The 142,436-nt window shown below is 32.9% G+C and overlaps 2 protein-coding genes across 5 annotated transcripts; one reads left to right on the top strand and one right to left on the bottom strand.

The window, feature by feature from the left end:
• Positions 1–1,683: 1,683 nt before the first annotated feature.
• On the bottom strand, positions 1,684–12,451 carry LOC142323450 (presequence protease, mitochondrial). 4 transcript variants are annotated; one of them, XM_075363087.1, is made up of 3 exons: positions 12,362–12,451; positions 8,926–8,998; positions 1,684–4,880 (listed from the first exon to the last, which is right to left on the bottom strand). In XM_075363087.1, the coding sequence occupies exon 3, from the start codon at positions 4,841–4,843 to the stop codon at positions 1,751–1,753; it is 3,093 nt and encodes a 1,030-aa protein (XP_075219202.1). In that variant the 5' UTR covers positions 4,844–4,880; positions 8,926–8,998; positions 12,362–12,451; the 3' UTR covers positions 1,684–1,750. The 4 variants fall into 4 exon arrangements, with proteins under 4 accessions (XP_075219202.1, XP_075219201.1, XP_075219200.1 ...); XM_075363086.1 differs by having other exon boundaries at positions 8,934–8,998; XM_075363085.1 differs by lacking the exon at positions 12,362–12,451 and adding an exon at positions 11,983–12,322.
• A 20,253-nt stretch (positions 12,452–32,704) lies between these two features.
• On the top strand, positions 32,705–132,576 carry LOC142323449 (uncharacterized). Its single transcript, XM_075363083.1, has 2 exons — positions 32,705–32,939; positions 129,911–132,576. Exon 2 carries the CDS (start codon positions 129,936–129,938, stop codon positions 131,601–131,603), a length of 1,668 nt encoding a protein of 555 aa, XP_075219198.1. The 5' UTR covers positions 32,705–32,939; positions 129,911–129,935; the 3' UTR covers positions 131,604–132,576.
• The last annotated feature ends 9,860 nt before the right edge of the window (positions 132,577–142,436 follow it).

Below are 142,436 nucleotides of genomic sequence, written 5' to 3'. Positions count from 1 at the left end.
AAAATACAGTGAATAATTATTAAAAAAAGTAATAAGGTTACATAGAATTAGATTTAATCTCCTTCAAAGTACTGTCCTTGGCTAGCAATGCACTTATCCCAACGTTGACTCCATGACTGGAGGCATTTCTGGAAGGCGTCTTTCGGAAGGGCTTTCAGCTGCTCGGTCGTGGCCCTCTCAATGTCAGCAATGGTGTCAAAACGTTTTCCTTTAAGCCCAGTTTTAATTTTTGGGAAGAGCCAAAAGTCGCATGGTGCTAAATCCGGTGAATATGGCGGATGTGGACAGACAGGAACACTTTTTTCGCCCAAAAACTCGCAAATGAGAAGCGAGGTGTGACACGGCACGTTGTCGTGGTGAAGAAGGAAGCCATTAGTCCATTTTTCTGGTCGCTTTCTTCGTACATCGTTTCGCAAACGTCGCAGTACACCCTTATAAAATTCAGAGTTTACAGTTGTTCCCCTTGGAACGAACTCTGATCGCACTATGCCCTCACTATTAAAAAAAACAACGAACATGACCTTGATGTTGGATTTGACTGATGTGCCTTTTTAGGGCGAGGAGATGAACTGGTTTTCCATTGGGAACTTTGCATTTTGATCTCAGGGTCATAACCATAGATCCAACTTTCATCTCCAGTTAAAATTTTGGCCATGAAGTCCGGATCTGCATGAAGACGATCCTTCAACTACGTGCAAATTGACACACGATTTTCAAAATCCATGTTGCGTGACAGACACGATAAACACAACCTCACTCTAGCAAGCTCAAACATGTTACAACTTGTCCCTGCCTGTCTCAGTTGATCACGCTATTGGACAAATTACAGCATATGGATAGGCAGTTGCCGCTATAAAAATTCATTCACTGTATTTTTTGATCACACCTCGTATACTGCAATTTTAATGTGTTAGTAGCATGCCACTGTGTTTGTAATAATCGTGAGTCACTGAAATGGGCGAGCATAAACAATTTTTTTTTTCAGTATATTTATTAAAACAAATTCTTTTTTCTAAAGCACTTAGCATCGGGCAAATGAGCAGTGTGTGTTTGAGATTTTCTGAATAGCTTATTGTGATTTTCATAATGAGCTAATGTATATCACTGTCACCATTTCCACACACATTGCTTCTGGAAAGGAGGTTGTTATGGTGCTTTACAAACTGCACACTAGTAAACACAACTCAGAAGTATATAAATTCAACTATGGTAACTGCACTAAATATTACATAGGGCACATGCTCATCCACCAATACAAAGATATTGACCAAAAGAAAGAAGCCTATCTAATTCATAACACAAATGGAATGAGCTTAACATGCTTCAACAATATTAAAGTTATCAATACACGAATACATTGTACATAATAAAAAATCTACATCATATAATTAAAATCAATAATTACTAAACAGAAGTAATTACTTTTTAATATAAGTTAAAAATGGTTGATCCATTAAAATACGCACTTTGAAGAGTATAAAATGCAGTGAAAACTCAGTTAAATGCTACTTCAATCAATAAAAATGAATCATAAGGTTATGTAAGTACTTCATACTTTTTTATCTTCAAGATATCAATTCCTTAGGTAGATGTTACACGTGTTTACAACCCATAAAATTCTATTTAAAAAAAAAGTTCACTGTCTTGCTAGGACCAAAATACATAAAAGAAAACAAAAAAACATTACTTTACAATAAACACATTTAATTTTGTATAAAAATGATTCCATTACATTGTTTATTTTCAAATTTTACTCTAGTACAGTCCATAACTCGTTACTTCGTTTAATTACATCATTATTTACAGGTCCAATAAGTGATCTTCCACATCGAAGTTGTTTGTCACAATGAAGGTATTCAGAAGCAACACGTAATAGATCAGCTGACGTTACAGCCATTAACGCTAATCTATGTTTCTCTAATGTTTCTTCATCCAGTCCGTGAAGAAAATACTGAATCCCTTTTTCACCAGGAGGTACAGGGACATCGACCATTTGAAATGTTGACAATTTAGCTTCTTCCACATCTTGCTCAGTAATTTTCCTTTTTATTAGCCAATCGAAACACTCATCAAACACATTAAAAGACTTCTGCGGGTTTGGATCACGATATGAATAGAAAGACAACACACCGCCTGAAGATATTTTTAACCCTGCACCATATGCTCCTCCTTTTTCTCGAATTTCTGGAAGACAGTATTTCATAGTTACTAGTCTCGTTAACACTCGTAAAGCTGCATAATCCTCATGAGAATAAGGTACAGTCAAAAGGGATTTTGAAGCATAACTTACTTGTGCTGGTATAATATGATGAATTCCTCGTCTTTCAATACCCTTGCTTTCACCATCTTTTTCACTATCGGAAATTATCATTTCGGTTTCTTTGTTTGCTCCACCTAATGACTGACAGAACAGACTTAAATGATTTATAATTTCATCTTTATTCTCATCTGGCAAATTTAAAGCCACTTTAATTACTTGTTTATTGGAAAATAAAGAAGCAATATCTTTCACAATTTCTATAGATTTTTCAATTTCTGAAGGCTGTGAAATCATTTTTAATTTCTTTACAAAAGTCATTCCTCCACAAACTTCTTTTCTGGTCGATGCTGAACTGACTAAGCTGGCAGACGAGACCATCGCATATAAATGTCCATTATGTGCTACACTATTTAAATAGCTGGTCGCTAATGTAGATACTAAAGTTTGGAATCTTTCTTTATTATTGAAGACAGAACCATCTGCATTACTGAACACATCTGACCACAACTGAAACATCTTTTTGGCATTACGACTTAAACAATGTGACGACATTGAAATCCCTTCATTATATTCATCAATTTCTTTCAAAGATTCAGAATTATGGTATGAGAAATTTAATCCTCTGGTTGCAAGTTGAATTTCTTGATCAAATTTTCTGAAGTCAAGTTCAGGTGTTCCCATTTTGCTAGCGACATAACAAAATAACGGCAACAGTTTTTTTGACTCTGATGACAATTGATCAACATCTAAAGTACCATAGAAATACGCCACACCATTAGTCGGTTGAACACTAACTTGAACAGGAATATCAGAAAAATATACTTTTTTTATTTCAATTTTTTCGACATCTTTTCTTAAATCTAAAACTTTAATTGTTGGTAAACAAGCACCATCATCAGCCTTTTCTTGCTCTTTTCTCAGCAACAAACCTTCCTCATATATCATTTTAATTTCACTTTCTGGCATGTTATTCAGTCTGGTACGCAACAGGTTTTCTTCTAACAAAAGCAACTTTCCATCATAATTTTCAGCCGGAGACATAGATAATGTTAAACGATGTGGATTATCTCTCAAGTACTTCACTACACAATCCTGGAGGAAATTATGGTTATCCTTAAGTTTTTCCTTGAACTCTGAGACACGCTTATTAACACTTAAAAATTCAATGATATCAGCATCATGCATCCATGGTGTAGTAATACTAAAAAGTACACTTAAACCAAAATCTGAAGTTTGATGTTTAATTCCCAATTCAATATTATGAAGAATTCCATCTACATTTTTCTTATCAAAACCTTTTGAGATAACATCATTAATAGTTTTATTATAAGTATCTATAAACCAATCAAAATCTTTAGGATTAATACCTTGAAGCCCAGCAGAAAAGAATGTTGTCCTTGCCGAGTTCGTATACCCAGTTACAGGACTAAATCCAGCTGCAATATTTGGTTCCACCAATGACTTATAAAAAGGAGAATTTGGTCCACTAACAAGAAGTTCTGATAAAATATTCATATTAAAATTTTCATTTACATTCTCAATGTCAGAACAAAGGTGACCAATGGCAATAGAAGACTGTTTTTCTTGTTCAGTCATGTTATCAAATCTGCATTCAATATGTTTCTGTTTACATGAAGACCAACGTGGTTCTGATGGAACTTGCGTTTCATTCCAGTATCTGTTCTCAATTTTACCATAACTTGCAAGATATTGATCATTAATAAATTTAAGTGTGTCTTTTAACGGAAAATTTCCATAAGAATAGAACTTAGCATTACTGGGGTGGTAATGATTTCGATGAAATTCTTTTAAAGCTTCATAAGTAAGTTTTGGTATTTCAAGCGGATCACCACCACTTACAACAGAATAAGTATGACTAGGTAACATGTTGTTAAACAAACTTTCATAAAAAATATTTTGATTATCTGAGAACACACCTTTCATTTCGTTAAAGACAACTCCTTTGAATACAATAGGGGTGTTAGGATCATCAACAACTGTATGCTCTAGTCTCCATCCTTCTTGAGAAAAATCTGTCTTTCGCAGAAGAGGTCTTAATGTTGCATCTAAGTATACAGACATTAAATTCATATAATCACGATGATTTTGGGTAGAGAATGGATAAATAGTATAATCAGGTCCTGTCATGGCATTCATGAAAGTTGCCATAGAACGACTTAACATTTTGAAATAGGGATCTCGACAAGGATACTTCTCACTTCCACATGTGCATAAATGTTCTAATATATGAGGTACACCTGTGGAATCCAACGGTGTTGTTCTAAGACCAATTGAAAAGGCATTGTTTGTATCATCTGATGATAGGTGAAGGTATTCTGCACCAGTATTAATATGCCTTAGTTGTATGGCAGTGACATAAAATTCTGGTAAATGACTTTTTCTGGTAACAGTAAATCCCTCTATTTCTAATCCCTCTTTAAATAATGATTCTTCTTTCATGGATCTGCCGACAGCAGGATTTAATTTTGTACCAGTCAAACATTTATAATTGACCAAATATCTGTACTTATCCACAAAATTTTTTCTAGTAAAAATTTTTGTAGCCCTTTTAAAGGAAAACATTGTGATGCCAATGAATCAATTTTATTAAGTATTTCACCTGAAAAAAAAAAAAAATAGCTTATGACTGTTATAAAATATTTACAAGTGGTGAAGAATCAAAGATAGCAATGACCTCCCCATCTGATTTTGAGTAAATGGGCAAAAAATAACTGCTAAGAATAATATATGCATCTCTCAACAGGTCAGAAAATTCCTTATCTTCAGTGTAACAAGAGGTTAAAAATAACAATATCTTATAAACCATATTCAATTTCACAACACTATTCAGAGTGCTATGTCTAAAATATTAACTATATTTGTTTCAGATAATTTATTGCATAATAATTACCACCTTGATTCTCACTTGACTAACTACAAAGTATAATTTTATAGGATCTCTATCTTATTAAGATAAAGATCTGAAAACAATAAAAATAAATTTTAATCAAAAGGAAAAGATAATTTTAGAAGTCATTCAGGAGAATAATTTTAGAAATATACCTCAAGAGTTTTCAGTAGATGATGTTTTCAATAATATCTGTAATCCTAACCTCAATCATAAATTTAAAAAAAAAAAATGATTTGATGTCTATTATTATTATTATTATTATTACAGAGTGGTGGAGGGCCAAAATTTCTTAATAATACCAGGAAAGTCAAGTTTTAATTTAAGTATGTGTGGAGGTAACTCAACCAACTCCAGAGAATTTAAAAGTTCAATAAGAAAATCAGGAGAATTATCTTCATTTAAATTGGTATCAATGAATTTGTAGATAATCTTCTCACAATTAGTTTCAAAACTAGTAAATAAAAATTTATCTTGCACAATTACTCTGTTTCAAAACCAGTTAATAAAAATCGATTCATCCTTTTTTTTTTCAAGTATTGCCTTTTGACAGGTTTCAATGTTTTCAAAAATATCCTGAATAAATGGATTAAAATTTTGAACTATATTCTGCTCAGTGAAGTAGGTTAAATCTATATTTTCATATACACAGTCTCTCACTGACAGCAGAAATTCAGAAAATTGTATTTGTTTACAAAATTAGATATTATTATCCTCATAAACGTGAGATGTAGGAAAACATAAGCCAAACTTCAATCTCATCAGCTGTTTGCCTCTTGCAAAGGTTGATAGGCTCTGATGAAAATCTCTACATAATATTGTGTATATTCCTCCTGTTATCTGATTACATAGTACACATCCTGTAGAGAAGTCAAGAGCTACTAGGGAATTCTTGTGGGCTATTATAAATTCATCCTGCACTATTGGTGAACATTTTGAATTACACCTATCCCATCACAGAATTTTTTGTTGTTACACAACATGCCTATAGATTTGTAGAATTATAATATAATGCATACTGGTAATGCAATTTTTTTTAGAATCAATTTTTCAGAGGTGCAGGCTTATTAAAAATGTTTTAGTGATACCTCATAGCGCATGTAAAAAGAGCAAAGTTGCATAATTTTGGTTAACAGTTGAAAGTGTAGTCTTTTATAGTATTGCTCCCTGGTTAAAACTGGCTCATGTTTTTATATAATCATTAAGCTCAATAATACAGTATGAGGTTTCACAAGAAATTCTATATTTTCAATATGATTACTTACTGGTGGCAGATCAATTGTTTAGTTAGGTCCTTTCAGTCTTACTTACGACTCTGTAAGATGTGTTTTGTTTTGAGTTCATTAAACAGTACACTGATGGGAATGTCAATCGTGGCATTCGCATCAGTGGTATCCTGACAGAGGTGGACTGGAATATGTCAAAAGCCAAAGTTTTGAAGATGAGCTGGTACAGCCCATAAGGGCTAGGAACAGAGGGTGTCTTCCCTTATGGGGTTCAGGATGGTGGCAGAACAAAATTGGACAGTAATTTTGTTTGATAAAGTTTTTTTTGATAGACATTGGTTAGATCATCTTTTTATTTGTTTAAATAAATTTTTTGGGCTGGAAATTTTGTTTATTCACAAAATGACCGAAAGATCTAATAGGGATGGGATCTAAAAAATACAGACTCACTGAGGCAATCGTCCCAATGCTAATCATTTTGTAGCAAGCCAGGGCATCACAAGCTACTAAGAATGTTTTATATATATATATATATATATATATAAAACCATTAACTGTTTTTAACAGGCTGAAAGATGTTGGTCACTGAACACTAAGTAATAACATTTGTAAATAAAAACAGTTGGAATAAACTCTAAAAACTGAACGAGTTGTAACCCTTCACAGAAACACCTTTTATTCTTTTAGTCCAGTGTTTACCATTATATGTATAATATGAGGAAATTTGAAAGTAGTAAAGTCTTCTTGCAAACAGATCTTTGCTAGACAAATAAAAAAATCCAGAAACAGTCGTTTTAGGAGGTTCTGAACTTTTTCTTTAATGCTCCCTGAATAAAAATAAACTCTCTCCATTTTCAAGATGTGACAGATAAATGCACTATTGCAGGATTTCATGTACGTCAAAAGAGAGTAATTTCCAGAGAGATTCTGCTATTCTTACATATCTAATGGTTTAATATCTTAAGATTGTCATTTTTATAAAGCAAAAAACATGTGTGGTCAGAGCCCTTATTAATATATTTGTAGATATATTTAATGGCATTAACTGATTACATTATTCAACATTAATATGAGCACTGAAGCAGTAGGAAAGTATGGTAAAATTCATTGGTGATCTACAAGTATAGTTTCATGAATTTTTATTAATTTTATTTAAAGACCACCATCTTTTTCAGATCTTCTGCAAAAAGCAGATAACTATTTTCTTTTCTGCAATGATTTCTTTTAGTAACTGTTTTGGGTAATTTTATGAACAATGCCCATCTATCATGCAAGGGATTTATGGTTTGAAGATCTGTAGACTGTAAACCATGTGTTTGACTAAAATTTTGCATACCAAAGGATCTGATAATGGATAGGTATTTCTGAACTAATCATTACTAGTTTAGAATATACTTTTTTTCTGGCTGAATTTTAGTGTCTAACCACTCTAAAAGATGACAAAGAAGAGGTGGCAACCCTTTTATCTGCCGTTTCACAGAGTACATACTGCATTTAAGAATGCCAAAAATCTTATCTTTAATTAGATCTAATAACTTTTAGCTTCAAATAAAAAACAGGAGCAATTGTATGTTGCCTACCTAGGGTAGTTTGATTTTTAAACAGATTTTTGGTTATCTCTGTCCAACTAGGGTTGCACATAAATGTAATAAAAAGGTCTTGCCAACAGCACTTCTGAACATAACATACAGCATTTTGTGCTTTTTCGTATATAAGTATAACTAGGACAATTCACAAATGTAGCTGAGAAAATAACCTTTTACTATGTCTCAGAAGATTTTTGTCAGATAGATGTAACTATCTTATGTTTGATTAAATTGAATGTACTTTAGTTTTTTTTCAAACTATTTTGGCATAAATATCAACAATTTATTGATTCATAAGATTTCTGTAATGAAGAATCTGCCTAAAGGCGTCATTGGTAAAAAGTAATCTTCAAAAAAAAAAAGGAATATAGTTGTACAATGCAATGTACTGAAACTATCATTTTGAAATAAAACCCACATTGGTTACACACACAACTATCTCAGCAAATTTTTATAACTATTTTTAATAGATTATTAATAGCAGAACTATGCATGAATAAAATATATTACAAATACTATTTAGATTAAGTGATAATTCAATTTGAATAATTATTGACATTAAATATATGCAAATTTTGAAATAAGTATAACTGTATTACTGATATTAAATATGAAGTGTTAAATGATTATCATTTATCAATAAATTAATTGGAATATCAGTTGCAGAAGATAACTGAAATCCCAATATTATGGCATTCTAAGGTAGTTGAAGTAATAGCTTATGCCTACACTGTTGCAATGAACATTAAAGTTACAATTGAATCGCAGATGGAATATTTTATGAACTAAGCTTTATACAAATTTATAACTTTATTTAAGCAAATATTAAGCTAATCATTTTACTATTCATTGTTAGAAATTGTTTTATAAAGAACAAATAACCAATATCTGCTTTTCAAAACAATAATTATTAAAATGAAAAAAAATACTGTTAACTTTATTTACCCACTAACTTTTTTTTTTATCAACAATGTTCAAAACACCAGATCACAACCATTTTGGCAACGAGTTTCATAACCTGTAAAAATAACAAAAATGTAATCCTTATAACCTAAAAATTAAAACAAACAAATTTACTGAATAAAGCTGTATAAATTGTTAACTCACTAAATCAATAACCTGCTAGTTTCAAGTTTTGTAACAATATTTGTCAAACTCTTTTAAATGTATCTTCCAGATATCTCAATCATTCAGTGTTATATTTCTTATGAAGATATATCACTCCATTCTACAACTACTACTTGTAGTTATTGAATGTGAATAATACAAATTCATTATTAAACTAAATATATTTTAATAAGTAATCTAATTAGTTAATGAAGGACTCACTTTTGAGAGCATTTTTGCATGTACTATTACTAATACATTGTTAGTCATTAATTAGATAATTGTCAGATGCAATTCTTTTTTCTTATTAAAGGAGTAATTTATACTTTCTCAAATATTAATATATACTTTCCATCATGGTCTGAAAGTGATTAATTTTTCTTTGATAATGGTAATACACTATTACATCAAATTTGCGAACTATCAGTCAAGGAGAATGAGACAGTTTAACTATGGTTGCCAAAACTAATGATATTGTAATAGCCTTTTCAGAGAAAAATCAATCACTTTCAAAATTGTGATACAAAGTACACACTTACACTTGACAGCAGATAAATTATTGCTTCCATAAAAAAAATGTATATGTTAAGAATTTAATTAGTGGCAAGTTGTATCAGTAATAATATTAAAACACTCTCAAAGGTGGTTTTTTAATAAATTATAAAGTGGTTTATTAAAATATCTTTTATTCAATTAGTCGAATAATAATATATGTTTGATGAAAATATAAATTAAAAATCCAAGTGAAAATGCATTATTACATAGTGGACATTATTGGGAAAAGCTCAATGTTGCCAAAATTTTTTTGGGGTGACTAACTTCTATACCTAGAGTAACTACCCCCTCCATGTCTACTGTCTTAATAAAAATTGCAATAAAAAATTTTTCCATCATAATTTTACTTTAAAAATGTAATTTATAATGAAGCTGCAAAGTATTACTCATATCTTTTTCAAGTCATGGTTTCAGAGATATCATGTAATCATAAAAAGTAAAAAAATGATTTAAGTTAGTAAACTGAGATTTGCATTTCCATTTAAAAAACTGAAAAATGTTTTTTCAAAATTTGAAACAGATTACGGATTTCATAAGTCGAAATCAGCCAAATTAAGGCCTTCAGAATCAACAGCTCTAAAGATTTTCATTAATGTAAGGTTTATGAAAATAATGGCAGTCTTATTTCTGAGATGTTACTCTTCAATTCAGACACACATATTTAATCAGATAGTAAATTATCATTAGTCAAAGGATGACCAACATAATGAACCAATAACAATGATCTAACAAGTGCAGCTGGTCAGGTTAGGGTCTCTGTTAGGTTTTTTATCTTACTTTTTTCTATCGCACAGACTAATGCAAATTAATTTTTATTATATCTATAAGTAGATAAATCTACTAGAAATATAACAAAGACAAATTCAGTCATGGTGATGGTCAGACAACAATAATAATAATACTGTTTATAAGAATCTGGGGCAAAAACTATACAAATTTCATGTTTGCTGATTATTATTTTGTAAAAAAAAAAAGACGTGGAGACTCAAACCTAAGACTCTCAGTTATGAGGCTAGATAAATAAGCTACTTGAACCACTTTGGACTTTAGATGGAGTTTACTCAAAAAGAAGCCATGTTGGAAGCTCCATTTTGTATTTAAAGTAAGGACTCTCTCCTACCATTAATAAATAAATAGAGCATTAATAAATCCTGTTTTAAGCTGACTGCCTGCCCTTAAACAATTTGAACTGCCTACATCAGCATTAATCATTTGAAGATAGATGTAGTCTAATATTAGTCAGCATTTCTCAACAAAATAACATCTATCTGACAAAGATTGTGTATTAAGATTAAACATTGCTAACATTAACCTTCTTATAATTTCAAAAGAAACTTAGATGCTCATCATTAAAATACAAGAAATGGAAATTATTAGTTTTGCAGAGGTCCATAGAATTGTGTTGTTTGAATGTAAGCAATCTTATACTGAGCCAAAGATCAAAAAGATATTATCAAATGAGAAAAAAAAATGGCTAAATGAGAAACTTACTGTAGTGAAGAATGCCTCTTTCTCTCCTCAATTCTAACTAAGCTAGATAGTCACAGGTTTAGATTAAGTTTAATTTTTACTTATTTTAAGATGGGGTGATTCAATTGGTGTATTACTAAATCTATTAGTGTGTGCTAATAAATTTTTATTATATACTAAATAACAGAAAGAAATCACCAGCAAACATATGCTGAAGCCAGAGAGGAAATCGAATTCAAGTGAAGCTGGCTGCATAAATTGACAGCAAACTGTCATTGTCATATTCATAGTTGGCATCGTGTGATATTCATAGTAAAATATACACAAAATAGACAGCAATAAACACAGTTGCTAAGAGAACTGGAATGTTAGACCTGCATACAAGTGCTTATGACATATTGTTTTATAATAACAATATAAGAAAATATGTACAATTATTACTGGAATACAATGATTTCTGTTATACAAAACAGTTATCAAACTAAATGCAATCTCAATTAATTTAGAAGTAAAATTAATCTAATTACATTTTTAAAAAAAATTAATGTAACAATAATAAGCAGTGATAATATAATGGCAGGTTATAAATCAAGTCCAAATTCAGTCTGAAATCGCTTAGGAAAATTACTTGCTGAATTCCAATACAGTTCAAAAGCTTTTGGTACATTTGGATTTTGTCTAGTTAAATTTATTAAAAAAAAGTTATTGCTTATACTAAAATAAAGCTATACACTACACAAATGTACTAGTACGTATATCATAAATGGGGATATACACGCTAGTACCTTAATAAACCTTCACGTCCTGTTTCAAGTTTTCAGAAAAAAAATTTATGAGGTACAAAATTTAAAAAAAAAAGAAGTTAATTACCTCTACTATAAACAATTCAAGTTAAATTTCTCGTAATCAATAAATAAACCAGAAACGAAGACAATTTTCAACCACACATAACCTACAATTCAACGATCCAATTTTGAAAGTGTATAAACAAGTTCAGTAACTTTAAACAACGACTCAGTTCACAGTTAACCGACACTACTTGATTACGATCTACTAATTAAGCTAAATTATCTTTATGGAAGTATTTATAACTCTTAAGGTCAACAAAACATATATGAACTTTATTACAAGCATGTAGCCGACGCTGGTGAACAAGAATCATAAAACAAATTGTTTAAAATACTGAACGATCGATTACTCTTTTTTAATGAACAATCGATCACTAACCTAGTACGTTTAAGTTACGTACACAGTAGGGACCAGCCTGGAGGGCTGGTGAAGAAAAACAAGGAACATAAAGATAACCTCGACGAAATGAGAAAAACCATTCGTTCTCCTCTCCACCAATGATGCGACGTAACACGCTTCGTTCTTCGTTCCCTGTTAATTTCGTGCATTTAATTCATCTCATCGTTCACGTTCATTGTTGTTTTTCAAATACTAATCACTAATCATAATTGTCAAATTACTGTTTTGTAATAAAAAGGTAAGTAAATACAACTATTCTGAATGTAAAAGATGTTACTCTATTTCAGATTACATTTTGGTTAAATGAATGATACAATTTGTTGTTTTATTACAGTGAAATACATCACTTTGAATGATTAGACAAAGAAAAGGAGGGATTACCTATGTGTACTGCAAGGCTGTAATAAGCTAGGTAGAACAACCAGTAATTTAACTAGACACGTAAGATCTAAACATCCTACTGTGCCACTTCAAAGGTCAATGAAAAGGTATTTCTACTTCACCACCGACTGTTGCAGAAAATAAAAACTTTCCTAGTTCATTAGACTCAATTTTTTTAACTTTTTCATTACAGAAATCTTGAACATCAAACAAATATGCAGGTGAGTCGCAAAATAACATTTAATTTAACCAATCTTATGGTAATATCGATATGTAAAAAATGGTATGTTAAGTACAAAATATCAGCTGATAATACAAATAAATGTTGTTATATACAGTGGCGGCTCGTAGCTAAAATTAGTGGTGGCGCTGCTCCAAAAAATCCTTTTTAGGGTCTTTTCAAGGCCATGGTTAAAGTTTTCTGTAAAATAAAAGAACCGAAAAAATGAATCAAATAGAATAGCTGAAAGCAGGTTAATAATCTAATTTTACACTTTATCACATTCAAGAATATGGTACACGGTTTAACCGAATAAATAATAAAATGTTAATACAGATAATATTTTTTAGTATTATTAGATAATAACTTAATAAAATGGCCACTTAAAAACACTATAGTCAAACGGTGCTTATTTTAAATTTCTATGCACACAGAAACAAATACATAATTCGTTTTTACTAATCACCTTCTCTTTCGCCCTTCCAGCGTGTTTTTGGACAGATTTGGCGATCAAAGAGTCCTTGCTTTCTGCCATCTTCTGATCACAACTGAAAAAACAAATAAACCATTTGTTTATTTGTGGCGATCGAGTAAAGCAAACAAGTTTTGAAATTTTCTGAAAAAAACTATGAAATTGAGGTTCGGGCTGTTACAAGGTACTTAGTTAATAAATTTAATACATATTAAAAATAAATATATTAATATTTGTTAATATATTAAAAGGTTTAACCCCGACGGACATATAAAATGGATTGCATTCCACTTTAGAGGATCATTCCCCTTCGTTTTTGACGGTAAAAATTTACCATCTGCTGAATTTAGACTAAGTCAATATCCATTCAAGATGATGAACGCTCGAGACGCTCAAAAACCACTACGACCGATGAAATCGTCACAAAAATCCATAATTCCGTGTTAAATGATCGTCCGTTTGAAGGTATGTGAGCTTGCTGACATCGCAAACACCTTGATAGACAGTGTTTGGACAGTCGACCAAAATGCATTTGACTGAATGCATCTTGGATGTTTAGACTTATTTAAACGCGATTCCTCTGAGTTTCTTTGACTTTTTTTATAGTAGATGAAAAATGTATTCATCATTACACGCCAGGGCTGGGAGCAGGTGAAAGAGCTCCAAAGAAAGAAAAAAATGGTTCCGTCTGCAGAAAAGGTCACGGCTACGGTTTTTTGAGATTCTCGTAGTGCGGTCTCATAAATTACCCGAAAAAGAGAGGACTATCACCGGGGAGTATTACACTTCACTACTGAACCGATTGAAGGGTGCTATTTGGATTAAATTTCCACATTTGACTAAAAAAATAGTACAAAATAGTACTACAGTAATGCGCCTGCACACACGTTTCAGGTTATTGCTGTAAAATTCCGTAACCTACACTTCAAAGTGCTTCCACATGCGCCGGTTTTATCTCCCAGCGATTACTTCCTCTTCTTAAACCTGAAGAAATGGCTAGCTGGACGAAGATTCACGACAAATGAGAGGTGAAAGCTAAGACAACTATTTTAAGGAGTTGGACAAATCGCATTATACTGAGGGTATTAAAAAGTTACAAAGTCTAAATGTACCGTATTGCAAGGTGACTACGTTGAAATATTGAAAAAAAAAATTCTGAAAAATCTTGTGTTTTACTTGTTAGGCCGAGAAATTTCCGATTGGCCCTTGTATTTCTTTTTTTGTTGTTCTGCGACCAAATCCAGCAATGAACTAGTTGATCATCGGTCCTCTTAAACATAACATAAGTTCGATCTCGGCTTGATGTCAGCAGCACGTCTTCGAACAACCAGTCCAGAAATTTCTCGACCTAAGGTAATTCACAAGTGGTTAATTATTTCCGTAATTTCGGTTCGATAATGAAAACTATGTGTTGCCAGTTTTTAGATACGTCGACATCGTCTTCATGACTGTCGACCGAGATCGTACTCTTTTGGTCTTACCATTTAATTTTCTATTCTTATTTTATGTTAACACTTATAACATCATCAGACAGTTTGTAACCAACAACTTTAGTTAAATCATCTCGTTTAAACCAAAACTCCTCATTACCGTTTTCTTTTGCAATTATAAACATTTAAGAGTGCTGGTCGACGATAGTCTGAACAAATATATTTTCTGTTTTCGGTTACATTCTTATGGTATAATGAAAACAAAAGCAAATAAATAAATAAACGTAAAACGTTTAAAGATATTCGACGTTAAAATATTAATGATCGTTTAATTCATTAAATTCATAACAATAATGCCGATGTAAGGACTAAATATGATATTCTTTTTTGTTGTTTTTATACTACTTTCAAACTTCTTTAAGGAAGAGTTATAAAGTTCGAATTAAGTTATAACATGAAAATTCTTACAAATAAACTATAAATATATAATTCTACAAATATGCAACATTTTACATTTATAATAAGAAAGAATGTGATTTAAATCGAAACCAATTTTTTATAGTAATTTGGTTTCTTTTTCTTCTTTTTTTTGGTTCGTACACAAACCCTACGGATGACTTTTGGTTACACTTGAACCGTTGAAAGTTAACGAAAAATGAAAAAGTAAAGAAATTATGAAACAGAAACTTTGTAATATTCATTTTTGTTAAAATAATGGATATAGTTTTTTTTTTATATTAAAAATGATTATTATTTATTAAATATATTTGAATCGTTTGTATTCCTGAATCTTCTTGACAGTTTTTATAAAAGTCTTATACATCGTCAATATCAAACGGTTTATTCGATGAACAGTTAAAATGATAAGAGGATGAATTTTTCGTTATCGATTCATTTTCTGACAAGAACGAAATTTCACTTCGTTACTATTTTATGTTACTATCGTCTGTAGTAGAAAATACCGCGCGGTTTGTGTTTCATATGCACACATTTATTACGTTTATTTTTATCGGGTTTTTATCACTTCGTTTGTCGGTTTTTTATGGCAGGAATCATTAACTATATTTAGAAAGAAAGGTTACCGTCGTTATTTTCATATTTTTTTTTATCGAAATACAGACTATAAGTCCTAGAGAGTTTTATTTAACCGTACGTTCGATTAGTTATAGGTTAGGAAGCTCTAGTGCTACTGCTACAATTTATTCTATTTGTAAGTTTTATATATTTGTAAGTATTTGTAAGTTTTATATATTTTAAAAATCGAGTGTTATACTTTTATAAATGAGAATAACCAGCTGTAACATTATAATCCCGTGGTTTTATTGTATCTATCTCGAAGACGCAAGAAATATACAGTGTCCACGAAAAAACGAAGAAACTTCTAGGACCGAAACTTATAGAAACCGGTTCTACCGGTGACAATAATGACAAACGTTCATGTAAACATAGGTCTGGGAATGCTTTGTTTTCGAATTACGGCTAGTGAAATATTTCGCCTGGATTTCAGCTCTTCTATTAAAAAGAAATCCTATTGTAATTTTTGGGATCCAAATTAAGAAGTAAAGTTGGCGGTGTCTTATGTAATTTGAGGTGATAAATAAGTTAAAACAGACCCCAAAACTGTAACTCAAGTAGTTTTTAGGATATTCGACGTAAAGCACAAAAATTAGTATCGGAAAACAACTTTTTTTAAGTTTGTAGCACAACAGCGTTTTACTACTAATAAATGCAGAAGATTTAGAACAAAACTTGTAGAAAATTTAATTCTGAAAAAATTAATGTAAATACAGCCAATAAAAAGTTTATAAAAACTTTTAAAGATCGGTTTTTTTTATTGAAGCAAAACAGAGGAAAAATAGATAGAAAATCGTATTGTTCTTTCTACATTCAGACTACATTAAGATCAAAATTTGATAAGCTGAAGATTCAAACGAGAATAAAGCGATAGGTATAAGTATATATACGGTAAGAACGATTGTGCTATTTAGGCAAAATATAATCTGACGGGTTAAACCGGTCGGTAAACAGAATTTAGAGATTGGAAGTCTTCGACCGAAACCGTGCTGTTTTATGAGATAATTATTAGTGAAGAAGTCACCGTTATGTTGTTTGACTATTATTACGATTATAAATTATCCCTTATCATTTATCCTAATGGATTACGACATCGAAGTAATGAATTTTTACTTCATAACTTTACTTATAAAATTCGATTGAAGAGCTCGGAATAGATCTTTTTTTTTAATTTTATATTATGTATCCGTTTATATCTAACATAATTAGAATAAGAATATTCTTCTTAAATTCTCTTTAATGTTTTCAATCTACTTAAAACGCGGCTAAGTAGAATAATCCCTGGTTTATCCAATAATCTAGATAACTTTTTATCGACTTCGATGTAGGCCTGTTAGTAGAAAATATTAAATAAATTGCGTCTCGAATAAAAAGAAATCAGATCTTAGTTATTTAAATGAAAAATATATAAACGGTAACTGTACATTAAACTGTTACATTATAATTTATAATACGTATTAGAGACAGAACTTTCAACCGTTATGCGATAAAACAAATACAATACTAAACGGCAAATATTTCGATATCGCATCCGATTAGCTTTTCAAGATAAATTAGAGTCTAATGCTACTATTACGAAGCAAAAATTACTTGATAAATAGGAATTATTTTTTTCAAAAGGTTTTAAAAGGCGAGAAAACATTTAAGCGCTAGAAATCGTTGATGAATTCGTTTTTCGCCTACTTTTTGGAACGTAGAATTTATAAATACTCAAATGCATCACAGAAATAAATTTCTAAGTTAAGAAGTGAGTTCCCGATTTACTGCAGGAACCCTTTTGTTTTTAAATTCTCACCTACTCTTCTAACAGACTTGTTTAACACGATCTCAGATTTATAAGAAAAAAGAACTTCACCCCGAATATGCGCAATACGATAAAAAATACTGTCGCTCTCACGTTATCCATTTCAGTATATCGATATTTCTTTCTTTTTCCTGTTTAGCCTCCGGGAATTACCGTTCAGGTATTACTTCAGAGGATGGTATGTATGAGTGTAAATGAAGTGCAGTCTTGTACAGTCTCATTTCGGCCATTCCTGAGATGTGTGGTTCATTGAAACCCAACCACCAAAGAACACCGGTATCCACGATCTAGTATTCAAATCCGTTTAAAAGTAACTGCCTTTACTAGGACTTGAACGCTGGAACTCTCGACTTCCAAATCAGCTGATTTGGGAAGACGCGTTCACCACTAGACCAACCCGGTAGGTTTCAGTAAACCGATACTAGCCGATTTTTACCAGCGATAATATTCAATATTTAGTATTTTATTTGAAATCAGATTATCTTTTGAAACGAGATTAATAGATTCGAATAAGTTTCTTATTTAGATTAAAGAGTAATAGCTATGACATAAAATTCTGAGGAGTTATATTATATATTTTTAATTTGCATTTAGTACTGCTTAGATCACGCAGCAGTGTTAAAAACTGAACACAGGATGATGCTCATGCGAAAAAAAATTTGCCGACAGAACCGAAGATTATTTTTTTTAGGTGACTTTCTCTCCTAATTTATTTAAACGAATTAAGGAAATTCATACATTTAAAAATCGTTTAAATAGACTAATTTTTAAAAATTAATTTCTTTAGTTTGTTTTTAATTACAGTTGTTACTAAAACAATAAAACGCATAAATTATAGTTAGTACAGGAAGGCCGAACTAACCGCATCAGTTGTTTAGGAAAAATAGTACTGATTTTGATAAAATTAGTTTAATTTTGTGTATTCCTATCTAAAGAATTTTGTTTTGAATCGTTTTCTTATGCCTTCACTAATTTTTACTCTTCGTTATCACGCATACTATAATCGTAGGTTCATGTCTCTTTTTAACGTTTTTATTACAAAAAGGATATTTTGAAAAATACTTTTAAAAGTGTATTCTTTTAGACTAATTATATTTCGTGATATTTTCTGTTTGTTATTTTTTAATAATACTTGTTATTTAATAAAATTTAATGAGGTTCTACATAAATTTAGTAAAAATCAATAAACGATTTAAGGTATATTTCGCGAGTGAAGAAGCCATGCTTCTTATTCTCAAGATTTTTTTAAATGTTGTATCTTAAATGGTTCATAAGAAGGCAGTCTATCAAACTCGTTTAACGAATCATTAAAGTAGATCTGAAATTATGAGGAATTATTAAATAAATTTAAGTCAATTGCATGATAACGTACACCGGTAGTAATCTTTTCTACTGATATTAAACGAACAAAAATGAACATATTCGCGATTTATATCCTTCGTTTAACCAAGAGGAGGGCATTTTATCGGAAGAGGCGGGAAGCTTTATCGCAGTGGTTATAAGGGATAGTCTCTCCGTTCAAAGTAATTTTGAAAAAAAAATCGTGAAAGCCTATCCTCCTAGTATATAAAAATGATTTATAATTCGAAATACATTCGTTTCTGTTCGTATTAAAGCTTTGTATTAAAAAAAGAAGTTAATAAAAAACTTGAAGTTATATAGTTTTAATAACTAAGTTCTATTTAATTGTTAAAGTTCCATTTAAATGTTAATGCAACAACAGACTAAACCGGCTTGGAAATTCGGAAGAATTTTCAGAAGGCGAATAAATATAAATTAAATATTACATTAAAGAATAATAAATTATACAAATAATTCATATCAGAACTAATTTGGAATTTTTGCCTCCTCATCCAAAAAAAACCACCAGAATTGCTTCACTCTCCCTTAAATAAAAATTGTTTATAATGTACAAAAGATTACACACGTAGATGAATTCTTAAATTGAAAGGAATGAAGGTGCATCAATAGAATTGAAAGTAAAATACAGATTTTTAAATAATATTTCTATAGCCGGTAAAGAAAATAGAGGGGATACAATTTAGTTTATGTAATTTTGACTCTGCCAGCCTGGAAATTGTAACTTTAACTGAGTAGTGTGCACCGGTAGATAATGTTGATATTGTTCGTAATTATCAAAGAAAATCATCCGACCTTGTCGACAAATAGTATAAACGTGTGTTGTGTTTTGAGGAGATGAGATGAGGTTAATATTTTGGTAAAAGAATGCATTTCATTTTTTTAGCCAGATAATTTTCCACCGATACCAATCTAAGTGAGTCTCATTACATGGATCTAAGTAACTATAAATTGATTTTTGAAAACGATCCCGTTAAATATAATAAAATATTTAAAAACTAAATTATATTGAGATTTCTTTTGTGCATTAAGTCGGAGAAGATACTTTGACTTCTAATATTTCACTTTAAATATTGATGATTTTAATTTTCAATAATGAATAGGGAATTAATAATGACGGTAAAGGATTGTTTTGTATAATCTCTGCATAATCTTAGTTGTAGGTAGATCACAAACGTTTTTAAATTTACATTTGTGCAAGATTGCCTACACCTTAGGTTTCAACTTTAACCTAAAAAAAACAAAAATAGATTTATTCTTTTTACCTAAGATTAAGGTTAACCTTAGGTAACTATTTTTTTTTTTTTAAGAGGTGGAGGAACCCCATTTACGGGCGCATAAGCAGTGTCGGGCTCGCTAACAGGTTCCGCCAGTTAAAACCAAGGGCGTATGTATACCTGCGCACTACCGACTAAACCTCCACCCCTGGCTTCCCCCTTCCTGGAACTGCTTGTAAAAAACATTTCATCAGAAGAAGGGGGAACCGCTTACACACACAGTCATAACAATCCAACTATGTCACACACCACACGAACAACTCTACTGGAAGCAACACATACAGCACGTCAAATACATACGCCGACGACAACAACAACGCACAAGAACCTGCAGAAAACAGTACACGCTACTAACATACACAACACCCACGCATTACACACTCACACAGCCGTAAGACAGAAAACTTAAATTGTCACACCACTTACCAGTAGCCACCACAGACTCACGAGCAGAGTGTCTGCGGCCTCATTGCACCCAGGAAACCCCCACACGTACGGGGGGGCCCCTAGGCACTCAGTCAAGAAATCTGTCCACCCCCTCGCCCTCCGGTGCCATTCTCCTCTGCGGGACTCCTCATATAGTGGGAGCTTCCTCATGACCGTCCTCACGAATCTTTCCACAGTCTTTCATTGTGCCTCACCTTGTAATAGGTATCTTCAGGGCGAAACATGTGCTCGCGTCTCAGGTTGCCGAGCATCTCTCTACGCTCTATGGCGAATCGCGGACACAAAAAGAAAACATGTTGAGGGGGTCTTCCACATCGCACTCCGGATTATTTTCACATTGATCGAACATAAATTTATACAAATAACCTTAGGTAACCTTAACCTGACTCCTTTTTTTACTTTAACCTTATCCCTTCACTCTGATGAGTGGAGGGATAGAATTTGAATGAAGACCACGAGCTACCAACAGCTTATAATAACTTACAAAGTTCGTCTTGATTCGCAAATTAAAAGAAATACAAAAATATTCATTTTGGCAGAACCAAAGTCTAGAAATCGTCACTGTAGATTTTATTATTCATGAACATCAGTGTGCCTTAAATTCATTAAAAAAAAATTGAGATAAGTCGTGGTTTTGACATGATTCTGGCAGAATTTTTCAAAAATCTTGGACCGGTCATCCAAAAGACCCTGGCTTCATTATTTAATAATATAGGGAATAATAGAATTATAGCTGAATGGAAGAAAGTAATTTTAATGAATATTAAATCAGAAAAATTGGTATTCTTTGGTCGACTTCTGACCTATCTCCCTCATTTCAATTCGGGTTAAACCGTAGAAAGAATAGTGAAACATAAATTTTCTTACTAATTTAATACCGAATTAATTCAAATATAGCAAACAGGCTTTCATAAACACCGATCATAAGTCAACAGTCGTTTTACACAAGTGTCCCATAAGTTTCCATGCATAAAACAATTTCTATTAAAACCATTTTTATTTGTATATGTTCTACATAATTACTATATTTTTTAAAACACATTTCGATGCGTGCCCTTCACTGCTGAAGAATACTTATAAGCACAGCTGGATTTATGCTTGTAATTGCGTTGGTGAAACGTTTCTTGAGGTTATCTGTATTTTGTATCTTATTTTTTAACTTTTCGTATTTTTCTTATCTACGGAATCATGAGAGACTCTGTAGTTTAGTCAAGAAGTTAAAGATGCGATAAAGTTAGAAATAAGACGGCCTTGGTAGTCTTTGTCGACTTTAAGGGTACATAAAACTCTGTATAGAGATCAAAATTGTTAGGTAAACTATCTAGCGATGGTGTCAAGTGGGAAGATATGGAAATAGTTTTTGTTTTGCACTGATGGTACTGTGATACTAAAGTCAGTATTATGTCCAGTGGCAAGCAACTGAAAACCGGGGTACCACCGAGGTAGTGTTATCAGTCCGACTTTAATGATGCTTTGTGATGTGATGCTTTTGTTAAGAACATCTTAACAAACGAAATGCCAAATGAATTAAACAATACTATCTTCGAAATCTCTTCCTTCATCGCATTAATTATGAAACTTTTGTAACACGGTCGGAAAATTCAGATGATCGCGTCGAACATAGCTAAATAGTCTAATCGAGCCGAAGCCTAGCGTCCATAAAAAATAATTCAGCTTTACAAACAAACAATTTTTTAAAATAAAAAATCTACAGCAAAATTTTAAATGAACTACATCGCTCGTGAATTTTATTACTATCGGAAACTGTGACGCTGTAAGAAGCATATCCGTTTTAAAATTCTTATTATGAACCGTTAAGCGACGAGATTTTTCGGAATGAATAGCCCTATAAATATGTATAAATTATTTTAATTATTTTCTTCGATGGAAATATAAACGTGATGAAAATATTTGTATTTATTATTAGTTGAAACGAATTCGACTATTTCTAGCTATGATGTTTTTATATCGTTATAACCTACAATGTGTGAAAATCGTACACTTAAATCACTAATTCTCAAATTTTTTTTGGCCTCAAAATACATATTTAATGAATATTTCGCGACTCCTCCCCCCCTCCCAAACCGCAACCCAATGAAACCTACTTAAAACGATAAAATTCCGTTGTTAGCGACGGGTATGAACATGCATGTATGAAGTTTACAAATATGAGCAATTTATAGGTTGGAACTTGATGGGTACGTTCTGCTTGTAATTTGATCTTCTTGCATAATATTCGCTGTAAGAGCATCATGTTCGAACATGCATATGGTACGTTTGATATGTTTGAGAGCACGTCGTGCTCTCAGCATTATAAAAGAGGTGTAAGGGTTGCAGAGCGTCAGTTTAGTTTCGAATGCGAAGCGTGCGTCTGGTGCCTTTATTTAAGTTCTTAAAAGAGTAGTGTCATTAAAAATAATAATAATTGAGGTTTCGGTTTTTTAGTGAGCGGTCAAACAGTGTAACTGTTTTATTTTTTTTTCAATTAGATTCTTATGCAAAATGGATAAATTTGTGAAAAACGATATGAGCAATCTGCATCCAGTGAATCGATTGGTAAAAAGACAAGATTGTACAATGACAGTTATTTAAATTGTGGTTTTAACCTCATTGAATGGAAAGCCACAGTGCGTTGTTTGCTTTCTAGTCCTCTCCGATGAAAGCATGAAGCCATTTAATTAATTCGACGTTTGGAAACAAAACATCCGGATTATAAAAGGAAACCCTTGGAATTTTTTGAAAGAAAATTACATTCTTTGATAAATCAACAAGCTTCTATTTTTAAATCAAGCCATACTTATAAAAGTATACTTGAAGCATCTTATCTCGTAGCATTATGAGAAGCTAAGATGTCCAAACCCATCGCAGAAAACCTCATGTTGCAGTTGATATGGTTAGTGTTTTAATAGGCGTGGAAAAAGCAAAAAAAATGGAAAAAATTCCGCTTTCTAACGGTACAGTATCAAGGTGAATCGATGACATGGCTCCCGATGTTCGCGATCAGATAATTCAACAACTGAATTCAAGTGAATCTTTTAGTATTTAATTTGATGAAACAACAGACGTGGCAAACATTTTTCAGTTCTTATGTTTTATGAAATATGAATGCGATAGGAACTGATCAATCAAAGAAAATATATTGTTTTGCAAATCTTTTACAATTTCTTTTTGATGTTTTTTATGAAGCTACTAAAAACTATAACTAGATGAGACAAAATGTATTGCCGTAGAATGTAGTAATATGTAATACATATGTAGTGATGATTACTAGAAAAAACAGTGGAGTTTTGAAAAAAAATTAAAATATCGTCTTATACCAAGGGCAGAATGGACGCACTACTTCCTTCACAGACATGCTCTTGCCACGAAAATATGCCGGAACATCTCAAACAAATTCTAAGTAAAACTGTAACAAATGTTAATTTTATTAAAAGTCGACCATTAAAGAATAGTTTGCTAAACTGTGCGGTGAACGGGCGAAAAGAAAAAAAAAAGTTATTTTCCATACAGAAGTGAGATGGTTATCGCGGGGAAGGCGTTAACCCGGTTATTGGAATCGCGAGATTAATTAATAATATTTTTCCAGGATAAACAAACGGCATTCTCAATGTTTTTACAGAATAATGAGTATATGTTGCTGTTGGCTCACTTAGCTGATGTGTTTTCGCATCTAAAAGACTTGAGTATGAATTTATAAGGACGTGATAAAAAATGTTGTTGATGACAGACAAAGTTCATACTTTCATTAAGAAGCTTGATAATTGAATTATTCACCTCAAAACAACAATTTTGATATGTTTCCACTCATCCGATTGTATTGAAAAAAATTTGGATGAAGAAGACACTATTATTCACCACAGTTTGGATAGCATGAAGATGCATTCCCGTGAGCTAAAAATTCAATTGACGGAGTATTTCTGGAAGAGACGGGTGCTGAATCCATTCAGTGAGTTGTTGCAGCTGCTAAGTTACCGGTTGAGATTCACGACCAGCTCATCTAAATGTCTGCCGATTAAAGGTTACAACTATAATTCACATTTGAAGATTTAGATACGTTTTGGCTTGCTTGTCTTAAGTGAATATGGAAATTTAGTCGTAGAAGCATTGAAAATATTAATCCGTTTCGCCATATCTTATCTTTGAGAAAAGGGTTTTTCGTCTCTGGTTGCGCTAAAAATTGAATAATATAGAAATCAGTTGAAAACAATTTGCTTTTGTGAGTGCTTCTAAAATAGATCCGCGTACGGAGAAACTTTTAAATGAAAAACAAACGCAACCATCTATTAATTTATTTTCTTTACATGTATACTTATAAATGTAAATAAAATGCTTATAATAAGTGATTTTTTTTCCTCATAGAATGATTTTATTATTGTGTGCGTGTAAAGATGTAGACTAATTTCGCTAGATCACCGCGATCTCCAGGTTGAAAAACGCTGACGTAAATAATCATGCAAATCTTATTTTTGTATTTAAATACTTAACGAGTTTTACGGTCAGCTTGGTTAATACTGCCTTAAAGACGTTAGAAAAAAATTAAAAAGACAAAATATACATTAATAAATACATTTCTCTCTCTCGGCAGATTTATATAAACGGGCCAGAAATAGTACGACCTAGTAGGTAGTATTAATAAAACGGGTTTGGTTGAAATCGATTCATAATTTACCTGATCGGTAAACTATTAATTATCTTTTACATTATTATTATAATAGATTAGGATATTTGGTTTCATTTTATAGATTTTAAAAGGAAAACATAAGACAACAAACTCACTAAGTCCAGATTCACTGAATAATAGAATAAAAACAAACGTACTGCCGACTAACCGCAACTGTACTTTTAAAACTGAATATAAAATTATTGTTTTTCAAATCGACGAAATTTTTTAACGTGTTTTTGTGTCTTATAAATTAAGTATCAGTCGTAGATAAATTGACAAAAATGATATTTTTATTGCGTTGTTTGTTGCGGATTCATCACCAACTAACTGATTTTCATTAATGTATGTTAATATGAGTAACTTGGATTACTTGTGCTCAATTATGTGTTTATTTTTTTTCATATAACTATAATTAAATTATATTTAAAATAATTTATCTTAGTTATTTATTACAAGTTAGCTATTCTCCTTTATTCTAACACTTACAGACCTACTTTATGTGGATATTCTAATAATAAAGTCGGTAGCGAATTTTCATTAGGCTAAAGAAATGTAAACCTATATCAATAGAATAACATATTCCTATTTTATTAAATATCTTTATCATCAACAATTTAGTTAATATATTCCAGTAATTATTTACTTGTTTTTTTTTAGATAAATTAAACGTTTTGTAAGGAGAGCGCATTTATTATTATTCTTTTTTATTTTCCTGTATCTCTACTTTGTCTAATTTTGTATAAATATTCATTTATTCGCAGTTCAGTAATAATTAAATTCAGCGCTAATGGTTTTTTCCTAATCCAAATAAATGTTTAATCTAAATTCATAATTCTTATATTTTTCAAGGTTGTTCACTCACATTCTTGTCGTTTTTGTCTTTAAATTGCTGTACATATGACTTAATTTTATAAATATATTTTTAAGTACTCAGACTCGTTTTATGAATAAATATATATAACTGTTTTCTAGCCATGTCATTGTAAGCGGGAAAATTTTCATATAAAATTCCGTAATTGTAACAATTTTATGTTTTTAATTAAATCACTTTTTTACGGCAGTTTTATATTTTCAAAACTGGAAGTTAATATTAATGCTTTTCTTTTATTACTAACAGGACAGAACGGGTATACTGAGGATGTAGAGAACCCGGTAGCATCGGAGTACTGTTTCAATATCGCTTTTTGCCCAAAGTAGATTTCAGCTGAGTGAAAATCTACTCAGTCGTTTGCTGTACGAACAGGATTTTTCTCTCGATTAGTTTTTTTTTTTGCTGTACGAACGGTATACGATTATAACCGCCCAAAGAAAACTAATAATAGAGAAATGAAGATTATTTTGGAAATTTTAAAGCCGAGTTTGCCTTTTGTGATATTCAATTTATAACGATAACCGAATAAAAACATTGAATAATAAAATCCGTTCGTATTTCACATGTGGGCCCTTTCTGTAAGTATAGAAATTTACAGAAAATTCGAGAAACTACTTTGTAAAAGCTAAAACTTTTTTTATTTAATTTTTATTTAATTTCGTTGAATTTAAAAAAAATCTGAATACCCTATACGCCCATGTACCACGCGCACAACTTTTGTCCGGAATGACGGTTACAAAAAGAGCCTGCGCGTCGTACATGGATTTTAAGATTTCACATTGATAATTTGTAATGATTAAACTTATTTATATTAATCAATCCGTGCAAAATTAGAATTCAAACTGATTTGATTTGACTATGAAACTACATCCAGCGAAATAATATAATTTTGATAAATCAAAAAATTGGCTAAGAGTAATTACCGATATTAGAAAATTAATCTCTTGTTTACGACGTGACGGCAGATTTATCGCAAGCTGTCGTTTGCATTTTTCTACCACACATAAGCTATTCTTATTTTATACGAAAACATTTTTATCGACCATTTTGTAGTCATCTTGTGATCAGTTTTGATTGTAACAGCGACCGTTCAGTACGTAAAGCTTTCGTGTACAGTAGAACTACAGAACAAGTGAAAAAAAGAGACTGCATTCATTCACTGTTGGAAAAACGTAACGTGTTATTGCTTACGCAAAGGACCACGGAAATTGTGCTACAGGTAGAATATTTGATATAGCATAGCTGCTGTCTGTCATAAGAGAGCCGCTTGGCAGGCTGTTCACGGGGTGCCTTAGCTGGGGGCTGCTTCCCGACTTGTTGGAAAGTGGCTTTGGTGAGGGTGTAACCCCCGAATTAAGTGTGACGGCTATGTAATCAGTCGACTTCGGGTTCTTAAGTACCTAGGTGTTTTGTTTGATGAGAAGTTGCTGTTTAGCAACCATATTAGGCAAGTAGCGGCGGACGCCGTATCAGTAATGCACAAACTTAGGAGGATTGCTCGGAAGGACTATTGGTTGTCTGGCCGTCAAATGTACATGTCGTACTGAGATGTCTTGGAAAGCATGATCTCTTACGCGGCGCCCGTTTGGACGCATAGGTTGGATATGAATAGAGCACTTGTTCAAAATTTAAGGAGTGCCCAGCGCAGAACCTTAATTGTATGCACCGGTGTTTTTAAAACAACCTCCTACGAGGCTACCACAGTATTGGGAAAGGCTCTCCCAATCGATTTGGTGGTAAAAGTTCGGGCAGCCATGTGGAGATTGCAAAGAGGCAGGGAGGCCGAGGTATTTGGGATGCGGTTTCGAGCCAGGCCAGTACCGGAACGGAACGTTGATCACAATGCATCGGATCTAAATTTCGTTCAGTTGCCCATCTCCCGCCTGCGGAAGAGGCTGCAGAGCCTTGAGATGGAAGCATGGCAGCTGGAATGGGACACCACGACTAAGGAAAGATCCCTGTACAAGTTTATACGGGATCTGGGGGGATAGTATGCCTCGAGTTCGTTTTTAAGGGCAACGGTTGCCTAGGTGCTCACCAACCATGTTAATTTAAACCAATATCTGTTTCGGTTCCGGCTGACAACTGATGAGCTGTGCGTCTGCGGGGGTCCAGTCGAATGAACACCTCATGTTTGACTGTCCTGCTCTTGGGAAGGCAAGAGACCGGGCCACCCTGGAACTTAAAGGTCAAGGGGGAAATTGGTCACTCAAAAGCGGCGAGTCAGTGTGGCGAGAGCCGCATTGTGAACTATATCAATGTGAACTATATCTAGGAGATGTCTTTCCGCTTTTTGTGTTCTTCTTTTGTCAGATAGCGTTAAGGTGAAGGATTGGAATAGAATAATGAAGGTAACAGATGGCAGAGAAACAGGAGAGCTCCTGTAGGAGAAGACCTGCCGAAACGACAAAACATAACGGCGATACCTTCATGATCATAATGATACGATAAAATTTGAATTTGTTTTTAAGATATGTTATAAACGAACACAACTATTAGGATCGCTTAAAAATTCCGCATATTTTGATCAATTCTTTTCCTCAGTCATTTTATCAACTGGGTGAACAATTCTATTCCCGGCTGGTTTATTGAATTGAAAATATTAGAAAAATCCTACATTTTACGTTATCATTTCCGTATACATTTCCATATACTTAGAGTATCAGTTCTTTAAAAGTTTTGCTCCCGACACTTAGTTACTTGATGGATTTCTCCATTCGTCGTTTTTTATAAGGCCTTCTTTTTGGCTCGTTTTAAAACTTCTTATTTTAAAATGTATGGGCTTGTATGTTTACAACATATTTTACTTTTGTAACAAAAGTGCCTATTTTCTTCTTATAAATATTTATATATTAAATATTTTAAAATATTAAATATTTATAGTTGTTTTGCCTATTTTCTCCTTAAAAGGTGCCTCTAAATCGCTTGGTGTTATCCTATTGTCAAGTTTTCACTAACATTAAGACACTAGCAGTTATATAACCAGATATTGTTTCATGGACACCGCACAGAAACGAAATTTCTAAGAAGTTATGGACGACTGGAGAAAGAGAAGCGATCAGATTTTTAACGTATGATTTTTTATGTGAGGATAGAATTAGTTTTTCAAAATTTACGGGGACGAAAGGTCGTCTCGTCTTACTTGAACATTCAAATTTAATTAAATTAAATAACTCCGACTGTAGAACTAGTCAGTACGTAAAAGAATGTTTTGAAAGGAATACTGTTACGTAACTCTAATACCTAATTAATTCGTTACCTGTAATAGCAGTCGTGAAAACCAATAATGATATTCATACCTTAACCTCAGCGCAATGATGCTGCCACATTTAAGACGGAGTCAGCCTTTAAAAATAAAATGTGTTCATAAAATAAAATTTTCATGTACGGTTTTACACCTTCTCGTTTTATTTGATTTGCAAAGGGTGGATTCGTGAGTATACTTGTATGTAAGTACTCGTATCTTTATCTTCATTTAAAACCGGCTTAAAGCTCTATGTCTAAGTAGATTCGACTGCAAGAAGAAATGTTACCGGGCTTTTCTCTTCCTTTCTCGTTTTGTACACAATAGACTTAAGCTGCGTGGGCTGCAGGGATATCAAGATATAAAATATAATACTTTAATTTACAAAATTATAGCCCGATTTATTTATTGTTCGCGTTTCCTTAGAAAAATAAACTAAATATTTCTTGAAAAGTATAACGTACCGACAAACTTTCAGTAAGGTTTTATTTCCCAATCCCCTTTTTTCGAATTTCTGTAATCTCAGTGAAGAATTCAATTTATTTTCTGATTTCTTACTGATGAACAAATGTTTAGGCTGTTATCAGAGAAGTTGCTTGCGATTTTTTAAAATCGTAACCAATCAATTGGTAGGGGTTTTTACCGTAACCGGACAGTAAAGGTTAAAGGCGCGTGCGCCTCGAAAATGTGATTGGTTTTTTGTTTTTCTTATTGTTTGTTAACGATCTGCCTCAAAATTTTAAATCAACAATTACCCTCTTCATGTTTGGCTTAATTGTGCCTATATCTAAAGTTAATTATTTAAAAAGGAATTGAAAATTCTATATTAGCAGTTCAACGAATTATTTACTAGATGGATTATAACCATCTAACTTTAAAAATGGATATACCATTGCATTGTAGTTCTCAGATGGATATAACATTTCTGATTATGTAGATAGAATTCACATTAATAATAACAGGTAGTATTTCTTTTGCCCACAAAGCGAAATTTCTGGATGTTTTATCAGATAACACCTTCTCGTGAGATGATGAAATTGATTTCGATTGCAACAAAAAAAAAACCGTACTGTATTCCTTCGTATATTCCCGTCTGAAATATACCATCTCTTGGGGCTCCCACAAACATTTAGAACGAGCATCAACAAAAATGGATCGTCAGATTATAGCTTAGCGCCCATAAGTATGAATTATGTACACTGATATTTAATAAATTGAAGATTTTGTACGTATCAGTGTGTTAATATTTATTAATGTACAATATTTGCTAAGAAGAATAGTCACTTATTTTTAAAAAACGAATACAATTCTTATAAAATAATACTATTCTTAAAAATATCACCTCTATCAAATCAGGTAACAGACGAATAAAACAGTTGTTTTCGTGTAACTCAATACTTACGAGAATGGGCCATGCTTTCGTAGCCAATTTTAATAAAACCGACTATTAACACCAATGATGCCGAATCATTTAAAAGTTCCTCCCACCAATTTTTATATAAAATAAAATAAAAATATTTTCTGTTACAAAAGCAGTATCACTATGGAATTTTGAAATGGTAATTAAAAAAAAACATAATTTTCTGCATCCCGTTCAAAATATGTGCGCAAACAATCTTTATTGAACGCCTTCTGAATTTTTATTTATTTTGTAGATATTTTATATATTTCTTTCTTTCACGTGTTTAATATTATTTCATATTTTTATAATTTAAATAATCATATGGGCATTAATCAAATTTATTTTATATAATTAATGGGTTGTTTAGTGATGCTATTTAATCACGGTTTCCCTCAATCCGTTCAGGCAAATGCTAGAGCAATTCTTGTTTTTATCCGTGAAGTTTCATATACCTCACGCGATTAATATGGTGTATTTACTGATCAGATTAAAAGACCTAATTATTTATCTTATGTATTTATTTATTTATTTAGTTATTTAGTGAGATTTTTAAACGATAAATCTTTAATATCACTGAGGTTTTTTTAAATGCAATATTTAATTTTTTTAAGAGTAGCTGCGGTACTCTGATACAAACAGATAGAAAAATGTGAAAATAACTTTTTAGTATTTTGAACAGCGGATAATTGCTGAAAATAAGAAAAGAAGACATATTTTTACAAAAAATATTTCTTATTTTTCTAACGGTAAAATATAACATACCAGGAAAATATTATTATATTATTCAAATTTATGTTTTTTGGTGGGCAATATAGCAAATTTTTTACGAAAATTCAAAACGCCTTAATTTTATGAACATTCATCATAGATTTATAAAAATGCCAAATTAAAGGAATTTTTACAAACATAAATTCTGTTCTCCGTAAAGTTTTGTTTCTGAGATATTTTGCGCTACTAATGAAATTTTATATTAAAAAAAATAATAAGTGTTTTTAGTTACTTATAAATTTAGATCTAAATAACGGATTAAATAATCCTTTCTTGGTCTTAACGTCTTTTTTTTATGAAACTCTTTTCTGCCTAGCTCTTTTATGATGGAATAACTGATATAAAAAAATACTTTTTCATCGATATCACACATGAACAAGAAATATTATGTAATCAGGGCTATATTCTGGAAAACTGTCCGCTATGAAGAGGTTTTTGGCACTAAAACGGCCTAAAATAACCCGATAAAACTAATTTATCGGGTCCTCCACAGTAATCGAATATTCCTTAATACGAGTGGCACGAGCTGATGTAATGCTGTAGAAGATACAAATTTGTATTTTATTAAGGGTTATTTACATCAGTAAAATTTTACTGCATTATGACTCGAAGTAAAAAAAATGCAACTGTAACCGCTCTAAAACGAATTAAAACATAACGTCTTAAATAAAACGAATAAAGGTTCTTTTTTCTACTTATAATGAACGGGACAGAATTCTAATAGCAAATCCATAGTTTAAATCCTTAGATTTCAAGCTGCGGTCGTGTCAGCGCCGCGGCCAGCCGATCTCTCTGTAGAACGCGGGATCGAGTGCGCGTTAGGAAACATCTAAAAGAGTGTTCGCTGGTCTAGGTAGTGTTTCTGAAGAAGGAGTTCAAAGAAGTGGGGCGGGTAAGTAAGATTAGAGAGGGGAGACGAGTTCGGATTCAGGTTGTGTTGACTGTAATGGTCGTTCGACTAAGAGTCTCGGCTCTCGCTCGCCACGCCTGCAGTCGAGCTCTGGCAGCGGGTCCTTAGTGGTTGTGTGTGTAGCGTAGACTTTTTCTTTGTGTTATAAGAATGAAGGAAAATATTGTACGAAAGGGTATGTGGCGCCTCGGTCAGCCAGAACGTGTGTCCGTGGTGATTTCTGTTTCGAACCTGTGACCGAAGATAATAATTCTATTGTGAGTATTTAATAAATTCAAAGTGTGTTGTTAAAGTAATAAAAAGTGAATATTTCTTTGTCGGTCAGGTGAGTTAGAATCGACTAGCAAGGTATTGTCTCGAATCTCCTCGTCATCCGCTCGTAGGTCGTGTCTAGGACGGTCGCTCCGTAACCTTGAATTCAGCGCAGGCCTTGAAACTTGTAGAAGCCGGAAACTGAAAAATGATGGTGAGGACTATGTCCACACCATCTTAGTCTTAAATAAAAATAATTTTAATAATACTCGTGGTACCCGCCAATACGTTACCGTTATCCAGACCGCTAACCCTATTACTGCTACTCGTGTGTGCAGCCTCTGGCTACTTGATGCATTTTCCCCCCGGCAATTCTGATGGTAGAAAATACGTACTGTACGGGGTGCTAAGTAAATTTTATAAACAAGGAACTTAGTACCTCTAACCCGATGGAGTGGTAAACGTCTTATTAAAAAATAATTGAAAAAATCTGTTTTAATCTATTCCAGTCGTAAAGTTCGCAAATTTATCGGAAAGGAGCTATTTGCTTTATTAGCGATGTTAAACGCTTTTTTCTAATAAATAGAAGTTGTAGATATACTTAGTTAAATTATTCAACAATTATGAGAGTATTCAAGTTCGAATTGCACGTGCTTAAATTTTATGCTGAATTTTATATTTAGTGGATAATAATGACCGATAAATTAACTATTGGTTTGTTATTAGTACGGTAACAGGATACCGTAGTTTTAATTTGTTTTATCTGCTATTCAACATATTTTTGTTATAGTTTCATTAGTACCGTGCTATTTTAACGTCGCAATAATTGTATAACACGTACAGAATAATTATTTCATACAGTTATTATTTGCCGACATAGATGTAATTAGTAAAGGATAATTATTATTATTTTATGATTGTTTTTAATTTTTAATTTAGTTCAATTTTTACTAAAAACAGTTTTATAAATATACTAATTTATTAATTTATTATTATTTATCTTTGCATTACTATTACAAAGTTGTTTATTATAAAAATCATATAATTCAGATGTTCTAAAGTGTTTATGAGGTTATTATTCCCCTTCGTGAATAGGTAAACAACAAATACTGGTCGATAATATATTTTTCATTTACTCTCCTTGTTTTTCTATCTTTTTTTGTTTTTCTAATTACTTTGAGTTTATTACTTGTTAACTATTCTGTTAACGTAACAAAAATACAAAAATGTTTAATTGAAACTACCTTATTAATCTTACCAAAATTCGATTCAATTATTATACCTTACTTCAATAAGTGATTTAAAATAACACGTTTTATTTGTCAATTTGTTAAAAACGTTTTTCTGAATCGTTCATTAATTCCTATATGTTATTACTGTATAGGCTAATTATGTTACAGATGTAATATTTTGACTACACGTAAACTAAGAATTTACTGCGGAAAAATACAAATTTAACTGTCAAATTTTCTTTCCATAATATCTGTGGATGAAAAATAATGTGCTGTTACTGCTTATAAATACATTTCGTTGATAGATATTTATTTAATAATTCTGTTGAAAAAATTGTACGATTTTGAATCGATTCTAATCGAAGATAAACATGTTTTATAATCTCTTTCTGACTGATGCTTTCGTACCGATATCAGATTAAAACGTAGTTATGTTAATTCGATTGAGTTAAGCGTGCCGTATTAAATTGTTTTTCTATCGGTTCAGGGGATGAACAATAAAGAAAAACATCTGATTTTATCAACACGGTCTTCCAATTTGCGTCGTTCTTTTACTGGATGTAAAAGAGCCTTTTAGACCAGAGGACTAAGGAATAAAATTTACGAGGAGAGGAACATTTTTGAGAAGAGGAACTGCAGAATACCAAAGTTTAACGATCACCTTAGACTGATTTTTTTCTTTACGCATTGTGTTATGATAACTATTAAGTTAAAATTCAGCCTAAAAATCTGACGTACAAATTTTGTACGCCAGTTTAACTCTGTTTAAAAAAAATTAAATGTAACGATTGTACTTTCTGCTTAGCTTTTTTTGTTGTTAAAATGCACATTTGATAATCTTTTTTTTTGTTTTCTTTTTCATATTTTGCACGGCACTTTTGTTTTACTTTAATTTATTTATTTAAAAAAAAGTTAACGATATATTTCGGTATTTTATAGATAAAAACTGTATGATCATAAATGTGTATATTTTTTTATCTGTTTGAGTCGATAATTTTTGGTACGAGACGTTTAACAAAGAAATGGTTAAGTTTAAACTAAAAAAAGTAAGTTTTTTTTTTGAGAAAAACGCGTACGTGAATATTATCAAAGCGGTTACAGCCGACACGTCAAACATCTCTGTTTAACCTGACAGAATTTACTGTTTTCTTTTTCAAGTTTAGTGCTGTAAACTTTTATAACTTTCGGGTTCGGCGATGGCTTCTTCTTTTCTGGAAAATTAAAATATACGATCGATAGGGGTACAATTCATTTATTTAAAAGGTAGATAAGATCCTCTATGTTCTTAAGAACTTGCAAAGAAAATATAAACGAAAAAATATCAAATTCGAGATCGGTTTATTTCATATCCAATTCGTCAGTCGATCACTCGACTCGAAAAGACGGCTAAAAAAATGATTAAACGCAAATTCAGAGTGCAGATTGGTTCAAACTGCGAACAGGGACAATCTCGCAACTCAGATATTTTTTGTAAAATTTTTAACTAGGGCGAAATTGGTCTAGTACTTTAAGTACTACAACTGCTATTGTCGTAGCGATTAATAGTTATATTGTGAATATTAAGCGGCACTTGAAGTACGACAAACGGATAAATGTTTTTCACTCTTCCTCGTGGTATCTAGCGATGCGGTCGAACCGGGCAGGCCTGAATTAAGCTCGTCTCCATCGACTAGTGGCGGCTCGCGTATAGGCTCCGTGGAATTGCAGCACCCCCTATTTCCACTTGACATTATTGATAATATTTAATATAATGAGTCCTTTTTTTCTTTAATTCTTTCTTTATACTTGTACAATATATAATCCTTAAGCTTAATGTCAGTAGCCATCCCCCAGTTTATGAAAAAGATACAAAAATCTTTGTATGAAATTGTGCGCTTCACAGTTCCAGAGGCGTGGTGTTTGGCTGTTGTGCGCATGTGCATATAGGAAGCTGCACGCAAGGCTGCGAGGGAGAGAGAGCACTGTTGCTTTCGCAGTACCGACCCTAGCGTGCTGGTGGAAGGTAGTTTTTTTTTTTACTCCGCGTGTGTTGTGGTTAAAAACCGTGTACCGTATTCTAGACTGCGATAAAGTGTAGAATTAGATTGTTATCTTGCTTCCAGGTATTCTATTTGATTCATTTCTTTTTCAGTTCTTTTATTTTACAGAAAACGTTAACCGTGGTCTTGAAAAGGTCCAGAAAATTTTTTTCTAGGGAGCAGCACCCCTACTAATTTTAGCTACGAGCCGTCACTGCCATCGACGCAAAAATATCCTCCCGTTATTGAAAATGTATGTTATCAATGATACATTTTGAACTAATAATATGTTATAATCGTAAACAATTTCGGTCACTCTATACTTTACCGATGTGTTTGAAGCTTAATAACTCGCTTCATTGTAACGGCGAAAAGTTGAAACCAATCTTTTTATTTCCCGCTTTGCTTACTGTTATCCTTTGTAAATTCTTTAGGCTATTGAAGTCTTTCGTAAGATAAACTGAAAGAAGCTAAACAGAAGTATAGTTTTTGACTTATTTGCAACTGTAATCGACTGTAGGCCCGAAAAAAATTCTACGAATGTGTCGGTTTGGCTCCTTAATAACTGTTATTTTTTCATTTTTCTCATGGAATTAGGGAATCTGTGACCGTCGATTTTCCGTTTTGTATGTAATAGTTATCTCAGTCACAAATTATTTTTTTAGTGACCGTTACATTACTCTTTCTTCTCGATAGCAGTCGATGTAGCGAATAATATGTAGAATATTTTTTTTAAACCTCATCATTCCTTTCGTAATAGTGGTACTTTTAGTGGACACACAATGTCTTATCCGGGCGATCAAAACGAACGTATTAGTTGTTTAAACATTTTTTTAAATATCTGTTCTTGATTGAAATAACAGTTACTTGACTGACAGCCGATGAATGGAACCGCGTCAGTCGAACCCGGCGAAAAGGTTAGTTATTTGTCGGTCAACAGGAAATATTTTTATAATGTTTTTTGGACGTTTCATATGAACATAAAATAACATAAGATTAAATCGAGTTAAAAAAGTAGTTTTCGTCAGATTCGTTAAGAAAATTTCAGCGATCGAATGGGACGGTATAGATTAGGCTGACAGCAAACCGACTAGGGAATTAAATATGATCTCCCGCAAGTTTTTACTATAATTATGAAGCTAATTATTAGACTTCAAACTTATCTGCAAAGATATAAATCGGCTAGTGTAAGTCGATATAGGATGAATAAAATATTGTGAAAATTTTACTCGTTAAGCCGCTATCAGTAAATCGTTCCCGTAGATTGCTGATGTTAAATGATGAAGAGTGGAGTATCACAGCGTGGAGTCTGAATTTATTAGAGGCTAACAACCGTAGAATTTGATGCCGGTTTAAAAAAAAGAAACTTATAAAAATTTGACATAAAAAATTGATCACTTTCCTACTGTTCCACACTTTGTCCATACGACGTAAAATATTTGTTGGAACTACTGGGATAGCGGAGGACCGTTTGGTTTTCACGTTTATTAGGATTGTGTTTTTATCTAATTGTTAACAGTTTTTCATAGATTGTCACTCGCTTCGGTAAATAGTTTTCTCTACGAATTCGAATGTACAAGTTCCTATGTCGTAGGGACAACAAAGGTGCAAAAATTTGGGTGTTATATATAAAGCTTATACTAAGAGATGTTTTTATATGCACAAAATCAGCATAGAATAAAAAAAAAAACCTATTATAAAAGATACTATTTTTTAATTTATTTATATATTGGGTTTTTTTTTTGTGAACGAACCTAAATTTTAATAAATTTTCCCCTTACATAATACTTTGAGAAATTGTTATAATCCTAATGAATTCGTGTGGTTATGAAGTTGTGTACAAAACAAATGTTGAAACTGTTCAAATAATAGCTTATACCTGAAGTGTTCGGAAAGTATTTTTTTTTTTTTTTTTTTGTCTTCAGTCATTTGACTGGTTTGATGCAGCTCTCCAAGATTCCCTATCTAGTGCTAGTCGTTTCATTTCAGTATACCCTCTACATCCTACATCACCAACAATTTGTTTTACATACTCCAAACGTGGCCTGCCTACACAATTTTTCCCTTCTACCTGTCCTTCCAATATTAAAGCGACTATTCCAGGATGCCTTAGTATGTGGCCTATATGTCTGTTTCTTCTTTTAACTATATTTTTCCAAATGCTACTTTCTTCATCTATTCGCCGCAATACCTCTTCATTTGTCACTTTATCCACCCATCTGATTTTTAACATTCTCCTATAGCACCACATTTCAAAAGCTTCTAATCTTTTCTTCTCAGATACTCCGATTGTCCAAGTTTCACTTCCATATAAAGCGACACTCCAAACATACACTTTCAAAAATCTTTTCCTGACATTTAAATTCATTTTTGATGTAAACAAATTATATTTCTTACTGAAGGCTCGTTTAGCTTGTGCTATTCGGCATTTTATATCGCTCCTGCTTCGTCCATCTTTAGTAATTTTACTTCCCAAATAACAAAATTCTTCTACCTCCATAATCTTTTCTCCTCCTATTTTCACATTCAATGGTCCATCTTTGTTATTTCTACTACATTTCATTACTTTTGTTTTGTTCTTGTTTATTTTCATGCGATAGTTTTTGCGTAGGACTTCATCCATGCCGTTCATTGTTTCTTCTAAATCCTTTTTACTCTCGGCTAGAATTACTATATCATCAGCAAATCGTAGCATCTTTATCTTTTCACCTTGTACTGTTACTCCGAATCTAAATTGTTCTTTAACATCATTAACTGCTAGTTCCATGTAAAGATTAAAAAGTAACGGCGATAGGGAACATCCTTGTCGGACTCCCTTTCTTATTAGGGCTTCTTTCTTATGTTCTTCAATTGTTATTGTTGCTGTTTGGTTCCTGTACATGTTAGCAATTGTTCTTCTATCTCTGTATTTGAACCCTAATTTTTTTAAAATGCTGAACATTTTATTCCAGTCTACGTTATCGAAAGCCTTTTCTAGGTCTATAAACGCCAAGTATGTCGGTTTGTTTTTCTTTAATCTTCCTTCTACTATTAATCTGAGGCCTAAAATTGCTTCCCTTGTCCCTATACTTTTCCTGAAACCAAATTGGTCTTCTCCTGAACACTTCTTCCACTCTCCTCTCAATTCTTCTGTATAAAATTCTAGTTAAGATTTTTGATGCATGACTAGTTAAACTAATTGTTCTGTATTCTTCACATTTATCTGCCCCTGCTTTCTTTGGTATCATAACTATAACACTTTTTTTGAAGTCTGATGGAAATTCCCCATTTTCATAAATATTACACACCAGTTTGTATAATCTATCAATCGCTTCCTCACCTGCACTGCGCAGTAATTCTACAGGTATTCCGTCTATTCCAGGAGCCTTTCTGCCATTTAAATCTTTTAATGCTCTCTTAAATTCAGATCTCAGTATTGTCTCTCCCATTTCATCCTCCTCAACTTCCTCTTCTTCCTCTATAACACCATTTTCTAATTCATTTCCTCCGTATAACTCTGCAATGTATTCCACCCATCTATCGACTTTACCTTTCGTATTATATATTGGTGTACCATCTTTGTTTAACACATTATTACATTTTAATTTATGTACCCCAAAATTTTCCTTAACTTTCCTGTATGCTCCGTCTATTTTACCAATGTTCATTTCTCTTTCCACTTCTGAACACTTTTCTTTAATCCACTCTTCTTTCACCAGTTTGCACTTCCTGTTTATAGCATTTCTTAATTGCCGATAGTTCCTTTTACTTTCTTCATCACTAGCATTCTTATATTTTCTACGTTCATCCATCAGCTGCAATATATCGTCTGAAACCCAAGGTTTTCTACCAGTTCTCTTTATTCCGCCTAAGTTTGCTTCTGCTGATTTAAGAATTTCCTTTTTAACATTCTCCCATTCTTCTTCTACATTTTCTACCTTATCTTTTTTACTCAGACCTCTTGCGATGTCCTCCTCAAAAATCTTCTTTACCTCCTCTTCCTCAAGCTTCTCTAAATTCCACCGATTCATCTGACACCTTTTCTTCAGGTTTTTAAACCCCAATCTACATTTCATTATCACCAAATTATGGTCGCTATCAATGTCTGCTCCAGGGTAAGTTTTGCAGTCAACGAGTTGATTTCTAAATCTTTGCTTAACCATGATATAATCTATCTGATACCTTGCAGTATCGCCTGGCTTTTTCCAAGTGTATATTCTTCTATTATGATTTTTAAATTGGGTGTTGGCAATTACTAAATTATACTTCGTGCAAAACTCTATAAGTCGGTCCCCTCTTTCATTCCTTTTGCCCAGCCCGTATTCACCCACTATATTTCCTTCCTTGCCTTTTCCAATGCTTGCATTCCAATCTCCAACTATTATTAAATTTTCATCTCCTTTTACGTGTTTAATTGCTTCATCAATCTCTTCGTATACACACTCTACCTCATCATCATCATGGGCGCTTGTAGGCATATAAACGTTAACAATCGTTGTCGGTTTAGGTTTTGATTTTATCCTTATTACAATGATTCTATCGCTATGCGTTTTGAAATACTCCACTCTCCTCCCTATCTTCTTGTTCATCACGAAACCTACTCCTGCCGGAAAGTATTATAAAGGTCAAAAACTTTCATTGTTATCCGTAATCCCAAATACCACCTATTCTATTAAATTATTTTTATTTCCACATTAAATTTATCCTTCGGAGAAAAACATTCCCAATCGTTTATTTAATTTATGCTGTTCTTTATAATGATAAATATTTTACGTATCGATTTATAAGAATGTTAAAAAATGTCCGGTCGAAATATTTTTTGAAGGCCACGGTTTAAGGGTTGTATTTTTTCCTTCCATGACTTCAGAGGTCTATTCCACGTAAGATTTGTTTTGAAGCTTTAACAGGCTCTTTCACTGTTTCGCCCTTCTGGAGATACTTTTCAGACATTTACGTAAAATTTTATTATCTGTCATAAATGAAACAATTCCATTTAAAGTTTTAAAATATAGATTTTATATGCAATATATAGCTATAGAGGCTATAGATGCTATATCGGTTAATCTTTTAGTTGACACTGTAGGATTCTCCCTCTGCTGTATTCATCTCCTGCTATTTACCCGACGTAAATAAACGTACCGCACCTAGATGACCGTCTGTAATGAGGTCCTACGATTTCAAGTTAAGTCAGTCAGTAGAGGCGACTCGAATATTTTTTTTTTTATAAATTAATTAGACCGATGGCCTGTGGCCTGAGCGGTAGATTTATTCGATACTTTTTTATTTCTAAGTGTAAGTTTTATTTTTTACGAAGGTTTTCAGTTTCATTTATTTGTTTAAAATAATGGATATTTCGAGAACGGTTCTGATATTCCCGATATTCGGAACGGGTGTTACGAATTACGCATTCTCTCGGCTTATCGAGGAACAATAGATGTTCTTAATATTACTATATTTTATTTTAGTTACTCAAAAATTGAGACCCTAGGAATCGACGGATATAAAAATGTCCGAGGCGTAACCAGGATTCTCTGATATAATTATTAGCGCTGCCGTATGAGTCGCCTTCAAGTAAAAAAATCCCTTTCGGCACGCCAGAAGGCAGGGTAGATTTCACCGGATCTAAGTAGGGGATAAAAAAGATTTCCCCCTTAAAGTTAAGAAAAACTTCAAATTTACTCAATACGACAATAGTTGCATGTGAAAAAAGTTTCACATGTTTAGCATACGACAAGCCCATCTTTTTACAATTCCAGCAATATTTTGGTCATCCCTTGCCGTAAGGGTTTGTCATATCAAAAATTGTTTCAGACAAACGTTTTAGGGAATGTTTAGAGAATTAATTACCACTTTAAACCGATTAGATACTGTGCCTATTAAGGGAGGTATGATTTTTTTTGTCTTCGAAACCCCATTTTTTCCACCCCTGGGTCAATGGTGGTGATATCAAAAAAAACTTTACTTAGATAAGTTTTAGGCCCTTATCCAAAGAATGGTACGAACTCTGAACGAATTTTTTTATTTTACGTAATAAGAAACTTATAGCGATATAACTGTTTTATACTCGGATGAAGTTGGTTTCCGGTTACGCAATCAAGATTTATAAGGATCTAAGGAGATCGGAAAGCTGTTGCATATAGAAGACATTACATACCCGATAAGTTTATACCGGTAGCTCGATTTCTGATTCTAAGCGACGACCGCTGATTGGTGGACAATGTGGATGAAGGAGGGGGTATAATTTTCATTGAAGTTGTGGGTCGTGTCGTACTATATATTTCTTGTACTACAGATTGTTTAGGTTTTTACATAAGTTCAGCTTTAAAAATATTGTCGACACAACCCCGAAAGATGTGTTCCTCGTTCAGTAAGCGCAGTTTTTATCAGCTGCTCAGTAATTAAACAGAAGTGAGTGTAAGTTTTCTTAATCGTGGTTAAAATCAATTTTTTAAAAGGATTTAATTAATTTACTTTTTTAATCGCATAAGAACTAGTATATACTAAGTATGTTATATATCTACTCGTAAAAGTTTATTATAAATTTCTTTACTTTCATGGTGGGGTAGCTGTACCCTCTTCCGGAATTAATTTTATTGAAGTAAGTTATTTTCAACTTAAATTTGCAAAACCCTGATGCTTGAAGACCTCACCATAGGGAGCGGTAACGGTCGGATAGACCAGTTACCGCTACACCTTTAATAATTACATCTAATTTAGTCGGCTTAAAAACGGTTTAAAAGAAATTGATTTTATCTGTCAGAAATTTTATCGCTTCTGTAAACGTACTGATTAGCTCTTGGGTTCAGCCGCTATTTTTGCGATTTTTTGTTTAATATTTCTTCCGAAAAGTTAATTAATAATGTATTTTTTTAATTGTCCGTATGCTTTTAAAAAAGTACAATTCTTTGTCGATTACATGTTTTATTCACACTAATCTTTGTTTTAAACGGTATATATAACCTTTCACAAAACATCCTATTCAATTTTCTTTCTTATAATTATTTGTGAAGGCAATTTATTTTATTATGAGTAAAACAATTATTGTAGGCGAACACTTCTTAAAGCTAAACGTTTTAAATTAAGTGGAAAGGCTGAAGTGCGGTTATTAGGCTGTAATTAACATCTCGTTTCACTTTTTTATTTTTTAAATTGTATTTGTAATCAAACACCTAGGTCGTTAGTAAAATAAAAATTTAGTCGTGTCTTTTATTATTTTTTTAATTAAGTATACCTTTCTAACACAGCAAAAATTAAGCGTCTGTCGCAAGAACAGTTTTTTGTTGAGGTTTCGTTTATTACAAGTATTACTAGCGCTACGGATGGGATCTCAACATTTTTCTTCCGTTTTGCACTCTCTTTTGTGTACCTATCATCTGGCAGTCTGCTTTTCATATCAGGAAGTATCTGAAACTAAAACATAGATGTACTAAAATATATCTGAACACGATTTATCGAAACGATTTAAAATATTCATAACCTTCATTTCAGCTGCTGAAATGAAGGTTATGAATATTTTACGTTATTTTGTAGACGGTATATCGATATTTTCGATCGAAGTTGTTTTTCGTCGTGAGAAAAACGCAATTTTCATTTCGTAAATCGAAAAGTTTAATACGAATTACTAGCATAGGGAAATCCTTATGATTTGGAAAAAGCAATCTGAGGTGTCACTCTGTATCGGGTAACTCAAGAGGTACGAACGGTCTATGCTAAAATTCGTACCATCGCAGTCTGCAGATGGATCTCGAATTTCAAATAGTTTTTCACGGAATATAAACTCGATCTGTTTGCTATGTAATAGTTTTAATAAAAATTTACACCATTCCTGTAACGGTGTAAAATTGATTCGCATACGTTTATGAAGCAAACGTTTGAGATACAATAATATATCGAGGAGGAGACATCGAAGGCAGTCCGTCGCTGAAACCCTGCGGCAGTTAGTTCGCAGTTTGAAATGAGGTCGCAGGAATCGAATTTATGCGAAAAGATCCAAACCAGGAAAAATGTAATAGTAAATTTGTTTACATAATTCATCCCTTTACTTCTATGAATCCTATGACCGTACAAGACGTGAATTAAAGTTAACTTCCAGCAGTATGCTGTGAGTTGGTACATTTTATTAAGCAGTCGAGGAATTTGAATCTATCTTTATTATACTTTAACCTCTTATTTAATGTTACCAGGGCGAGTCAAAAATTATCTACGCTTTTTGTTTTACAATTTATTTACACAAAGGTAGGGATTAACATGTACATCATTTTTCTACGTAGTCACTTCCTATCAATGCACTTGGCCTAGCGGTCCTCAAGCTTGCGTATTCCTTCAAAGAAGAAGGTTTTTGGTCGGTCGCGAAGCCAAGTTTTCATCGCTTCCTGCACATCTATCTCTGGAAAATCGACGACCTCGCAAAGCTCATCTGAGCGGCCCAAAGCATCCTTGAGATGAAAGTCGGATGTAGCAAGGGATGGGATGCAGGGAGAGTGTTCCAGTACCTCAAAATTCAACTTGTTGATGGTTTAAATGGTGTGGCGAGCCGTGTGCGGGCGGAATGTCTTGGTACCCATTGCACACAGACTTTACGGAAGCCGAGCTCGTCGTGGATAATTTCATGAGCAGAACCATGACTGATGTTCAAAGAAGACGCTCCCTCATTGATGGTAACTTGCCTATTTGCCGGAACCATCTCTCGAGCTTGTTAAATCTTATCTTCCATGGTCGAGGTTGACGGGCGTCCTGGTCTTTCTTGATGCATCACACTCGTCGGGCCACTTTAATATTTTTTGATCCGCAAAAAAACACTTTTACGCGATAAACCACTGTCCCCGTATTGTGATAAAAATCTACTATGAATTTTCCTTTACACCCTCGGAAATCGGATCACTGCTCGTTTTGTTCCTACTTGGTACAAAGTACTGGTGGGGCGGACTTGTTTACACTGTAATAGCCGGAAGGCAAATGACGCGATCGGGATCAAATTTCGCCCACGTGACCGCAGTCGTACTAATTCAAAGCCTTTATGCGCAGAAAGCAGTGTGACAACTTTAAAGGTGTCTTATGGCGAAAGTGTAGATAAATTTTGACTTGCCATCATATTTACATATCTTGAAATTAGCTTTACTGGATTTACTAAATTTAATGTAGATTTTATTGTATTGTAAATTAATCGAAAATTTCAAATGAGCGTTAGAAGAAAAGATGTATCTGATCATTAATATAATTTCACTTTCTTCGTTGTTTAAATGTAGAGGTATTAAGTCAGAATCATCTATTCTTCTTTTCATTACTCGGTACTTTTTTTAGATGATTTTGAAACTCCATTAGAGTAAAAGAGCTATGCCTTTTAAATATCTATTTTCCTCGTTAAGGTTTCATTATTATTTGCTTACGGTATATAACAGATAAAGCAGTCAATTTTAGAGGCGTTAGATCCGATCAAGTGTGACTCTCTAGATCAGAATTTTTGTTTATTATAAATATTTGATGAAACGTATGGAATAGGCGATACGAGTGCTGATAATTGAAGATATCACGGCATTTTAATTTCTAGAACATAAAGAGACGATGACCATTACAGTCACAAAAGCGTATCTTGAGGGTGTCGGTCGGTCGTTTTCGTATCACGAGTTAGTAGTGTTAAAGATTATAATCGACATTAAATACTTATTTCAGTTTTCAAGCAAGTCAGACATTTTGAAAACCCGTTTGTAGAAAAATCTAGATTTTAGAAAACCCATTCTGTAGGCTATCGTCGGAGTACTCATCCACCGGATGGTTAAGGTTTCATTTTTATTTGCTTTATAAAGATGACGGTCCTCCGTACAGTTTAAATGTTGTGGTCCTTGCCTGAAATAGTAGGTCCTCATCGAAGATGCAATTTAAAATTTTTGTCGAATTGTTAATATCCATAAGAATTATTTTCTGGTTGAACGTAGCTTTACTAGGGTCGCATACTCTGCCGTCTGCTTCATCGTTTTTTCTTTCTGTGTGACATAAATATTGGTCCCACGGAAAAAAATTGTTTTGGGTGAAATGGAATCTGTTTAAATTTGAACGATTTTCGAAAGATAATATACATATGTATATGTATATGTATATATATATATATATATATATATATATATATGTAGATATTTATTCATATTACTCGGATATATGTATACATCTTAAGATGTAATACTAATTATTATTTTTTTTTTATTCAGTCACTTCCCCCTACATCCTACATCCCTAACAATTTGTTTTACATATTCCAAACTTTGCCTACCTGCACAATCTTTCCCATCTACATGTTCCTCCAATATTAAAGCGACTATTCCAGGATGTGTTAATATGTGGCCTAATATCTGTCTCTTCTTTTAACTATATTATTCCAAATGCTCTCTTCATCAATTTACCGTACACCTCTTCATTTGTCACTATCCACCCATCTGATTTTTAACATTCTCCTGTAGCACCGCATTTCAAAAGCTTCTAATCTTTTCTTCTCAGGTACTCCGATCGTCCAAGTTTCACTTCTTTATAAAGCTACGCTCCAAACATATACTTTCAAAAATGTTTTCCTGACGTTTAAATTAATTTTTGCTTTAAGCAAATTATATTTTTGACTGAAAGCTCGTTTCGCCTGTGCTATTCGGCGTTTTATAACTCTCCTGCTTCGTCCATCTTTAGTAATTCTACTTCCCAAATAACAAAATTCTTTTATCTTTTGTAATCTTTTCTCTTCTATTTTCATATTCAGTGGTTCATCTACATTATTTCTACTACATTTCATTACTTTCGCTTTTTTATTTTTTATTTTCGAGTGGTAGTTCTTGCGTATGACTTCATCCATGCCATTTACTGTTCTAAATCATTTTTACTTTCAGCAAGAATTACTGTATCATCGGCAAATCGTAACATCTTTTTCTTTTCACCTTTCACTGTTACTCCGGATCTAAAGTGTTCTTTAATATCATTAACTGCTAGTTCTATGTAAAGATTAAAAAGTAACGAGGATAGGGATCATCCTTGTCGGACTCCATTTTTTGTTACGGCTTCTTTCTTATGTTCTTCGATAATTGCTGTTGCAGTTTGGTTCCTGTAAATGTTAGCAATTGTTCTTCTATCTCTATAATTGAGCTCTAAGTTTTTTAAAAAGCTGAAAATTTTATTCCAGTCTACGTTATCAAACGGCTTTTCTAAGTCTATAAGTGCTAAGTATGACAGTTGTTTATCTTTAATATTCCTTCTACTATTTATCTGAGTGCTAAAATTGCTTCCCTTGTCCCTATACTTTTCCTGAAACCAAATTGGTCTTCTCCTAATACTTTCCCACTCTCCTCTCAATTCTTCTGTACAGAATCCTAGTTAAGATTATTGATACATGAGTAGTTAAGCTAATTGTTCTACATTCTTCACATTTATCTACTCTTACCTTTTGGTATCATGACAATAACATTCTTTTTGAAGTCTGACAAAACTTCCCCTTTTTCGTAAATATTACACACCATTTTGTATAATATATCTATCGCTTCCTCAACTACGCAGTAATTCTGCAGATATCCCGTCTATCCCAGGAGCCTTTCTGCCATTCAAATCTTTTAATGCTCTCTTAAATTCAGATCTCAGTATTGTATCTTTCTTTTCATCCTCTTCGACCTCCTCTTCTTCCTCTATAACACCAGTTTCTAATTCATTTCCTCTGAATAACTCTTTAATATATTCCACCCACCTATCGACCTTTTCTTTCGTATTATAAATCGGGGTACCATCTTTGTGTAATACATTATTAGATTTTAATTTATGTACTACAAAATTCTCCTTAACTTTCCTGAATGCTTCGTCTATTTTACCAATGATCATTTTTCTTTCCACTTCTGAACAGTTTTCTTTAATCCACTCTTCTTTCGCTAATTTGCTCTTCCTGTTTATAGTATTTCTTACATCTCTTCATCACTAGCACTCTTATACTTTCTACGTTCATACATCAGCTCCAATATATCTTTTGAGATCTAAGGTTTTCTACCAGTGCTATTTGTTACGCAGAATCTGTTAAATCAGCAGAAATCCACTTCTGCTGATTTAAGAATTTCCTTTTTAACATTCTCCCATTCTTCTATATTTTCTACCTTACCTTTTTTACTCAGACCACTTGCAATATTCTCCTCCAAAATTTTCTTTACTTCATCTTCTTCAAGCTTCTCTAAATTCCACCGATTCATCTGATACCTTTTCTTCGGGTCTTTAAACCCCAATCTACATTGCACTATCACTAAATTATGGTCATTGGTCGCTATCAGTGTCGGCTCCAGAATAAGCTTTGCAGTCGAATAGTTGGTTTCTAAATCTTTGTTTAACCATGATATAATGCATCTGATACCTTGCACTATCTCTCGGGGTTTTCCATGTGTATATTCTTTTATTATGATTTTTAAACTGGGTATTGGCAGTTACTAAATTATACTTCGTGCAAAACTCAATAAGTCAGGTCCCCTCTTTCGTTCCTTTTTCCCAGCCCGTATTCACCCACAATATTTCCTTCGTTGCCTTTTTCGATACTTGCATTCCAATCTCCAACTATTATTAAATTTTCATCCCCTTTTATGTGTTTAATTGCTTCGTCAATTTCTTCGTATACACACTCTACCTCATTATCATGCGTACTTGTAGGCATATAGACGTTAACAATCGTTGTCGCCTTTTGATTTGTCGTTTTGATTTTATCCTTATTACAATAATTTTATCGCTATGAATTTTTAAATACTCTACTCTCTTCCCTGTCATCTTGTTTATTACGAAAGTTACTCCTGCCTGCCCTTTATTTGAAGCTGAGTTAATTATTCTAAAATCACCTGACCAAAAGTCGTTTTCCTCTTCCCACCGAACCTCGCTAATTCTTACTCATCTACATTTAATCTATCCATTTCCCTCTTTAAGTTTTGTAACCTACCAACCTTTTAACCTTCTAACATTCCACGCTCCGATTCGTAGAATGCTATTTTTTTTATTTTCTGGTGACCCTTTCCGTAGTAGTCTCCAACCGGAGATCCGAACGGGGGACTAGTTTACCTCCAGAATATTTTACAAGGAAGTCGCCTCTATCTTTGTTAGATGGAAATGCAGACAGCTACATTTTCTTGGCAAAAAAAAAAACAGCTGTAATTTTTCATTGCTTTCAGCTGCGCAATACTCAGAATGATTGAGTGATGTTGATATGGCCGTTTAAGTTCTCCTGACCTACGCCCTTAACAACTACTGAAAGAGCTGCTGTCCTCTTTCAGGAATGATTCCTTAGTCTGGTTCTCAACGGATACCTCTCTGAAATGGTTGCACCTTCGGTCTAATACGTATCGTCCAATAAGGTCTGCAGTCGTGAAACTATGTTACAACCCGTTCATTACAAATACCGTTTATTTTCATCGAGAGAAAGTATATATATATATACACGATTCATGCTATGGTTCTTTCTATAACAAAGAAAAATTTTCCAGAATTATGGAAGTGATTTCTTGAGTTTCCATGCAAATCTTTTCATAATTAAATATGGACAAATACGAAAAAATTAGGTGTACTTAACGTTATCGAAACCTTGTAAAATTTATTTGAACGACAAGTTAATACAACTTATTACAATCTTACAACTACACTTTATTATCTACAACTTTTTCGCCGACAATCTGTATATTTTTTATGAAAAAAAAAATATCGAATTAAAACGGAGCGTTTTTAAATAAATAAATTTAGATACTTTCTCACTCCTTTGGTTTTCGTTCAATTTTAAAATAAAACGTTTATAAAGGATTCTAATAAGTTTTAAGACTGCGTTTTTTTTCTTTCAAAATGAACTTTATTCTGTAAATTTTTCTTCATATGAGAGGCATACTTATTAAACTTCCCTTCATGTGCAGGAACTCGAGTTAAAAACAAACTATCGAGAAATGGATCGTTAAAATTAATGTATAATCGAGCCCACGATTCCCAGACATAAGACATCGAACATGAAAAACAAACCTTTTTACTAGTAGTATACTGGTACGGTATTTAATCGTACTGATTTCCCATTTAATGGAAGAAGGAAATGCTAGATACATACGGTGTCGTGAATCGAATTTACGACGTTCGCTTTTATGTACAGTAATATTCCAGACTCTTCGGTTGACAATTTCGTTCCCTATCGACGTGTACGTCATTTAAAACGAGTTACATTATAATCGACGGAACGATCGCAATACGGTATGATAGATGTTGTAAATGAATAGAGCTCTCTTTATTTGTTCGGCAGGCCTTCTTTTATAAGTTATGTCACCCCTCCTGCATCGCCTATTCCTATTATGCGTTCTTTTGTTCACGCCTCGTTCATATGATAGTGAAAGACCCTTCTTTTTAATCATGTTGGGTTTTTAGCATGACATTTTTAAGAGTTTTTGACCTTTGTAGACGATCGGTTTCGATTTAAAAAAAAAAACGATTAATCGATGACGTTTCACCGGTAACGTAAAATATTTCGGAAACGATGATTTTTATATCCTGTCGTAAAATCGAGATCGGATTCGACTAAAGATTTTTTAATCCTCAGAAATACAGCGTTGAGAAATATGAATAAATCGATATGCTATATCATAACAAAACTTTCATACCGATTGGTTTATAAAATATATTTCGTAAAACGTGTGTCGTGTAGGTAGGTGTAAGCGAAAGAGTTGGAACCCCATAGAGTGGACCGGCTAGTTTTTTGCTCGAACTGGGTGCGGTAGTGGATGAACCAAACACTTTTCCTATCTCCGTCGATGTTTTAAAATCGGACTTTTTAACATAAATACATGTTACTTTAACCCGTAACTTATTTTGTTATCAGTCTTTACGAACGTTTTTTGGAAGGCCGTCTTTTTCTAGATATACTTCTCGTACGGAAAAGAAAGCATATGTGTATCTGTCGAACCGTATATAAATGTTTGAAGGAACCCCCCCCCCCCACCATTATTCTTCGCATCCAACAGAGAGGAGTGCTATCTTGTTATTTAGATAACGTTATAAACGACCTTATGACGTAAAATGTGCTTATTTTCTGCTGTGTAATGGTTAACTCTATTCCTGTTACTTTTGAACCGAATTTATAAAAGTTGAGAGCTGTTGATACCAAACAAAAATTGTTTTAATGTTTCTTTACAAACGGTAATCGTGGTATATAGTGACGACTTAAGTTTCGCTTAATGCTGTTCATGTTAATTTAATGATGCTAATTAAAAAAAAATGATATTTTGATAAATAAAATGATTAGCACCGAACTGAAAATTTAAATTATAAATTACTTCTAACTTTAACGTAAAACAAACAGCAGTTTATTCTTACCGGTTTTATTCATTTAATTTCTATTTCCTGGTCGTTAAACGTAGCTTTAAACTAAACATAGAGAATCGAGTGGAAAGTGAGAATAATTTTCTTCTTGTGAAGTTGAGGTTTCAGTTTACCGAATAATAACACTGGTGTTCACGATTGTTGGAACAGACACATTAATGAATCTTTTATAAAGTATTTTTATCTGGAAAACAAAATGTAATTAAAAATGTTATCTTAGATATCCCTATTATGAGTTATGAGTAAAATACCTTTTTATTATCATTTTTATCCCTATTCGTCCGATATATGAATATATATGAGACGATTTACCCTATGGCACCGGCTTCCTGGTACGAGATTTCAGATTTTGAAGAGTATTGTTCTAAAAATACTGCGGTAGCACAAGCTTCAAGAGACGATGATTTCATACTAGAAAAATCAAATAATGAACCGCATCTTATTTCACAAGTGGAACTTAACGATTTGGTTCGCGAGTTGAATTTTTTCAAAACAGCAAGCAGAACTTCTAGGTTCACGCTAAATGAGATACCAAAATGTCATATTTTTAGAAACAGAGATAAAGACTTGATGAAATATTTCACAAAGACATATCATCTGCTATGTTCCTGTTGTGATATAGAAGTTTAGCTGTCTGATCTGGGTATTGTTTATTTTGCTGGTAATTTGCGGTTTTTCATCTCCTGGACAAAAAAAACATTAAGTATATTCCTTTAGGCAACCCTGAGCGTTTTATTTTGTCACCTTTACGTATAAAATCCGGGAATGATGAAGAATTTTTTTTAAAACACTGAATAAAGAAAGATAAGGATTAAAGACAAGTGTTTCCTAAGTTAAGTGAAACTAGATTAAAAGAGGGAATATTCGTTGACCACAAATTAAAAAATTATTCGATGATGAAGACTTTGATATAAAGTTGAATAACTTTGAGCTAGCGATCACGAGTCATTTAAGGATGGTTTTTTTGGTCATGTTCATGGTTTTTTTTTGAAAATAACAAAGCAGAAAATGATCGTTTACTACGGAATATTTTGTTGAACTATAAAAATTTAGGCTGTCGGTTGTTATTAGAAAATTATTTTTTGCATTCCCATCTTGAAAGTTTCGTACCAAATTTGGGTGCTGTGAGTGATTAGCAGGCGAAAACCTTCTATCAGGATTTATTGCAACGGAACAGCGTTACCAAGATAGACGAGACGAATCGATGATGATTGAGTACTGTTGGTTTCTACAAAAAAAGGACCCTACCGTACAGAAAAGGAAGATATAATTTATTAATTCACCGAGTCCAGTTATCAAAAATTTTACGTACGTTTTATCTATAATAAGTATATTCTATAAAGTATTCTTATTTAATAAGCAAAATAAAATATGAAAATTAAAATTATTTATAATCATTAGAAAATTTATAGTACCTATAAATTTGGTAATTTTAAAAATGTCGTATTATTCAGCCAATTTCCGAAGGGTGTTTAACAAAAATGTGATGGATGATGGAGAATAACTGACTTCGTATTCAGATTCAGCGCACAAAAAGAATAAAATTTCCTTATTGGCGCGTCTGTTCCGAAAAGTCTTTTCCAATTTATACACCAGTGTAATTTTAATAACGGTTAGAAGTATATACGAGTCTTACACCAGTATAATAGAACGATATAAATTAATTTTTAATTTTGTAATTAGTTTATCGAGTTGTTAACAGAAATTTTTATGCAGGCTTATTACATAAGCTACATTTCCTTTTGGCAGGACTTAAAAAGCAATAATACCTTAATGCTCGTTTTAAACCGCACTAAGAGTACGGTGAACATTTGACATTTACTTTCATTACGTTACGTTAACGTGTTCCCGTAAAGGTTATCAGAAGAACAGACATATACTGTATGCGGTATTACAAGTATCATATATGCGGTCATTAAATTTTCTCAATGTATTGATATTGGTGTATACTAAAGAAAATCGCTTACAAAGATTACTACGAAGTCCAACTCGATACATTTGTAGGTCGAACAACTTACTGTAGAATATTTTAGTTTTTACTTATGACGATTATTACTATTTTTCTGCCAGGTTTATAACACGAGACGAGACCTTTCACTTCTTTCAGTACGAATGTAGGTCGTGCGGGTATCCGTATCATAAAGTGATAACGACACATATGTTCTCAACTCCTTTCTTATAAAATTTAATGCTTTCTAATTAAATATATTCAGTAAAGCCGATGATATCTAAAAATTCGGATGCAGCTTAATAAAATGGTTGCGATCATTTCCTCGACTTAAACGAGTAAAGAGTGTCCTGAAACGAATTGGGTAAATAAAATTTTATTCTCGTCTCATTTTTGATTTTTCGAACTTGTTTTCAGCGGGAATCATTACCGGAGAGTTCAATGAAAATTCGGATCGATACGATTCCTTTGTATTTGTGTGTATACATCATCGAACGATAGGGTTTCCAATGTTTATTCGAAGAACGTTATTCTCTGGGCTAGTGATACATACATAAAATCTAAATCTTCCGTTTTTTATCTTCTACACGAATAATAATACCGGTCCTTAACAACTATCTAGATTTATATTTAAAAACATCATTACTTTATAAAACCGATTTTTCCTATTCTCGATGGGTAAATTTACTTTTATCCTTTTCAACAGTTCATACTGACAAATTTAAATAATATCACGAATAATATTAAACGTAAAATTAAATTCTCATTAGTAATATAAAACGATAACCAAATTTAATTATTCGCCCTCAAAGTATATCGAAAACCTACAACAGAGATAACAGTAACTGTTATTTCTTATTACCCGCATTCGCAAAAAATTTCCCCTTTCAGTAGTTGGTGCGTAAGATTATTAACGATAACGAAAAGCTTTTAAGATGAACTCGACATAATAGAACAAAGTATTGCGATTTATTAATACGGCAATGAAATAATATTTCGGAGACAAAGAGATAAAATACGACTTTACTTCGGCCAGATACACGGACTTACTACATATATTATTAAAACTGAAAATCTCGTTCCAATCATATCATTGGAGGCCACCGACACTTTAAAGAACATATTAAAAACAAAACCTGAAAAACCAGTGGAACATCTGCAAGGAATTTACTAAATCGAATTCAGTGATCGCTACAAATTACGTAACGGTCGGACCGAAAAGAAATTCGTAGACAAATTTAAGGGACATATATGCCTGAAAATATTACCGTGAACATAAAATAAACTTTATGTCCTCATATAATTAATAATAGTCGTAATCAAACGATTTTTTCATAAAATATTTCCCGGACCATTTTGCATTAAAAAATCGATAGAGGATTGTCACCGATCTGAAATCTATAAAGCGTCAAAAATTCAATAACATTCTAACGACTGACCGACAGTGCGTCTATTTCGGTGTGTCTTGTTTTGTATTTTGGGTGAATATGTGCATTTAATGTTTTGCTTTCGTTACGACTAACTAGAACGAACTGTTATATTTCGCATTATAATTTCCGGTGATAAGAACTCGTTCCCAAAACAGGTCGATAAACAAAATGAGAGAACTTAAAAGATTGATATAAAGTTTATTACATCTTTTTAATTTTTTCAAGCTACCCGGAAACCGGATATTTAAAAATATAATGATATTCATCATTTATTTTTTTAAAATTATATTTTCTGGATTATTGTCACAGCATCTTTGATGTTTATGTTTATATCATCTTCATCACCGTAGGGGAAGACACCCGCTTTGTGAGGATCCGGGTCGCCACACCACCCCCTCCGTTTCTAGCCCTGATGGGCTTTACCGGAGGTCGTTATTTGGACCCTCTAAACTTGATAACACAACACAGTTATCAGTTTGGCCTCTGTCAAGATGCCACCGATGCAAATGCCTCAGCAGACATTACATTTCCATTAGTGTATTTACACAACCTACTATCGCCTTCGTATGGCTTCTTCCAACCGCGACCATCTACCATAACTTACAACCCTCAGCTATCGAATAAACCGATTCGCGTAAGCGCGATCTCTCGTACCTTCCTCTAACACCGAAGGTTTCACACAAAAACTCTTCCCATATCTAACTTCAGTTAGACTATGCAATCAGATCATTACTTTATTGAGTCTTTAAACACCAAAAATACTACCCTCATACCAACAAAACAAGTTTTGAACTCAACAACGACAATTTTATCTTATAATTAAACTTACTCAAAGTTCTTTTGATTTACTTAAAAATCAAGAAAGAAATTGTCAAATTTAATAAGCCTCTAATGAAAATATACCCTATTTCTCTCTGGTCTGATGGTCCGCTTTCGGAAGCGAGGTCGTGCCTACACCCTCCCACACTGCAGTTCCATCACAGAGTTATCCACTCACCCATTCTCATCCTTATCACGAGCGTGCAATAGAGTTAGATTAAAATATAATATAAAACGATATTTTCCTTCAGTTTATAAGAAAGGTTTCTGTATATAATTTATTTAAGTAAACAGAAAAATGATGGGCAAGTAAAATAATACCGATTAGAAGCGAGTAAGAATTACTGTATTAGTAGCCGTTGACGATGCGCGGGGTGAGAAGTTGACGAAAGAATGAACTAGCGGCTCGGTATGAAGGAGTTAAGTGGTTTACGCTGAATATACTAATATTTCATTTTTGACTCGGACTGTCCGAAGATAAATCGTACCATTTTTTAGTTTACAGTAAATATAGGAAGAAATATTTGTGAAGTGTTTTGAAGGTTATTCATATTCCTTTATATTGATTAACTTATTTTAAGTATACGTTTAATATTTCATTTACATTTACTGATTTTTTAGTATCTACTGATGGTAATAGTTTAACGGTAGAATTACGCATGTAGTTTATATTTTTATCTGTTTCACCAGTTTTTAAGCGTTCCTCTTTGCATTTCTGGTGAGACCTCATCAACAGCGAATGTGTAAGTTAGTGAAATCGCATCGCGATTCACCTTATTTTATTAACCCGTTAGACTAACGTATCCTTTAAAATTACATTATATAATTCGATATCTTCAGATCTCACCGTATAAATATTTTCGTTTATGATTTTTTTTAAAATCGGCAGATCATAAAGATTTGTCTCATTTTTAATCGATTTTTTCATAGCCATAATTCATTACCATTCATTCTATTCTCACATTTGATCTTTGGAGATATGACAAAAAAGTTAGATTAATGAAACGAAAAAAGAAATAAATAAAAAATGCTAAGTCTGTTTTTTTACTTTGACGCGTCTGATCTCAAAAATACACGCATTCTTTAAAGTATACTTTACGATGAAAAATAGTACAGGTGATAAGAAATCATATTTAAAAGAAAAAGCTTTATTTTCATACATATCCCTTTTTTACCCCGTAAAATACGTTTCATTCGTTCTTTTCTATAAAAGTAACGACTTTTACCCTATTTCAGGATTTAATATCTTCAGCCTTATCGGTCGCAGAGAGGTCTGCGACGTGGAGTATTATTATTATTATTATTATTTATTTATATATTGATTTTTTTTTTGGGAGGGGTTATATTTCTGTAATTATTGATAAGACAGCAAGTCTCTGCTGTCGTTTTCCAAAAACGACAGCAGAGATCTCATTTTTGTCATTCGAGGCGTGAGAAGATTGACGAGGGAAAGTGTAAAAACGAGACATTTTTACGTGATATTTTTATATCTTTTTTAACGACTAAACCGCTTTATCTATATCGTACAGAGCTCTGCTGCCGTTTAAAAAAATTGCTGAATGACTTGCTGTCTTGTCGATAATTACAAAAATTTAACCCCATCCCCAAAAATAAAGCAAAAAAAAGAATATTCTTTTAGCTTTTATTCGTTTCTGCTCGATTCAATTCTTATGATTACATCAAAATGCTACCGGAAATACGGATATAATTGTGTGCCTAATTCTAATTGAATAATTTTTGTAATCTGTAAATACTGATCCAGGACTAGGTCTTTTAGATATGGGCAAAATGGGCATTTACCCAGAGCAACAGAGGTGGCAAAAATAGTTGTAGAGAAAAAATAACCTTTATAAAACAAACAAAAAATTATAAAACATGAACGTGTCGTACATTTTCAACACTTTGCAGGTACTTAAGTAGTTAGGCGACTCTTCAGTCTGTTAAATGAAGCAAATGAGGGCGGCATGCATTGTGACAGTTTCAATAGAATCCCCGTAATGGGTAATAAATGTATTGGAGGGCTTAAACATGTCTTTGTCGGCAAACATTGACGCTTTCCAATTCCGCTAATATTTTTTTTGTGTTCACTTAGTTCGTTTTGACGGACTGGAGGAAATAAAGACAATCAGAAAATTACAGCAAATCTGTCATTGTTTATTTTGATGATTTACAATGTAGAGTTTTTCAAACTGCCGACTTTCTCATTTGAAGTTAATACTAGTAACTACGTACAAATGAACCGTTCTGAATTTTTGCGATGGATTGTTTAATCTTAACGGATTTCCTTGAGTGACAGCGAATTAGGTTTCAAAAGTGAACATCGACAAACGCTTAATAATATTTTGTATAACATTGAACGCTATTGCTATTTAAGGAATCGATTAATTTGGCTTAGTATCAGAATTTTGTATCTGTGAAGCGGAAAATTGACGAAAACATGAAAAGAGGGCTTTGTTAAAACATTGGCCTCTGAAATTGACGACGAAATCAATTTACACACTTTAAATAAACATCGAGTGAGATCAAAAAATAGGTAGTTCAATTATCAAATTGAACAAAAATCAAATTGAAATCGGCCGATAAGTTTTCGTAGAATCCTTTATTCTTCTGTTCTCGATTAAATCGGACAACCTAATCGCGCTGCTTCTTATAACTCTTCTTATCTTCTTGTGAATAATTTATCTTAAGCACCTTCAAATCTTTTTCGATTATCGGTCTCGAACAATTGTTCTTGGTTTACATACTTTTATCTGTTAATTTTTTTATCTCAATCTATTCGTGCGACTACCGAAAATTTTCAGATATCTAGTGTTGATTCGGGTCCGCGGCAGCTGCGACCTTGTCGTGGTTTTACTATAGAGCGGTGTCCGTATACCTTCCGCACCGAAAGGCGGGCGAATGCTTTTTTTTGGAACTTTGCATCATTGTTCCGTTATACGTTTTCCTTTTCGATAACACTTGTCGTCGTTCCCTAGTATTTTACAAACTGTACCAAAAACCTAACGTTTCAAGTCATTTTTACTTTTCCGTTTGGGTTTGTACGAGAGTTTTCCTGAACTCCTGGTGCTTTTCGTTTCTTAATCGTTTATTTAATTTTAATCTTACCGTTAATCTTATTTTTTTAATAAGTAAAACTTTTTTGCAGAAAGTTTGATTTTGTTTAATGATTTAGTTCTAACAGAGTTCAGAAAATCAAGCGGCAAAGGAAAATAACTTTTAATAACTAAGCCGTTTAATTCATTTAATTAATTTTTAATTTTACCTTTAAAATTAATTGAAGTTTATAAAATGTTATACAAAAAGTGTCAAATAATTCGTCATTGTAATCGACGCATATTTAGACAAGGTTTTCAAACAGGTAATACTAGTTTACATATAGTATGAGAGAGAGTAAGAATGTGTGTGTGTGTGTACGCGCGCGTGCGTGTGTGCTTGCGCAGTTGTTCTGTCGATATTTTTTTGGTAGTCAGTTATTAAAGTATTGATAAAGTGTACAGTTACATTTCGATTTATATTTTACTTTAAAAAACAGTCTTTTTCTTATATTAAACTACCAGTAAGCCAAATATCAACATCCATTCAAAAATTGAAGAACAGATTTTATTCTTAATGTTTGCTTCTTTTTGCTTTACTCTTGTTAACGATTGATATATCGGCTATTTTTAATACTTTTTTCATTTTAGTAATATTTCGCCTTCTTTCATCGGCCTACTTGCGGTTGGATATAGTCGAGCCGAATCTCTCCTAATAAACGACTCCGCGTTTTTATTCTATAAATTTCAATAGAATAAAATATACACTTATTGTACAATACACTAAGGATATAATAATATCGTAATTTAGTTATTATTAATAATAATAATAAAAATTTCAAATTTTACTGAATTGAGTTTGTTTTATTTATTTATTACTTTTTTTACATTGGGCTGACTATTTCTGTTAAGTTTTCATAATTTTGGTCTATTCCAACATTTCACCTATGCTTCGTATGAATGACTTCTGAAGCTTAAAAATTTCAACTTTACAAAAACAGTAGAGTTTAGGAATACAGTTTAAAACGCTAATACTTATGTAGTATATATATATATATATATATATATATATATATATATATATATATATATATATATATATGTATATATATTCCATTTTTTCGATGCCAAAAAAAAATACATTTGATAAAATGTTAATTATTTAAATGTTAATAATTTCCAAAAGAGAAAAGGCTCGAGAAATAATTACAAAAAAAATTTCTGTAGAACTTGATACATTTTTAATTTTTATGTTTGGGAGGATAGTAATCGCTAAGGTAAATGTAATCCTTTAAATAAACAAAAGGATATAAAAGAAATATTAACAGTAAACAAATTATAAATAAAAAAATAACGTATATTATATAACGTAACTAATAAAAAGTATTTCTACCCGTACCTATATTAAAAAAAAAATAAAAAAATAAATAAAAAATATAACTATCTCTCAATTAAAAAGTTACACCTTCATTGGAATGGCCGGTTCATTTGGAGACTTCAATAGATTAAACTTTTTCCTGTTTTTTAGCCTCCGGTAACTACCGTTCTGATAATACTTCAGAGGATGAATAAGGATGATATGTATAAGTGTAAATGAAGTGTAGTCTTGTACAGTATCAGTTCGACCATTCCTGAGATGTGTGGTTAATTGAAATCCAACCACCAAAGAACATCGGTATCCACGATCTAGTAATCAAATCCGTTATTAAAAATTACTGCTTTTACTAGGAATTGAACGCTGGAACTCTCGACTTCCAAATCAGTTGATTTGGGAAGACGCGTTCACCATTAGACCAACCCGATGGGTTTCAATAGATTAAACTGTATTTATGCTAACTTTCCTTTTTACTTGAAACGTCAAAATCGATATTTTTTTTATCGTTTCATTCGATTTTTTTAAAACCTAGTGAGCTATTGTTGTCATTTCTTACTGTTACGGTGGTATAAAATAAAGCGATTTAAACATAATCATAATGATTCTGGCGACACCAGCAAATAATGATTCTAAAAATTATTTTCTTTATTCCCCGATGAAAATGTTTTTAATACAAAATATTTCGAATATGTTCTTATCTGTTAATCGTTTATATGATTTCTAAATTCGGAAATCATAGGAAATTTAATGCAAAATAGTTGAGCGTACAGCTTTCTGTACAATAGTATAAAACCTACGCCCGGTTTAAAAAAAAAAATCACCGGTAAACCGAGTTTCGTATTAAAAAACAATTAAATACACGTTTTGTATTAGATTTAATTTTAGTGAAATTCATGTAAAAATTTATCGAACATATGAAAACAGATTTATTCGAAACCGGTTTTACAAGGAAGAAAAAAGCGTCTACAGTATGTAAAAAAAAAAAAATTGTACATACGTAGACATACATAAATAGTTACATAGTTTACAGTGTGTGTACTCATTTGTAAATGAATTACGAGCGAGTAAATGCCGGTGCGTATATTTAATCGGTAGGATATTACCGTCTAAAAAGATAATGTATTTAAAACGTAGCCTAGATTTTAATCAGAATTAATATAAAATTTATGTATCGATGTACTACACGGGCGGGAATTAACTTCCTATTGAAAATTGTGAACCTTTTCTGAACTACTTGCATGGTCCGCCATTGATACCTGCAATGGCATAAATGAGATAGCATGTAATAATTTCTACCATAGTAAGAAAAAAATGCTTTATGTTTCATGAAAATTGGTTAAGCATTAAAAAAATTATAAATAATTTTCATTATGGAGTTAATTCCCGCCCACCCGTATATAAATTTACAAAGTATTTTATTTTCCTCGCAAGTAGGGGTATCTGCTAGAGGTATGTTCCCGCAAAATATGTGCTGACAGGTTCTGTTTTCACTTATACGCATAACATATATTTGCCTCGTCTTAAAATCAACATAGTTTTCGTTATCGATTCCATAAACGTTAACAATTGATTCCAAATTTGGTTTTAAAATTTTCAAAGGTCTGAAGTTTTTGCACTACTTCCATGTTTAACGTATTTTCATACTTATTATACGTGGAAACCATATAGTTTCTTCTGAGTAGATCATACATGTAAGCTAGAACAGCTTATGGCTGCTGGCATAAAACTCACGTGATTTTTCAGGGTTGATGACCTCAGATATCAAAATATGTCGAAATACTATTCTCTTAAACTGAAAAATATAAAGGTGTTTATAAATCTAAGCGAGAGTATCCGTCTGTTGACTGTTAAAGTGAGAAAGATTGTGGGCTGATTTTAAGTAAAATAAAACAAAACCTAATTAAACAATTATTTTTCTGTAACTGGAATAGGTTGTAAACATAGCCATTAAAAAATGAGCTGCTAAGACCCCTAATCAAGACCCCAATGGGGTTAAATCAAGGTGAAATTGAATTTGTTTTTCCCTAATCAAGATGGCGGTATAGGTCAAAGGTCAAAACATGAACACAAATGGGAAACTTATATTTATCATATTACGATTTCTAAGTAATTCCCCTTTGTATCGGATTTTACTTAGGTAAACGGTTCGCATTGGTAATCGATACTAAGCGCTTTTTGTAAACGATTTTGCAATTTGATTCGGGCATTTTTTTTTATCTTCGGATTTATAGATACGATTTGTTTTATTCGGTATCTTAACATACCGGCTCGTTGTAAGTCGGCAGAGTGAAGACTGCGATTCAGTCGTCCGCTGCAGAATCGTCCTTATCCGACCGGAAGAATAGAAATCGACGATATTCAAAAATTTATATCGTACCGAACTAAAATTTTCCACCTGCTCGCAACATGTACGTAATTCTTTTATCCCGTATTGTCTTCATTTTTTCGCAAATTCTTTTTATCCGAATAAATTTTTTAATATTTTGTAGCAGTTACTTTCTCGCTTGTTTTTCCATAAAGCTAGGGTTATTTCTCCGTCGCTCGCCGTTCCTACAAGAATTTGACACCCTTGCCCGTCATTCTCGGAGAGAGACTACTTTACAGATGTTAATGATTTAGTTAAACCTTATAAAGGATTTTTGTCTTCAGTCATTTGACTCGTTTGATGCAGCTCTCCAAGATTCCCTATTTAGTGTCAATCGTTTCATTTCGATATACCCCTTACATCCTACATCCCTAACAATTTGTTCTACATATTCCAAACGTTGCCTACCTGCACAATTTTTCCCTTCTACATGTCCCTCCAATATTAAAGCGACTATTCCAGGATGCTTTAATATGTGACCTATAGGTCTCTCTCTTCTAGCTGGTTATGCATTGCTTTTCAGCTATAACGGTTTATAAACTCTTATACTTAAAAAAAAAAAAAACCTTATCAATATGTATCTCTGAAACCGTGCGACCTTGTAGTTTTGACACTATGTGACATCGGATCTCCTGCTATCGATATTAAACGTGAGAGAAATACATTTTTGTAATGCAAAAAAAAAGAATTATTCAATTGGCATGTATTCCATGTAAATCATAGGTGTAACTAAAATCATGTCACTCGGTGATGCGTTTGAATGTATGTATACAGTAAGTGGGTTATGCTCAGTACTTGAATGCATTTATAGCTAACCTCGCTCGCTTCCGTGTCTTTCGTGGGTAGACTACTACTGTCTTTCTTGATATTTACTGAACAACTTTCATTAATCATTTACCACATAAAATCGTTTTAAAGCACGCGTACTTTAACATCTTTTATTAAAATATTTAATTATTTGTAATTATTATTTTTTTATTTAATTAAGATGTTTATATGATGCAGCCTACAAATAATATTATTAATTTTATCGGTTAAATAGCTTACTCGCTTGTGTCTGTGCGCATGCGTAAGCGCGAACGTGTGAGATCGGTTTCTCATAATGGTGTTTTCAGGATGGAAATTTTACACCTTTCGACTGTCTCTTTTTTACCTATTTAACCTCCGAAACCACCGTAAGGTATTACTTCAGAGAATGAATGAGAATGATATGTATGAGTGTAAATGAAGTGTCTCTTTTACAGTCTCAGGTCGACTAGCCCTGAGATGTGTAGTTAATTGAAATCCAACCGCCAAAGAACACCGGTATCCACGATCTAGTATTCAAATCCGTAAGCGTAACTGCCTTTACTAGGATTTGAACCTTAGAACTATCGACTTTGAAATCAGCTGATTTGCAATGACGAGTTAACCACTAGACCAACCCGGTGGGTTTACACTTTTCGATTAATCTTTCATCGTCTCTATGACTCGTTTTCAGTATACCGACCCTTTGTTATTATGATTTTGTTTTTTATATTTCCTTCATTTTTTGAGCGGTTCAATCAGAATAGTTTCTGGGAGAATGTCACAAATTGCGACATTCTCAAACGAGTCGATCGATGCAAATACTCGGAAATTTTAATTTACTAGATGACAGATTGAACCGGATCGAATATGTTTCTTATATAAACGATATCAGAAAATTTATTCGTGTTTTTAAGCAGATCCTGTGTAATTTTAAATTTTCAGAAACGCGCACGGTACGCTGTGCATATTTATAATTGATTTCTTTTAACTACATTATTTCACGGAGGAACGCTATAGGTTACTGTTGAGCCTTTTTTGTCACACGGAGAAATGTTATGAACCATCTCACAAAAATCGTCTATATCCTTCCAAAGAATTCTTTGGTGTAAAGTTCTTCATGCTAGGTAGTATGCTATAAAAACATTTTTATCGTACGCCTTCATGAATGAAAATACTCTTTTCATCGATTTACAGCCTAAAAATTCAACAAGAATATTCGAGTTACGCGGAGTTCACAGAATTAAATAAGATAAACCATTTACTAAAACTAATTCCTATTTTATATATATATATATATCGGTATTCATATCGAAATATTGCGAATGATTTTATTTTAACAAATTAATGAATTAAGTGTTCATTTAAGAGAAATCTATCGAATCGGCCGCTACGGTCGGACAAGGAGGACTGAAAAACCTTTGCAGCCACAGGATATCGTTAACTCCTCGGTTTTATGAACGTTTACATCCTTGTCATGTCTCTAAGTTCTACTTCTGTTTAATTCAAAATTATTTAATATATGGGCACCTTTGAACTGCTTCTCTGAAAAGTTGTTCGGTGATGATTTTATATTTTATTCAATCTTGTTTTTTATTTTTACTGACAACAAATTTTACGGTTTTTATGTCGTATTTGTAAATGAAGAATTAATTTAAAAGAATTTTTTAATACTTTTAATAGGTTTAAATTTTTTTAAGCTAACTACTTTTTATGCCCGTGCAAAGGCATTGCAGGCGTATTAAATTTCTAGTGTTTGTAACTTTTGTAAATAAATGAATAAAAATTATATTAATTTTTAGTTTCTAGAATGAAATAGTTATATCCGGAGAAATAGCCGAATACAGTCAATCCAAAGGGGGCTAGGATGATGGGAAAAGATCGGTATTTCGGAAATATTTTAGCGTTTCTCATTTGAATTCGAATCAAAAAAGGTAATTTATTCTGATCTATTTAATTTTTTTGGAGAGGAAATTCATTAACTAATGTAATCGCAAGGATTAACGGATCGGGTAATACGATAAAAGTACGTACATCAATTTTATACTTTAATATCCGAGCGATATCACGCTTCGAACTCATCGACGATCGTATAATGCGATCGGGTACTGTAAAAAGCTTCGTTCCGCATCCTGTATCGCGATTACTTCCGAATTACTATCGATCGTTAAATAAATAATTTAACAGGATGTATTAAAAAAATGTATGGAGTTAACGATAAAGAAATATGTTGATTTCGGACCGTATTCGACCGGTCGAAGAAGTCGATGAGAATAAGTTTACTTTATCTACGTGTACTTTTGAGTATAACCGAGCCGTATAAATATAACTTTTACTGGTGGTTTTTTCTTTATAAACGATTTTGCGAATTTAAAAAATAACACGTTTTGGAGTTTTTACACCTAACATTTTTATTTGCGCATACGAAACAAAATTTTGGAATATATAAACAGTCGTAAGGATGTTCGTAAAGGATAAGATTAGACTTTTAAGTTAATTTTTATAAAAATAAATTATCCGCAACATTAAGTACTATATATAAAATAACGAAATAATGGTAGTAGAAAATATTATATTTCTCGGTAGCGAATAAATGATATCACCGAGGACGTCGGTGATGTAACGCTTATTGATGCTCCATGAATAGTAGCAAGCAACGTATAAGAGTGTTGTTGCTGGATGTAGTAACCAGAATTTACTGCGACTGCGGATAAAATTTAACGATAATGATTCTGCAATTTTATTTCGTAATATGTTCCATTATGAAAAAAGACCTAAATACTATCCGTTCATAGTTGATATTGTTAATATTATTGTTAACTGTGAATTATCGAATACGTCAAACGTTTAGTTTTACGAAATAATATTCTATACTATTTCTTTCCTCACCGACATCTCGTTGACTCTGAGATCGTGCTCACGGTCACATTTTATACCGGGTGATATTTAAATATGGAAATAGCTTTATACTGCTTATCTGAGAGGTGTTTGGAAGCAGAAAGAAACAGGGTTTTACATAGTTACAAAAAAAATTGCATTATGGTGGATTTTTGATTTTGTCCGTCATATTGAATCAAACTTAATTTTTTAAAAGTAGAAAGGTGGACATATGACGCATGATTTTAATTAAAGATTTTACTAGAAAAACAATGGTGAAATCCGTTTTTCTGTTAATGCCTTCGTTATCGAGTTATAAGCATTCAAATTTTCAAAGACGGAGTAATCGTACTAACAATAAAACGAGGGAAAACGAGCTGCATGAACAATTTTATTGCATTTTACATTCATAATGCGTACAATAACAAATTTTAAACAGTGCTATAATGTTGATAGTAATAAACAGTAACTAATAATTAACAACACGACAACAAATTAAACGGCTATACTAACTGATATTATTTTCTAAATAAAAATTAACTCCCAGTGTTAATATCATCTGATATTTGTTACTAGTAAATGAAACAATTCTGTGGGAAATACTTACTTAAAGAATATATTAAAAATTTAGTTGAGTAAATCAGCTGTTATTTTACAACAATTAATACAACAATATTTCGACTGTTTTGCTTCAATAAAAAAAAACCGATTTTTAAAAGTTTTTATTGGCTGTATTTACATTAATATTATCATAATTAATTTCTCTACAGTTTTGTTACTAAATCTTTCGCATTTATTAGTCAACAACAACAAAGCTATTGTACTACAAACATAAAAAAAACTTGTTTTTCGACATCGAATTTTGTGTTTTACGTCAGATATCTTAAAAACTACATAAGTTACACTTCTGGGACCTGTAGGGTCTCAGAAGTGGGTACAGTAGGGCTTCTTTTTATTAGAAGAGCAGAAATCCGAGCGAAATCTTTCGCTAGCCGTAACTCGAAAACAAAGCGTTTCTAAACCTAAGTTTATATGAACGTTTTTATTATTTTCATCAGTAGAACATGTCCTGAAAGTTTCTCACTTTCTTCGTGGGACACTGCGTATATTAATCACAAAGTTCGTCAAAAATGAAACACTGTTTACGATTTTTTTTTCAAGAAAACAGAATACGGTGGTTACAGTCATCGGATTTAACGTCTTAACGAGGCGGTGGATGAAGCAATAATTTTACTTGAATGTTGCTCACTTAGTTCGAAATTATGAATTCCTGTAACCTTCAGTTGTTAAAAAAATACACGAACGAGAAAAAAATATAAATAGAACTTTTGTTTTTAACATTTATTAGTACATAATAAAAAATACAGAACATATTTATTGCTTTTCTACGTAGTTTCCCTGATGTTATACACATTTTCACCAATATATCGGGAGCTTGTGGATCCCTTATTCGAAAACGTTTAAGGGTGCTGTGAGCCGATTGCGTACAAACTCCTGTAGTTCGTTGTCGCTCTAGAATCGATGTCCTCTCACTGCCTCATTCAATAGGCAAACGAAAAAAAATCGCAGGGGAATAAATGTGGACTGCATGGGATGTTCTATGGTTCCCAGTAAATTTCGTCCACTTTATCTCGAGCGCTAACAGCTGTGTGAGGCCTGGCGTTGTCGAAAAGAGAATCACATTTCTGATTGACTGTCGGCGTCTTTTTTTCCCTGTAGGCGGCGTTCACATCACAAGTATTCACTATGCCACTTCGTGGAGAAAGATTATTGACGAGTACTAAGCCTTTCCAGCCCCAAAAGACAGTTGCGAAGACTTTTCCAGCTGATGGATGCTGATGATGATGCCCTGTCATTATATGACGGGTCTAAACTCCTACGCCACTTCATATTCGCCGATTTCGACTCGGAAGTGTAATGATAGATCCATGTCACTGTTCAATTCCCCCTCGTCCGATTGAAGAAGCCTTTGGCAAATTTCCTGTTGGCCAGTCTCTGATTTTGCGTCAAAAGTCTTGGAATCCACCTCGCACAAGTTTTTCGAAATCAAAGCTACTTTGTAATAATGGAATGGAGACTTCCATTATTGATACCCACTCTCGAAGCAGTTGATCAACAGTAAGGTAAAGTCCCGATCGCTATAAATGAGGTCACGTATCGATCGAATGTTATCATTCCTCACAATTGTCCTTGAACGTCCTTTTTTTCTGTTTAGTTTCCGGCAATTTCCGTTCAGGTATTACTTCAGAGAATGATATGTATGAGTGTAAATGAAGTGTAGTCTTGTTACATCTCAGTTCGACCATTCCTGATATGTGTGGTTAATTGAAACCCAACCACCAAAAAATACCGGTATCGACGATCTATTATTTAAATCCGTATAAAAGTAACCTTTACTAGGACTTAAACGTTGGAACTCTCGACTTACAAATCAGCTGATTTGGGAAGACGTGTTCACCACTAGACCAACCCGGTGGGCTTGTCCTTGAACGTCTATTGTGACTCATTCTCTACGCTTCTTGCCCTCTTTGGGTTCGTGACAAACTGTGCAAGCAGTCTAGCCAAAATTTCGGAGGGCAAATTTTGACGCCCTCAATTGCGAGAAACTTCACGATAACACGTTGCGCGACCGACAGTGGTATCTTTGCTTGACATGACGCCAAGACCAAAGAGAAGCGAATGCCGACGCAGCTAGAGCATCCATCCCCTATCAATATCTTTATCTTCAATATATCCCCGCGTCAGTCCACTCGTGTTTGTCTGGGAACCATATGACAAAAGTCCGGTCTATATTTGACTGACCCTCATATATTATGTTTTCTTCTACCGATATTTCTTTTCGAGCGTTCTATATTTTTATTTACGTAAAATGTTAGAACGTTCGGTCGAATTAATGTGTTTGAACATATTTTTTTTTCATTATAAAATTACGAGTATAGTTTTTTAAATAGAAATTATTGAAAACTGTTTACCCTTATTAATCATAATCTTCTGAAGCTTCAAAAGTTTTATTATATCCAGTGAAATTTCATAATTTCTTTTCTCAAATTATTATATTGTTATAAATTTGGATTTTGTTAAAACAGAAACATTTATAAGATTTTATAACTATGATTAATCTCAAAATTATTTTGAAATTATATCCAGAAAAAATTAAAACATTTAATTTAAAAATAAATTTATATAATAAAGATAAATTGATTTTTTATCGATCAATAATTTGTCAAAATTTATAAAATTATTGAAACGATTACTTTTAATTACACCTGTCAACATAAAATTTGGAACTGAGAAGGGAGCATGTGTTCTATTTAGTATTTTATATGCTGAATCTGAATAAGTATTCCAAAACAACCCATCACGTAACGTTGTTTAGTTACAACCCTTTAAATTCATTTGTTCCGTCACTCGTGGAACAAACAATACAAATAAGACGTTTGCTTATTCACGTCTGATTTATATTGTGATGTATGCTGTAAACCTGTATTTGATACATAACACTCGAATGATGTCATTTCATGTCAAGATAGACATGTATAGACATGTCAGTGAGTCAAGTAATGAGTAGTTCAACGTGATGAAATTTTCTTCAGTATGAGTTCAGCTCTTGGTATGATTCGCTGTGTTCTTTAGTTGTGGTAGTCGTTCTATCATACACATATTGTAAAGATTGTCTCAATGCCATGAATTTAGTGAAATATTTTTATGACAAAACAACTTTTGATATTATTTTATTGAACACCAAGATTTGTTAAGTAGTGTGTGCGTGTGTGTTTCGCGCTGTGTTTTATTGCACTCAATGGTGAAGAAATTTTATGGAGTATTTTAAATAATTAAGTATTTATAAATTAAAACTTAATAATTTTTATAATTAAGTAAGTATTTTTGTAATAGTTAAGTTTACTTGCATTCATTAAAACATTTTGAATTTTACAATGAATAAAAACCGGGCTTGTAAAAATTCTCCAAATATTTTTTGTTACGTTTGCGGAGAATTTGCCACGAAAAGTCAATGAAAATCAGTATCGAATCTGAACTGCTTACAAACATTATTTTGACTGTCCCTTGGGAGACAAAGACGGAGTCTACTATCCATTATATTGACTGCTATTTTTTCTTAACAAATGTTACTGGCTTCAATTCAAGCAATAAAAGCAGTATTGCTTACCCAAACGTTTGTTCAGTTATGAGTAATACTTACTGATGTTGATTTATCGATTTCGATTGCTCTAACTTCTTGGAAAAAAATTTCTGATTCCCCAGAAGATTCAACCGACGTATCTTGAACTTCAATAGATATTTGATTTCAGGAAAATCAAATACTGAACCTCACCTCATCACACACAAGCAGAACTGAGCGACCTAATTCGTGACTTATATTTGTCTAAACAACTTCAAGGTTCCCTCTTAAAGAATGGAATTTATTAAACAAAGATACTAAAATTTCAAATCGAAACGAAAATTTACTGAAATACATTAGAAGAGAAGGTTTAATTTATTCCTGCTATAATGTTAGGAGGTTAATATCTGAACTGGACATTGAATATGTTATTCATGATTGGCGTTTATTTATAGACTCATCAAAAAGAAGCTTTTAAAGGCAGTGTTGTTGCATAACTCGAATACGTTTTCTTCTATACTGGTAGACATGCTGTACGAATGAAAGAAACATATGAAAGTAATAAAAGTATAAACAAAAATTTGTTTATGTCAAAAATTTTAAAAGCTATTAAGTATGATGAACACTCATGGCGAATCATTGCTGACCTGAAAGCGATGGGACTTCTTCTCGGTCTCTAGAGTGGTTTACAAAATATATGTGTTTCTTTTGTTTGTGAGATTGTCGGGCTACAGATAAACACTATGCAGTTAAAGACTGGCCAAAAAGAAGTCAGTTTACTCCAGCAAAGGAATGTTGTCAATATTCCCCTTGTCGAAGCAGATCGTATTATTTAATCATCTTTACACATAAAACTAGTCCTAATGAAGAATTTCGTGAAAGTAATAGATAATGATGGAGACAGCCTTTAATATTTAGCTGAGGTTTTTTCACAATTAAGTGAAGCCAGATTAAAAGAGGGAATATTCCTTGGGCCACAAGTAAGAAAATTCGTGAAAATATATTTGACAGCAAACTGAATCCTAAAGAACTAGCAGCATGTCATTAAAAGATGTCGTTATTGGTTTTCTTGGAAACAAAAAAGTTGGAAATCATGATCAGCTTATAATCGCTACAAAAGTTTAGGCTGCAGGATGTCATTGAAAATTCATTATTTACATTCTCATTTAGACTTTTCCCTTTTAAACTTGGGTGATATCAGCGACGAACAAGGAGAAAGGTTCCACCATGATGTATTGCAGATGGAACAACGTTATCAAGGATGATAGGATGAATCTGTGATGACTGACTACTGCTGGGTGATAAAAAGGGAAGATGTCACTGAACGCAAAGAAAAATTAGAAAAAAGAAATAAAGATAAATGCAAATGTCCGCAAAATAAAGGTAGGAATTTTAATTGTAATTATTATTATTTTTGTATTCTATTATTTAAGAAGTTTCTCAATATTTTAAAGAGTCATAACTAAAAATCTGAGGGTGATGAAGAAAAAGTGATTTCATCTTAAGATTCAATATAAAAAATACTTTCTGATTCAACCACTTTTATCTAATTTCCAAATTATTATTTTTCCTTTTTTTGTTGTTGACCTGTTATTACTGCTAATACGGTTATGAAAATAAAATAACTAACAAAAGATCTTACAGACTTAGTAAAAGACGCATATTGCTAGATGCTTGTCCTACGTTTCACATGTTTAAGTGGCTACATTGAACAAGCAGTGGAATAAATCCGGTTCTAGGATAAGGTTAAAAGGTCACGCTAATTCAAGCACAAGGTAACATCGATTTGAGACAGTGGCCAAAAGTAAAAAAGATCACATGAACTTCACGTGCGATCATATGATTAAAAAAAACAAAATTTTAAAGCATTTATCTCAGTAACAGTTGGTATAGCGCGACGGGGCAAAGTCCATTCAAAAAATAACGACGTAATCTATCTTTTTTTAAGGAGAGGGTATCAGGATTTTAAGGGTGTAAGGATGTGCGAAATACATGTGATTGATGATATTGTAGAATCTTGTTTACTAATTAACTTGTTTAATCGTTTGTTATCTAGTGATAATACTTTTGCGTCAATGATACTGCGTAATGGTTTCTGAATAATTAGGCGGGGAAATTTCGCATTTATCATGCCTCGTCTACAGTGAGTTCTACATTTAACTTTGTGTTACTTCTGCTCTTTAAATTTATATTACTATTATTACTAGTTCTACTGCTATTTCTACCACCAGTTCTGCGTCGATTAATTATAACAGGTCAGAAATCTATTAGTTATTTAATGTTTAAAATCCGCTTTAACTTTTAAAAAATTAATGTTAAACAGGCTGTTTCGTTTCTGTTTTTTTTATAAATCTATCGGCCTACCGCTGACGCAATAAATACACAATGATTTGCATACAGGTATTTATTTGTGTATCCGCCATTTATTGAATGTAAATAGGTTTCACAATAGGTTTCACTTAAAAATGAAGGGTGTTTACTTTTTATAGGAAAGCAAAACCCGTCATTTAAGCATAGTGTAAAAAAACGGTTCATTAATCCATTCTGGTAAATACGCACTATAATATCGGTGTGGGGAATTAAAGTGAGCAGGCGGGAGTTACTAACATGCAAAATCAGTATGAAAAACATGGTCTAGTTTTTAACTGTCTCATGCAGGAACCCTTTGTGTAATAGTTACAGAAAAAAAAAATAATAATAAGTAAATAATGCTGATGTACTGTGTTCCTTCAGTTGTTCCTTTCCACTCAGTAATTCCTTTTTCAATTAAACGAAACAACTATTACCGATGGAAAATATATGGTTTTTCCATGCACCAGTAATATTGAAAAGACGATAACATTTCTTGTCAACAATTTCGGCGATGCAAAAGAGGAGGTAACCTGCAATAATGTTCGCGGTTCGTATTTGGGCGGGGTAGAAGGTCAAATAATTAATGAATTCTTTCCGACCATGGGACGAGTATATAAGATAATCGAAGTGCCTCACCACGTCATTTACCTACCTGTCAACACCAACACCAAATAGAACATAACTGTGCTCGTGTGCAATCAAGAATCGAACGAGATAAACTTCGAAGACGAAGATGTAACCGTGAGGTTGGATTTGAGACGGCGAAACGACGGGTTTGATTTTCATGGATGATCGCGAATGTAAAATTCCTTCCGCAAACCCTTCGTCGGACAGTCAGCGCGCAAAGCTTAATGTGTTAACACGAGAAAACGTGCGCTCTCTCGAATCTTTAAGCTTCACAGTCTTATAACAGCCACAGCAGCAGTGAATGATAATAAACTCTTTGAACGTGGTGATCGGTAAAACCATTACGGCGTTACGGGTAAAGAATACCATATTCACTACCTTTACGAGGCGTCGACTTTTTAACAATGAGATAAGAAAATCCCCCTTCAGCAACAAGATGTGTACTTGCTTCCGTGTGATAGTTACCTGTACGTTTAGGGTACATACAGTGTCGATAAGGGAAACCGACACGGGTTTAAACCTATGCAATAACTTTGACGCTTTTCTTTTTAATGAAATTCGGTACGAGGTAGCGAGTCAGCAAGTCGATAGTGTGAAAACCCCGGGCGTGATTTCTACTATGAAAAATGCAGTTTCGCTCAGGATTTCGGAAAAAAGGGTATCTATAGAGCGTGTATCAACGGTTGTATACGAGCATGAGAGAGAACAGCAGTGGCGAAAATAAAGCGTTAGAAGACTGGTCGAAATATTCTGTCGTAACGTTCACTCACGATTACTGCGAATACGAAAGTCTTATTTCGGATAACTGCGGTCTACTTGTTCCAAAAATGATAGAGAATGGTGATAGACAAGACTCGACGAATCGGGAGGTATAGTAGCCCGTTCGCTTTTTTCCAACGCGATGAGCACTTCCTATACAGATCCATATAGACGGAATTACGATCTCGACGGTAAAAGAGGGGAAGACGACACTAAGCTACTAAGAACGATGATGCACGAGATCGGCCACGCTGTTGGTATCAGTCATTCTTCCGATTCAGTTCCCTTACGCTTAGTACAACTGTGTACGAATCTGAGCCTCGACAGTATTCAGACCTTACAGTTTCTTTACGGTATAAAAAATGACAGTGATGTGGTCACAGTAGAGACTGTGACAGTTCAAAACTAACCGATCTTACCACCGAAAACTACCATTAATACTTACGATATATGCCCTTTGGAGGAGGACGGTACAGTCCATTACTTGTTACTGATTATTATTCCAAAAATAAGATTTAAAGGAGTTGAATTTGATTAATAAGTATCTACTACGGCCTACAGTATTCGATATAAAACCCGTTGCTCCATGCCGTTTAAACAGTTTTTCTTTCGACTCGGCCAAAAATAGAACAGAACAGAAGTTTTCGTCTCGTTGGAAAAGCATAAATGCATCGCGAGTTTGCTAAACAAAGCTTCGTTTAGACTCCTATTGAGAGAAGATTACGTCGGGCATAACTTACAGTGCAGGTCATTTTATATTCCCTATAGTTTAAACCTCAAAACGAAATGTACTTGTGACGTGATCCCGATATAATTTCGCAAATGAGGAAACTATTAGCGATCAACAGGATAACGTATATCAAATGTAATTGCTGGTGGTGTTCTTGCGGCAGCGTATTTTCCATACACCGCGGTGAACTTGAAGACTTCCTTCTACGATAAATACCGAAGTAAAGAAATACAAACTTACAACTAAAACTATTTGTGATGGTATGAATTGTATTTATTAATGCTTTTTGTAGTTGACTACTGGTTTTGATTTTAAGCCGGCTAATAAATTGTCCAGTAATTGTTGCTGTGACATCTGCAATATAGAAGGTTTTATTATCATTTTTTAGAAATATGTTTGTTTCCTTAATAGAAATACAAATAATAAGATCTAAATCTATAATTATTTTCTTTCTTGATAAGCGAATGTCGTCGCAGGATTTTATCGCTGCCAAAATACACTATGCAACGATCCTGGTTACCATCAAACCTGTTACTAGCTTTAGTACAATTCTCGCTTATCAATTCATGTGTCCTGTTCAAGATATCCTTTAGTTTACGATCGATACTTCGCATCCTCGATGTAATGCAATAAAAAAACTCGTGTGGTATGACAAACACTACACGTCAATACAGTACATTGAGCACTTGCACCTCAAATTTACGAATCTCTTCATGCAGACATGCGTGCTCCGTATAATGCACTAATTCACTGGTCGTTATTAGATCAACTTGAAGGAGACCAATAAACAACTGCATACAAACAGTTGCAGTTTGTCGTCTCTAATGCCTTTGGTAAATCTAACACGATCGAATCTTACCAAAACACAGTAAAAAACTGAATGGAACTGGTGTTCTGCCATGCAAATCCGAGAATCCACCGATAAATTACGTTTATCTTTGCACACAACCCTAAATCCTAATACATAATCCTTATACATACCCCTCACTAAAGAAGATATATTATTTTGTTTTGTTCATAATGGAATTTGCTCCGTCGCAATACGTCCAAACGTTACCGAGATATTTTGAAATTTTGTATTTTTGTATTTTTTTTTACCTTTGACCCCTGTCCCAGAATCGATGTAACCTTTTGATTTTGTGCTAGAATTGGCTTTATTCCATTACTGATATAGATCTGGAATACCCTTCGACTGGATCGAAGTGAAAAATCACCAAAAAGAATCTTCAAAGATATAATACGAATTAATTCGCGTTGACGTTGGGCCCTATTTTTTCGTCGTTTATGAATACTTATTTACAATACATCGATTTACGAATATGTCGAAATATGCTGTCTGTAAAGGCTACGGTGTAGATGCAGATCTATTTCAGATCAGATAAAAGGTAGCAAAACTTTTTGAAACGTCTTTAAAATGATGACCTCATAAAAATCTTCAACAGAATTTCTAATTACAAAATTTTGTCGTGGTTAAATTTCTAAACCTCGAGATACCTTTATACAATTATTGTGTGAATTAAACTTGTAATTTATTACTTAGCTTAAAAAATAGATATTTTTAAACGGCTCGATCGGATCGCGCAACGTATCTTATAGAAAAGCAGTTCGATTGTTCTCAAAGTATGTACTTAAAATTGAAAATAGCAGAACAAAGAATCGTTGCAATTTTGAACGCGGCTTAAGAAATACATGCGTTTTACATCATCATTATCATTAAAAATCACCTGTATGGAATGATATTGTAACAAGTGATCGATCAATGTGTATAATCATTACATTAACGTTTATATTGCATCGTTATTATATTGTATTGTTATTATTTATATTATATCGTTAATTGAAACCTTATTTTTCGTATAGTTTGTTTGTATTCAGTTGTATTCTCGTTTTGTTTAATCTTAAATACTTTAAATACTTATGTTATTTTGTTTCATTCTTGTTTTGGTGTACGGTGTCAAAAATGCTCTACGTTTCAGTTATTAATTTTTGTTTATTATTATTTTTCTTTGTTATTAAAAAAACGGGATACAGTGTTCGGTTTCCGTTAATATAAATTCTATCTAAATAAATTGAAACTTTCAATTTTATCCAAATTTGTATGCATAAATTGAATGCCATCCGATCGCGAGAGATATAAAAAATTATTCGGGCATAAATAAACGAAATATACGTTTAATTGTATTTTTAGATCAATTTGGATGTATTTTTTTCAAGATCTCATTTTCAGAAATTAATTACTACGGAAGTATAGTAGCTGAAAACAGCGAATTTTTTTTTGTAAGTTTTTCGGTAATCTTACAACTTTACTGAATTATAGCAAAATTAATTAATTCAACGCCCTTTTCCCTTTTTTTTGTAAAAAAAAAAAGAATGACTTAAAATATAAATAAAAATTAATAAAAGAAAAATAGAAATAAGTCTGGTAGATTACCTCATCGAAAAACATCTTACCTCGTTAATCTTCATACGCCACAAAAATGTATCGGGATTTTTAAAGGGTATTGTATAATGAAAATGAAGCATTGCAGATCTCAGAAATCCAATTTTAGCTTATGTTACGTTTTCTTTGTTTCTATTTAATAGAATATCAGTTTTTTCACTTTTTATTTACCTCCTTTGCAGTATCGAAAATCCTCATGTTTGCAATTCAGATACGGGTTTTCTCCTCTGATATAATTACTTAATTGATTTTAGGAGACAAAAATACGTTTAATTTTGTACCATCTGGTACTCATCCATTTAAAAATTTAGAGTTTATAGGAACTACCGATTCTGGGCCCTCATTTATAAACAAATGGGCCCTCATTTATAAAGGGTTTTCTTATTGTACACATCAGGAGCGAGGACAGTGGGCCCGTCGAATTTCAGTTTTCTAACTATTGGAAGTGTTTTTTGGTGTCACCCAAAGTCAGAGGTACCGCCAATGTAAGGCCGCATTGTCTAGTCAGTTAGTGGAAGCTAAAAAGTAGCATCTTCTCGGTGCAAGTCATTTATTGATGTTTGCTGTGTACAATTATAAATCTAATACATTTTATAAGTTAATAATATATTTTGAACACCAGCTGATAGACTTCTCACCTTCGTATGCACCATTCTTTTTAACGTATAATATATTCGTGAAACGATATAATCATTAATTTAGGATATAGTAGCTAGCTATTAGCTGTTGGCTGAGAGTTCCCAAAAAGAACGGTTTGCAGTTCGGTCTGATGCCTACGTACGCTGCAAGATTCCAAGGACGGGCGTAGTCATTATTTTAAAAACTCTTTACCTCATGCCGAGTTGGTCTTAAATTTCTGGAGAAAAAGAATTTCTTTTGTAATGTATATATAAGCCAGTCGACGAGAATCGGCGGTCGGTAACGTGCTATTCCAGTCCGGATACAAAATCCTCGATTTCCCGAGGAAGCTTTTCTTTGAATCTATTTTTTCTGCCGTCTTCCGAGTTCAGATGGTTGTTTCTCACATCCGCGTCTTTATCCTCGAACTTTCTTTCTATGTTATTGGTCGTGAGGGTGCGGTTCATACTTGGTCGAATGGTTGTTGAAGACGCTGAGCCCTATACGGTCGGATTATACCCGGTGAAATCGGGTGATGGTATCGACCCGGGGGCCTCGTAAACCTATTGGCCGAGGCAGTGTTTGGATAAAGCCGGGCATTCTAGTCACTCTTAAAATATAAAGGCGGTAGGATTTCGAATAATAAATTCGGCAACACTGCGCGCATTTGTTATGTATTTCAAGTTACAGTTGTGACGAGGGTCATTAATCCCATTCTTGGGTGTTAGAGCCCTTCATTGACATCAAGCGTTAAGCTACTGTGTTATAAATAGGGTGAAAACCTTTTTTTTTTGTTGCGGCATATGATATATGTCGTTAATTGTTTAGTAGAAGCTATGATTCTTATCCCCTATACACATCAAGTTCAGTTCCCGTAGACGAGTTCGACTTCTATATCCTTATAACAGATTATAATTATTTAATGACGAGGAACGTCTGTCAAAAAATTAACTGTCGGTGCAGGGGATATCGAAAAACTCTGGCAGTTTCAAAATGGAAAAGAAATATTTTCAAAACTTCAAGAAATTATATATATCTTTTTTTGCTAGTTAAAGCATTTATTTTTTAATTATTCTTTCGTACATGCACATCTTTGTAAAATTCTACTAAAAATTGAATTTCCTTTCCATTATCATTGTAATTATGAAACTTAATTATTTAATAAAAACTTTACAAATATTTTTTTATAAAAGAATTACTAGTTTAAACACTGGTCAAAACCCCTTAAATTTTTCGTGTTAAAATGTTACATTAAATATCGGTCTATAAATCAGCAGTCTTATTACTAGATTTCTTGTTACTTTATTCAATTTTTAATTTTTTTATTGTTCAGTTCATATTTAATTGTAGAAATATAGTTTATCTGGTTTGAATCATTTACACAGGTGTAGTAAACCCCTTTTTGACCGATTAAAGCGGCATTAATATCAACATAGATAAACGTTAATCCGATATAATATAAATATATAATAACTTGTAATTAATATAAATATAATAAAAGCCGATTCTAATTATGATTCAGTTAAAACAAAAATTAAAAATTTATGAAAATATAGAGTTTTTATATTATACAGTATTACAAGTGAGGCTATTCTCTCCGACCGAGTTGAAGCGTGGAGAATAAAATGGTATCGTTTCATGATATTACGGAAACATTTAATTTATCGCTTTTAGACCATATAAATTAAACTTTCTTATATCTATGACACGCCTAACGCGCCTGAGAAGTTTGAATGGTACTAAAAGCTTTCTTTGTCTGTAATGATGTGTGCTAACAGCCGATCTCTGTGGTGAATGTTACTTAGGTGTCTCTCGTAGAACCGAATATCACCTCGGTGGGCTCAACATTTTTTTATTTATTTTAATTTAAAAAAAATTGTTTAAAAAAACTCTTCAGTTCAAAGATAATCTATGAAGATTAGAGAAATAAGATTTTTTTTATAATCCATTAAATAGCCTACATTATTTTAAGTTTGATGGAATATAGCGTTAATATTATATTAATGACTAATATTAATTATATTAATATTATAGTAACGATCGGGATACATAAAATGTTGATTTCGTTTAGAGTTTTTACTTCGGTGGAACCGGAGTATTTTATTTTTTCATTACAGTTAAGTGTGTGATTAAAGCGTTATGATAAAATAATTTATTCCTTGTTTATTCTTCTCTTTCATTTTTTGTTATTTTCACGGAAATAATATCGGCTACGGTGTTATTATATCATTGCTTCATCGTCCTCGAGTTCATTAAGGACAAAATACCGATGCGGTGAGGCGAAAACGGCCTCTTGTAATTAATTTCTTAAGGAGGAAGCTTCATGCACCGTAGTGTGAAAATGTTATCAGGGTTTTAAATTGTTCACCGTTCTTCAGTAACTCGATAGCCTAACATCTTTATTTGAATAATCCTTTTCCGTATCATAGTTTATCGGATTCCAGCTAAACTTCTTTTTTCGGGATTTTGTTTTCTTTCGAGTTAATAAAATTTATTCCTAAATAATGTATACCGCTTTCATGATAATTTCCTGTCGTAGCTGTCTTTTGCTTTTATTAGCGGAAGACTATCTATTAATATTCTAATATTTTACAGCGTGAGAACCCACATTCGAGGCAATAAAAAGAATTACTAAAATTCGAGCTGTGGAATCATAGGAAAACCGCCACGATAAAGAAGAAATACAAAGATGCGTCGGCCCAATATCGCAATTTCGGTATATCGATACTCGGCGATGTCAGTATATTATTGATACTTTTTGTTCAATTTTTATTGCGGTGGCCGTACAATAAAAATGTATTACTTTTATTATTGCACCATAATACGTCCGTGTAACAACGACGTGTATGAAGAAATGGATACAAATGAATAATGAATTAGGAAAGCCTATTTTCAATATTACAGGAAGAATACTGAATATTGATGTCTTGAGGGAAGTACCAAACCGGAATTCGGTAACGAATATGCATGCTGGGCTCACTAATCAACTGATTTCGAAGTCGAGAGTTTTAAAGTTCAAATCCTAGTAAAGGCATTTACTTTTATGCGGATTTAAAAACTAGATCGTGGATACTTGTGTTCTTTGGTGGTTGGGTTTCAATTAACCACACATCTTCGGAACAGTATATCTGAGACTGTACAAGACTACACTTCATTTACATTCATACAATCATCTTCTGAAGTAATACCTTACAGTGGTTCCGGAGGCTAAACAGAAAAAGAAAGGGCTCATCGCTCTAAGCGTTTCGATCGAGAATTGCGGGAAAGGTAAACTGAACGCAGATGGTGACAGTTACTAACACTGCTGTACACTCAGTTCGGTATGTGCACGTCAGTACGGTATTTTGTATGGAGTGAATTTACGGCTCCGAATTTCTATTTCAAAACAAAAACTTTATTTTAATTTTCAGTAGGATTATTTTATTCATTAATCAAACTACAACCTACTTTTCTTTTGTAAAAAGAAAAAAAAATTTAAGTGTATTTAATTTCCGTAGACACACAAAGACAAGGAGTTAAGCTTAAAAAAAACCTAATCTACTTACAACTTAATTCCGAATGAAATTTTTAAAATCCGATGACCAAAATAAATAATTAAGTATCGGTATTAAAATAACATACATCGTGTTAGAAACGAGCTTACTACTATTATGATAATTATAACCACATTCTTAAATTTTCAAATACAGATAAAGTTCAGTTGTACGTTACCGACTGACAAAATCGTTCTCAGTGTTTTCCAATTGTATACGGTATTCCTATTCTATTGTTTAATGTGTTAAATAATTAAAATAATAATTTGCTCCCAATTAATTAAACATTTACTTCGCGTAAACCTTTAAAGCGGTAAATTTTAAAGTTTGTAATGGACGAGGTACCAAATTATTGACATCTGCCAAGGTTTTAGAGCTAATTCTTGGAGTTTTAATAGAAACCGGAGGTTCTTTATTCTAACCTTTTCGATTATTTTAGCCTCTTATTCATATGTTAACTGTTATTAATTTAACTCCCACTGTTGCATAAATACGTTGTTTTATTTTTGGAGTCGGTTATAAGTTTATCTCGGTAAGTTCCATCGAGTATGTAACTTTAAAACTTTTGCCATTACTATTTTACGCACGACTGTGAGTAATTTTTTTCTCTGTAACTGGAGAAGTTTAAAAAATTTAACTTTTCAAGTAATTCTTTTTTTAATATTAATAATGTTGGAAATATAAATTGTAGTACGTATTTATCTGACCGATTATAAATTTCCTCGGCGTAATATTTTCTTTTCACAGAAAAGAAAAATGTTTCTTTTTGTTATTTTTATCGATTTATTTCACCGTGATTTTTTTATTCTGAATCATTTTGGTATAATAATTATGGGTGTTAATATAATTATTCAATTTATTTTTAAGGTAACAAATCAAAAGGATATAGAAATCGCATTAAAATTAACAATATTCACGATAATAATCGACGTGAATACATTTTTTACTGTAGATTCCGAAAACTTCAGTATAGAAATATATTTATAAGATTTTTGTGTTCTTATATTTTTTGGTGGCGAGATTGTATAAGCTTTTTTTAAGGGTTATTTTTATTGTTTATTTTTTGTTTGAATTCGTGGTACTCTCTTTTTTAAAGAGTGATATGTAATAATACATAAAAAAACATGTGCTCACTCACTAAACTGTCATAATGTGACTGTGTTTCGATTGTATTTTACAGGAGATGAGGGCGCGTGTTTAATGGGCACGGTAAACTGGACGCTCAATTTACGTTACTCGCATACTACAACGTTTTGATAATATAGAGCGACTGTAAAATGTCGTAGGTTACAGTTACTGTGTTCATTTTTAAAGTCCGATTTGTTGATCGTGTTTGTTTTTACTTATTTTCTAATCGCTTCCGACGGGCTAACTAGGAGTGCTCGTTTTTCTTTACTTCTGGGCGTGATTATATTCGTTTCCGATGTTCTTTTCTTTTTGTTGCAATCGAATACATTTGTTTTATTATGTTAAATTCTCATCCGATGTTGAAGACTTTTAGTCACCGCTCATTCACATTTCGTTTCTTGCTTTGACTGTTTTGTTTCTTACAACGTATTCCTTTCGTACTCGTTTATTGCTTTATTTCGAATAGTAAGGAAACATGACTTGAGTGATTTATTTTATTTTTAAGTGTAAAGTTATGAAAATAGTGGTGTGAAAACCGCGAAAATTAAGACGTAAACTCCTTATACCGGAAATTTCAAAATATTTAAACTCAGCAGTTAGAGGGTTAAATTCTACATTTTAAAGCTCTTTACAGTTTAATTTCCAAATTTATCGTAGTTTTCATATATTTCTTTTATTTTATCTTTACTGCTTATTTTTTTAATTGATCTTTATTTATATGTTATACAGCTTTATCATAGTTTAAAAATATGTATTTTTTAAACTTGTCTGATCGGAATATGAAAATCAATTCAAAATTACCGTCTGGAGGATCAATAAAACCTATCTAATTTTAAAAGTAAAAGAAAGCATATTCGGCGTGGTTAGATTCTCTGTTAGCATTTTTCTTTCCTTTATAAACTAGTAAAAAAAAAAAGGTTTTTAGTTCGGTCGTCCGACATCAGCATCCGTTACGATGTCCGAATACGTTTGATAAATTCTATTCTCTCAGAATTTGGTTGCAAAAAGTATCTTTAGTTTATGCATCTCTGTCTTAATAAGCGTTCTCATAGAGATTTTTTCTATCGTTTAATTTTCTGCTCTTAGACCTGTCACTGACACTGACACCTCATTATCTCTATTTCTCCCGATTCGTTGTTTTCTGTCACTTTTAGTGGTTAATAAATTCCCCTTTCTCTGTTTTTTCTTTATAATCGACTGTGACTTACTATTCTGGTTTAATTATATCTTACCTTAAGTCAAATCGATTTGGAACAGAAGAATAACTGTCCTTCTGAGGCGGTCCTTCTGTGGATCGTTCATCCTCTACTTCCACCCTTCTCTTTGCTAATTATATTTATCCCTTCTGACTTAGACGGATACGGTGGAATAGTGTCGGCCACCCCATCGCGGTCTGGGATGCCGAGTCCACCGGTATCTTAGCGGAGCAACCATTTCTTTTTTACGGCTCGATGGGGGTCAGGTGATTTACCTGAGATCGTACAAAACGTCAAACGCCAAGCTGAGGTATTATCGAGTAAAGCTTCTCTTCTACTCATAAAATATAATATAATAATTCGCATCCCGTAAATCATTCGTTTATTTTAATATGCGAGTGTCTATGGAGATACAGGAATAAAAAATGATTCCTAAAAGATGCTATTACCTTTCAGTTATTCTTGTGGCATCTACTAATGTCAGCGGTTAATAAGGCGTGAAAAAAAATTGAAATATTTCCATTTAGAAGGCTTAGCGAACTGGTCGGTAGTAGGTGATAAAAAACTACCATACTTTCCGGTTAAATGCTATTTATTTTCTATTCTTTTTGTGTCACTTTTCATGATATTATGTCATAACAGACACTCCAGAATTTAAAAATCGGTTTCCGATCGGATCTCTGGATAACGATCGATCAAGAATAGATAATCGTAAATATATGATTTATGAAATTCTTCAAATGAGAACCCGGATTATCGAGTTCAATTATAAGAGGTTGGCCGGATAATTTAAAACGAGAATTAGATAGTTTTCGTTTAAATACAAATGGAATCAATTGAACTACAGGGTGACTTACATCGAAGAATAAGTTTTAGAGAGTAACAAATGTAGCGTTCGTTAAAAAAGGCCGGAAAAAACAGAATCTACTACGCAGATGTACCGCGGACGAACAATTAAAGTAAAACAAGAAAAATAAGTTCAGTGGATCCTATCGGCCCGGCGAACATTGACAAAATTAATGCGGCAGAAATTCATTTCCAGTGACTTCAAAAAAGATAGTTTTTTTACGGATGAAAACATGTTTGTTATCTACGAATCTTAAAAATTAACTTTTATAAATGTCGGGCTCAGCCCTTTATCGGCTATTATCGGTAATTATAACAAAGTTTTAATTGCCGTATACGTTCAAGAAGTATACTTTCGTACATAATCTGCACACGATTTTTATAACTGTGAAATTGGTAAAAATTCATATTTCTGTAAATATTTTTGATGTTCTATGAGAGATCGGTCGAAATATTTTATTTATTTGAACACGGTGTACTTTATCAAAAACTGAAATAAGTAGTTGCCGTTCGTAAGAATATTTAATCTAAAAATCATCGCGTTTAGAAAACTTGATCGGCCGTTGCAGAGGAATCGTATACACTCCTATTATTTTAAATAAGAAAAACATCGTTTCAAAGTTAAAATAAACTGTATTAATGGCGTTATATCATTTCCGATGAGTTGTAAATAAAATAACTAGCTTCAAAATAACGGTGAATAACTAGAGGTATTAAATTTTATTTATATTCTCTTCTTTTTGTCCCTTTTCATGATATGATGTCATAACAAATACTCCAGAATTGAAAAACCTATTTTATTCCTCCGTCAGTTTCCTGTAACAATTTCTTTTTGATAATGATTTTTAATGGAAAGACCTAATGAAAATTAGTTCTTTTGAACGACCTCTCCGACTGTACCCGGGTTAACACGAATAAAAAAATTCCGCGAAACGAATTCGAAAAATACGTACTTATTACCTATTTAATAACAATTTTCATCGTTTTTTCCCCCGGTTTTTTTGTACAGTTTACCTGTTTCAGACCGTAAATAAAAAGCTAATAATAGCTATTCCAATCCGAGATGATAATGTATAAAATGTGACTTTTGCGATAAGCCGAATAAGAGAATATTATAGTAGTGTAATCGGTGTTATTACTTCACGGATAAAGCGATGAAAAATGCAACTAAATATTTAACGTTAGTAACAGGGATGTACGGTAACTTTCGCCGCGATAAAAGGATTAGCCGGCGAATCATCTTCAGAGGTTTATCACGGCAATAATTTAAACTTTATACGATAATTTTAATACCTCTGTTTTCCGCAGCGGCTGATAAATAAATTTTTCCCTTTTATCCTCTCTTCGATAACTTCTTTCTCGATGTAATGACGATTATTATTTTTAATTTCAAGTTAAGGGCCACCCTCGATTTTTTTACCGTTATTATGAAACGTGACATCTATCTTCAAACTCATCGTCAAAGACAGAACGCGACTTGTATATTTAAGAATTATTAAATTTGTTATCTTACTGTACAGCATATTCTTGCTTTTTCTTTATAGAATCGGTTTCTATGGAAAGTAAATAATAAAAAATATTTAACAATTCTTCTTAAGAATAATTTTGGTTAACGGTATGTAAACAGTTAACAGTAAAACAGTAAACAGTAAATACATATGTATATGTATATATATATATTTTTTTTTTTAAATTCATCATTACATTATAAATTGTTTCATCATTGTTATATAGTTATTAAAAATGATTAACATAACTTTACTTTTGTTATTAGAATTTCTATTGTTATTGATCCAGATGCGTACGTTTTTTTATCGTTAGAGTAAAATTCTTATGTTCAAATGCGATTAAAAACTTATGTGATAATCCTGCGGTAGTATGTGTCATATAAGAAAACGGTCGTCTTTGAGGAGTTATCTTGTGAATCTTTTGATAGAAGCAGAGTTCTGTATCGTATTAAAACAGTCGTTTCTGTTAACGTGGTAGTTTCACTTTAGCTGAAGAATTTTTGTGGTTACAGAAAATTAGGCGTTAAAGTATCCGTTTTTTGTCTCTTTTCTCGGTAGAGAAACTTTCAGGATACCGTAATTTCGTAGATAATTTGATAATTAAAATTAGTGTTCTAGCCAGTGATTAACACCGTTTTTAAAGTTTTTCTGCATTATTTTTATAACTACTCGTATTTTTTTCTGACTTGATTTTGATACGGCGACTGTTTAAAAAAAAATTTAATTTCGGCTCACGGTAAAAATAGGGATTTCTTTTGCCCCATAAATACCTTCCTGAGGGAAGCACCTATCGGGCCTATATCTCTGTTCCCTAATGAGATATTAGTCGAAATGCCCGTCCTTTTACCGGTAAATTTTCTGTTGGTTTAGGAACTCATTCTGAATCCGTTGTTCTCCGATTCGTTGCGGTTTAGCTGTCGAACGGTTTAATATAATGAGATCTAAACGATCATGAACTTAATCGTGTAATTTCCGTATGTGTACTCTGTCCGACGATGTATGAATTTACTTCCAAAAATCGTTTCGGTAAGTTTTAACTGTAAGAAGTACTTAGATAACGACCGGAAGTATTTTGTACTACATTATAGCTCAACTATGTTATTCTAGTGGCAGTGACAAGAGTGAACACGTAGCTTAGAATTTCTTTTTCTGTCGAAGGCTTAAAGAAGTGGTCGGAGAGTTAAAACTGCCGGACTACGTAAAGGCTTCGGGGCCTTTTTTTGGTAATCTTGCCTATACGTTCTTAGGATTTTTAAATTACCTTCAGCTCTTCTGCAGCTGTTTCCTTTTTTTGTTTTTGTATAATTTCTTTTTATATCTCTGGAAATTATCGGTTACTTTTTCCGTGTTTTCATCGATAGGTAAACGATAAATTAAAAGTTTGACATCTCTCCAAAGGTAATATTTTATATTATAATCAATATTCTGTAGAATTGAAGGGAATAGAATAGAATCGATATCACTTTGAAGGTATGACCACTATTTTTTGGTGAGATGAATGCCTAGAGAATGCTTATTAATCGATAAGCGTGTTACGAGTGCTGAAAAAGAACTTCTTAAAAATTTTCAGTTTTTAATAGACGATGTTATTTTAGAGAAGCAACTTTTAACCGATTCTTTTGTAGTAATAGAAAGTGAGCAGCGCTTCGGTAAGAAGTCTGGTTAATGATGATATATTCATAAAATAAAAACCGACAATACTTTACTTACCGAATGCTTTAGACCGCATAAAATTATTTATATCGTCTTATAATTTTTTTGCGATCGCTTGCAGGCGTTTGAATTAATTCAGACGTTAGTGTTCGGGATGACGATAAACATATTGAAATTCTGTAAGTTTCTGATAAATTCAATAGTAAAACTGAACGTTTACAAGACATCTAAAATATCGGTCTTACCCGTCCAAAAGCCTTACCTTTTTCGTTCCTCTCTTTCCCATAGATTACGATGTAGAAGTCTAGATTTCGGGGCCAGAAGTACGAATGGAAAAGACCGACGGTCAATTTATATTCCGGGGTTATAAATTATATTTTTTGATCACGATCAGTTTATTAAAAACGCAAATTAAAATGTAAATAATTAAAAGGGATTTTAGTGATGCCGTTTACAATATAATACTGATGATAATAATAACAATCGGCCGGGTCTATCTTAAGTAGTTTTTGCCGACTGTTCTGGGTTATCTGTAACCCGTTTCAGTGCGCGCACATACTACTAGCGCAACACATAGTAGGCGTTCGGTAGTTTTTCACGTGTTCGTTTCAATAAATGTTTTGTAACGGCTAACACGTTCTACCCAAAAGCATAGCGCTTTGAACGAGGCTTTTTTTAACAGCTTCTTCATTTTACCTCCGCAAACAAGTATTCTGGTATAATTATAATTAGTTTACTGCTGCTATTCGTATTATTTGCGAAACGACTACCTTTAACTCGAACGGAGAATAATATATCACGAGGAATATTTAAAAAAGATCTGCAGGATTTTGTTGGTTAGTGTAAGGGATGGATTGTGTGTGCGGTGTTTTTTGTTAGCATCGGTCATAGTTGTTAGTCTGGCTGTTTTCAGTGTTTTAGTAGTAACTTTATGTACTCCTTATCTGAGCCACTAGGTTAGTTAATTCTTTATCACAATTATTTAAGATTATAAAATGGAATCTGTAATGATTGCGGTAATGGTTTAACGGTTTCTTCAATCTTTGTTACAATATTAATTAATGTTTGCTATTAACACAATATTTTTATTTTTACTATTATAATGAAGAAGTGCTTCATGAACACGAGGGAGATAACTGCGCAGTTATTTCTTATTTTCATATAGTAGATCATTTATTTTGTTTTTCTTTCTTTCTCTTGCTTTTATTAATATGGTTGTTGTAAACAATTTTGACTGTGAAATTTTTGATCCAATTGAGGTCGATGATATCTTTAGTTTTAATCAGCAAAATTATTCTATTAATGTTGGAAAATTGTTTAATATATTGCAAATGAACATATGCAGCTTAAACAGAAATTTTGTTGAATTTTATATGTACTTCAAAATTGCAATATTAGGTATGATGTAATAATTTTAACAGAAACTTGGGTAACTGATCATGACCAGTTTAATTATAATCTAAACGGGTTCTTAGTGTATGATGAGCCTTGAATCTATAATAAATTGTAATAGTATTTGTGTGAAATTTTTAATGAAAAACTGAATGTTAAAAAAATTAATTTTGAATTACTCGAAGTAAATTCAATTATCTTGAGTATTGAGAAGCCACAAGATTCCAAAAAGATTACTCTCATTGCGGTTTATAGATCACCGTTTGCAGTTGTGGATACATTCTTTGACAGTTTGAATGAGTGTTTTTACAAAAGTTTAGGGAAGTGATAACACTATCTTAATCGGGGATATAAACATCCATTTCAAAGAAAACGTAAACGAAATTTATTAATATTTCGGTATTGTATTATCAAATGGCTTCAATCTTACGAAAATAAACCCAAAATGGTACAAGAATATACTGAATCTCGTATCTGTCATATATTCCTTAAGAATACTAACTTTTATTCTGAAAATATTATCGGATAAATTTTTAACACTTAAGATCGATCCCTTTTTGCACACCTGGGAATGGAATAAGGTAATTAAAAGTACTAAAGAGCAGTCATTTAATGAAGTAGATTATGATATGTTAGTGCAAAATTTTAAAGTAGAAAGATGGGAGAATGTTGTTGGATCATGCTTAGATGTTGATAATATGCTAAATTCTTTTTTGAATAAACCGACCGATCACCTAAAAAATGTAACGCATAAAAAACAAATAACACACAAATAAACGCCTTCAAAAAACTGGATAACTATAGGCTGTCACGTCTATCGTGATAAATTATACAATACTCTCCTGAAACATCCTTTTAATGCCAATTTAAAAGCTAAATATAGAAAAACACAAATCTTTTAGGCGAACTAATTAAAAAATGTAAACACGACTATTATAAAAGTAAAATTTTACAAGCTGAAGGAAACTGTAAAAAGACGTGAGACTATATAAACGATCAAATATTAAAAAAAAAAAATAATAATCCACAAATAGACTCTGATATTTTAAATGATCATTTTATTCAAATAGGTAAGGAATATGCGGAAAAATTGCTAAATGTAAATATGACTGCTATGCATGACAATTACCATCCAGATGCGGATATAGCAACTCACGGTTCATTTTCCTGTTTCCAGCAAATGAAAACGAACTTATCAATATGATTTCTCTTCTCAAAAATAATTCTGCTCCTGGTATTGGTGGTTTTAAACAATCTTAAAACAAATCTCTCCATTTATAGTTAAGACTATTAAGAATTAATAAATAACTGTTTTGCCGTAGCGTGGTTTCCAAATAAATTTAAAATAGTAGTTTTTTTAGATCTGGCGAAAGCCTTGACACGGCCCGCATTTAAAGCTGCTACAAAATTTAAATAATTATTACGTGGCTTACCTCAAAAGTTATTTACAAGTTAATTAAAAAACAGATCACAAATACTTACGATCGACAATACCAGTATAAAGTACCTGACTGAATATGGCTTATCATAGGGATCATTATAATCCTCTACCTTATTCTTATTGTACTTAAATAACTTACTAAAACTAAAAATAAAAAACTGCGGTGTCTTTCGCTGATGACACTGCCTTGATTTTGAAGGGCTCCCCATGGTATGATGCCATAAGATCAACTGAAGAAGGAGTATGAAAGCTTGATTTAACCAAACGTAAATAATTTAACCGTGCTTTCAGTAATCTGCAAAAGCCCAATTTTTACTCCATGTCTGTGTTCCAAACTAAAAAAAGTAAATAAAATAAAAAACCTCTACGTCTGGAAAGACCCCCACCTTAATCAGGACGCGCACATTAAGAATATGCGCAAAAAAATTACACACTTAATCCTTAAATAACACGAAATTTGTAAACTAAAAAAATAACAGTATCGCTAGACTTGTATATTTTGCGTATGCTCGATAAATATTGCGGTGTGGATTACGCTTATGGGGTGGGGCAAGAAACGTGAACTTTAATTGCTTCAAAAACACTTAAAAAAGGCAGCCTTAATTAAGACCAGACTTTACCCTACAGCTGACCTATTCCGGGAATTTAACGTGTTAATAATGAGACAGTTCTACATCGAAAACATTGTTTTATATATTAACAGAAATATAAACCTCAGTGATTCATCGTTTAATCTGAGGTCATCTAGTATCACCTTTATAATACGCCGAAATGGCTTATTAGTCTGCAGAAGAAATTTCATGTATATTTCTGCTAAACTAATAAATTTTATTCCTGCCAAATTTGTGTATAGTAGGGTTAATAAAAAACTCCTTAAAAAAATAAACCAGTGGATAATGACAAATGATGTACGAGTATATGTTATCATTATTCTAAACATGTTTTTTGCCACCTTGTTTAAATGAGAAAAATAGTTAATTTTGTAATCCATCTTTATAACGTTTTGGTTTTTTATATAAAAGCCTTTAACGGAGCTAAATCCTAATAAGGAAGGCAAACTTAGTAAGGGTAAATTTGTAATTATAATTATATTTATAATATTAATACTAAAATTATTTAGCATTATTTTGTATTGTTACAAATATAACAATATTCATTTTTCTCCAATTTATACAATATACTTAGCATTAATGTACAGCAGTATAAGTATTAGTTACATCATCTTCATATTCTTGTATCTTATTGATATTACTAAATCTAGAATGTTGAATTTTAATCCATGTGTGTGGGTGTTCATTTTTTATGGTATTGTTATGTTGAAATCTTCTTTTTTTTAATTATTTTGTCGTCTTCTATGTAATAAGTTTTAATTTTAATTGATCTCAATCTTTAACAATTGAGTCTTTTTTCATAAGAACTTTTATATTTTTTGTAAGAAAGTTTATTTACTACTCAGTAAAACCTTCCCAAAACGGAATCTGACGAGACCGAGTAAGAATTCCGTTTTGAAGAGGTTTCCGTCTTGCAGAGATTTTTAAAAATCGAGCTAATTTGTCATGAGGTCCTGTGCTATGAATTATACAAATGTAAAATGAAGTTAGACAAAGGATAAACGTTTGGAATAATCCGGAAATTATATTGCATATAGAGAATATTAACCACCAATTTTAAAAAATTGTTAGTAATTTTTCATTTAAAAGTTACATTTAATTAGAAGACATATTACTTAGCCTAAAATTCAACATGATCTAACAGTAGTTCTAAAATAATCAAGTACAGTTTTGTTTCAATAACACCCTTGGAACTTACGTTTTCAATAATTATACACTTCACTTCTATAGACTTCAGTAATATAAGTAAATAGAAAAAAATCACTTATCCTAAAACAAAACATGATCTAACACTAATTATAAAATAAAATCATTTTCTAAAATAATCAAGTACAGTGTTCTGTTTCAATAATTTACTCTTGGAACTTTCGTTTTCAATAATATCTTTAGCGGTTAACATATTGTGTCGCAAATCATCGCTGTTTATACGAATCGCGAATTCTTACAGCTGTGCGACCATACCCAATGCTTTTCCGAAACTGTTAACTGTTAATTTTGTTTTCTGTGTCCTATCCTTGTTTTGAGTTTGAGCCAAGTCTGCTGCCAAGAATGTGACGGCATATTATATAAACAACAGTTACAGTACTGTATTATAATAATAATAATCATCTATTGGACTTATAATTTGCAAATCGTGGGAATGTACAATCTTTTTTTTTTTTGTTTCCTATCCGTCTTATGGGACAGGATTAATACGTAAAATTAAAATTAAAATCGATGTATCCTTTCCGTATCGCGGAGTTTTCCGTCTTAAAGAAATTAATTTCTATAAAAATATGTCGGGACTTGAGAAACCGTACGTTTTGAGGAGGTTTCCGTTTTGTAGAGGTTTCACTGTATTTATTTTTTTTTAAATTGTTTTAATTATTATATTCCCTTTTTAGAAATATTATATAAAGTGGCTGTTACCTACGCACAGGTTATCCTTTGCAGGTATTATATTTCCTAACTGTATATTGTAATTTATTTTTGTCATACTAGCTGACCCGGCGAACTTCGTACCGCCTAAAAGTTAATGAATGTTGTGTTAACTTTAGCTAAACTTAATTTAATATTTATTAACATAAGTAGCTGACCTGTCAGACGCTGTCCTGTCATACCTATAATTATTCAATTCGAACAGGAATAAAAACTAAAAAAAAAAAATTTATTTTCAAAGCATAATGTTTATTGTAATGTACAACAATATTCAATTTATTTTAGATCATTATGCATTTTTAGTCGTTTTATCGAGAAAAGTCTGAAATTCAAGTTTTGGATTGAATGCTATTTATTGAAGTGCTTCTGGATACACAATGTTTTTTGTTTTTCCTTCTGGTGCGTACACAAATAAATTAGAAGGTTTTCCGACGCGTGAGCAGACTATATACAGCTGTCCATGTGAGAAGCATGGAGTTTCCAAATTCAGTCCACACACTTGTAGCGATTGTCCTTGTGCTTTTTTGATGGTCATTGCAAAGCGAGTCGCACCGGAAACTGCAAACGTTTGAATTCGAATGGCTTATCTGTTGGAATCATTGGGATGATTGGGTTGCACCGAGTGATCATTTGGAAACATGAATTGTACTTGCGTATGTTCGTTAAGAAATGTTTCGATTCACTTTGTCACCTGATACCAATGTTGATAACGGTTCGGATGGTGGATGTAATTCTGCCAATTTTATTTTTCCACCAGCACAGCACATTCCTGGTGCTTCATTCTTAAATTTGAATGCACTACAATATGTGCATAGTTCATCCATTTTTCCAATAACCACACTTGGATGAATGCTGTAATTATAATTAGCGTCGTAATGAAATGCACTGAGATTCAAATCAGCGCGAGTGGTCGTTCTGGTTTGGGCAGTGCTCACTCGAATGGTTTGCAGTTTGGATTCTCGTTGCTCGTTTTTTTCTGATGAACGGGCTCGAGCATGATGTTCTCTGTCGGTTTCCAATCTCACTTTTCGTTGCTTGTTTGTTTCTGATGCTCGTGTTGCCTTTTTCTTTCGTGCTTGAGACGTAGAACGACCGATCGATCGTTTTTTGGATCGTTTTCTGCACAGAAATGACGTTGAAATTGGTTGAAAATTAAAATGTCGGAATGCAATGCTCACAGCTATCGAAAGTTTTATATTTTAATTTTCAAAATAACAGATTTAAATTAAGTACGCTATCATTTTAAAAAATATCAAATCACCTTTATCTTACAATTCTAAGTCTTATAATATGCCTATATATGAACTCCAGTTTTTTAAAGTGCAATATTTTTAAAAATATCTCATTTTATCATAATCTAAGCATAGTAATTGTAGGAGTTATTCGGAAAAGTTCGGGAAATTTCGGAAAACCCCGAAACACGTGTTTCTTAATTTTTAACGGGATACCTAAACATCAAATTGCACTGCTATATCTCTATTGGTCTTCGAGATATGAAGGGACATACATACTCTCATTAGGAGTATGTTAGGACATACTCCTAATTTACACGATTTTTAGTTTATTTTAGGATTTATTCCGAATCTTGTTATACTTTTAATAAAATTTCCTTCAAAGACTTAAGCGTCGGCTAGACTTACATACTGTGAAGTACGGCAGGTTAATTTTAATTTTAAGGCTAATCTTCTTTTTGTTCGATATCATTTTTATTTTTTCTAAAAAAGAGAAATAAAATTCTATATCATTATTTCTATATCATTTCACGGTATTTAGGTGATAGTAATTTTATTATATCCTTTCGATCATATTCGCTACAGAGAGAGTATAATTATGGTTTTAATTAGACTCGACTAGCGTTTTTTAAATCTCGTTTTCCTTTATTTATAATAAAGTCTTCGTGTGTGTGTGTGTGTGTGTGTGTGTGTGTGTGTGTGTGTGTGTGTGTGTGTGTGTGTGTGTGTGTTGGGTGGGTGGTAGGTTGGCTGGTTGGTTGGCTGGTTGCAGTGAGCTACATAGTTTACGTTTCAGTTAATTAGTAGAACAGTGTAAGTTGATTTTACGCTCGCTTGAATCATAAGAGACTTCCTCTTCCATATAATACTCAAGCGAGTGAAGAATCTTCAGTTAATATGTAGTCCGCACTTCAATGTTAAAGGTGAAATTTGTTTTTCTGACATCTATTGTTTTCTTATTCATTTACTGGTTTTAGGAAGTTGTAAGATTCCTTTTATATATATATATATATATATATATATATATATATCTTAGTGTGTGGATCTACACATTTTTTTTATTGCTAATTACTACTGGTAACTTACAACTTTATGTTTTCTTGAAGTATATCTTTATTCCCGTTTCCAGAGTTTTTCTTTTTTTTAACGATACCGTTTTGTCGTTCATTCTTGTTTTTCTTATGATTATATTACTCTTTATATTTTTTGGGACAAAATCTTGTGAAAATGAAGAATTAAGTGGGTGTACTATATATTAAGGCATCTACATCTAGTTAATTTGGTAGTAAAAGGTTAAAACCGTATGAGAAGCTAAAGAGTAAAATACACCAAATCGTTAATAGAGGGTGTAGGATGCATCATAAATATTGAAGTTAAAAACGAATCTGGTGCGGAATAGACTACTAGTCGTTTACCGTTAATCACCGTTTAAAGATGGGTTTTCCTAGCGACGAAATTAACGGCTGTAGAGGACGAGAACTGCGACCAGACTCCTACGGAATAAACCTCTGCGTCTAATATTTTTTTATGAAGCGGGATCAGATCGCGTTCCGCTGACTTTAAATGGTATTTCGGGCGGCGAAACACGATTAGCGCTCCGATTTGAAACTGCATTTTTAACGTCTAATAAAATTAATGTGCGGGAAACGAATCTATCGATTGTTTATCATTCGCTAACGTAAAACGTTCACATGACAATACAAAAAGTAGCAATCGAAGCTCGAGCTAAAAATTGAAAACGCTGTGAATAAACTTAACTGAAGAAGCTAGAAACTTTAAAAAGACAAAATATTGAAACTCATAAGATACTATAACTCATAAGACAGACTACAGTATACTAGATCGGACCGCTAACGAAACGCGAGGATAGCGGGAAATTTACTTACCTCTCTACTAATCGCAGAGCTTAGAGAAAAGTCCCTTGCTGCTGTGTCATTCATTTTATCGGGCGGGTAATTATTTATTTTGGCAGTTATTTTTCAATTTGTTTTATTTTTGGACGGAGTTTTATATTGCGTTCCGATCCGTTAGACCAGATTGAAATATTTACCGGAGCTGACCTTGGGCGACTAGCAGCATATCTGCTTCGTTCTCCCGGCGTGATTTCCCTTCATTCGGTTCCCTGAAGTCCTTTCGGTGCCAAAGGCTTCCGGCCTAGCAGAAATGCGCCTCTTGGGAGTCCTAGTTGTTGGAGTATGCAATGCATTACGCTCGCCGGAGGGAGTCTCTTGTGCCGGCAATGACATAATTGTAAGTCAGGAAAGGGGGATGGTTGGTTGGTGAAATAAAGTTGGGAAGCTTTCTTAACTCGGGCTGTCTTCATCACCGCGTCTCGGCCGGGTTCAATCCGTAATAGCTGGTGATCTTCGTTCTTTCTTCTTTAGCCTGCCTCCCCGATCGGACCGCTGCTCCCTACGGAATAGATTCCTCTCCAGACCGTCGTTCTATCTCCTCGATGTTCGATACCGGACGAATTCATGTTCCGTCTATTAGGAAACCCGTCTTTTTTATTGTAGAAGTAGTCGGAGCGGCACGCTCGACATTTTCCGCCCTCCACAGCCAGTTTATTCGGTCGCTAGGAAAAACCGCTTTAACGATATCGATGAGGAAAGTAGTACGTTTAAAAAATCGCGAATTTGACGAAATATTTCTTTCGGTTTCATTTCGTTTCGGCAAAAAGAAGCGAGTATAATGAATATTCCGTCTATCTGTGAGGAAATATATCTGTTTATAAAAATACGCAGACAAAGTTCTCCTCTAGAATTTCTAGCGGTATGTTGTAGTAATAATAGACTTACGTGAGCTAACTAAAGAATATTTGTCCGTTTAAAGTTTTCAAAAATACCGTTTAAAAAGTTATTTTGAATCTAAAAATTAAAACTTTTAGTTGTACTTAGTTTAAAAATAAATGATATAAACAGCAATTTTTTATATTTTTATAAAAAAAAAAAAATACTATATTTATGTCCTCCTTTGTGCGTGTGAAACCATGTTACTTCGATAAAAAATATAATAAGTAGTTATCATTTGTCAAACTTTTATCTTTACTCTCAAAAAAGTATAATTTAATAGAGATATGGCTTATAAACCGAGAGAGGGTCTTTGTGTGTACAGTCAATACCGATCAGTTATTTTCAGATTTACATCTGATGAGGTCTTTTCATGGCTTGAAAGTTAAGCTCTATATATTTTCATCAAGTCTTTATACTTTGTGATATCTTAACGCAATATTTAAACACAAACAAACGCAGAAGCAGTATTCTCTGTATCTTATATAAAAGTGAAAGTGTCTGAACAAGTTTACCCTCATAGGCCGTTCGGCTTCGGTCCTGATTTAAATATTTGTCCTGCCGGTCGATGTGCTTAAACTTCAAGTTTTGTCAGAGATTACGTAATTTACATCTTATCGTCTAATATTCCGTTACACTACTCGTCTTTTTAAAAATCCTCATTACCGACGATCAAATCTTCGAGATAATACCTGTATATTTTAGTATATCAGTGAGATAATTTTTTTTGAGCTCTACGATTCATTCCTTAGCCTTCGAGTGTGATGTGCAAAATAGTAACAGATTCAAACGCTTTCTGCTGTTTTAGCCGCTCCATCCTATTTTCAAAACGGTAAAATATTTTGTTTTGGGAAGAGCGATTCATCTTCTTCGTACTCCACAATTAATTTATCTTTTGATTTTAACTTTTTGAACTCTTAAGAAGATTTTTTCATCACACGTAACGTGAAAATCGGAATCCTCTTCGCGGTCTGGCCGATTCCAAACGCTATTAACGTCGTAATTTTTACATTTTCAATATTATGATCTTAATTTTTATCTAATAGACGATGTGATCGTTGTTTTTTCCGATAGCAGACGCGCCGAGAAGAGGAGAGGAATTCGGCACATTGTTTTAGATAAATGGTACCGTCGGTTGCGAGTATGTGGATGTAATAAAATCAGTATTATAAATGATGTACCACAGAATTAAATAATTTATCCCAAATATCTACTGCAAAAATATTTTGATTTTTTACTACAAATTACTTTGTTTCCGAAAACTTTTCTTGGTATATCCGGATAATTGTTCATCCGACCATAAAAAACGTCAGATAAGCGACGTTTTATTGAACCATTTAAAAAAAATCACGAGAAACGGCACCGACTCTAAGAAGATAATTATTTCTACCATCTTCTTGCTCGAATGTGTTATTGTAATAAAGATAATTAATAAAAAAGTCTTAATCATAAGGTTAAGCCGGCTTTTCTTTAAAAACATTTGTGATAAATTCGACATTTCATTTTTCAGATTACTAATGTTATAATTACGGCTGCGAGTACGTAGCTACAGGCGGGCAGAGAGTACAAACCAGTTGCCGTAATAATTTTTAATAACGAATCTGAATAATCTATAAAAGTGGGAATAAATTCCGATGGCCGAATATTAGTATGTATTCTGTCGTATCACAATTTACCTGAGATTTAAAAAAGATTAAAATCTCATCACCCGCCCTTATCGTGTTTCGATCGCTGTACTACTTGTAGTTACAACCATACAGCTCTTACCCTTCAGACGGGATGACTTTAATGCTGCATAGGTTTTTTATAGTATCTGATGGTATAATCGGTAGGCCGGAACGACCTTCGACTCTATGATCCATTCGTACTACCTGATTTTGTATTTCGTATGTAATCGTCAGGAAAAACTGAAATAAATGTTATTATTTTACTGCGGGCTTACAATACACGTTTATATTTTTTATATTTTACTCTAACGACATAACCTAAATAATAAATTAATGCGTTTTATTTAAGGTTATTTTATTACTTCAGATTATGTAATTACAAAATAATATTATAAAAAGTATATGAAAAACAGGAAATGGGGTTAACTATTCGGTATTTTGCTTTCGTTAAGATTTAAACGGTGAGAAAGTTAAACGAATAATTTTTAAAAAATTAACAAAAGAATGTCACTAGATAATTCCATAATCGTGTTAAGTAAGATTTGTTCGGTATCTCACCTCAAGGTTTTTCTCATGGTCTTTTTAATAAAACATAACTTTACCTAGTCAAGACCTCCTCACTATTTTTATAACTACTTCATTAATATGAAACATTGTTTGTATAAAATTAGGTAGTTCCCTTTAATGAGTAATTCTTATTATTCTTTTTATTTATTTACGCTGGAAATAAAAACGCGTGAAGTTTAACAAAAAGGTTGTGGTTATGAGTGTGTGTGTGTGTATGTGCGCGCGCGTACGTGTTTATTTGGATATTTTGTCCTCGACCGTATTGTTTGTGGCCTTTCCGTATTGCACATAAAATCTTCGAGCCCGCTGCGAAATCGAATCGTAGTACGTGGTAATTAAAAATACTTTCACGTAATTTTAATTTTTGTTTTTTTATTTATTTAACACCGATGAGCTGCGAACAAGGTACAAATTAGTTTCTGTCCTCTTTAATTTCAAGCTTTATTGTTTACAGTTTAAAGAAAATAATTATTTTTCATCCTTTCTTCTTTGTGAAATATTCTACTGAATTCCGTCTTTTAAGTGTTCAGTTCTATCGGATAATATTAATCATACTACGATTAACGGGTTTCAAAGACGGTCGATTACAGTTAACAGATGGGTCGACGAAACTCCCGTTTAACCAACTCGCTGAAGGAATTCAATTTGTTTTATGACTGAAGGAATTTTTGATTTAAATTTTTCCTGTGTCTGCATTTTCAGGACGGATTTGGTGGCTCAGCACCATCCGACGAAGCGAAATCGGGATAATTTCGCGATCACCGGATACGAAACTCTCTCCGGTTCGGTCTACAGGCCCGTCCGAACAAACTAAGGCTATGGGTTTCGGTATCCTTAGTACGGATCCGGAAGGGTCAGACTTACGCCCGACTGTCCGAACTCGAGGAATAAAGTATCGAGGATAAGGAAAACGAATAGGCGGTGAGGTCGATCGACTCCTGCAGAACGACACAATGCCCATTGACATTTTGCTTCGATCGGCTAAAATATATGCTGCAACAAAACTTTTTTTCCTCTAAAAATTAAAAATCTAAAGAGAACAGTTGCAGGATCTCTAAAGAAACGACCTCGTATCCAGAATTCTGCGGCGCTTAGATATATGCGCCCGAACTATAAAGCGCTCCTCGGTGGGTACAGAAACGGAACGGTACGCAAAAGGAATTCTAGTATTTGATCGCAAATACTAAAGAACTCTCGAGAAGAATTTGATTAAAGCATACGCGTGCGTGCGCGTGTTTTTTATTTTCTTACTCCTTCAGTGTGTGTGTGTGTGTGTGCGCGGTAAACGCGCGCGCGCGTTTACCGCACGATCATAAAATAGAAAATTAATCATAATTTTATGGAATCGAACATTTTTACGAATTCGTGTTCTTTTTCACGCTGCAGTCTTATTTCGGCATTTTTTATGTCTGTTTTTTCTATTTTTTTTTCTTCCCTACGTCCCAGAGCCGGACATCCAATTAAGTATACTCGGCTCGGGGACGTGTCCTTTTCGGATCTTTTAATGGCTGCCTCTAATCTCCGACGGAAGAAACCAGGCCCGGCTATGCCGTTCCCAGCCACCTCGCTGGAGACCGGGTCTCAGTCTTTCCTTTTGCCAGCCTCAAACCGACGGCGCAGGAACCGAAGCGTATCCGGGAACCCACAGCGCCGGCCGGGTCTCGGTCTTTTCATTAATGCACACCTAACGGACCCCAGGAGTCCCCGCTCCATCACGGGAACCCACACACCAGGGCATGTGAGCCCTCAGGAACGGGGCTGTCCGCTCTGCCCTGCTATAAACTAAACCCTCAGAACCCTCAGTATCCCAGTCGTCTTGCATCATCTTCTTTTGTTCTGAGAACTGCTATTGCAAATATTGCAAAATTATGCCAGTTTCCGGACATAGCGAAGAGCTACTAAGAGAGCTATTCCGGTCGGATATGTGTCAATCCTGCATTTATACGATATTCCTCCCATCGTCTGCACACGAAAATAGTGTGTTCGGTATCGTCAACCGCATCGCAATAGCAGCAGATAGGTGACTCTCTCCTGTCAAATCTATGCAGGTGTTGTTCAAACGCACCATGTCCCGACATGAGTTGCGATGTCTGGTATTCTAATTCGCCATGAGAGCAATCTAGCCAAGCATCCAGGTCCGGGATAATTCTTCTGGTCCATGCGGCCACTGCTGAAACCGCTCATGCCACCTTCCATTGCTCCCGTATTATAGAATTGGCCTCAACTTTGGCTACACCGGACGCCCTTAGTTTTCGTCCTGTAATCTGCAATTCTATCGGAGCACCGAAGAAAGCACGCACAGTGCATCATACGATAAAGTTCGGTACCCTGAAACTACGCCCAGTAGCGACTTCCTATGAGTGCTAGTTAATTTGCCTCTGTTGCACTTGACATTAACCTCATCGGCCCATACCGGGGCGGCGTATAACAGAGACGACGTTATCACCGAGGTGATAAGTCGTCTCTGTTCGACGCAGGTGGAATTCCTTGTCCCGTAAAGAGACCTCGCAATGCACGGATTGTTGTTTCTACTCTGTCGCAAATCATGGCCACATGACTGGAGTATTTGAGGTGTTTATTTTATGTCTGTTTACCGTACGTTATAGTTACTTCTATGTATTTTGTTTAGATCGATTAAAGTAACGGGAAATTAAAATAAGTTTAAAATAGCTTGAAAAATTAAATTTTGGTGAGAATAATACTAATGCGTTAATGCTTTTGGCGGCACATTACGTTATCCGATGTGTGCGGATTTGAGGCTTGTTAGCTGTGATTTATGCCGATTAATTACACGTTCCAGCAGTATAGATATTGCAAAATACGTTTTGCTGTTACAACTATTTGATAAAAACGCATCGAAATGTCGCTTTATTGATTTATAATATATGCGTCGCTCTTTATTATATTTGCTAAATAAGTGTTTTCTCTACTGTAACGATTTTTTTTTTTTAGCTTAATTTGTCATTTTTACTGGTTTTTATTTCTTTGTATGCTTTTTTTTTTGTTTATTTAACGATTAGATTTACCTTTCAGCAGTTGATCTTTTTGAAATCTTTAGAAAAAGGTTTATAGAATCCATTTCGCTTAGAAAAAAAAATCGTCATTTTTTCTTGTAGTACAAATATTGAACGTCGTCAAAAATTATTAAAATTCAGTCGAGATGAAGTCTACAAAACAAAAGGTGTAAAAATTAAAATTGCACCTCATTCATTTTTCTGCTGCTCGTTGATGTATAATCTTTAAAAATCGGATAGATCTTTCGGGTTATATCGGATAGTCAAGGAATTTATTGTTTGATACTAGTAGTTTTACCCGCTTATTAAGATACTGAAAAATCCAAATCTACAGGTCTAAATTAATGGTTAAAGAACGCGTTTTACGGCGATTTAATTAACACACCTGAGCACGCATCGGGATATAATTGTATAAATTGCACAATATTTTTTGTCGCAAGAAATTTGTAAAATAAATTTTGAATTATTATTTTTGTGGTTTTTCAGTAATAAAGTTTTATTAATAAAAAAGATTTTAATTTAAAAAAAAAAGATTTTTTCCGCAAAAAACTTCATTTTTAAATCTTGTGAAATAAAAATTTTAAGAAATATATCGATCAATTACAAGAAGCTCGCCTTAACTGAGTTATTCCGTCAACAAAAACTATTTTTGAGAAATAGAAATGAAAAAAAAATAAAAAAAATATCTCGGTTCGAAAGTAGTAAACCAAAAAAACTAAATTGCAGAGAATTTTTGGAGGGTTAAAATTGCCTGTTAAAATCAAGCTTTCTAAATAGTGGCGATAAATTTCATTTTGCTCTCCTGACACTATATTCAGAAGAATCCCCAGAATCTTACGCGAGAAAACTAAACATGTCAAAAAAAGTCTATATTCCTTCTATTTTTATCTTACCGAGCGTGGTTTTTCGCTTAGGAGTGATTTCAGAAGGGTTTGTGCAAGTATTAGTTGCTTTTTCATGTTAGTTGTTTAATTCTTAGCCAAAACGGATACTAAATCGTTACTTTCGATTCGTTTTACATTAATTATAAATTTAATAGTTTGGGATCGGTTAACGCCCGACTTACGTGCACACTATACACTACACTGTTTTAAGTTCTAACAGATGTTCTTTACTTCTCGATTAATATAAAAACTTTTGGTCTACTACAGCTGTGCGTCTCGGAATCGGAAACGATATTAGGTAATCGCTTAAAAAACTCCTTTCGGTAGAAAGTTGAAAATCCGATTACTTAATCAAAAAAATAAATCTTTGGAGCTCTGTACTCCAAAGACAATTTTGTTTGTTTGTAGGAAATTAAAAGCAAGTACTACTCGTTCAAAACCTCTTTGTGAAAATTCGGATTAAAAATCGGTACTTTTTTCTTGCCGGCTAGAAAGTGTATGAATTCGTTTATATTTCGTATTAACTATACTAAGCCCCAGAAAGTAGAAGCTTTAGAACAAGCTGTGAATAAATTATTTACGAGTTTCCACCTAATAAGTAAGCGACTCCAAACCTGGACTTCACTTTCCTAATTATTCGGTTGTAAAAAATTATCCGTTACCGTTTCTGATAGTGGCTACGGACAAAAATAATTAATGAAATCTGTATTACAGTGCTCTAGATATAGAATTTACTTATTAAACATTTTCAAGTTAAGTAATCGATCTTCCCATGTATCTTTTTATTAGTTTATTTTTATTATTCATTTCCATTAACCATTATTTGAACATTTTTGTTTACTCAAGACCAATTTAATGAAGTATACCGCTTCGAAGTAAACAAGTAGTAAATAATTCCACTGAACATTTTTTTTTGTCACGGTCGCAGACTTCCTTCTGTATATACTCTTCTTCAGTTTATTTTATTTGTTACCATAAAAATTTCTTTCGGCGTTGTATTCTTAAGAGTATCGATACTTTTATTTGGCATTTTAACGTTTTTTACTGGTTAAAAATATTCTTTAAGAAACAGTTTTTTTTACTGAAAATACTGGAATTATAAGATGAATATTCTCGAACGGAATGGAGTTGTTGTTTTATGATCGGGTACGTCTTACGATTGAAAATTTTCGGGAATTGAATAAAATTTAAAGAAAGAGATGATGACGATTAAGGGGTGATCGGGACCGAGGACGTAGTTTACGAAATACGATGAAAGAGTTGTAATAATGTCACGCGGATTGCGTGATAGAATTTATGTAAAACTGTTGTGTAAAGCTGCTCTTTTATTTTAGTCTACTAGTTTTTTCTATCTGTCCTAATATCCTAATATTAGGATATTATCTTAATTATCCTAATATTTTTAGGGAATTTCTGGAGCGACGGGTTATGAGTACGAGTTTTAGAATTCGGTAGTAGGAACATGCAAAAAACCTGTTGGCGAGGTACGTCGGAAGATACTACTACCCAGCTGTTCTAAAATATGATAGAATGTACGAGTGTGCGTTTTTTTTTGAGGTGGCAATTAATATTTTCCTTTATATCGATATTAACTTTCTGCGATCCTGACATCGAGGATTACGGTAAAGGTGGTCGGATTATAAGTTAATTTTTTTATATTGCCAGATTGAAGTATAAAAATTATGTACAGTACACTGATTCTGATTGCATATAACTCTTATGGAAAAAAAGTAATAAATCCTTCCGCTTTAGTCAGTCTAAAGTACCAAAGTTCAAAAATAATAACGCTTTGTTTACCGAATGAACTTAATTTCCTAGATGGAACAACAAATATTTAAGCGTAAATAAACGTGCCTGTACCTTCACAACAACGATGATTCGGTGGAGTATATAGGTATGAACATCGAGAAATCGTCTTTTTTAAAAGCCCGCATAAGTAATCTGTGAAGGATGTTCGGCTCTTATTCGGATCTCTGACGCAACTATCGTCTCCGTAATATTAAAGTGATAAGATGTTCTTATTAGATAATATTAGATATTAGATAATATGTTCTTTATTTTTCATCTAATTTACTATTTTTTATCCTTTATATTCCTTTTTTTAAATATTTCTCCATTTCATCTGTTATTATCATTTACATATCACTTTTCTTATGACGGACCTCGCCAATCGCTACTTGAACTCAAAGTTATTTTAAATTTACTGAACTAAAAATGCGTTTTACGGGAATTTCTTTTTTGTCTGTTTATATTTTATTATCGACGTAGGTCGTACGTTTTTGTTTCTTGTTATCATGATAATAATACGTAATTATCATAATAACACTTTAATAATAACAGAATATCATAAATGTACCGTAAACTTTTTATTCTATTTTTCTTTTTTGTTTTTACGCCGTACGGTCTGTGTACGTTTGCGTTGGTGTTACAAAGATATCCGAGGGATGATCCGAAACGGTGTGGAAAGTTATTTATGAAAGACCAAATTAGGCACGAAGAGAGTTTGAAAAAATTCTTTTACTATTTACGAGGGCCATTTATTTATTATCTTCTCTCAAAGCGAAGTTTACTAATAACAAATATAAAATAATGAATATTAGCTATAATTTAATGAAATCATATACTATATATGAATGGTACTGAGTTAAATACAAGTCATACAGAGTTAAATAAATGACTTGTTGATTTGGAAATAGGAAATCTTGCTACTAAGCCGACGGCTTCGTTAAGGGGTTTACAACCTTGATAAGTATAAAGTATATATATATATATAAAATACATAAGAACATAAGAATGGCATTTTGCCATCGCCATAGTAGGCCGGATGAAGATCATATGTTGTAATTTGTCCTTCGTCTGTAAGAAAGAAAGATTACATCACTGTGACGTCAACAAATTGAAGTGATGTCTGACAGTAAATTATATAGTTAACGAAACAAAAATTATTATGAATTTTTGGTAATATATTGTAATCACACGCCAGTCGTTTTTATTATATTTATAGGCGCATTCCTATATTTCTTTTAAAAGATAAAATGCGCTCTCTTAGTAACGAAAATGATGAATTAATATAATTATTGTTTTACTTTAAATCATCGTTAAGATAATACCGTTTTAATTGATGTCAGCCGAAGGTACCCCTCACCGAAGAAGAAAGTAATTTACTTGTTTTTTACGAATTAGTTTTCTCTTTACGTGAATCTTTTTCCGCAGTTACAGCTTCTGTTAAGGTAATTATTTGATTCCTTTTGACGATCAATTACTGAAATATTACTTACGTGAGCGTAAATGTACAGCCGGGAATCGTTTTCATATTTACTTTAAAATTACTGTAATATTCTTATAATGAACTCGTACTACCTTAAAACTAGGAAAATATTACTTCGCTATTTGCATCATGGTGATGTATTTTTAATCGCATTATAAATAAAAACATATTTATTTTTTTTAATTTTTGTGCCGATTCCTCCGAAGTTCCAACCCTGCCCTTTACCGCAGACCGGATAAAACCATATATTCGCACGGTAGTCGAAACGCAACGGTAGCACGGAGATGACCGTTTAATAAACGGGTTTCAAAGTGATCGTTTCGTTGTGTTGTGTCGAACGGTTTGATTTAACCGAAGGTTCATTTAAAAATTTTAGTTCCATAGTAGAAGTTGTGTTAAGTATTTTATCAAGACTTAAGTTTAATTTCATTTTATTTATAGTGCTAAACGACCGTTTTGTGAGTTTACCTCGAATAAATACGTAAAGTTTTTAAATATTATTTAAGTAATTTTTTTCTACATTAATTTCGATTTCGATTTCCTTTCTTAACAAAATCTATTGACTCCGTATTCTTAATACAGCGGTTTTTTCATCTTCAGGCGGGAATCCTAAAGGACGTGTACGAGTTATAGAAGCATGAGAAGGGGCTCTGATTGTTTTTTATTTTGTCTTCCGACATTATGATAACTATCGATTAAAATTTAAGGTTTTAACGTCTGATAAAGCTACAAAATAACTGAAATTACTTTATTCTTTATACTCCGTAACTGAAAAATGTATATCGTGCTACGTGCGGTCCCTGCATCTGTTTTAAATTTGTCTCTCTTCCATGGATAAAAAAATAAATAAATTACTTAATATTTTATTTTTCTTGTTATATGTAATATCTTCTGAAGTAAAAAGAAAGTACTACTAATACCATTTGACAAAAATTATTCTTTCTTTGTAAAAAAAACAATCGTTTAGTTTCCTAAAAAGCTTGTAAAAGGAACGTGAAAGGACGTGCTAACCCCGTAAGGGAAGACACCCCCCTAGTGATGTTCCGGTCACCTCACCATCCCCCCGTTCATTAACCTGACGTGAAAGGACAGTGGAGACAGACTTCTTATAATGTTAAAAAAAAGGCCACTGTGCTTATAATGCTGAAATGTAGAAGCCAGGGCTATTATAAAGAGCCAATGCCTAAATATACTTTATTCACCGATTGTTTTTATGGTTTCTTCGAAACACATATAGTGAAACGCCTTTGTTTATCTTTCTGTTCGATAAAAACTAGTATCGGACCGCTCCAATAGAAATCTGAAATTTAGAGTTGAAAATACAATTACTTAAAAAAATGAATAAATAAAATAAAACTAAGATATGTATATATAATATTTAAATTCTATTAAATAAACCACCTAGTACAGAATATTGACATAAGACACACCTTAATTTTTGATTAAAGTACTATTGCGAGGAATAATATGAATATTAAAAAGAATTTTACATATATACACGCACGAGTATAATAATTATTTTTATTACTTTTCAATGCATAATTGAAAGATAAGTGTAGGAAACAAATTGCGCTGTAAAGGAAAAATATTAGATTTTTTATACAGTATATTATGTATATTACAAATATACTTCAAATTTTTCACTTATTTTCATTTCTTCATCGTCAAAGTCAAAAATTAATTTTTAAGTATTGTGCTTTATTCTCTATATTCTCTACTGTCACTCGCAAAATCTAAAAACACTTCCTCACTGTTTCTTTGTAATGCTTATAGCAGCATTATGATACAAATTTGTAATCGGAAAAAATAAAAAGCATAGAGAAATTTCTTCTGTTATGAAACACCTCGTTTTTTACTTTGTGACAAAACTCTTCGTTTCGTCATCTTTGGTGCGACACCAAATTTCCGCCGCTGGACTTTCCAGTCCGTCCTCTTTAACGATATAACTTGTTTAACTTGTTTTCGATTTATTCCTGTAACGATGAAATTTTAACACCTCTATTATTTGTATCTTCGCGTTTGTAAATAGTTTGCATTCAACTATTAACTACAGACAGATATTTAAAAACATTTCGTAGATTTTAATTGTACCTTTTCTTTTATCGAAATAACTTTGATGTTTATTTTTTTTCTTACCCTGCTGTTTATTTTTTTTTTGTTTTACCCTCGGCGAAAAAAAGGTTTTTCGTTTTTAACGGTAAAGGGTTTGAATGGTGTATTTATGTCCTTGTAATTTAAAGCTATTGCGATTTTAAGGTTTTCATGGAATTAGTTTCAAACAACTTGTTTCATTCATACGATTAATAATGGGTGTATTGTGATTTGGAGGGAAAAAGTGGTAGATGGTAGAAACCATTTTCTCCAAACATAAAATCGATTGAAATTCACAATGAGTTTAAATGATTAATTCCCGTAATCTTAATATGCTCAAGGGGGAAGGGCGTAGGAAAAACATCTCATTTGTTATTAATGTTACTCCGTTTCGTTCCTTCGGTTATATTTTGTTAACGATTATTTCAAATTTAATTTCTACCTTCTGGTACCCTATAAATATATATAATTTCTTAAAACTAGTTTTCGTTAACGCCTTCGTTTTTCTCGTTCGTTCGTGTTTTATAGTTTCAATATAGTTTTTTCTGAAATGAAAGACTAGCACTAGATAGGGAATCTTGGAGAGCTGCATCAAACCAGTCAAATGACTGAAGACAAAAAAAAAATAGTTTTTTCATTTTTTTCTTTTGTTTCCAGTATTATAAGAGTTAGAAAGTAACCGAGAATCATAAATGTCAACTCAACAATCATAAATCAACAATCATAAATGTCAATGTCAACAAATGTTAACTCCGTTTTGGAAAATCTAATTTCTATTAAAATTATAAGTTTATTTATCTACATTTCGACTTTGTTTTCTTTTTAATTTCCAATTTAATTTCAAATTTTTGTTTTTTTTTTTTTAATTTCCGGTCGTTAAAGAAAACAATTTATTATATAAAAGAAGTTGGAAAATCGGTATATTACTAACTTCAACTTCACTTACATATTGCGCTTCTGTGTCTGCAAACGACCAGAGAAAGTACTTTCACACAGAGCAGAAAAGTAGAAGGGGTCGCTCATGATAACCGGTAATGAAGACGTGACTCGTAACGAATCGCGTCACATTTATTGACAAACGGTATTCGAAATTATGCAATTATACAGCTTCAACTAATTACATTAATGAAATTAATTTCTGCAATCGTTTCTTGCTACGTGAAAATATTACATTTGTTTTATTTTAATTTTATCGAAAATAAATCGGTTTAATTTAATATATTATGTAATATTTCTATTAGTGAATTATCTATCTTGTTATGAAATGATGGTTTTATTTACCATCATACAATTTATTATCTTACATCGAGGAAATTATCGTTTGTAACTTAATTAAAGCGGTCTCTTCTTTAATCTACTGATATTTAAGCATATTATATATTAGGTGTATATTATATTATATTAGGTGCATATTATATTAGGTGTAACGCTAAATGCGCTAGATGTTAACACGTTCCTCTCCTCGTGGTCTTTTTCGGGTAAAAACCCTCCGCAATTCCCCATATATTTGAGTATATTATATCTATCCGATGTTATCACTTTCGCCGCTCGCGAGCGAAAAATCATATTTTTCTTCGATTTCTCTTCGGTAAGACTTTGAATTATAAGATTCTATTATCTACAGCCCTGTTTACGTTTCTTTTTCGTTCTGATTCAGCGAGTGGTTCGGATTATTTGCTATTTTGCACATAATAGTATAATTTCTTTATAATTATCGATTAACAGTCGATAATGGTTTTCGATATTTATAAGCGCCAAAGATTTTAAGTTTATCGAATACGATAAATTGTCTTAAACGGTTCATTAGGTATGCTCATCGCGGTGGGATACTTAATCGGAATTACTCCTCGCCAAACATTTTCCCGATATAAAGAGAACTCTAACCTAGATCTTCCTTTTCAGACCGTAAAGTTAACGATTACTTTATAGCTCTTACCCGATCATCACAAAGTTTCGGGTTTTTTCTTTTCGTAAACGGATTTGCCTGATTAATAATACTGCTGATGCTGACTGTGAATTTGTAGGAACACGTACTTTGGGATCGACATTTAAACCTTACTTCAGCTGCCGTTTCCGAAGGAATTTTTTATGAAATAATTTATAATTGACTTGTACATTATTTCGGGGACCGGCGATGTTAATATCAAGGGCCCTTAAGCGGCTCTACAGTGACTTTTTAATTTTTGCGGAAAGAATAGTTTCTGTTGTCACTTACATTAAATCCGATCGAGGCTAAATCTTTAATCGGTGTGTTAATGACGACGAAGCCACCGCCCGAAAGCGCGTCGAGTAGTTCGTTTCGTACTGCGGCTACTCCTCGGATAGATCGTCCTTTTTGATTTTTCCCAATCTCTTCCCCGTTTTCGGTACTAAGGGAATAAAAGTCCGTACTGAGGATCTCGAGACCGAGAGACGTGTAGATCCGAGAATTCTATTACTCGTTCAGCGTTTGTAAGCCTGATTTTTAACTCGGGTAAAGCAGAATCTCCTGATTCCGCCTAAAATTTTCGATTACAAATAATTTTGCCGATCTTTGGTCAAATGACAAAAGTCAAAAAGAAGTAAATTAAAATTTACGCGAAAAACATGCCGACATAAAAAATAAGAAATATTCTGAATTCACTCGATGAACCGGTAAAGTTCTTTCAAACACGGCGACAGTACTAATTTGTTGCGAGATAACAAAGTTTTCAATTTAGGAAAGAATTTTTTTTTAAATTTACATTCCGATTTTATTTTTAACGATTACATAATACTATCACATTTTATTCTTTTTTTACAACTAAAAATAATAATAAATAAAATTGAACGTGACACTTTTTTTAAATTTAGCGTGTTTTTTTTCAAAATGTTTGTTTTTTTGTTGAATCTAGTAGCCTATGATTTATTATATTTCTTAATAGAAAATAATTTGTCTTCTATAATGTGGTAGTACCGTTCCACTTAATGGCTGTTGTATTTACCTTTATCTAGTTCGTCGATCGCCCGGTTTTGTTTTTTCTATTTCTTAGCCGGCGTGTAAAAAATGAAGTAATCTAATACAAAAGATTCCTGAGGGCTTTAAAGGAATAGAAATAAATTGAAATCGGCGTTCTGCGATACACAACACAAGATAGGTTCGTAGGGGTACAATAACGACAGTTAGATTAAATTGAAAATGAGGTTCCTACCGTTGTAGTTATTCTCGGGTTTGGTAAAAAGCCTGTTCCCAAAGTATTCGAACTTCATTTTTCTTAAAACATACTTGAATTCGAGCGGCAAAACTCGCAAGACATGGCAACAGACCTCTTAGTACGTATAATTGCGATACGCTAATAATTTTTTATTATTTACTGATTTTCATAAATGGAATTTTTTCGTCGATATCATTTTTTCCCACAGATGTAGCTAAAACAGCAATGTGCTCAGTAGACAGAAAATCTCTGTAATTAATGATCCTAATAAAAACTCTATTCTAATTAACATAACTTACTGGATTTTCTTCGGTCGTAACCGTTTACAATTGTTCGGTTAATTTTAACCGAACAAACAGTGATAAAAATTTGTCCGACAAAGTAATATTTTTTTCGAGTTAGTCTCACTCTTCGAGATCTAGCCGGTTTTATATCGCCGTTCCGAACGCCTTTATTAGATTTTTCAAAATTTTAATAGAATCCGTACACCTGCACTACCTCTTTCATACAAAATTTTATGATTTTAAAACAATAACCTTTTTATGTAAGAGTTAAAAGGTAAAAGATTGATGTCAAATTCTTAAAGTTGTAACGATTTTAAAACAGCAAATAATTACAAAGCAAACAAAAAGAATATTACATTTCATGATTACAAAGTAAAATAGTAGATAATAAATCAGAAAAAACCTGTTAAAAACATTAATACTGTTACAATCGTATTCATAGTATTCTTCTAAGAGATCAAAATTTTATTATTATTGTTCAAACATTAAAAAATACAAAAATCTCAGAACAGTAAAATATACTTTTTTACTGATGTAAATTCCTTTTATCGTATACTATTCTGACTATTCAGAAAATAAGTTTTAATTATGAATATTACATTATCCGTTAATATCTAAAATTGTTTTATAATGAAACTTCATAACATTATTTCATGACTTCAGAAAATAGAGAAAACATATTGTATAAGACTTTGTACGTCTTACTTTTTAGCCTGAAGTTTAGATGTATGAAATTCATTTAAACTCCGTGAACGGGGTGAAAGTAATAAATACGTATTCGCTGCAATCCGATTCTACAGTTTAGTTTCATATCCTCTGAATTTGTTATATAAATAACTTTTAATCTTAATTCTTAGATATTTTATATTCGATGTAACTTATGTAATATAAAAGATCACAAGTTTTGACTTTTTTTGTAATAAAATTACAAATGAAAGGCGAACTAAAGGAGAGACGTTAGAAGCAGACAGAAAATATAAAAACACATTCTCAACCCCGTAGGGGAAGACACCCGCCTTGTGACGATACCGGCCGCCACCCCTCCGCCGTTCCTAGCCCTGATGGGCTTTAACGGAGTCGTCTTTTGACCCCCTAACTGATTACATCTCACAGTGATTAGCCAGGCCTCGATTGGGATGCCACCGATGTAAATTCCTCGGTAGACATTTACATCAGTGAATTTTGACTCAGCCTTCCTTCGCCTTCGCTGTAGGCTTCTTTCGGACATCCTGACTGCCCTACTTCGTTGCCCTCTGAATTAGCTAACCGAGTTCGCGGAAGCACGAACCCCGCGCCTAGTTCTACATTTTAAGTAAGCTAATAGCGAGTAAATGTCTTATAATATTTGAGGCAAATTCAGTAAATAAAACATACCACAAGAAATGTTCGCAGTAACGGAATTTTTTCCTAGTTCCCTTAGTGAAACTCAACTTGATAGTAAAACCTTTAGTTTAATTACAACTACGAACAGGGTTTAACAGTGAAAAGGGCTTTTTGAAATTATTATTAAAGCGAAGCAAGCCGTTCGTATTTACTTACGAACGACTTGCTTTGTCTTAAGAAATTACATCACCGAACGCTTCCCCTCTTCGCGAATTCTTACTTATTAAAATTCGCTTTTAAAATTCTCTCTCCGTTTTTTCAGTTTCGAATCGAATCGCAGCGATTTCTTCGTGAATATTACCTTTTTGTTAGGCCGAGTTAGATTTATACGGATCGGCAATACCGAAGTTTTTTCTTTTACCCGCCGTTGGATTCCTTTCAGAGTGAAAACTCCAGCCGTTTCCTATACATCTAGCGATTAAAAAGAAATTATTTAAACTATTCGTCCTGAGCGATACTAAAGCCAAAAAACAAAAAATTGAGGCTTTTGAACGGCCGTATTACAAAAAAATTAGACGAGCGGATAAAGTATCGAATGAAGAGGAATTTAAAACAAATCGGTGAAGGGAGAAGACGCCGTGAGAGTTTTGTTAAGAGACGAACCGGTCGGTAAGCCTTTATTAGATATCTCGGTTCAGACAATTAGATAATAGAAGGATATGTAGAGGGTAAAATTATTTAGAAAGAAAACGACTACGATTCATAAATCAGATAATTATGGAAGTAGAAAGGTATTAAACCGGTTGAATAATTCATAGAAAAAAAATTATTTTTTCATATACGCTTACGAATAGTTTTTCAGGAAAACATTTAATATAATACCGAGTACAGAATTATACGATAAGCGGTGATCGAGGCTTGACAGCGTTTAAATTTTGAGGTTTCACGCACTTTGTTATCGTCCTATCCTACGATCGTATAACCTCAAGTTATTTTACCTTCTAAATTTTCTATCTTATTTGTATTCTAAGGAAAAAACATTCCCCTTATTACAGATTTTAAATCGAAAATTCTTTTTGAGCCCGGATATCTTTAAACATTTTATCGAACTCAATAAATCGAGTCGTACGTACATCGGGTTTCATTCTGAGGTCGGACTGTAAGCTGTATTCTTTTACTAAACTTCGGTAGGTTTTTACTTTTTTTTTTCTTTTTCCTGTTTAGCCTCCGGTAACCACCGTTTAGATAATACTTCAGAGGATGAATGAGGATGATATGTATGAGTGTAAATGAAATGTAGTCTTGTACATTCTCAGTTCAACCATTCCTGAGATGTGTGGTTAATTGAAACCCAACCACCAAAGAACACCGGTATCCACGATCTAGCATTCAAATCCATGTAAAAATAACTGGCTTTACTAGGACTTGAACGCTGGAACTCTCGACTTCCAAATCAGCTGATTTGGGAAGACGCGTTCACCACTAGACCAACCCGGTGGGTTGGTAGGTTTTTACTTAGAACTGTACAATTATACGCTGAAAATCTGGATCCATTTTATCTAACTCGTAAAGAACTTAGCCGCAGTCTTTGTAATACGTCCCTCTGTCTAATATAAAAGTCTTAAATTATGATTTTTTTTTTTAATATACTAGTGTGCGATAATGTACTCTTATCATCATGAATTACCTTTTATTTCGTTACATCGGATCGTGTAATGATCCGATCTACTTTGAGTTACTTTTGTTGAATTACTTTTGGTGTGTTTCTTAAGATAGCAAATTTCTATTTTTCCATCTAGAGCTATAGCTCTAGAACGGAAAGTATTGTAATCGGTCCAATTTGGGCACATCCAGTTTTCACCGGATCTTGACGTTTTGACACCTAAGGAACCCAAAAAGCCGGATGTTAATTTTCATATGTGCGCGCGCGTTCGATGCTGGTCTCTATTCGATGCTGGTCTCTATATCACTTATATCTCCAGAACTATTGAACCGATTTTGGCCAAACTTGGTCGTATTACTTCTATATATGGGACATTGATGCCATTAAATTTTCAACTTTCAAGTTGAAAATTGCTCACCCCCTCACCACAATGGTGAGGGGCGTCAAGGGGGTGAGGCTCTACAGCCTCACCCCCTTGACGGTGGTGAGGCTGTAGAGTAAGGTCACCCTCAGTATCTCGAGATTTCGCCTAATTTTAATGTCATATTTTTCTTAGCCACATTTGTTAACGATTAAAAAATAACAATATCTGCAAAAACGTTTTTTGAAAAATCGCACCACTGCCCCAAAAACAGCAGAGCAGACCACTGCTCTTGTAGTCGTCTGTTATGTTGTGACGTCACAGGTGAACGGTAGAATTAAATAAATGAAAATATTTAAAGTGTAAAAATTAACTCGGTCTGGCTAGGTCTCGAACTAGATCGCCCGCTTGACTCGGTACTTGGTGCGTTAATCCTCGCGGCTAGACCAGTTTGCCGACCGTCGCTGCTAGTACCGCCACACCAGCCCGAATTAAATACGATATGCGCGCGCGTTTTAGTTAGAATTATTGAATTAAATAAACGAAAAAATATTGTATTTAAATGAAATGATAAATATTTTTAATTAATTTGTTGTGCAAGTGTGTGTAAGCTTTAGCCGCGTGTTGGGAATTTCCTATAACTGTGTTGTCAGCTTCTTTTGATTCAGTTTGCTCGTTTTCATTTAGCATTATTAATAATAAAATAATTCGTAATCAATAAAATTATTAAAATAAAATAATATTAATAATAAAAATAAATAATTCATCAATTATTATTAATTAACAAACAATAATATTTATTTCCGCTATCATTATATTTTTTGTGGAATTCTACCACAAGGCTCTTTTCTCATCGATTTGTATCAAAACTTCTTAATTCTGGACTTAATCGGCCCATCTTATCTTCGAAATTCTTTTGAAAATATTATCGCGAAAAAAATTATGAAAATAATTTTTCCTTACAAATAAAATATTCTTTATCATTTTCCTTTCTTTCTTCTTAGATTCCGTAACCTTTAAGTATCGTATTCTAGACTTATTTTATCGGTTGCAGTTTATAAAAAGTAATTGAATAATGTCAACGACAAAGAAGGAATTAAAATTACTGTGAATCGCATCGATAAATTTTCAATATTATAATTTTTATTTATAAATCGTATTTAGTAATGGATTCATCTGTTAAAATTTGTCAAATATTTAAATAGCGATTAAATGAAAAATACAGTTTTAAAAATCTTCTTAGATTTTGCACCTGGCTAGAAAAAGGTTATACGCGGATTTCGCTGCCCGATGGGAGTCCATAAGTCGAACCGCGTCCTGATGACGAAACAAATTTTTGCGTAGCTCTTTCACTAATTTTTCTCGAATGCGGTTCATGACCGATCGATTGTATGACATCGATTCAAACGCATATCGGGTTCCGATGATAACGTGAAATAATAATGTTCTGTATAATTGCAGATATATCGAACCGCCGTATTTTTAAGTACCATCTGTTTTTTTTGTTCGCTTTTGTTAAACTCTTCTTTTTTTTAAGTTATGTATCCCTAAATACGTACGATGCCTGAAACCAAAATTTATTTTTAACATAATAAAGAGATAGGTATGAATATTTTCCTTCATCTTTCGCATAGTTTAATAAGTTTTTGTATTCCTTTACGTTCTGCTTTAATCTATCAATTTTGTTTATTTATAACTCCCACGTGCTTTGTTTATGCTCTTATGGAGAAAAAGATTTTCCCGAAGATTCTTTCTCGACAACAAATCCTTTTGTTGCAGATTTTACTAATCTTGGATTTTTATTAAGTAGATCTTGTAAAAACGAATATAAAATTCTTGTTTTTTGTAAGATTTACTGCATCCCAACCCCGTAGGGGAAGACACCCGTCTTGTGACGCTTCCGGTCGCCAAAACCCCCCCCCCCCGTTCATAGCCCTGATGGGCTTTAACGGGAGTCGTCTTTCGCCCTCTAACTTTTTACATCTCATAGTAATAAGCCAGGCCTCGTTGGAATGCCACCGATGTAAATGCCTCCGTAGACATTTGCATCGGTGATTTTTGAATTCAGCTTTTGCCTTCGCTGTAGGCCTCGTCCGGACATCTTGAATGTTCTACATCGTTTCCCTCTGAACTAGCTAACCGAATTCCGGAAAGATTTGTTACAGATTACATTTCTTTTCATCTATTATTCGTATTAAAATTCCATTATTTCGAAATATTTCAGTTCGCTTAATCATGTCATTTTCCAAGCCTTGCAGTATTTTATTCTGGCTTTTCTGTTGTCAGATTTTCTTCGGTTTATAAGCTCGTTACTTCATAAATGAATAAATAAATATATATACATATAAAAATGAATTTTTATTTATTTATTTATTTTTTTCATAAAAAATAGCTAAGCTTGCTTCGATGATCTTTATTATATAAATTTTTGTTTAGTTTTCTATAAATGGGTATGAAAAAAACCTGAAAATTCTGAAGTTATAACAAATTTATTATATATTGTGTTCAAGTGACAGATAAAAATGTATTCTTATCATTAAATTTAACCCACACAGTCTAAAGGGATTTTGTTTTACGATCTCTGTTTTTCAGTCACATAAAAGGTACTTTTAATTCACATTTTAAACTGTAAAGAACACTGTCACTTCGTCACAATTATGACCGAGCCCGAAATGAACTTAGACAATGATAATTTTTTGTACTGGACAATTTGTCGGTCGTCTCAGCTTTTTCATATATAAACATCTATTGTCGCTCGACTTCATTATATCTATCAGAAGTAAGACCGTCGAGTATCACGATTAACTTTAGATAATCTTCAATTAAAGACTATGGACATAAGCTATATACCGATAAAAACTAAATTGTACATACAACACGTACATCTATGTATTGATAACCGAATTTTTTGTTTATCGAATCAGAAGATAATTCTCATCACGATAAGTAGTATCGTTTAGATTATATAGTTCTACTTTTAACGAGCTATATATTTTACATCGTTTTACAACTTTAAAATTTTATGTTTCTGCTCGTTAAATTAATTTGTTTTATTTGAAAAAAGTTATTTTTCCTGCGGAATTAAATATATTCAAAACACATTTAATACAATACAAACATTTTAAAATCAGTTATCAGAGGCCGATAAAAAAGATAAATATAATAAATTTAAATACATAGAAGTAAAAATACACATATGTAACGAAATTAACTATAAATTATAGTAAGTTCTAATAGTAATAACGGTTTTCTATTTTGATTTGCAGAACTAGTATAAGACATTTAACAAAAACATAATAAATTTGTTATATATTAGAGCCTAATATATAATTTTTTTACGAAGCAATTAGAATGCGTCTCTTTTCTTATGCCGTGTGCAAGAACGGAAGACAACTTGATAGAGGTTTCTTCGTCACTCCTGTTGCGCATGTCGAACGTCCCGTTACGAAATTTAACGGATTTGCAGATTTGTTAAATTATAACATTTTGAGAAGTAATTATTCCGATTCGCAGTAAATCGATAACTCGTTCTTAATTACCGAACATCTAATTCTTCTAGAAACCGATAGTAACGAACAGTTCAGTGCGGTAGAAATTTAATTTGTAAAAATTAGCGGTCCGCAAAGGCAAACGGTGTTTTGATATCTTGTGACTGCAAACGCGAAACATGTTCTGTTTCTGACTACTCACGTAGGAGCTAAGGATTTGGGTCCTCCGACTGACGCGTTTTATGGGTAACTAAATATTTTGGAGAATAAAGATACAGGCCGTAATAAACTCGCCAAAAAAACGAACAAAGGCGACAATTAACTTCTCGTTCTCGCTACGTAATCAAAAAATTGAAATTAATCGTACGAGGAAATTTATGTATATTAGAATGCGTCTCTTTTCTTATGCCATGTGCAAGAACGGAATACAATTTGCACTTTTCCTTAGATATAAACAAAAGGAAAAGTGTATGTGTGTGTAATTGTGTAATTACACACACACACACACACACACACACACACACACACACACACACACACATATATATATATATATATATATATATATATATATATATACACACACACACACACACACACACACACGAGTGTATAATAAGCGTTTGTTGTGGTTTTCTACCTATCCGTTCAACAATAAGTCACTTTTAGAGTGAAAAACGCATTTATACAATATGACCGAATAAAAATTAAACGAAAGCGAAAACGTGTACAAAAAAAAATTTATTATAGATTGTATAAATATATTTTATTCTATTTTTTTAGATTAATTAGATAAAAAATGAGAACATATTATTGTAAAAAAAACCATGATTTCTCCGGAATATTTTTCTTCGGTTTCTTTTCATTTAAAATCCAGGAAATACCGAGTGATTCAAAAAGGATTTCACGATTTCAAAAGGACATAAAAATTTATTTAGATGACTTACAGATTCGGTTGAGGTCTCCATTAACGCTGTCATCAGTGTTGTTAAAAATTGATAAATTTACTGGTACGGAACGTTCTCGCTGACTGTTTTGGTTTCACGATTTGCAGACAGCAACCTCAGTTTAACGTAATTTTCGTAAAGAGTATGGTAGGGGGCCTCGTAGTAGGAATACAAACTCTTGGCACCAAACCTTCGTTGAGACAGGTTGTTCTGTTAAACATACAAAATCACCAGGACGCCCACACGTCCCCAAAGCTGCTGTGAAACAACTCAGAGAAAGCTTTGCACGTAGTCCGAAGAAATCAACTCGAAATACGTCACGTGAGACTGGCATTCCATAAACGACTGTTTGGCGCGTATCACGTAAACGATTGCACTTGAAGCCATATAAACTAACCATGGTTCAACACATTACAGATGACGACAAAGTTGCTCGGCTGAAGTTTTATATTGAGATGATGGATAGATTACAGGCAACAATACATTTTTAGACAATGTAATTTTTAGTGATGAGTTAACGTTTCATATCAGGGGCAAGGTGAACAACTATAACTGTTGAATATGGGGTGGCGAAAACCCTCATGAAACTTTGCAGCAGATTTTGTGATAGCTTTAAGGTCAATTTTTTTTTGTGCCCTAAGCAAACAAAGACTGTATGGTCCGTTCTTCTTCCAGGAAGCACCCCTAAATGGTCTCATTTATTAGACTTTCAAAATTTTCTAACTCCTCAGATGATGATGATGATCACGATGGACGTCATTACTATCAACAAGACGGGGCACCACTTCACTACCGCCTAGTAGTCCGTGATTTTCTTGATACTTCGCAAGTTTGTGATTTGGTCGTGAAGATCCAACCGCTTGGCCACTTCACTCCTCAGATTTGACCCCGCTAGATTTTTTATTGTGGGATTTCATTAAAGATCGGGTTTACCTTTGCCTGTTGATTTTCTTGAGTTAGAACTTCGAATTAACGCCGCAGCTGCAATGGTAACGCTCGACTTGGTGGCTACAGTGTGGAATGAATCGATTTCAGGTGGGAAGTAGGTGGATGAATGGAAGCCATATCGAACCAAAGTGAATATTGAGTGATAAACTTGATATGCTTTTCTGTGAAATGAGATCTCAACCGAATCTATAAATTATTTCAATAAATATTTATATGCTTTTAAAGTTTTGAAGTCCTTTTTGAATCACCCGGTAGTGTGAGCAATTTTACTTGAAGTTTTATCTTTTCTAACTCTTTTTCGTGTTCCAGAACTGTTGTGGTAGGAAAAAATTATAATTAATATTGAGAAATTAAAAAAGTCATATTTTTTGTTATTTTTTTTAACAAAAACGTTTTCTTTTTTGATATTAACTCTGTTCATTTTTTATTCAAAATGTTTTCAAGTTAAAATGTACTATATTTTTGAGTCTGTTGTAATTCTGATTCTGGACATGAGTTAGTCTCTGTGATTTAATATTGAAATATTTTTATTGTAAGTGATACGTAAATATCATATTTTGTTGTGTTTCTTTTATTTGTGCTGTTCTTAGTACTTTTTGTTTATAAGTGTGTATTCTGCATAAAACCGTGTACGAGTATAATGTTAATTCAGTTTTATGGGATTAAAGTTCGTGTTACTGCTACAAATCTCTGTATGTAGGCCTATTATTTGTCTAAGAAAAACACATAAACGAAATAAAAGGAAGTAAATTGTTAATGTAATACAAAACTGTATTTGCAAAAATTCCTTTTCATTAGATTTCTACGTAATACGTAACACTGATTCATTAAATCAATTTAATAATAATTATGCATCATGTTATATATAATCTATTAAGCTATGTAATACTGCTATTATAACATTTCGTCATATAAATCGTGCAGATTTAATTATTATTCAAATTAATCAATTTATTCGTACTCTGTATTTCGTAACATTTAGTTTTGATATAAGATATTTATTTAGTAATAATTTGATGTCGATGAGCAGTAATGTATTGTTTAGTCTACCGTTAAGGTGTGTAGCATTTAGTAATCGTTTGAATTTCTTATTTTAATGTGTATTTATAGGTTACATGAAGTCATCTATTATAAGATCGACTTCTTGTTATATTTCTTATAATAGACGAAAATATACTAATACTTTTCCTAGGTACTTCGATGATATTTAACCTAGGTTAAATATCTTCGAGGAGACCTAGATTTAACTGATGAGGACGTTGGCGGTAGGTCGGGTACTGGTCCGGTAGTTATAAAAACGACCGGATTAAAGATGAGAGTCTGCTCAAACGTATCCATAGGTCAGAGCCCGAACCGCGTTCGAACCAGGGATCGAGTGACTCAACAAGTGACACGTTTCATCTTATTCATAGTACATATCCGGCGAACATCCAGTTAAAACCCTCCTAAAGAGAAGAGATTGAGGATAATAGAAAGGGACGATCTGTTTGCAAAGGGACCGATGAAACAAGACCGACAAAATCTCACAGTTGTCGATTCCTGTCCCTCTATTAATTTCTTAGCAGTCGTAACCCCGGGTGGAAGCGACGTTTTGTCGATCGCTGACATCGGATTGATCGGCTCGAATTTATGCTGCATATTCTCCTGATGTAAGAAATATGCAGGTAGTTGGTGGATTCCCCCAATCGTCATATTACACAGTTTCTTTCTGGACATGGTGCTTTTCGAGATAGGTTGGCCAGATCTGGTTTGATTAATTCAGACTTGTGTCCGCAATGTTGGGCTAATAATGATGTGCGCCACATCTTGTCCCAGGTACGAAGCTGAACTTACCAAAGTAGCTAGAGAGCTTGCAAGGATTAGTTGTGGTTTTGATCTGCAAGTTAATTGGAAAATCGAAAGGGAATGGAACATAGTTGCTGGCTTCCGTAGATTCTTAATCCTGCGGAGAATAACTGAGAGGGTCTGAGGCTATTATAAATATATAGATAAATAGCAACCCGGATAGGGGCCTGCCTGGGTGCTTACTTTGCCAGGATATGCGTTTTGACATCGAGCCCCGGTAAGCTGAAATATTCGTTGATAGAATGAGAATGAATGTGTGGAGAACTTTGTGATGGAGCTGCAGTGTGGGAGGGTGTAGTAGGCATTGACTTTGCTCCCGAAAACTGATCAGAGGAGAGAGAAATAGGGTATATTTTCATTAAACTGTTTCTTGATTTTTAAGTAAATCAAGAGGACTTTTAGTAAATTGAATTGCAGGAAAAATTTGTCGTTACGATCAACAATTGTTTGTTGATCTGATGTTTTGTTGGAATGATGATAGTATTTTTGGTGTTTAAAGACTCAATCAAATTTACTCGAGATGATTTGAGTGCAATAGTTTAATTGAAGTTAGGTAGAGGAAGAGGTTATGAGTGAAACCTACGATGTAAGAGGAAGACGCTGGGATCGCGCTTACGCGAATCGATTAATTTGACAGTTGAGGTTGTAAGTTATGAAAGGTGGTCGTGGTTGGAAGAGGTCATACGAAGATAGTAGGTTGTGTAAATCGTCCGACGGCCGTTAGACGCATGAACGTTTTCCTGAAATGAGAAGTGTGCAGATAATTAGGTGGATTTCCTCCAATTGGCATATTACACAGTTTCTTTCTGGACATCGCTTTTCGAACCCACCGGGTTGGTCTAGTTCTGAACGCGTCTTTCCAAATCAGCTGATTTGGAAGTCGAGAGTTCCAGCGTTCAAGTCTTAGTAAAGTCAGTTATTTTTACTCGGATTTGAATACTAGATCGTGGATACCGGTATTATTTGGTGGTTGGGTTCCAATTAATCACATATCTCAGGAATGGTCAAACTGAGAATGTACAAGACTACACTTCATTTACACTCATACATATCATCCTCATTCATTCTCTGAAGTATTATCTGAAAGGTAATTACCGGAGGCTAAATAGACAAAAAAAAGGACATGGCTTTTCGAGATAGGTTGGCGAGATTTGGTTTGATTAATTCAGACTTGAATCCGGAATGAAGGGTCATTGATGATTTGCGCCACGTCTTATATGTCTTGCCCCAGATACAAAGCTGAACGTACCAAAGTAGCCAGAGAGCTTGTGAGGATCAATTGTGGTTTTTGTTTGCAAGTTAACTGAAAAACCGAAAGGGAATGGTACATAGTTGTGTAAATACACTGATGGAAATGTCTGCCGAGGCATTTGCATCGGTGGCATCCTGACAAAGGCCAAACTGATGACTGTGTTGTGTTATCAGCCCTAGAGGGTCTAAATTAACCTCCGGTGAAGCCCATCAGGCTAGAAATGGAGGAAGTGGTGTGGCGACCGGAATCCTCACAAGGCGGGTGTCTTCCCTTATGGGGGTCCGGATGCATATTTTTCAGGTACCAGAGCCATCGGAGAACGGCCTCTTCGTTTTCCTGATGGAAACCATTACCTGTCTCAAACGTTTTATAATATCTATAAGTATTCTATCGGCGTATAAGCTGTTTGGCCGTAAACCTACTGGCAACCATCTGTATTAATCAGGCATATAAGTATAGGAGCTGTAACAGTCAGAAATTTATTTTCCGGATTGTCCTACGGATGAATCTTTCTCTAGCCTTCTGGTTCGGTCTCGTTCATCTATACCGATGAGTGAAATGTAATAAGTCGTTTAATAATTATCGTACAAAATCGATGCCGTCTTATTTGTAGGCCGTTCTTTTTCTTTTAGATTAATGTACGATTAATAAAATAATATTTTCATATTCTTTGTCGGAAGAAAAAATTAAGTACTCTGTTCACAATACTTTTTAACTCGACTTTACGCCTGCGTGAAACGATCAAAATAATTATAATAATCTGTTGTAAAAACCGCTCTATCCGTGAAATTTTATCTTCCTTTAAAAGTATTTTGACTTGTTTTCGAAAGTATGAAAAACGGCGATAGTTAATATCACGCCCAATTCTTATGTACCGGTTGTCCGAAAAAAAGGACTCTGCTGTAAATTCATTACATTAGAATTAAAAGTGTATGTTCTATTACATGCAAGTATAAAGTATAAAATTTTGTTTATCTCTAATATAACAGATTGAGCACCGTTTACAGCCCTGCAGACGTCAAACCATGATGTCAAATGAGATGAGACGTTCATCTCATTCCATACTCTAGCAAGCACATCTGCAGGAATCGCTTCCACGGCTGGTGGTGTTATTCTTTGCCACAGGTGGTCGAGTGACTGGATTTTTTTTGTATACGATATCTTTTTATCGTCCGATGCAATAGAGAAACAAACGAATCTGCTGTTTGCCCGCCCGAACGTTGAGCGAGTTATTACAATATCTGAACGCTACCGATCGATTACTAGATGAACATTTTAATTAGGTTTAATTATTTGAATTTAATTTTCGTCCATTTTGTTTTTATGCTTCTAATGAAGCCAACAAGATAGTTAATTTTACAGATAAGAGTTAATTAATATTAAATTAAATGTTTTTCAATTTTTAAGAAGTAGGAAACAATGAATTTCTTATGTTACACGAATTTTTTTCCACTAATATCTTTGTTGTTTAGGGAAGTAACAGCTTTACTCACAGGTTGTGATTCTGATAATTATATTATTATTTATATGATTCTGTGCTTGGCAACGTCTCTTAAATTACAGAAGTATTTGCGTGTACGGCTTGCCGATTCAAAATAAGTGTATATATATATATAATTTTTAAAATATAGCTGTGGCGCCTCCTGTATAACTTAATTTATAAACAAATGATTGAGGGTTAGCAAATAAGAATTATTTATTTATATTGCTGAAAACTACTTTTGCGGTTAAAATACAACGGCGAGGAAAGGTTTCTTCTATTTAAAGTAGCTACCTAGAACCGGTTACCTGTAATTTAAAACCGTGTTACTAGTTTGTCAAACGAATGTTTCTTCCCTTCTTTAGTTTTTTACAGACACGATCGACTTTTATTCAATTTACATTCAAGTAAAAATACAGTAATAACGTATTCATTATTTCATAATTTTGTTGTGTAATTTTTATTTTGTAATACGAATGAATATATATTTTTTTTATGCCGGAACACAATTCTTTAATTTAAGTCGCTTCAGAATTAGAAATACCTTTCGTTATTATTTTACTCGTTTGCAAAATATTACTTAAATAGTTTCTTAAGTACTCTTCGCGACAAAAAAATCTCATCTTCGAAAATTTATAACTCCTCACGTCCCGAGTTGTATACTGTATCTACTTCTTATTTTCTGTGTTATCGCAATAAATTTCAATCTATCACAAGAAAACCTGTAGGAATTGTAAAAAATGATACATAAATAGTTTCTTTTTTCCTCCTATTTTTGCGGTTATGCGATTTTAACGTTACATAATATCTTTAAAAAATTTTAAAAACTAAAATAAAGGGATAAAATAAATTCAAAACGGTTTTAGCTGTAATTTAATAGTTTTGATTAAGTTTTTCTGAATGCTGGTTTCTATAAGGAAGTCATTTTTTCCTTTAATCGCATGTTTAATAAACATTGTTAAGGTCCATACCTAAATTATATCCTTTTCGCCAAAAGAAATAAAATCATTCACTTTTTAAAGTCGATGAATAGTAAACACTTTTGTGATATAATATATCGTTTTTCACTCGCCTTTTTATACCGGGTCTACAGATAATTAAGTTTAAACAGAGATTATTCATCGGTACAGTAGCGTTCTCAAAGCGTGCGTATAATTCGTATTCGAGTAAAATCATACACGAAATTCAGTGAAACGGGAAAGACGTGCAAATATATGGGTAAAGTGACCGGGAAGTAAATATTACTTCACGATAACTTCACGATACTCAACTTCCATCGTTAGTGCACCGAAATCTTGTCTTTGAACTGTTATTTCTTTCGACTAATCGATGAAAAACATATGGATAAAAGGTATCCTGATTTTACGCGATGTTTCAAAGTGCGTAGTAGACTTTCAAAAGGTAAATTAGCTGTTCAGCTGTAATAGCTTGAGCTCTACAGCGAAAAAAACGCACGAATAAATACAATGCTTGTACTGTATTCCACCCTTTCATGAAGCAACTGCATGCATTCTTCCTTTCTGTACTCTCTTCGAAGACCTAAGTTCCTGCCTATCCTTAATAGGAATTATTTATTTATTTTATAGGCAAACCCCCGATTGAGGCTGTTTATTATTATTATTTTATGATATGAAAAAACTGTCGGATCCCTGCTGGGGATAATACCCGGAACCGTTATGAAGAGCTTGTACCCTGACCCGGCTCGGAATGTGAAGCCGATATGCTGACCCCTGCCACGACCGACCGGCTGATCTGTATATGTACCGTAATTATGAATTTGTAAATAAGTTGCGGTATTATTTTTTACGTAATATATGTATTTATTTTTTGTACGTAATTATGAATTTGTACGGTGTTATAACGAGTAGTTAAATGCCAAAAAATCTACTTTGTATATGAAACTACGTTTTTTATTGATCCCCCCCCCCCTCACGATTAGAAACGGACTGTCAAGACGTTTTTTCTATCTTTATTTAAACAATGACTGTTCTTAAATACGCGTAAAATCATTTTACGTTATCATAAAAGAAGTTATGGAATTTTTAAATCGCGCTACCTTGAATACAAGCAAACATAGGTACTTATATGCGCAATTTGTTGTAATTCCTACAGTTTTCTAAAAATTAATTAAACCTCTCCGGACGATGCGACGAATAAATTATTGTTTAAGATGAGTTTAAAAAATTATCCACTCGAAGTATAATAATTAATAACAAATCGAGGGTCATTTCATTTGATTCTCCTATTAAATTATGCGATTTTATTTCGATATTGAAATTCTTTCTCAAAAATTATGAAAAATTAAACATAAATACCCTTTCTTATAATAGTTGTTAATCTAACACGATTTTAAATCTCCAAAAAAAGAATTATAAAAATATATTGTCTATTGCTTTTGTAAAGAATTGTTTTTGAAATAAAAATGTTTTAAACAACTGCTACATTAAACGCTTTAAAGGGGTGATGTGCCAACACACAGGACTTATTGTACACCGCTTGCACGTACACGAAATATTTAATCGCAGATTAATTTACCGGAAAGAAAGAAGAGGTTAATTTAATTTTCTATAGTTATATATGCATTACTTTATACTAATAATCGAATAATTTAATGAAAATATTTGTTAATCTTATATTGCAGTAAAAAAAAAAAAAAAGATTCGGGTTAGTCACTTTTACCTGAATTTAGATTTACTGTCTTCAAATCCAGATATCAATTGTCTTAATCACGACTTCCAGATTTTCCTGGAAGGCGTAGTAATCGAATACGTGTCAAAAACCTGAATAATAGTTTTATAAAATCTTATCGGTTCGCTGCATTTTGCCGTAGCTTATCAAGTTTTATAAACTTTATGGAATAAATTTAACGTTCGTACAGTTAGATCGTTTAAGGTCTCAATATATATTTGAGTGGTCGGCATCGTGAATTCATTAGAATAATTTTCAATTATGATTAATAGACAGAAAAATGGTCGAAAAATGCTTTATTCGTCGCTTTCTACCCCTTTCCATAAAAAAAATAATTTTACATACAGATTTTTTTTCCAAGTAAAGATTTACAATGTTAATCTAAATCCGGATATCCTGTCTAGATCGTAATTCGCAGCGCATAACCTAATCTAATCTTAAGTGAAATAATAAAAATTATAAAAACTAAAAAAACACGACTGCTAAAAAAAAAATAAAAAATAGACCTAAAAAAACGACAATAAATTGAACTAAAAAAAAAGAAACAAGGTATGAAAATAAAGAACTAAACATCGTTATGTATTATTTAATTAATTAAATAAATGGGTGACCAATCAACTTTCAGACAGTTTTAATACGTTTTAATATATTTTTCATGTTGTAGAAATAGCAGGCATTTAAGGTTGGCTAATGATTTAAGTTCTCACCAGGTCTTGCATGAATAAGAAAATTTTGTCCTTCAACGAAAATTTTTAAATGCAGTCGGAGGGCCCTGAATAGTAATTGCCCTATATTAAAGAGCTTTGAATAGTAATTATCCTATATTAAAGATCTCCTCAACTGCATTTAAACATTTTCGTCGAAGGACAAAATTTTCTTGTCGATGAAACACCAGGTGAAAACTTGAATCATTAGACAGCCTTAAGTGCCTGCTATTTCTACAACATGAAAAATATATTTAAACAAATTAAAACTGTCTGAAAGTTAATTGGTCACCCATTATTTTATTTAATTAAATACTGCATAATGATGTTTAGTTTTTTCCATACCTTGTTTTCTTTTTTTTTAGTTCGATTTATTTTACTTTTTTTAGTTCTGTTTATTTATTTATTTTTTTTGGCTGTCGTGTTTTTTTATTGTTTTTATTATTTCCTACTATTCTCATACGGCGAGCTTTTTTCTGTCTCCTCGATAAAGCCATTATTTCACAAACTAATCTATTAATTTACTAAATTCTGTATATAATATTTGCATCGATCACACTTAACATGATCGAACATACTGCCTGTCATAAATCCTTATGATTTTTTCTTAATGTTTATAAACAATAAATAACAACAGTAATAATAATTATAAAATAAATTAATAAAATTCACTTCCGTAATTCATTCATTCAATATCGTAGTAGATCTTAAAACATAACTATTTTCGATACAAATAAATCGATACCGGAAATACTATCGATTATCGATTTTGAATCGTATATATGATTTTTTAGTTACAAGTAAACATACATATACACATATTTATATAGTCTATGACACTTCCGATAACGTAAGGATTCCAACGCAGGGTCATAATCTAAGTCAGTTCAGTCGTTGAGCTGCTGTGGTGGAACAGTCGTACATACATACACCCCAAATACATTACACTCCTTTTTGGGCAGTCGTGTAAAAAGTGGTGATGAAACAAAATTATGTTTCGGAAAATAACTTTATATCTGAATAAATATACAATACTTCTTCGTTACCGCACATTACGTGTAATTTGTGTTTCCTAAACTTCGGTAGCATAAAAAACTCAGCTAGTTCAGTCTATAGACCAAACTCTTTCAGTAGAGAATATATTTTCCATCGTTAAATCTTTTCGTTCCCAGTAACTATATTTCCCACCGCTTCTTTTTCATGGGAGTTATTTCCTCGAATGATTTTTTTTTTTTTTTTTCAGGAAGGATTGAGGTGTGCGGTCGAGGATGGGGAGAGCATCTGCGGGTTCGAGATTAGTAAAGAGAGTTGTCGGTCTCATCTTCTTGTGGGGTGTTCTGGTGGTATTTGTCCTTCACCTTAAAAACTATCCGACCGCCGGTCCAAACGAACATCATAGTAGCAATATCAATAGACTACTGTTGCAAAAGCTGTCAGATTCCAGAACGTCTCGAGGAGAGGCGATCGGCTCTACAACCACTTCTACGACTTTAGAGAATCTTCTTTCACTGGAACCATATATCGACAAAACTCCTAGCCGCTCTGAACCGATGCTCGTCGAAGAAATTCAACAACGACTTCCAAGTCTTCCTATCGCTTACTGGAATAAACATAAAAATAAGAATATGTTTTATAAGAATGAAAGTTGTGCCAAATACCCGAGTATATTTGAATTAGAATTTAATAACGTCTATTGGCAGAGTTTACACACTTCTAACGGTACGTTTCATTTATACGGTGCGTATTACGATATCAGAAAACTAAGTAAAATAGGACCTGCGGTTAGAATACTGGGCATGATAAACAGAATCGAACCGACTATTAAAACGTACTGTCAGTTTTGGTTTGAAAATCATAAAGAGCCTGTATTTGTAAAGGTGATGGAATATAAGTACATATGGTATAAGAAATGGGGTAATTATAAACAAGGTATATATCAACCTTATCTTATCGCTTGTCAGATTCCTCAACCTTACCACAAACGAATACCCGCATCTGTATCCCTCGTCGAAAAGGTCTGTGACATAGCTAGCAATAACATTCGTGTTATATATAATAAACCCGCAAAAAAGAAAGATTTTGCTGTCTGCGTTAAAGGTCTTGATTTTCTTCACGACGACCTCTCGGTGCGACTCGTCGAATGGATCGAACTTCTGGGTATTTTAGGTGCTGATAAAGTATTTTTTTACGAACTCCAGGTACATCCGAATATAAGTAAAGTTTTAAAGCATTATACACAAAGAGGTCGAGTCGAAGTCACTCCGTTGACTCTACCCGGAGGACAGCCGAATATGCCGGGTTTTCAACATCTTTATCTCGTTAAAAAGGTAAATCATAAGCGGCAGAACGAGCTCATTCCGTATAATGATTGTCTGTACAAAAATTTGTATACGTATTCCTATATCGCTTTACTCGATATAGACGAAGTGATAATGCCGTTAAAATTTATGTCGTGGAAAGAGCTGATGGACTCCGTACTGGTAAAAGCGCTGAAATTAAAAAACGAAACGAGGGCTTCGTATAACGTTAGAAACGTATATTTTCTGGACGATCTTCTACACGATCACGGTTGGTTTAAAGACATACCCAAATATATGCATATGTTACAGCACGTATACAGAAGCAAAAACTTTACGAAACCGAATCAGTACGTTAAATGTTTTCATAATCCGGAAAGAGCTTTGACTCTTCACAATCATTTTCCTCTCGCTTGCCTAAGTTCCGGTTGTACGTCGTACGCTATCGAAACGACCGATGCTCAGCTGCAACATTATAGAGCAGACTGCGTAAGAACGCTGAAGAAAACGTGCATAGAATACAGACAGAACAGTGTAGTAGATAAAACGATTTGGAAGTTCAAGGATGTGCTCATTTCTCGGGTTTCTGAAACGCTTAGGACACTCGGTTTCTTCGGTTCGCACGGGGATATCACATGATTCATTTTAACGCGATCGCCCGATCGATATAAATTAAATTTTGTGTCGGCAACGCAGCAAATCGTTACAGTATTGTAGACTTATGCTTAAAAATAAGCGAGTCCGTTTAAAAACATTTCATAATATGAATTACTTAAAAATTTGTGCGATTATATCGAACCGATGTGATATTCATTTAGCTAATTTGTTAATTGACTATCGTATGTAGTGTTAAGCTTTTTGTGTTAGAACAATCATATAGACATTATGTTGCACTTTATGCGTTCGAAAGAGAATGTGTATTTAAAAAGTGTTATGCTCATTCGAATATAAGTTGTTCAGTATTAATGTTTACCGTATTTAGAATTTATATTTAGCATTTTGTATGTAACTTTTAAATAATTATATCGGATGCAAGTAAATGTTATTTTGGTAATATTTGAAGTATTAATTTGTATAATGCATCTATTTACTGTGGTGGAACTCTTTTAATTCGGGCTCGATCATGGTAATAGAAAATCTGGATCGGTCAGAAATGGCCCGAAACGCATTTATTTTGTGTTATTCTGTGGTACATTATTTTATATTATGAAAAATAAATTTACAAAGTTCTTATACATTTTCCGGTATTCATAAAAAAGCCATCTTTTATTGACTCGGATATTTTTGCGTCGTTTCATTTTGAATTTTCTGTTATTAATAGCGTGTAGTATAATTACCTTAGAAAAGTTACAGAACCACTTGATTTTTTTCAGATTTTAGTGAGTGAAGTTTACGTTAAAATAGGATGTGATTTACGATGCCATTTTAATTTATGTGACTTTAAGTTGTATTTTACAAAATATTTTATTCACTACTGCACGTCTATTATCCGTATACATGATGCAGAGCTCAAAATAATATTTAATAATTAAAGAAATATTAAAATATTTAACCGATATAAAAATTATATCGACCTTTGTAAATTGTGAAATAAAAAAAGTTTTAAAATTTATATTTTATGGATATCTTATTTTTATCTTTCATTGTTGTAAAATCCTTTTGACATAATATTAAGGATGACCAAATGTAATGCCTCTTGACATTTTTTTCTAAATTATTCGACCCGATCGTGATATTTTTATTACATTAGATACAGCAACTCGAATCAACTGACTGATAATTGCTTTATTTCTAAATTATGAATATCAAACAGATCGGTATTAAACTTTTCGTCAAATAATGAGATGCAAATTACTACAAAGATTCATAAATGCAGTGGAGGCGTTACCGCTCAGCCGACTTCTGCCGTGAAACGGTATCATCCAGAAAATTCTGAGTTTGAATTTCAGTCGGCCTTAGAATTTTTCTAACTGTACAAAACACTTCTGTCACATTTTCCGTTGCAAAAGCATGTTAGACGGTGAGTTAATCATAAATTAAGATGACACAATATGTTTATGGAATGTTGACTATCTCTGAAAATAGCGTGCAAAAGGGTGCCGGCCGAGAAATCGGTTTGTTGGCTCGTTTTCTATTATAATCATTAGTCCATTAGGAATTCTCCCAAATTTCCTGTCGGCCGGTCATATCATTGTGGAAAATGTATTTAACCCTTAATAATTGCTGAAGGCTCTGGAATCGACCGCATTTCCATAGAAATGTAGACCGATCTAATAGTTTAGCAGAGTGATTAATTTTTTTTTAATGTTTGCCCTTTTTTTAAAATTCTAATCCTTTTGATTTTGATTCGCATATGTCGTTAGAAAATGAAAATTTGAATAATTTCTTGATGATTTTAAATTAATCCGATCGGTAAATAAGATGTATCAACTGTTTTTTTTTTTTTTTACTATAAAAGTTTTAAGAGACAGTTTTTTTTTAGAAAGGACATCTTTAAAAACCTATTTTTAATTGTATTATTAAAATACTAATTAATATGAAGAATAAGTGCCAGGAGAAATTACACATAGCGTTCGATGCTTTGATACTTTTTTAAAATTGAACTGGGAAATTTATTTTTTAAACAATTCCTCAGAAAATGTACTTTATTGTTATTTATGCTAATAAGTTTATTTATGGGTACTGCTTATAACATGGCAGACATCAATAATATTCTGTCCATCCACATTTGTCGGTTCATTTCTGGCATGATTGTAGCAGCAGCTTCTGCTTTTCTTTCAACTGATCTAAATCATGAACTTTCACTGAATAAACTATATGTTTTTTTGTTTTTTTTTTATAATCTTCCTTCCCCATAAAAAAACCCGATGGAGTGTGATGTGGCCATGAAATAGGCCCTCCTCTACCAAATCACAGAGTAGGAAGAACCACATTTCCAACATGTTGTGTGGAATCACTCTAATAGTTTTTTTTTTTGTCTTCAGTCATTTGACTGGTTTGATGCAGCTCTCCAAGATTCCCTATCTAGTGCTAGTCGTTTCATTTCAGTATACCCTCTACATCCTACATCCCCAACAATTTGTTTTACATACTCCAAACGTGGCCTGCCTACACAATTTTTCCCTTCTACCTGTCCTTCCAATATTAAAGCGACTATTCCAGGATGCCTTAGTATGTGGCCTATAAGTCTGTCTCTTCTTTTAACTATATTTTTCCAAATGTTTCTTTCTTCATCTATTTGCTGCAATACCTCTTCATTTGTCACTTTATCCACCCATCTGATTTTTAACATTCTCCTATAGCACCGCATTTCAAAAGCTTCTAATCTTTTCTTCTCAGATACTCCGATTGTCCAAGTTTCACTTCCATATAAAGCGACACTCCAAACATACACTTTCAAAAATCTTTTCCTGACATTTAAATTAATTTTTGATGTAAACAAATTATATTTCTTACTGAAGGCTCGTTTAGCTTGTGCTATTCGGCATTTTATATCGCTCCTGCTTTGTCCATCTTTAGTAATTTTACTTCCCAAATAACAAAATTCTTCTACCTCCATAATCTTTTCTCCTCCTATTTTCACATTCAGTGGTCCATCTTTGTTATTTCTACTACATTTCATTACTTTTGTTTTGTTCTTGTTTATTTTCATGCAATAGTTCTTGCGTAGGACTTCATCTATGCCGTTCATTGTTTCTTCTAAATCCTTTTTACTCTCGACTAGAATTACTATATCATCAGCAAATCGTAGCATCTTTATCTTTTCACCTTGTACTGTTACTCCGAATCTAAATTGTTCTTTAACATCATTAACTGCTAGTTCCATGTAAAGATTAAAAAGTAACGGAGATAGGGAACATCCTTGTCGGACTCCCTTTCTTATTAGGGCTTCTTTCTTATGTTCTTCAATTGTTATTGTTTGTTTGGTTCCTGTACATGTTAGCAATTGTTCTTCTATCTCTGTATTTGAACCCTAATTTTTTTAAAATGCTGAACATTTTATTCCAGTCTACGTTATCGAAAGCCTTTTCTAGGTCTATAAACGCCAAGTATGTTGGTTTGTTTTTCTTTAATCTTCCTTCTACTATTAATCTGAGGCCTAAAATTGCTTCCCTTGTCCCTATCTTTTTCCTGAAACCAAATTGGTCTTCTCCTAACACTTCTTCCACTCTCCTCTCAATTCTTCTGTATAAAATTCTAGTTAAGATTTTTGATGCATGACTAGTTAAACTAATTGTTCTGTATTCTTCACATTTATCTGCCCCTGCTTTCTTTGGTATCATAACTATAACACTTTTTTTGAAGTCTGATGGAAATTCCCCATTTTCATAAATATTACACACCAGTTTGTATAATCTATCAATCGCTTCCTCACCTGCACTGCGCAGTAATTCTACAGGTATTCCGTCTATTCCAGGAGCCTTTCTGCCACTTAAATCTTTTAATGCTCTCTTAAATTCAGATCTCAGTATTGTTTCTCCCATTTCATCCTCCTCAACTTCCTCTTCTTCCTCTATAACACCATTTTCTAATTCATTTCCTCTGTATAACTCTTCAATATATTCCACCCATCTATCGACTTTACCTTTCGTATTATATATTGGTGTACCATCTTTGTTTAACACATTATTAGATTTTAATTTATGTACCCCAAAATTTTCCTTAACTTTCCTGTACGCTCCGTCTATTTCACCAATGTTCATTTCTCTTTCCACTTCTGAACACTTTTCTTTAATCCACTCTTCTTTCACCAGTTTGCACTTCCTGTTTATAGCATTTCTTAATTTCCGATAGTTCCTTTTACCTTCTTCATCACTAGCATTCTTATATTTTCTACGTTCATCCATCAGCTGCAATATAGCGTCTGAAACCCAAGGTTTTCTACCGGTTCTCTTTATTCCGCCTAAGTTTGCTTCTGCTGATTTAAGAATTTCCTTTTTAACATTCTCCCATTCTTCTTCTACATTTTCTACCTTATCTTTTTTACTCAGACCTCTTGCGATGTCCTCCTCAAAAATCTTCTTTACCTCCTCTTCCTCAAGCTTCTCTAAATTCCACCGATTCATCTGACACCTTTTCTTCAGGTTTTTAAACCCCAATCTACATTTCATTATCACCAAATTATGGTCGCTATCAATGTCTGCTCCAGGGTAAGTTTTGCAGTCAACGAGTTGATTTCTAAATCTTTGCTTAACCATGATATAATCTATCTGATACCTTCCAGTATCACCTGGCATTTTCCAAGTGTATATTCTTCTATTATGATTTTTAAATTGGGTGTTGGCAATTACTAAATTATACTTCGTGCAAAATTCTATAAGTCGGTCCCCTCTTTCATTCCTTTTGCTCAGCCCGTATTCACCCACTATATTTCCTTCCTTGCCTTTTCCAATGCTTGCATTCCAATCTCCAACTATTATTAAATTTTCATCTCCTTTTACGTGTTTAATTGCTTCATCAATCTCTTCGTATACACACTCTACCTCATCATCATCATGGGCGCTTGTAGGCATATAGACGTTAACAATCGTTGTCGGTTTAGGTTTTGATTTTATCCTTATTACAATGATTCTATCGCTATGCGTTTTGAAATACTACACTCTCCTCCCTATCTTCTTGTTCATCACGAAACCTACTCCTGCCTGTCCATTATTTGACGCTGAGTTAATTACTCTAAAATCACCTGACCAAAAGTCGCCTTCCTCTTCCCACCGAACCTCACTAATTCCTATTATATCCACATTTGTCCTACCCATTTCCCTTTTTAAATTTTCTAGCCTACCAACCTTTTTCAAGCTTCTAACATTCCACGCTCCGACTCGTACAATGTTATTTTTTAATTTTCTGGTGACCCCTTCCTTAGTAGTCCCCACCCGGAGATCCGAACGGGGGACTATTTTACCTCCGGAATATTTTACCAAGGAAGGCGCCTCCATTATTGCTATGTGAAAATGCAGAGAGCCACATTTTCTTGGAAAAAAAGCAGCTGTAGTTTTCCATTGCTTTCAGCTGCGCAGTACTCAGAGGACTGAGTGATGTTGATACGGCCGTTTAAGTCGTCCTGACTCACGCCCCTAACAACTACTGAAAGAGCTGCTGCCCTCTTTCAGGAATTATTCCTTAGTCTGGCTCTCAACAGATACCTCTCTGATATGGTTGCACCTTCGGTCCAGCTACTCTGTATCCCTGAGCACTCAAGCTCCCTCACCAACGGCAAGGTCTCATGATTCATAGAGGAGGCTCTAATAGTTAACAAATTAATCGTATTCTTTATCGACTTGCAGGAAAGCAAACCAGTGAAACGTTTCTTATAGTCAGCAGCAGTGATGATTTTTTCTATGATAGAATAAACAACCCTGTTACATTTCTGAAACCGATACAAATTAGCGTACAAATTAAACTCACTTTTGTGGAGAATCTTGTACAGTTTAACCTCATTTAATCACTTTCACCCTTTAATTCGGGTTACATTGATTCATGCGGTTACTGACGAAAAGATATTCCTTACCTCTGAAAGTAGCATATTTTAAAAAATTTCTATCTTCTGCCTCACCTAGTACAAACCTTAAAAAGTACTCATTTTGCAGATTATTTGGTTTGATTCCGAATCTTGTCTTGTGATCTGTATAAATTTAATCGTAACCTTTTACTTATAACATTGCGCGCGTACTGTAAATTTAGGAATACTGAGCTTCAAAATGCTGTGGGCAATTAATTGATGTCACTAGGCTTCTAATGCAAGACTATCAAATATGATCAAGATATTGTGCAATAGTGCTTTGCGTTTAAATAGATTTACTCTTTTCCATGCTTTCATACTTATTCGTGCAGTTCGTTTCTTGAAATGTACTTGTCAAGAGATATATTGGAGGTACTCTATCATACATTCATCTAAAATTATGCCGATCAGTAACAACAGACTTTTAAATTCTGCAAACCCTGAGACGTTTTTCTTGCACAAATTCCATACTGCCATTAAATCCAAAAAAATAATCCGTGGTAATATTTACTGTTACTGATAAAAAATAGTAGTAATTTACCTTCATTAAAACCAAAAAAATTGTCTTCCTAGGTCCACTGATTGAAAGTTATTAGACAAACGTTGTGATTGATTTTTGGAAACCTTTGTAAACTGTTGAAAAACTGCAAGCGCAAAGTCATGATAGAAAGATAAATTAAACAGTAGTCTTTCTATTCATTTTTATATAGCTCATAACAGAAATTTTACATATTTTCAAGATCTGTTTAAAAGGGAAGATATTATTGATAATGAGAAATCTTAGCTATTCCCATAACAAGTATCCGATGCCAGACTTATAATGATAAGTGTCGTCTTATAGTGTTCATTTTTCCAGTCTTGTATATCCAGTTTTTATTTGTTGAAAATTAAACGCATTAATAAAAGATAAAAAAGAGTTCCAAAATACAAAATTTGTAAATTAATTGATGAAAATCCTGAACACAACATATACAGTGTGTGAGGCAACCTGGTATGACAACATGATATTTTATGGTATGACTCGACAATGATGAGGTGTAAGAAAATTATATATAAAAAATTCTAAGCTTATTAATGATCTGAGAAAATTAGCTCAATTTAAGTTACATAGTAACATAATAAAAAAATTATAAGTATTTGATTCTCTGTGTCAAAAAAAAAGTGGATTAAAGAGCTGCATATTTCAATATAAGCCGTGTTTGATTTCATGTTGCAATTTGTACATAGAAGCCATATTTTTTTCTTTTATTATGTACTACTTTTAAACTATTTATGTAATGACTGTTTTAATCATTTTTTAAGTATATTTTCATTAATGCTTGTGATATTTGTATAATTAGATAAAAATAACACACAACCATACACTAAAATGAAGCGTTCACATATTTTCATTAAAAAGGAGTAACTGATATTTTCCCCTAACTTAATAATTTAAGACAGTGTACATAGTTCATTATCACTGTTTAGACAGTGTAAATTGATGGCTTACAATTACTTTTCTTTCTTTTTTAGCAAAGAAAGAAGCTTGTAAAGTTTCTCAGGTAAAATAGACACGGTCAAAGTTGCTTTGATTAAGAGTAACAATATGCATTACAGACCAGCCTTGTGGGTGAATGGAATGAAAGTGTTATTTTTAGAGCTGAATATCACATACATTCCAGTAGGCTTAGGATGAAGATGTACAACTGTAAAGAAAGTAACAGAAAAATTACTTCAATCCTCACTTTTTGTAGCGTGTCTGGCATGAGAACTTGTAATTCTTGAGAACAACTTTGCCATTTTTAGGATTGATATTTGACTCACATCCAGTTGCTGTAGCCTTTTTATCTTAATCGATCAAACAGAGAGAATTCATGAAGTTGTCTGACAAAAACTAATACAGAACATATCTTTGTAATATAAATTGTTTGTCGCAGATTTCTAGATGAGGTGAGTATATTTTGTCATAAATGTAGGAATAAGGTCAAAAAATGTATATGGAGTTGTCTTTGGGTTGCTTCATCTTGTTCTTACTTACAAAGAATTTTTAAAATTTAGAAAAGTGCGATTAGAATTATGTTAAATATAAAAAAAAGTCATGCAGCAAGCTTTTGTATCACTGGGTTTAATGATAGATTGGACTTATATGAAGCTCTTATCTATCTAAAATCACTAATTTTAAGTAAGAATGAAGATATCTGTGGTTAATAGAAGGAATAAGAGCAATATTCTCATTGAACAACATAATTTATAGTTATTTCAAAAGATTTCCCATCGTACAAGGGGACTAAGTTAATACAAATTCGATCAAATAGAGATTCTAATAAATAAATAAATAGATAAATCTATCTAATAGGTTAAGAGATTAAAATATCACTAAGGACATTATTAATTGATAATAGTTCTATTCAGTAGATGAATTCCTTTTTTCATAAAACTAGGTTTATTAGATTATATAGTTTACTACTAACATCGATAATAGTAATACCACATATTGTAGCAGTAAATTTATTAATCATAAAATTATTACACTTATATTCCAGCAGTAGTGCTGCATATAAGCTGTAAGTTTCTTTAACTCTTCTTATGCTTCTTTCTTCCTAAAAGTTGCTTTACAAAAAAGGTTCTTCTGTTTGAATCTTGTGATGTTAGAACAAATACATCATGTTGACAAGCGTAGCACATATTTATTGCAGAACATCTGATGAATCTGTTGTCAGTTACCAGGATGATTTTAAGATGAGTTTTTCTGATTGTACATTAACAAATAATACTCATTCTCATTTAATGACTAGATTTCCTGAAAGAGGTGCTGCGCTTATTGTATAGGTTTAGTCATTGATAAGTTCTTTTCAAACGTTTTACAGAAAACATTTTTGTTGGATCAGGCTTTCATTTGATCTTATCTATAAGGCTATATAAAATGGCTATACAGATTTAAGCATAGGACCTGAAATTAACAAATGACTTTAGTACTGTGGGAAGTTCAGACAAGATGGCATTTCGTGTGAGATGGTATTTTAGATGAAGTATAGTTTCACTTTTGAGATTCATTAACAGCTAGTACAATAAAATATGGAATTCTAAGAATCCCAAAATTTTTCATTAATGGTCTTCACATTCTGAAAATTGATATATGAGTGTTGTGTGATCTGTGGGAGCATCAAAGAGCTGTTTGACCCGTTTTTCACATAAATTAGCTACTGAATGTCATCAGGAAATTACTACAAACTTTGTAGTCTAGTTAGAAGCTGACTAGTAAGACACTTGGTTACAGCAAGATGATGCTACATGTTTTACTTTCCATTTAATTATATCACATCAATTTTATAGTGACCTGTTTAATTTCTCACAGACTATTGCCTCCATGTTTTTGGACCTCTCAGGTCAGTGTTCTCAAGAACAACGTGCATACATTAGAAAAGTTGAGAAAGTATTGAAGAAACCATTTATTTCCATTGTCGAATGTGTTGATGACTGCATTATTGTTCAAAATGAACATTTTCATTATTGACTGTAAGATGCAAGTGAAATATTGCTCAAACTTGAAACTTGTTCATTCAGCTTACTGTATTTTCTGATTAAACTGGTAATTATTTTTCAAATAAATGAATTATTTTTAAACATAGGTTGCTGTAAACGTATAAGCACTTTGCATTATACCTGTGTTTAACAAACTATTTAACTAACCTTCACTTGATAAAGTGTCATTTATTTTTTTTATCTTAAGATAGATCCACAAATCTACAATATGAATTTGTTTAACTTTCATATCAGTAGCACTGTTTTATTGGTGTTTGTATGGAATTTGTTTAAATGAAAATTATTTTTTTCATTTAGCAACATTTGTTTATGACTATCTAAGTTTGATCAGTAGTAAATTATTATTAATTGTATAATTACTGTTGTGTTAATTCAAAAAAAAATATTACTAATATTATAGTTATAACTGCCTGAGAAAAGTAATTAATTTAGCATTTGATTAATAATTGTTAATTCACATAGCAATAACTAATAGGATAATTTTTTTGATTTAATTTTTAATATTTGGTCTTTATTTTTCTGATCAGAATACCAACTAATATTTTTTTACAGTTTCAGTGTTCAGAAAACACTATGTGTATATGACAAGAAATATTTGTAGCGTATGAAAATACCCGAAGCCTGACCGGGATTAGAACCAAAAACTGTCCCAAAGAAAGATAAAGATGTGTGGTTTGAATGGTCCACCACAGAGAGATGGTCTCTTTGTGATGGAGTTAGTGGTTTTAAATAAGACTAATACAACCAGAAAGTCTGATACGATTTATTACTTTTAAAGCTCAAAAATTTACAACCCACCTGATAAAAACCTCTACAGAAATCGTTGATAAGTAAATGGTAAATAGAATTCCAATGTGTGTTTTACTTGTTCCAATAACTTCCTTCCAAGATACTGTAAATTTGACCTTAAATTCTTATCTCCTAAATTATGGCCAGAGTAAAATGAAACCTCGTACCACATTTAAACAATTTCTACTTATAGAAACAATTTTTTTACTTCTTATGCAACATTGTACATGAGAAGAGTATATAGAAAAAGTCAGTAAAAACCTATTAAGAGAAAATCACAATTCCAAACGACATAAGAGAAATGAATGAATATTGTTTTTACACGATCTTAAACAAAAACTGTTCAGTCTATAAAAAGAAAATACAATATTTAATTATTTAAAAATTAGTTTAAATAAATAATAATATTATTATTATTATTTATGGTCTTCACATCAACCTTCATAGCTCTTCCAATCGCCATGAAAATACCTACATATCTTAATACGGATACGGTCTGACCTACTCTAAGAACGTGAAGCAATGCACACAACAGTGTAAAACGTAATATAGTATGTTCATTTTACATAGGTGGCGACGCATAATAGCAGGATTATCTTCATCACTAAAATTAATTAAATTGTCTAAAAAATAACAAAGTAAATGTGTGTTTTAGTTGTTAA

This window comes from Lycorma delicatula, chromosome 4 (assembly GCF_047948215.1).
Source record: "Lycorma delicatula isolate Av1 chromosome 4, ASM4794821v1, whole genome shotgun sequence".
Classification (NCBI taxonomy): Eukaryota; Metazoa; Arthropoda; class Insecta; order Hemiptera; family Fulgoridae; genus Lycorma; species Lycorma delicatula.
Note: the sequence above shows the minus strand (reverse complement) of the source record. Positions and strands in the feature narration are given on the sequence as shown.

Excerpts from the sequence above, each read along its gene's own strand:
- LOC142323450 (XM_075363087.1), bottom strand. The coding sequence starts at position 4,843 with ATGTTTTCCTTTAAAAGGGCTACAAAAATTTTTACTAGAAAAAATTTT.
- LOC142323449 (XM_075363083.1), top strand. The coding sequence starts at position 129,936 with ATGGGGAGAGCATCTGCGGGTTCGAGATTAGTAAAGAGAGTTGTCGGT.